General features: G+C 39.6%; 1 protein-coding gene across 1 annotated transcript; it reads right to left on the reverse strand.

Annotated features, from left to right (window-relative positions):
• Nucleotides 1-17089: 17089 nt before the first annotated feature.
• Nucleotides 17090-88526, reverse strand: LOC106542005 (cadherin-6). The gene is made up of 12 exons (XM_087707586.1): nucleotides 88174-88526; nucleotides 50874-51168; nucleotides 47161-47280; nucleotides 44836-45003; nucleotides 42264-42451; nucleotides 37118-37371; nucleotides 30089-30225; nucleotides 27220-27341; nucleotides 24680-24797; nucleotides 23590-23841; nucleotides 18164-19145; nucleotides 17090-17918 (listed from the first exon to the last, which is right to left on the reverse strand). The coding sequence occupies exons 1-11, from the start codon at nucleotides 88399-88401 to the stop codon at nucleotides 18655-18657; spliced, it is 2373 nt and encodes a 790-aa protein (XP_087563712.1). The 5' UTR covers nucleotides 88402-88526; the 3' UTR covers nucleotides 17090-17918; nucleotides 18164-18654.
• Between the last annotated feature and the right edge of the window lie 55653 nt (nucleotides 88527-144179).

The raw sequence follows: 144179 nt of genomic DNA on the forward strand, positions 1-144179 counted from the left end.
ATACTTCATTAACAATGTCCATAAGTTTCCTTTTAAAATTATTCATCTGCTACCAAGTTGCAGTACGTTTAGCTGACATTGTTGGGTCCAAAATGTTGGCATAAGAGGGAGTGGGAGAAGGCAAGCGAAGCTCCAACCAGACGTTTAAAAGAAAGATTTGTCTCTTGGGTCAACCGTCTCCTTTTGCAATTGGTTGTGTATTTTATTTAATGATGCTGACCTTTGGAGTGAATGTTGGCTTCTGATAAAGGCTACAATTGTTGACCTGCTGGGACTTTGCTGCTTGGGAAGTGGGTTTTTTTTTTTTTTACTAGTTCAGATCTATAAAGATAAATCTTTGTTGACCCAATTTCCTTTCATCTCACTTTCCAACCTGTCCTGTGTTTTTTTATTGATAAGGTGGGCTTGAACCAAACCAGCTTTTCAGTATTAGCTTTTTTTTAATATGCCTTATTAAATTTCTACAAAAAAATAAAATATTAAAAAAGGAAAAAGATAGGGACAAAGAAAGAAAGAAAGAAAAAAGCAGGAAATAGAAGAAGGGGAATTTTCAAGTTTCTTCAGTACAGTTCAGGGTGAAATTCAACAGGTTCTGACAGGTTCTGGAGAACTGGTAGAGGAAATGTTGAGTAGTTTAGAGCAGTGTTTCTCAACCTTGACAACTTGAAGTCCACAGGACTTCAAGTTGCCAAGGTTGAGAAACACTGGTTTAGAGAACCGGCAAATACCACCCCTGGCTGGCTCCAGAGTGGGTTGTGAAAGGAGACTTTGCAATATCCTTCCCCCAGGAGCGTGGAGGGAATGTGGATTTTGCAGTATCCTTCCCCTGCCGTGCCCACCAAGCCACGCCCACAGAAGTGGTAGGGGGAAAAAATTGAATTTCACCACTGACGCAGTTATAATGCATTTGATCTAAGATTCAAAGATGCATAATATTTCTAGAATCATAAACATTTCCAATCGTCAAATCCTGAATCCTAAAATCAATGGAGCATTTCTTTTATTAAAGGGAGTCATGGTGAAGAAAAGACTGGGAACCACTGGACTAGGGCTACTACTAGTAGTAGTATTGCTACTACTTTGCTTGATGTCCTTATTGAGGGTATCATAGAATTTCTGGTTATAAAATTGGGGTATTCAAATCACTCAAGTATAAAATTGCTTAATAGCTAAAATCTCTTACAAAATTTTCTACCTCTTAAATCCTATAAGAGATTTCTATAGGCTGATGTTTCGTGCCCCTACATATTGTACTGTATTTCAACCATAGGTATGTAAGTGATGATGCAAATAATTGGTACTTATTTATAGAAGGAGCCGTAGCATCTCTCTTCTGCCACAAGGGCAAAAAACACTGCTTTTAGAGCATTTCTGAAAGTCTGTTCGCTATCACCAATGGCATAGCATTAGGTCCAGCTGGAGTAAACCAGAGGTGGGTTGCTCCTGGTTCGACCTGGATCGGGCAAACCAATAGTAGCGGTGGTGGGAGGCTCTGCCCACCTGCCCCGATACTTCTGCACATGCGCAGAAGCATCCCATGTGCGCATGAGCGTGTCCGAACCGGTAGTTAAAAAAGTTGGCAACCTACCACTGAGTAAACTATCACATTCTCTCGGTAAGCCTAACATTCCATTCTTTCTCATCTTCTGATGCCCCTTACATGAAAAAGAAGTAGAAACAAACAATAATGGCCAGAACACTTGAATTTTATGGAACTGTTTATTCCATAATTCCCATTGACAACTAGCTAATGAGCCTGCATGGTTCTAGTGGTTACTTTTGAATGTTCCAGTATTCTAATTATTCTTCTGTATTTCTCTAACGCTGCATTCTTTTTGTATTTAACCTAGACTTTTCCTTCCCTACTGCCATAGCTTCTTTTTATTTCTTATTCACGAAAAATTCAATTTTGTTAATTAAATTCTTTCTTTCAATGTTCCCTTGAAACGTTTTTTTTTAATCTAATGTTACCTTGAAACATTTTTTGAACTATGATCCCATCCCTCTTGGCTGTTTTCTTTTTCATATTACAAAACTTTTTTTTATATTTTTTTTGGTGCTGTGATACATTATTTCTATCCATGCGTATTATTTTCAGGAACATTCATCCTAGAACTATAATGGACACTTTCTACCATCGTTTTGACACTGCCATAAAGCTATTTCGAGCTAATAGCATTTGTCCTATTCATTCTCATTCGTTTTCCCTATGGCACATAATAGGTATACACAGATAATTTTGAATTCGGTGAGAATAGAGGAGTAGTTTTATTGAATATCGGTGATGAGAAGCAATAAATATGTTGGTTGCTAGGTAGAGATTATTAGATGGACAATAGAAACCGGGAAGAATAAGACTAGATAACAACGCATTGCTAAGAGTTGAATATTTCTTCTTTCTTTAATAGAAAAAGGTAGCATGAGGGAGAGTTCTTATTGTATCTCAGAAGCAGATGCATAACAGTTAAAGGTTTTGGCATTATGTGGCAATTCATTTCACTTCTAAAAGATGAAATGAAAATAGAATAATTTAGAAGGCCATGTATTTAAAAAAACTGCATTAACCATGACATTTGACTGACGCATCAAGATTCCTTGGTAAGGAACCTGCCGACTTCCAGAAGGATTCATGGGTGGGTTCTAAATGCCACCTCCTTGCTATTGTCACTGTATAGCAAAGCTTAACTCTTCATCCTAATCTGCCTCCTTGTCCAACAGGAGATGAGGAGTTAAGAAGGTTCATCCTTTGCAACCTTGCTGTTTCGATTGGAACAAGGCAAGTGAAACAGCAAGCAAGGAAGAACAGAAGTAAGGATTAGATTGCCTGATAAGTATGAGCCTTGGAAGGTGCTTATTAATAAGAGTTGCTAACATTGGCTCGGGGTTGGTTTCTTAAATTGCTTCCCGATGTGCAGCTTCAAAAGCGCAGGTGTCTTGAGAGGAAATGCAATCTGACAAAGCTTCACTAGAAGGGTTCCCCGCAGTCCCTGGAAAGATTTTTAAGAAAGATTATCTTTCTGAATATAAGCCAAACTAGATATTCCTGTGCAAGGGGAACTTTAGCAATCTGGCTCTTGTCCATCCCAGTTTTTTCAGTGAGGACAAAAACATTGTGTCAAATGAAATGGCTCTCTTTAATGCTAAGAATGTCAATCCCTTGTTGACTTGATTGTTTAAAGCTACAAGGTATAAGTGCAAAACATTTGGCTGATCTCCTAGTTGGTGGCAAAGTGTCAACTTTTGCTGCCTTCGAATGGTCTCCGTGTTGTGACGAGGCATAATGATGAATTGGGTAAGGATTATCTGTACTCATTCAGGCCTGGATAGGGGAAGAAGGTGGCATTGGTCATGCTTTCGGATGATCTCTGGTGGGAGCAGGATGGAGATGGCACATTCGTCTTTGCCCTGCTTGGCCATTTAGTGTCTTTCAATATCACTGATCATGGTATCCTTCTATTTTTTTAAGTTTTTATTTTACACACTTAGACACATCAACAAGAACAAACACATGACTTAAGACAACATAGGAACAAGAAGTTCCATCATATATCATACAGCAGTTCCGTATTGGTTTCTTTGCCGTTAGTGTTTTCCCTTTCTATACCTTTCTATCTTACATTCATGGTCTCTTTATTCGTTATCCATTTTTACGTATAATTCTATATTTATTTATAGTTAGCTATTTATAACCAAATATTGTTTATCTATAATGTGCTATATATTCTTACTATCATTTATTCTCTTACAATTCTAGGTAAACATTCACATGGTTATTCTTTTTCTTTGTCAATCTTATACTATTGTTACTCCATTTAAGAGATTATAGAGTACAGTTTGGATTGGATTGTTTACCATCCCAAGCGTCTATTATGGATCATGGTATCCTTCCAGATCAGCTTCAGAGCTTGGGATTGGGCGGAAGAGTGTTGTGCTACTTCTTCTTCCTTTCTCTGAGGCCAGTTCCAGTTGGCATTGATTGGAAGTTGAGAAGGGCCACTCTTGGCCTCTAATATGCAGGATGCCACAGATTTGGCACTTTCTCCATTCCCGTTTAATGTATGTGAAGCTGCATGGGGAGATCATCCATTACCATGAGGTGAGATAGCATCATATGCATTATACTGCATTATACTCTGCTGTCTATCTTTGGCCCTGATAAGTTAAGACTAGTGATGCTTAATGTCCTTTCCCAGTGCCTGGAACTTATAGAGTCTGGATGGAAGACAACAGGCTTCAATCAAACCCCAAAATATTGAATAGCTTTAGGTTTTAGGTCCTTCTGTATTGGAGGATTTACCATCTTGGATTCCTGAAATTGGAAATCTGATGCACATTTTTTAAATACCCAGGCAAAAGAAGAGAGGAAAAAAGTGTATACATTGCATATACTTTCACTGGATTTATTTCATTTGGATTTATTTCATTTATATACTTGACTGTTTATGTTTCAGATATACTCTCCTGAAAACAATAAACTTATTTATTTTTCACCTTCCCCATTCCCATTATGCATGTCAATCTCAGGATATTCCTTGGTTCTCTGAGGACCTCACAGAGATGAAGTGCCAAAAGTAATACTTGGAAAAATAATGGACAGTGATTCTGATTGAGCATATGGGAAAGCTCACTTTAGCTCACATGATGGCAATAATAGTGGCAGAATATTGTTATTTTTCTATTCTAATCATACCTGCTATCCCATTCCATGGTAAAACATTCCTTGCAGGTACGAGTCCTAAAATCTGAATTTTATCAAGTGATTTTATATGTCTCTGAATAGGCAAAATTCTGTTGAGGCTGAAAGGACAGTGTTGTGTGGTTACTTGTATGTACGCAAACTTTACATTTCTGCGGTGAAGAGAGTCTTCGGGACTGGTAGTATGGGCCATTTCTTAATGATATCCATATCACTCCAGTCTGGTGTAAGACCCCCCCTTGGGAGGTGACATGTAGTTCATCCCATGAACTAGTATCAGCGTCATTGAAAGAATGGGTGCTTCCACTTGGCTTGAAGGAAGTGGGGATCATCCACTACTTAAGAGGTTATCATGGATGCAACCGCCCTGGTTATAATTCCCTCCAAACATCTTTTATTCCAAATTCCTCTGACGTTTTAAAGAAGGTCTTTGGTAATATTCTTCTGACTTTTTACCTCGTTCTACTGCTTTTATAATCTAATTTTGACTCAACAATTGCGTTAAAGTCACCCACTATACAAATGTTTTCATATTCTATTTCTGTAATTTTTTTGTGTAGTTGTTCGTAAAACACTTCATGATTGGTATTTGGTTGCATATATTACTCTTCACAATGCTAAGAAAATAGCCTCAGTTGAAGCTGTTGAAGGAAACGAATCACCTGGACCTTTTTCATGTTTTTGTTTGTTTAAAGACAGTGAGTTTTAAATTACATAAGATTTTTTTTCCCAGCTTTTCCTCACCTATTTATTTACCTTCTCTAGAAGTACATCCTTGTTACCTTTTGTTTTTTATTAACTCAGATAATCCCAAACAACAATATGTTATTTTCTATCTTCTTCCTCTCCCTTGTCCTTCCAAGCAGAATCTCCCACTTTTCATTTCAGCACGACAAGTGTATATTGATATATTAGACCAGTGTTTCTCAACCTTGGCGACTTTAAGTCCTGTGGACTTCAACTCCCAGAATCCCCCAGCCAGCAGAGCTGGCTGGGGAATTCTGGGAGTTGAAGTCCATAGGACTTAAAGTCGCTAAGGTTGAGAAACACTGTACTAGACAGTAAGACTGGAGAAATATCAGGAATCCCTGGAGATTATTGCTGAATTAGGGCTGGCAAAGGATTATTGGGAAAGCTGAGGAGTGGATATAAGCAGTGGGTTCTCATGATCAAAAGAGCATGTAACTTGAAGAAGCCTGTAGTGATGTCTACCATGCCTATGTATCATAGGCATAATGCTTCAAAATTGCGGTCTAGCTTTCAAATACTTTCCTTTCCACTATAGGGAAGAGCAAAATAGTTACAAGCACTTTAATGTCCCAGACTGAAAATACACATATCAGTTACAGAGAAATGTGGGGCCTCTGTGCCCTCATAATGCTCCATCTTTTCTGAAATCTCTGCCCTCCTCTGATGAAAAGAACTACTGTATAGATGCTTGAGAGGCATGGATGATTTCTCTCCCCCCTCCTCCTCCCCCTGCTAGTTCTGGTTCTCTCAACTACACGCCAGAATCAGGAATGAATCAGGGTGAATTATGTGGCCAGCAGTTTCCCCATAAACGTAATGAATACCCAGAGATTGCAAAGACATTCCAGCCTGAAAGCTTTCCATCATGCTGGAGGTCCATTTCTCCTCTCCCCAATTGCTACCCTTCGATTTGTATCATTTGCAAAGTCACATTCGAAGCTTTGGCAACAATAAAAGAAAATGATAAACCCATGAAACGACTTCTTTTATAAAAAAAAATAAAAAGTGATGTCTGTGATTGTAAAAGAGTACAGTACTTAGTCATATTGATTTGCTTCTGAGAGTTCTCTGGGCTATATAAATCGCATCAGAAATCTTTAAGATCTAACTCTACAAGGCCACTGTTTTGGTTACTTTTATTCCTGTCTCCCTTTCTCATAAAAAAAAAAGCACAAAGAAGTAGGATTAAGCTGGAATGGTCCTCTTATCAGCTGAAAGTGCGGTTTCGTTTTGTTTTTTTAATATGCAAACTGTTGAAAAATACAGGCAAACAGATATCATTGCACTGGTTTATCTTCATATTGTTATGCACTTGTAATAATACAAAGAGCAATTTAAATTTATTTGAATTAAAATGGGTTACTTGAAGGACTGACTGCCTTTGTCCAACTCTATCTATCTAATTTGGTCCTGAAGACTGGGCATGCTGCAAATCCCATTAGCCAGAGGGTCAGCTAGTGGGAAGCAGAAGACAAAGGAGTCCAGAAGAAGAGAAGAGGGCCTTTTGTGCTGTAGCCCCTGCCTTGACTGTAGGGTACAAGAAGTAGGGGTACGGTCTTCAAAGACTAATCAATGGCCCTATTGATCTTTTGTAAGAGTTCAAAACCTCGACTGTGTACTCAAGCCTGGATCTCCAAATATTTTAAGATCACGGTTTCTTGGCTTTACTGCTAACTGTTTACTTAACTTGACTGCTCTCTCTATATTTATTGTTTTATTGGTTTTAAATGTTTTATTGTTTTAGAACTGTAAACTGCCCAGAGTCATTACGTTGAGACGGATGGCCATAGAGATTAAATAAATAAATATGTATAGTCCGAGGCCAGGCTGGAACATGGAGATAAATCTTCCTGCCCAAGATGCACTAAGTATCTTTTTCAGAAATATGAAACTATTGACATAATATTTACTTTACCAATAGAGACACTGATTCAAGCTTGGTCTGCTCCTCTGTCTGGGTAGCATCGTCATTCTAGACAAAGCCGAGTACTGCACTTTTAAAAAAAAAATAGCTGAAAGATGCACCATTAGAAATATTGCTTGGCCTCTGAGCATTGGAGACATGACACCATTCAGGTGATATTACGGAGGCTGGATTTTTTCTGCACTTACTTTTGTATGTAAGGAATTGAAAGGAACTTTTAAGAAGGAAATGGATAAACCTAACAGAGTATTTGCTTTCTGTTTAAAGTAGAAAATTGCACCAATGATTTTCTATGATTTGCTATATAATTTCAGCAATGCTGTCTTGGAGACGATCTGAGTTAGTAGAGAAGGGTGTATGTTGCCCTATAATCACCCATTTTTTTGTCTATTTGTTTTAAATATATATATACTACTAAAACTGTCCTATCTGTTTGTAAAGTTCCATTGGGTGAAATGGTGCATCATTGGACAACAAATTTTAAATCAATGGAATAATTTCCAAAATTTGGGACCCATAACCCTGTTGTAAATTGAAATTTCTAGAAAATGAGTCCTTCCAGCCTATTCCAAATTAGTTGAGAGAATGGCAGTGGCTATTCAATTAATCTGGAGAACACCAAGGTGTAAGAGTTAAGTAACCTCATTCACATTATATTATTTGACTGTCAAGCTGTTGTGTATTTAGAAACACATAAGCACATGTGGGATTATGTTTCATATTTTAATATTTATGGATCATATTAAATATACGTCATATTTTTCAAGCCATTTTTAAATATTTTTTAAAGGCCAAAGTTACCCAGTGAACTTCTACATCTGAGGATCATTTTGGACATAGAATTTCAGAGCCCTGGTGGTGTCACGTCTGGTTGAGCATCTTAACTAGTACAATCGCACTGGGGGAAGAGAGATTTCAGGACTCCGTTTTGTCTATGAAATTTACTTCTGAAATAAAAGGCCGTTTTTCCAAAAGGAATCTTCTGAGTTATCAAATAGCGATGACCGGAAAGAAAGTCTGTAGAATTGCAAGAGCATTTGTAAGGGTATTTTTGTAATACCCTTTTCAAAGGGTATTCAAAATTGAGGTCTACCTAGTCTTGAAAAAAAGTTGTCATTGTGAATTCCACTACAAACTAAATCCTGCATCCACTGCCGAGGATTTCGTGCACTGTGAAAGTCATGTGGATTTTACTAGCTGAGATACGTCAGCCTTACAGCAAAATATTTCTCTGTGTTAAGTATGTTCCCATCCTGTCTTCTGCCTCCGGTGATTTAAAGCAATTGTATTGGAAGACTAGCCTTTCAATCTTGTCAAACGGTGCCTTCCCCCTCCCCTTAATATATACTCAGGTCCATTCATTTAATTAAAAGAAATCGATATAAAAAGGGGGCATTTTAAGGATTTGAAAACCACTAATCACAGCAAGCACTTTCAAAATTAATGTATCCCAAACATTATACGGTTAAAGTACATACAACATTTGTTGTAAGGCATGAAAATTAAGGTGATGTGTTTGGAGGGAGAGAAAGTTTCTTTTTAGAATAAGTACAATGGAATTGGACCATGAGAGTTGATCATAAGGAAGGCTGAGCACTGAAGAACTGATGCTTTTGAATGGCTGGTGCTGGAGAAGACTCTGGGGAGTTTGTTGGACTGCAAGATCAAATCAGTCAACCTTAAAAAGGAATCAACCCTGACTGTTCTTTGGAAGGACTGATGTCGAAGCCCAAATACTTTAGGCACCTAATGAGAAGAGATGTTGAGCAAGATTGAAGGCAAAAGGGGGAGGCAGAGGATGAGATCATTAGATAGTGATCGACACAATGAACATGAATTCGGGCAAATTCTGGGAGTCAATGGAGGGTGGGGTGGGGTGCTATGGTCCATTGGGTTGTGAAGAGTTGGACATGACTTAGAGACCAAAAACAACAACAACAACAACAATAATAATGAACCATGGAATATAATTTGGGAGTTGTCTTCTGCACCAGTTGTCTGGTCAGAGTGAAAGTAGCAACAACATGGTCGTTTTTAAAATTTTTATTTTATTTAAAATGTCTTTACCTGAATGCCTAATACTATACAGTTTTAATAAACACTAAATTAATAGACTTTAGAAAACTAAAAGCTTATCGAAAGTGTTATCTGGATGTATTTACATAAACAGTGCAGTCTTGTGGAGAAAGGCCAAAACAAGCAAACACATATTTTTGGACGAAACCTGCCATTTTGCAGGCTCCTTGTCTCTCTTCTGGGATTGTACAAGGGTTCAGGTCACATTTGAGTCCCCCACAATTCTCTCCCACCCACCCCCTTCCTCTCTCTGATTACGCACACACACTATGCAGAAAAGAAACCCAGGGAGAGAAAGACGGCATGGATGCACAACATTGTTTAATCGGCAGTATTAGGACATTATTTTTCCCCACCCTTCGCCTATCTTTACCAACTATCACATCTAGAAGACAGGAAAGTAAAACCTTGATTTTACAAACTGGGAGGAAAGAGTGTTGGTAATGCAGGATTTACAATAAAGTAAATGTAACGTTTGTGTGATGTATATACAGTTATGTTCTTTATGTAAAATAAGCACATTCCAGTTTTGTCCATCATATCAAAGCCTGTGCAATGAAGAGGTGTGAAAAAATTGAGGTTTTATTGTGCATCCTTGCACCTGGTGTAAATGGCCCACAATTTCCTTCCTCCTATTCCAAATAAAACTCAAGGCCACTTTTCTGATTTGCTTCCCAAATTCCCAAATTTAGGGCTCACTTCTGGGCTTTTACAGCAGCTGGATATGGAGAAAATGGGAGTTGAAATCCTTCACTGCCATGTGGGTAACTTTCTAAATATCTGCAGCTGAATTGCTGCAAAGTTCAATCGGTTTTAAAAATGGACAGCTTTATCTATCATGTATACAGTGTACCTATTATTAAAAAGCAGGTCAATAGTATATTTCCCTCAAAGTTGCTGGCCCATCGCTCTTCCCCTCCCCAAAGACTCTGCTGAGTTTGTCTGAATGTCAGAGGAACTTCCTTGAATTCAACTTTGCTTGCTTTAAAGGGACTTTCTTATATGCAAGAAATCTTGGATGAGAACTCTAGCTCTGGAAAGTGTTGATGCGTTGAAGATTGTCTCAGCAGTACCTACTTTAAACTGCTAATACAGGAAATGTAAGAAATCAATGGCATAAAAATAACAACTTGCTTCATTCACTTCTAATAATTACGCCAACTATAGCATTTTCTCTTTAGAAAGCCTTTAAGCTGTTAAAGACATCAAATACGGTTTCAGTCAGCACTCCTCAATTCATTTGCACACAAATCTCATAATAGCTACTTGACTATTTCTGTATCATTACTAGCTATAGTACATTGATATGTGGCTGTTCCCTCTTATAAATAAGGACGTTCTGAGATTCTAGCCAGCCCTTCAGTTAGCAAAAGGTGGTAATCAATGTAAAAAAAAAATCAAAATACTTTAACAAACTCTGCTTTTATTCATCTCCCATGGTGATGCAGAACCTCAAAAATATGTTATATAGGATCAGGATTAATGTTTATCCGATTAAATGCAAGACATATAGAAGTTATATTCCTTTTCGAATGTTCCATTGATTTTGGATATATGTGTATTTGCAATCAATAGCCAATGTCTAGTCTCAGATAGGCTAGAAAGACTAGACAAATAGACAAATAGACTCAATTCCTGAGTATGCTGATTTAGAAAAAAGATTCACTGATTGAACATAGTAATAATATATGTCAGGCTCCTAGTCCAAAACCTTTGTCCTATTAAAAATAAGATTTTGCCCAGTTCATTTTGAGTTACACAAGGATGAAGCATAGGTATTAAAAATAGATGATTCTGAAAGTGCTAATGGGACTATAATTCATTTGTTCATAAGTGCTACCAATTCAGATTATGGAATACATTGGCAGATTTGTATGGAATGCCGCTAAAGTCAGAAGATGTTAAAAGGAACAATTGAGCATCAAAGGGCATGCAAAGGATTGTCCTGTTGGTATCTTATTTTAACTCAGAGTTGAATCCTCTTGTATTCAATAGGAATTATGCCAATAGAAGCATTTATAGAATTTCAGCCAGCCTTAATATCGTTATGTTTTCATACTGGATTATCTAGTCACATTTCTATTATTCCAACATCAGATAATACAGTATACTATTTTCCTTTTCTCCTTTTGTTGTTTCATTCTGGCACTCAGAATTCATGGGATTTTGCTTTGAGTTGCATTTTCTGTTGCCTGAGGAGAAAATCTAAAGGTCTTAGTCATATATCAAAAAACTATGAGCCAATGCCCAGACGGGGGCCTATTATTGGAAAAATCCACGCTCGTAAATTGCCCGAATAAGAAACTTCAGGTGATTAATGCATAATGTGTCAGCCTCCAGAAAAGACCACGATTCATTTTTTTATTCAGTTTGGCATCTTAATTTTGATGCCAGTATGTTAAATAGTTTATATAATATTTATGCACAAGCTGTGGGTGGCTTACTGTCATTTTATTGACATGGCGAAACATTTCATCAATAAAATGCAAACTTCTGGCTCAAGTAACTGGTACTTAGTGTCAGTAATTCCGGGAGGTGGCGAAAGAGCCCTCCAGTTAAGCCATCGGATGTCATAGAATTAGTGTCAGTAATCCTAGCTAAATTAACCTGAGCCATCAAAGGAAATTTGCTGTATCAGGAGAAATGTGCAATCATCATCTTCATAGCATACATGCAGCATTCTAAACTGTTTGACGCATTTGACAAAAGAGGGTTTAAGGAACACCCTTTCCCAGGGCCAACATGAGGCATAACAGTGAACATCGTTCTCTATATACCTCTGATTTCAACCAACTTAACACTGCTTTTAGGTGGGATGACAAATGATTAATATCAAGCTTTATGTTGCAGAAGCTGCATATCATACAAAGAACCTTATCAAACACAGGCTGTTATTATCATTATGTCATTATATATTACTATCATTATATTAACCTGATCAAACCCAGCATTTTTGTCACAATTGATCAGCTGCATGCATTTGGCACACAGGTTTGGTGAGCAATTATTCTCCTGAATTGTTACTTTTCAGCAACCAGGATTAAGGCAGGATGCTGTGAGTCAGCAATAGAGAACCTTCGATATTAGTAGGCATTGATAGCCGGTTCTTTGATGAACCTCTTCAGTCTCCTTCGAAAGCTCTCCAATGGTTTCCAACAAATTTCACAATTTAATAAGATGCTATGACATCCATCTCTCTCTTTCTCTGTCATCTATGTTTTGGTCTATTGTTCTGTGTAAAAGAGCAAAGGAGACATGAAGACAACACATGTCATAACATAACAAAGCAAACTCTGTGCCTTATGCCAGTGGTCCCCAAACTTGGCAACTTTAAGACTTGTGGACTTCAACTCCCAGAATTCTCCAGCCAGCAGAGCTCTGCTGGCTGGAGAATTCTGGGAGTTGAAGTCCACAAGTCTTAAAGTTGCCAAGTTTGGGAACCACTGACTTATGCATATAATATTATGCCTTATGCATATAATATTGTATTGCTGGTATGAAAGAGTAGAGCTTTCATTGTGACACTTTTATACGTATTTGACCCTTTTAATGGCATGTGATTAAGAGCAGACAATTAGAGATAGGCTAATGTTCTGCTGCATTTAGTTTCAATGAATTATCTTGAGATTTAACCAGAGGCGAGAGGGAAAAATTCTCCCTACACATTATGTATGCCATGCATTATTTTATATACCCATAACGTTTGTCTTTTTGCCCTTCTCAATTTCAAGCTAAGCAGCTTGAAATTTGTGTAGTCTTTTCTTACAAGGGAGTAACTTCAGCCCCCTCATAATTTCCGTTGCCCTTTTTGTAACTTCTCTAGCTCTGAAATAACCTACTATAAAATGTAGAATTCCTCACATACTCATTTGGTACCTACCTCCTTACTCTGCTGTGACCAGGACTACACTCAATACCCTCACTTGTTCTCCCACAAATTTGTTTAAGAGAATTATTATATTGGTAGTTCTGTGTTCAGTTTTCTTCCTAAGAATACTAAATACAAAATAATTTACCACATTTTTTGCCGCACCTGTGCAGCCATATTTTCATTAAACTGTCTATCTTGACTCTAAGGTGGAGTCATGAATCTTCTTGAAGATTGAGCACATTCATCACCATGAATTATCACCATAAAGTGATTGCTTTAATTATGATTTGTGGCACCAGCTATTGTGGTGTAATTCCCAAATAATCTCAGGTTATAAACCATGGATTATAAACCATGATGCCTAGATTCACTCCTTACACTAAATCAAAATTAAACCACATTTTTGTATTAGCATGCAATGCAGACTCATTTTAGATAAAACTAAATAATATAGCTAAATAACTATGGCTTAGGTTTTTTTTTTTCAAAATGTGTTACATTTAAATTGAATTTCACTCTGCTTGTTCGTTATTGCTCCTTCATTATCAAACTAATCTGACTCAACTCCGAATTTATATCTTTTACTTCAGATCAGTGTACACATACTTAATATAGCAATAGCAATAGCAGTTAGACTTCTATACCGCTTCATAGGGCTTTCAGCCCTCTCTAAGCGGTTTACAGAGTCAGCATATCGCCCCCAACAACAATCCGGGTCCTCATTTCACCCACCTCGGAAGGATGGAAGGCTGAGTCAACCCTGAGCCGGTGAGATTTGAACCGCCGAACTGCAGAACTGCAGTCAGCTGAAGTAGCCTGCAGTGCTGCATTTAACCACTGCGCCACCTGGGCTCCTAATATTAATAATCTAGTTCCACAAAACAAATTAATCTATTTGTAGCATAAAATAAATCATTTGAAAATTACTGACAGGAGACGGTACCTAAAATTCATGCTCTCAGTACCCGAAATTTCACTCTTTTGTTAAAATGTCACTGAAGTTGCTATTTGGTGATTTGCAGCACGGTATTCTGTAGAATTGATCTCCTTAAGTATGTCAAGAGGCGTACAAAACCTGAAACATTTAGCTGATTACTTTGGTATCGTATACCTTTTTTGATTTGATTTTCTTACTTGCATCATAAGATCAGAAACCAATTGGTCTCATTTTGTTCTATTTAAAAAGAAAACAAATGAAAACAGATGACGAATGATTTCATTACCTATAGTGTAAGATAACATCCCTCAACTTAACTCTTCCTTGTAGAGTTGTAACTCTACAACTCTCATCCTGTCTCGGTAAGCATAGTTGATCGGAAGATGATAACAGTAGCATAACCGCAGATCTGGAAGAAATCAGGTTGGGAAATACAATAGGGCATATATATGCCTCAGTCTACTCATCTCTTTGCCAAAACAGACCTAACAGTTTTTTTAAAAAAAAATAGTGAACCATAATGTCCCAAAACAATTTCTACATAGCCACTTTTACCCCCCAATTAATATTTTCCATACTGCCCTATAAATACTGTATCCCCATCGCTATGCCCCTCTGTGTTTACCAGCTGCCCATGTTCCCTGCAGATTACTAATAAGGCAACAGAAGGGTAAGTATGTAACTGCTGTCCCATATCTACTTGTAGTGGTTATCTCTTCCCCCCCCACCCCAGCTTTTTTTGCAACAAGAAGAACAAAAATGCACCCTAGTCACTGTTTAGTATAATGGCCAATTTGCTTCTCAATTCAATGCACTCTCAAGAGGGAAATGGCACAGAACCATACAAACTTAGTTTCTGCAGGAAAGGACAGACTGGAAGATTTGGGAGAAAGCTACCAATTTGGAACCTCTTATCTCAAATTTTATTGTTCTCTGCGGCTTATTCGGAGTCTCGGCAGAGCTGAAAATTATTTCCTCAGCTGTAGAATATTGATTAAGTTGTGAGAATACAGAAAAGGCAGGTACTATGTGATGAGGGTCCCGAAGATGCCAATCTACTTCAAAATGGATCTATTATTATTATTATTATTATTATTATTATTATTATTATTAGTAGTAGTAGTAGTAGTAGTAGTATAGTAGTAGTAGTAGTAGTAGTATAGTAGTAGTAGTAGTAGTAGTAGTAGTAGTAGTAGTAGAAGAAGAAGAAGAAGAAGAAGAAGATGAAGATGAAGATGAAGATGATGATGATGATGATACAGCAGATCTGCTCTGGAAATGCTTACAAATCCTACTTTTTGAGACATATTTTGTATCCAGATCTTTAAGATGTTATTAAAGAAAAGCAAAAATTGCTGGATTGAAAAAAAAAACACCAAATTCAGTAGGTTTTTTAAATACCTTTTTAAAAAATAAAAAAAAACACCCAATAAATTGGTTTCTTAAGTATATACTTATAACTGGGCAGATTTAAATGAGAGATTCTGGCAATTGAATAATGAGCAATTGGGTTAAAACAATGGTTCTGAATCTTTTCTCTACCACGTACATCCTCTAAATGCCTTTTGTGGCCACCAATCATGGCCCTGGACCACCAAGACTCAACTCAAGATTTATATCATTTCTTCAAGCTTTTGCGGATCCCCTGTGATGACATTGCGCCCCCCGCCCAACCGGCTTAACATTTTAATAACAATTAGCTACAATGCAGTACTGTTTGGAAGTCTCTAATGAATCAGTGGGACTCACTTATGAGTAGACCTGCCTAGGATTCCAGCACTGAGTTTTTCTGATAGCAGTTTAATATTTTTTAACACAACATAATAGGTGGATCTGACTTTCTATGTAAACCCTTTGTTTGAGACAACTTTTGAACTTCTGTTAACGGCAATACTGAAAAGCCGTTTTATAACTATAACAGACAAAGGAATTCAGGAATACCTAAATGTAATAGTGTTCATGTGCACATGCGCAAATGCACACACACACCCCTAATAATATAAATATTGTAATAGTAATTACAGAAGAGGAGGTCCTACAATTAAAAAAAAGCTAAATCATTTTCATAAGTTTGGATCTACGATATGCAAAAATCGGGGGGGGGGAGGGGGAATACATTTTTTTTTAAATGCGGCCATTAAATAAATCAGAAAGATGACAAGGAAGTCCTATTATTAGCTCTCTTTTTTTGGTGCTGATTGTGAGGCAGATGAGTGGGTGGAGGAGACATACAAGCCAAGGGAGTTCCAGCTTATCACGTAGCCCAAACCTTTCCCTGCTCATTGCAAAGGAGTTTCAGATCGTTGTGGTAGCACTTCAGCCGGGCTTCGTGTCTTGTTTTCGTTCTGCATTTCATTGCTTTTTTTTTTCTTTTAAATTTTGACCCTTTGGAACATCTGCCCATGTTTCCTGTTTCAGTTCTACACAGAGCCATCTCGGATGCACCTCATGGCCAATGCAAATTCTTGTTAATTGGTGTGGTTGAAACCTTTGCTCAGCAGTGGTTGAGCAGCATGAACTAGTACTCAACTGGATTATTATTGGAAGGTGAGGTTGCATCAAATGCAGCTTCTGGCTGCTTGCTTAGCCAGGCATTCCCTTGGGACTAGTTCCTTATTTCTCCCATGTCTTTTTCTTGCTGCAGAATATAGTACCTACTGTCAGCTTAATCCTAGGCTCTAGTACCAGAGTATTTTGTTAAGAAGCAGGAGGTAGAAATAGCAGCAATCCACCAACTGAGCAAGTGGCGAATGATAAAGAGAACATAACAGCCTTTGTTTTGCCGATATGAGTGGTATTGAGCAATAATTAATATGAATTGAGCTCACAAAATACAGATTAGGAACCCTCTTTATATATTATAGATCGGACTCAGACTTACTCCTGCTGAAAACAGAGTGACAAAAATCAGTGGGAATTAATTTAGATATTTCTAACTTGAAATTCATTGATTTCAATTATTCTACTCTTATTATTATTAAGTTGGTTTACTTGAAATAAATACGTATTTTCAGCAATACTCAGTTTTCTTGATACACGTTGTTACAATCCCTATACATTACCTTATCTAACAGACTACTTTCCAGGAATAGAATATCTCTTAAAGTACATTACTGTAGCCCTCGTACCCAATTGGCTAGGACCACTTACCAGGCACATATATATACACAAACATCTCTCTCCTTTCTTCTAACTTCTGATTGTCCATTATTATTATGTTTTGATAGTTTGAGGAAAGTGACCAATTCAAAATTACCCCTAGCATTCAAAAGACCATTGAATTTCTTTAAAAGTATCTTACAGGTAGTTGTCACTTAATGACGATAAATGGAACCAACAAGCCCATCGTTAAGTGAGGCAGTTGTAAAGCCAATCATCACATTGACCAGGCCAACTTAACATGGCAGTTCCAGCACTTCCAGTTGTGTTGTTAAATGAATCCCGCGTGGTCATTAAGCCAAATGTTACTTTCAATTTACTGTTGCAAGTTGTTTGTGGGGAGCCAGAGTGAAGGTTGAAAATGATGGCCACATGATTATGGGATGCTGCAACAGCTGTAAATGCAATCAAGTGTCCAAATTGCGATCAAGTGATCATGGGGATGCTATGATGGCCCAACTCCAAGGCTTGGACTGGTTGTTAAGTGAGAACAACCTGTAGCTCCCTTGTAGCAATAGCAATAGCAATAGCAATAGCAATAGCAGTAGACTTATATACCGCTTCATAGGCCTTTCAGCCCTCTCTAAGCGGTTTACAGAGAGTCAGCATATTGCCCCCAACAATCTGGGTCCTCATTTTACCCACCTCGGAAGGATGGAAGGCTGAGTCAACCCTGAGCCGGTGAGATTTGAACCGCTGACCTGCTGATCTAGCAGTAGCCTGCAGTGCTGCATTTAACCACTGTGCCACCTTGTAGCTTTTAAGAGACCTACACTCTTTTCCTATAATATATGATAAGCCATACCGTTTCCTTAAAATAGGGTGCTCATTATATAATTTGCATAAAAATGTGTCTTGGGTGAATCATTAAAATATAGGTTATTTGGTGAGCTATAACATTAAGATAATCCCATTTACAAAATTAGCAGAAACATATTAAAACTAGTATTCCATATCTGTTTTGGGAGGGTTTCCCCTCAATCGCTTCGCCGCTTGGCCGTTGAACTGCCTAAATAAAAACGTGATTGGAAAAAATAACAAAGGTTTTTGTGGGGTTTTCTTCCTCTCTCGGAAGCTGAAATTACAGTGGGGATGACATTAGATCCACAAAGACTGCAGTCAAGAAACAATTCAAACCAATAGGTTTAGAGAACCCTTTCCGAGAGCGGTTGATATATAGAAAGAAGTATCGACATCACACATTTCACTGCTGTTTCTTGAAAAAGGAAAAGGCAACATAATTAGGAGTCTTTATCACTGTCTTCGCCACCATACATATCGGCCAACTTCCTAAAACGAGGTCCCCAGTCGCTGAGGTAATCGTAGTCCTGGTCTCCATCCGTGGTCACCGACTCCAAAGAGCTAAGAGAGTCCGCCACTGAGCCACTGCCTTCATATGCATATGTGGCTAGGGAGTCATAAGGGGGTGCAGTTGGATCTGTATCATTCTCCTTTAACCTTTGGCTAATAAAATCTCTGACGTCAGTGTTGTCTCGTACCACTGGAGTCCGGCGTGGCATGAACAGCGTTTCTGGCACAATGTCTCGGCGCAACTTATTGTCCTCTATGGCTTCAGGATTCCGCAGCGTGCCAATATCAAAGGCTTGAGTGTCCTCCTCTCCGCCGCCTTCGTCATTGTAACTGACAATGTTATCTCGGATGTCCTCTTTGGAGATGATCAAAGGCTCTTTCTTCCTTTGCCGTCTCAGTGCGGCAAACAGCACCACGGTAACTGGTAAGAAAAACAAATAAATAAATTGAGCGAAAGTCGGGCTGAGTTGAGAGGGACATTAATTCTCCAGCTAATTAAAACAAAAGCAAGCTACCATGAAATTTGTATTCTTTGGAACTTGTTTTGTTTTCTTTTGCAAAACAGTGCAATCCATAACCTCATCCTCACTTTGGGGCTCATCATTTTAGGGGCTGTGAAGTGCAGGAAAAGGTTCGGTGAAATGCAAATGGGTTCAAGCTAAAACGTAGATGAATTTCAGTTGGTTTTCATGTTGCAACAGTGCAATCCTTTTAAAGTCAGCGAAGTGACTATTTTGAGGAGAGGCAAAAGAACAAGAAAATTCAGTTACATCAAATGTTGATGATGAACTGCTGAAATTATTTCAATTTTGTCCTCAAAGGATTTTTTTTTTAAGTGAGACACTATCAATATTATACAAGGAAAAACTTATAGTAACACTTTAAAAATGTCTTCCTTTAAAATATTTATTGAAGGTGTATTATAATTCTCTGTTTCATCTCTGCTATTTAAAAATAGGCAATTCTGAGTATTTTTCCAGTTGCCTCTGGTGCTATATTTGCTTTTTGACACTTTAAAAAATTTGGGAGCCCAGATTTGGCTCTCAAATGGCCAATTGCCAAAATCCAAGTTTAAAAATTATGAACTACTATTTATAACCGGTGGTTTAAAACAGTAGCCCACAACCCAGAGGTGGTATTCAGCAGGTTCTGACCAGTTCTGGAGAACCAGTAGCAGAAATTTTGAGTGGTTTGGAGAACCAGTAAATACCACCTCTGACTGGTCCCGCCCCCATCTATTCTCTGCCTCCTGAGTCCCAGCTGATTGGAAGGAAATGGGGATTTTGCAGTAACCTTCCACTGCCACGCCCACCAAGCCACAACCACCAAGCCATGGCCACAGAACTGGTAGTAAAAAAATGTGAATCCCATCACTGCCCCAACCTTTTGGGCCCCAGGGATTGGTTCCATAGAAAGAGGTACCAGAGGGAGCATGGTTTCACAAGCTGCCTGCATCCCACAGATGGTTACTCACGTGCTGTGACCCAGTCCATGGACCAGGGGTTAGGAACTCTGGTTTGAAATGTGGACTTACCTCCAACCATTCAGGAATTACAATATTTGGATGTGAGTGCTGGCATAAATAAAGCTTCAAACATACAACCACCAAAGTTCTCAATGATACTCTTAATAAGGTCTTTCCCGCCTTAGATAAAACTTAGGTTCTTTTAGTTTAAAGAATAACTCATCCAAATAATTTAGTTTGGAAGATTCATTAGATAATTCTCACCATACTCCAAATTCATAGATGATTGGCATAAAATTAAAATAGTCACTTAGCTACATTTTCAAGCTGACTGACCCATTCTTTCCCCAACTTAACTAAAATACTCGACTGTGGAAATTTAAAAAATGCTAGTTTTCTTATTGATAGAAATCATTAAATTATCATGTTTTTGCAGTCTTCTTACAAAAATATTCAAGCTGTTAACGGACCTACTCCATGATTTTCAGAAGATCCTCAAGGAAGACAACTTAACTGAGTCTCTTAGCATAGAAATTATAAATGAAGAAAAATAGAGAGTCTTACACAAATGAGACTGTTTATCCATCCAACCTAGAACTGTCTTTTTTGGCTAGCAGAGCTTCTCAGGAATAGTTTTTTCCTCTTAAATGCAGATCACAGGGGCAAATCCTATGGTGCTGAATATACAAATAAGGTATCCCTAAAATAATTGCCACCTAATGAGAAGGAAGGGCTCACTGGAGAAGAGCCTCATGCTGGGAAAGATTGAGGGCAAAAGAAGAAGGGGACGGCAGAGAATGAGGTGGCTGGATGGAGTCACTGAAGCAGTAGGCGTGAGGTTAAATGGACTCCAGAGGATGGTAGAGGACAGGAAGGCCTGGAGGAATGTTGTCCATGGGGTTGCGATGGGTCGGACATGACTTGGCAACCAAGAACAACAAAAATAACTGTTTGAAAATGGGAAGATATGGAAATGATCATGCAAAAGTTGCATAGCCTTAACAACTATCTCTGGAGTTTATCTTGTCCTTTGATCAATACATTTATCTCTGTGCCATATAAATTCTGTCTCAGTCCAAATAGTCATTTGTGCTCTATATCGTCTAATACTTTTACCAAGCAGGGTAAAAATACAGAGCTAATTTGCATTTTTAAATTTATTTTTAGTCTGGTACTCTAATATCACCAGAAATGAGATTTCATTCAAAGAAATAAATATGCAAATTGAATTTGTGCAAATTACTAAGTAATTCAGCTCAAAATATAATTGTGTTCTCAGTGCTCACGCTGTTTTTTTTTTCATTTGAATGTGAACTTGTACAATAGGTCTTCTTAATGGCAAAAAAAAAAAACCCCACGTTAAAAGCAAAGCTGAGATGTTGCTTCTATTCTGGGTCTTCAGCAATTCTTAGCATTAACACTAGGTCTGCTAAGATTGAAACTAAAATATATAACCAAAAGCAAATGAATGATCAAATCGTCTGCTTTGTTGCTCTTAAAGATAGAATGTGTAGTTTAATTATTCTGCTGTTTTTGGTTAACTACCTGGCATTAATATTGTATTGCAGACCAAAGAGAAAGAAAAAAAGGTGATATCAGCTATTAATTGAATTTCACTGCAGGCTATAGGACCGCAATCCCAATAATTTTTATTTTAAATCCCATCCAGAACAGCATAATTTATTGATTCCTAGAGAGTTATAGGGAGAAAATCAAGAAACTGTCAAGGAGACACCCTTTCCCCCAAAACTGACAAGATAAGCTTTTATATCCAAACAGGTAGAAAACCCAACACTCCTTCTCACAAATGAAGTTATCCAGTTGTATAATGAAATGTCTGCAAACAGGCAATTTAGCTCAGAGAGCATCCACAGATCAATCCCCGTGGTGAATTTTTTGAAAGCACTTTAGAATTCCAGTTGATGAACCTTTCCCACCTGCATCTACCAAACATGTCATGACAACATTTTGTTGTTGTTGTTGTATGATTACCTGCTATGACTTTAAGCAGAGGTAAAGAAAGATGAGAAATAGATACAGCAAAAATTATGAGAGTCTAGTTTTCTTGTTATGCTGGTTAGCATTTTGGCCCAGCAATGCCTCTATCAAGCTGGGGAATGATGGGAATAATAATGTCCTGATTGGAAGTAGAAGGATATTTGTGGCAGCTGCATTTAAGGAATTAGTGTGCCCGCAGCTTCTTAGTGGGTGAACTTTAAATTATATGTATTTGAATTGATCTTTGTGAGTTTCTCAATAATTATAACTGCAGAACATGGTTAGGATTAATAATTCTGAACTGTTTATGGAGGGTACATACTTGAGTTTGTTGATTATAAGTATATAAGTATAAGTATAATCTTTATTGTCATTGTACTTATATACAACGAAATTGGTTTTAACCTCACTGGTGCAAAATTATAGCAGAAACGAAAAAAGAAAAAAAAGAAAAAGAAACTAGCGTGTGCATGGAGTGATTGTGGTTGTATTTAAAAGACTCACAGCCCAAGGATAGAAACTATCTTTAAACCTCTTTGTTCGGCTATACTTTGATGTCTTCTGCCTGATGGTAGAAGTGCAAAGAGACACTGACCAGGGTGTGAATCATCTCTGAGTATCCTCCTTACTCTGCTAAAGCAGCGAGATCTGGCGATGTCATCCAGTGGTGTCAGAGGGCAACCAATGGTTTCTTGTGCCAAATTGATCACTTTCTGTAGGGCCTTCTTGTCTACAGCTGTTAAACCAGCATACCATACTGTAACGCAATATGTGAGGACACTTTCTATGGTGGACCGATAGAAAGAGGTCATCGGCCGTTGTTCCACCTGATTTTTTTCGCAGGACTCTAAGGAAATCAAGACTCTGTTGGGCCTTTCCAATCACCAGAGACGTGTTGTTTTTCCAGGTGAGATCTTGACTAATAAGCACTCCCAAGAATTCAAAAGAGGAAACCCTCTCCCCACAGCCCCCCTCGATATACAGTGGGGCAGGCTCCTCTCTGTGCTTCCGGAAATCTAGCACCACCTCCTTTGTCTTACTAGTATTTAGATGTAAGTAAGTTGTAAGGTTAGATAGCAAACCCACTGTAACTAACAAGTTAGCAAAATAAATTTGCGATATTTGATTGAGGTGTAGAAATAGGAAAGGTGGCATGACTATGGAGATACTTGGTGGTTTTCTATTTACCACACTCAATGTATTGGGTATCACCATTGATATAATAATCAGAAATCTGAGAAAGTAAAATGTATCATGGGCTAATTCTGTCTAAAAGTTGACTCTACTAATAATGTTTCATAGTTATATTCGTGTGTAATAGGCTTCATTTGTCCCTTAGCCCAATTTACGTTCTCCATCCTACTCCCCATAGTAGCCCTTGAGTTCATGCAAAGTCCTTTACCTAACAATATGATTATGCAAAGGAGAATTGCGATCAGTGCGCCTGTGCTGAGGCCCGTTGGGTGGATCAATGCTTCGGCATTGCAGGAGAGCATTTTGCCTCTTTGGTCACAGGCACAGACTCGAATTGTCACCGTCTCGGTGCTACTCTGAACTGGATACTCGTTGTCTGAGATAATCACTGGTAGGAGGTACATATTCATTTCATGGCGGTTATATCTCATTTTCTTTGTGTAGATTCCAGCTGTATTATCTGAAAGAAAAAGAGGGGTAAGAAGTGAGTTCTTTCTGAATGTTAAAAGCCAAATAAGAAAGAGAGGCAGACGAAGGAAAGGAGTGGAGGGTAGAAGAGAGAGGAAGAGAAGGAGAGATAGTAGGAGAAGAAGTGTGGAGGAGAGGTAAGGGAAGAAGAAAGAGGTAAGGGAAGGTGGGTGGAAGGGAGAGAAAAAGAAGAAGAGGAGGGAGGAAGAGAAAGAAAGAGTAGGAGAGAAGGTAGGAAGGAGAAGAAAAAGGGTAGGAATAGGTAAGAGGTAAGGGAAAGAAGAAGGGAATGGAGAGGAGGAAGGAAGTAGAGAAGGAAGTGAGGGAGAAAAGAAAAGAAAGAGAAAACAAGGTGGTGTCTTAGCAGGTGCGAAGGATGGTAAACAAAGCATTTTAAACTATACCTTATAACCTTCCAAATGGAATAATAATAATATAAGAATGGCAAAGAAAAATAATAATTATGTGAATGTATATCTATAATCTGTATGTAAGAGAACAAATGACAGTAAAAATATAAAGCATAATATAGGTAAATAATATTTGGTCATAAGTAGCTAAGTTTAAATAAATAAAGAAATGTACATAAAAATGGAAAATGAATAAGGAGATTATGAACGCAAGATGGAAATGTATAGTAGGGAAAACACTAACTGCAAAGAAACCGATTCGGAACTGCTGTATGATATACGATGGAACTTATTGTTCCTATATTGTTTTTAAGTTATGTGTTTGTTTTTGCTGATGTGCTTATGTGTTTAAAATAAAAATTTATTAAAAAAAAGAAAGAGAGACAGTATGCAGCTTTTAAAAAAAATAAAAATAAATACCTTTGTTGTCGTGAAGGGTGAAATTGGAGCTGCTGGCTACTTCTGGGGCCAAAGAGAATGAGAATTTGTGCCCACCAAACGCATCGTCTTTGTCAACTGCACTTAGGGTCTGGATGAGCTAGAAAAGTAATTATTGTTATTTTATTTTTACTTATTGGCACACAGACCAATATTTACACATTCATCAGAAATAATAAATAGGCTGAAAGCAATCAATTAAGAACAACAAACAAGATAACGAACGGTGATTGATAAGGATATTTTTTTCCATTGCATACTAATCTTTCTTCTGAATAGCACATTTTTCCAATGAAAACTGGGAACTTGGGGGAAAGAGGCTTTCATCGTTGCTTTTAGGTTGGTAATATAAGGAGAGAGGGATTTATTAATCCCCCAACATCCTCGCATGTTTTAGGCATCACTGAAGGTCATAGATTAACATATCTGTCTCAGGCAGATGGTTTTGTTACCTACTCTGTCATGCCTCTTTTTCTTCCATTCAATCATGTCTGTTGCTCAGAGGCTGCCTGGACTAGCTCCTTAACTTTCTTAACAAGGCTTTTTTTCAGAAGTGGTTTGCCATTTCCTGCATCCTAGGGCTCAGTGAGAAGGACTGGCCCAAGGGCACCTGGCTGGCTTTGTTCTTAAGGACAGAATAGAATGGTTTCTAGTTTATGTCCTAACCTAGGCTTCTCAAGAACATGAGCAAACTCCTTGTCCTGACAAAAAACCCCTTTTATTAACTTACTGTGAATTCTTCTCATTCACATCCAACAAAGTCTTTCAGGGGAGGATTTATAGTCACAGACCTTATCTGGCTCGGAGAACTGCCGGCTAATATCTTCAAAACTTGGCAAGGAGTCTTGGAGAGTCACAAACTAATTAAGCGAACTAATTGTCTCCTGCAAACTCCACTCCCTTTTCCCTCCTCTTTTATTTCCTCTGGGAGGGGCTATTCATCGTCCACCTGTGGCTTTGATACCTGTTCTTTAGCTGTTCCCTTCATCTGGCAACTCTGCACATGCGCACACTGGGAACAGGCTCCAGCTGTTCCTCTGCCTCCCTGATGTCTGACTTTGAAGGGAGCTGATAACTGGCATACGGCCATGGCCCCCTCTCTGCCTCCGACACAGAGCCCTCGTTAGAGCCTTCCCCAGACTCCAGGACTGTCCCATCTTCCTCCCCAACCTCCTCACTGTTCAAATCTACTTCCAGCTTGGCTGACCGCTGGCACACACAACACTTCATGTCTTGAGCACTATACCAGTCTGGCTCTTGTTACATGTTTATTTCTCTGAAAATATTATGCACACACATGTATATGTGTGCACGCATGCACACAGACACACAAACAAATGCCACATCATGAGTAGGATTGAGGAAAAACAATCCCTCCCCCACTGCAAAATACAAAGACTTGCAGATTTTCCATAAATTGCACACTTATGGGGAGGAAAAAGCCATTGTTATACCAATCACGATTGGAGACCTGGCTGGCAGCAATACCTAAAGGATTCCCTCGATATTTGGAAATATTGATCAGGTCTGAACATCCTTATATTACACACACACACACACACACACACACACACACACACACACAACTCTGCTTAGAATTGTCCACAGGTAGTTCTTGACTTTCAACAGTTCATTGAGTGACTGTTCAAAGTTGCAACAGCAATGAAAAAAAGTGACTTATGACCATTTTTCACACTTACAACTTTTGCAGCATCCCCATAATTACGTGATAAAAATTTCGGATGCTTGGCAATCGGTGTATACTTACGACGGTTGCTATGTCCCAAGGTCATGTGCTCCACCTTTTGTGACCTTCTGACAATCGAAGTCAACGGGGAAGCCAGATTCACTTAACAACCACGTTAATCAACTTGTCAGCTGAAGTGATTCACTTAACAACCGGGGCAAAACTCACTTAACAAATGTCTCACTTAAAACAGAAATTTTGGACTTCAGTGTGGTCATAAGTCAAGGACCACCCGTATATCGTTGGTTAGGACTTGAATTATTATGTTTTTGCTAGTCTCTGTTTATGAACCAAACAGATTACACGTAAAATAATGCTAAATAGTTGTTTGGATTGCTGAATAACCAGAGTTTTTATCTAATGATATTTGTTCTATTAAGGTTGCAGATTCTCTATATCAGTGTTTCTCAACCTTGGCAACTTGAAGATGTCTGGACTTCAACTCCCAGAATTCCCCAGCCAGCATTCGCTGGCTGGGGAATTCTGGGAGTTGAAGTCCAGACATCTTCAAGTTGCCAAGGTTGAGAAACACTGCTCTCTATATACTCACCGTTTATCCAAAGGAAGAGGATTTTCTGTCAAAAGGGAGAGGAGAAGGGGAGAATTGCAGATAGTGAAACGAAGTGCACAAAGAGACATCAAAACCATACAAAATGCCAGTTAGAGTTTGGGCCAAGAACTGATAAGTCGATTTCGTTTACTGACAGCTCCTTGCAACACAAAAGGCACAGAACACCAGATATTTATTTATATGTTCAAAACACAAACTGCTAACCTGCTCAGCTTTTGCATTTTCGCAGACGAAGGTCTCATAAAACATGACAAACTCTGGGGCGTTGTCGTTCACATCCAGGACTTTAATAAATACCGGGACTTGGCTGCTCTCTTTCGGGTTGTCTGTAATAACACAACGGGAAGGGTTTTTTTAAACAGGAGGACAAAGAGGTTTGCTTGTTTGTGACGGTTTTTTTTCTTTCTCTCTTTTCTGCTTTTCACATTCGTGAAGTGAGTTCAAGCAATGAGTGATAACATTCTTTTACTGAGAGTAGCAGAAATACCCAGGAGCGGCAATTTATTGTCTGAGGAATAACAGAAGCAGAATAGAGTAGCAGATGAATGGATAGTGTGTTATTTACTGCACCTAAGTGTGACATGGCATACAATCCTGTCCTTCGGAGAATGAGAGTGGTTAAGGCCTATCTCTCCACCTTCCTGGCATCTGCTCCTTGAGATAGCTGCCTCCTTCTTTATAATAATAGGACTGTTCAAATTCCATCTCATGATTCCCCTTCCCATCTGTGTAATTCTCTGATATAATGTCACCAACGAGATCGCCACAAATCCACAGGATTCCTTTCCACACTATCTTCCCCTCATCTGTATGACTTCCATTGCTACTACTACAAAGGAAAAAAAGGAGGAAGAAAAAATTGCAATGTTAAAGAACAGCCCTTCTTGTAATTCTTAAGATGCTACTATTTGCACCTATGTGGTTGATTAACATAAACGGATAAAGTGGGAAGGTGAGTCAGTGATCCCCAAGGGTTTAAGGAAAGGGGGCAAAGGGGGGAGGATTTACTATTAGAATTTTCATTTTGATCTGAGTAAAATTCAAAGACAAACTTTACCTGCTTTTATGCTTCTTATCTGTGCTAACATAAACAGAGATCTGACCTTCTGTTGCTTGCAACTCTTTTTTCAAAGATGAACTTCAAAGGAAGCATTGATATAATATTCATTTCGTAGTGGCAGGTTAATCGTTTCTCTTCATCCTAGGCAATCCAAAATGCTTTGGTCCACTTTACTATAATGAAATTTTAGCTTTTCATTTCCCTATTTAGCTTTCTTTATTTTTAGTCTAGGCCTTCTAATCTATCTGTATCTCAACAGAAGTCCTGTTTTAAGTTTTCCTAGAAGCCACAGTGCCTGTTAAAGGCAAATTTCCTAACTTTCGCTCCATTTTCTCATTCACCTTAGCAGTAACAATCGCAAAAGCACTTAGACTTATATGCTGCTTCATAGTGCTTTTCAGCCACCTCTAAGCGGTTTACAGAGTCAGCATATTGCCCCCCCCCAACATTTTGGGTCCTCATTTTACCCACCTCAGAAGGATGGAAGGCTGAGTCAACCTTGAACTGGTCAGGTTCGAACTCTTGGCTGCGGGCAGAGTTAGCCTGCAATACGCATTCTAACCACTGTGCCATCATAGCTCTTGCCCCAATTCCGATTTTTAATAGATAAATTTGAATACGATATCCTGGTAATCTACAGACATTTTCTATTGCAATTCCTAGTAATCTCACCTAAAATGTAGAAATACTTATTGCACAGAGCTTAACTATCATAATGGCTTAATTTAAGTACTTTATCATGAAGTGCTCCTCACAGAAAAACACATAGTAAGAACAGGCAGCTGGGAAGGCAAAAGGGATTTTGTGGAAAAAAGGAATATACTGGAATTTACAACTTGCTACCCATATTTATTATTAGAGTGGGTCTTATTACTATTGCTATTCATGATTATTATTATTTGTAAGTGATGAGTAGCTTTTATGTGTAGTTACCTCTAATGGTCATACCTTATCTGAGCTATAAAATCTGGGGGAAGGGCAACGGTAGCAAATCAAGAGATGAAGATTCTCTGTTTACTGTCATCTCATCATCCTTTAGAACAGTGCTTCTCAACCTTGGCAACTTGAAGATGTCCGGACTTCAACTCCCAGAATTCCCCAGCCAGCATTCGCTGGCTGGGGAATTCTGGGAGTTGAAGTCCGGACATCTTCAAGTTGCCAAGGTTGAGAAGCACTGGTGTAGGCTCTCCTGCTTGAGCAGGGGGTTGAACACCTCCAAGGTCCCTTCCAGCTCTATTCTGATTGATTGATTGATTGATTGATTGATTGATTGATTGATTGATCGAATTGCCCTTATCGTATCCTTCCTCCATCACCTTCACTTGAACAAAACTGGACATGGGGCTTACAGGCTTTTCAAAGAAAACAAAACCTGCATTTTGCTTTCACTGCAATCCAATTGCCTTGAGGCTGCCTCTTGAAGCACATCTACTTGAAAGTTAGTCCCATCAATAAAAACTTTTGCATACATGGATTTAAGAGTGATGAGCTGGTTTTTATTTCTCCTAATTAATCCTGATCCTAATTAAATTAGCAGGCTTTCGGCAGAAGTAAGGGGCTTTTAAATTTCATTCTTTCATTTTGGTCAACGCTGTAGGACTGAAATTCCCAGGAATGAAAAACACACAGGATTTTCATTCTCCTCCCTGACATTATATATCTGCATCTTTTTTAATCTATATAACTTCTTTGCAAATCGGCAACTGCTGACGGATAGTCAATAACCAGAAGAATTCTTCTGGCTTGTGATATGAAATGAGGAGGAGCCTCTCCATTTTCTTTCTGTTCAAGCATTCAGTTGCCTCTTCATAAACTATTGCTAAGGGAAAGATGAGAAAAAATAAACGTTTTTAGGTTTATGTCTTTAAATAATGCCAAGTAACCAAAGCATAAAAACCTGACTTTCTTTCAGCCATGCTTGGCTAGAACGCTGCACTTGTTAGAGCAATGGTGTGTGTGTTTGTGTGTGTGTGTGTGTGTGTGTGTGTGTGTGTGTGTTTATACACAACTTACTGATTTCAGCAGCTATTACTGTAATGTTATGCCACAATAACATTTCTCGGTCGAGGGGTTTGGAAGTAAATATCGATCCATTTCCCGAATCGATGTTGAATATTCTGTCCATATCAGTGTGCCGATCCACAGAATATCTACAAGCAGAAAGACAGATAAGAAATGAGCACCATTTCCATTTCATAGTTCTTTCCAATTCCCATTGCTTTCTAAACCTTGGTAGGGAAAAACCAATAAACTTGATCTATTTTTCAGCTTAATCCTGTACCAAAGTCTCATTCTAATTCCTGTTCTGTTTGGCTTTTGGAAAATGTATTGGAACATAACTATTTAGTCTGTTTATACACTATTTTGTCTCTAGTGGTCAATAAGCTAAAAAGTACAGACTTATGTTACTAGAGCTGCATTCAATTGTAATAGACTTTATTTTTAAGCACATACAATTGCAGCTCATGTCACTGAATACAAAGTCATGCTTCCCATACTTATCGCACCATCAAGTATAACACAGAGATCCATAATGTGTTTAGGGCTGAAGCCTATGCGTGACACTACAGCTTCAGAAATGGGGAGGGATCCTTTTTCTAAGAAAATAAATCAATCTATGTTTGCCCGTACATTTATGGTTGGATTGAAATGTAATCTCCCCTCTCAAAAATTAGTTGCCTGACATGTTACCCCACAAAAAGCAGAAATGATGGATAAGCACTAATTCCTGGCTTGTAAAGTATTTTCTCAGCCCCCAAGTCCAAGATAAATTGAAAGGAAAGGTCACGACGTTGTTGCTTTGAAAATTCTCCAATTGATAGGAATTACAAGATCGTACAGTGATTACAAATCTACAGCAATACCAATTACAATAAATTAAAAGTAGCAATCCAACTATTTTGCATTTCATTAGGAAATTAATTGCAGAAGGAGGGTGGGCATAACAGGGGGTGAATCTGTAATACAAATGTGCCAGACTTTGCAGCAATGGGAACACGTGAGGCTGGGTCATGTTTCAGGAGCCCTTATTCCATATGATGTTCCAGAAATTCATAATGATTATGTGGCAGGTGATGGCTATTCAGGAAGGAGTTGCTGGATTGCAGGCACTACAAATTTATAAACTATCATTAAGCTCACTAACACCATTCCTTCCTTCCTTCCTTCCTTCCTTCCTTCCTTCCTTCATTCATTCATTCATTCATTCATTCATTCATTCATTCATTCTGACTTTTAGGCAGCTCGCAATAATCCATAAAGAGGAAAATAAAGTTACCCCTCTCTCCATGAATCAGACCAAAACACTTTCAAAAGCAATACTGCTAAATAGAGCTCATTTTAATAAGAATTTTAAAGTATTTTGGCAATCACAGGAGGCTGGTTCCATTCTTTAAGGGAAACAGTGAAGCTTTCAGAAAGCTTAAAGTGATAAATATCATGAGATGATTATTTTTAAGATCAAGGGAAAGGAGCTTCAAGGCTTATTCATTCATTCATTCATTCATTCATTCATTCATTCATTCATTCATTCATTCATTCATTCATTCATTCATGCTGTGGTGCACTAGCTAGGTCTGAAGGACAGGAATAGCCAATATCATTCTTAACCAACCCTCAAACCCACCATGAGGACTTTTCTCCATCTTGCGCTAGATCAAAAGCAGTACAGGTACTCCTCGACTTACAACAATTCATTCAGTGACCATTCAAAGTTATAACAGCACTGAAAAAATGAGAACCATTTTTCACACTTACAAGCCTTGCCCCATCTCCATGATCACGCGATCAACATTCAGATGCTTGGCAACTAACTCATATTTATGACAGTTGCAGTGTCTCCGGGGTCACATGATCCGCTTTTGCGACCATCTGGCAAGCAAAGTCAAAGGGGAAGCCAGATTCAGTCAACCCTCTTGTTCCTATCTCAACGAGGGCAGCGACTCACTTAACAGCTGTGGCCAAGGAAAGGGGGCAAAACTCACTTAGCAAATATCTCACTTAAGGGCGGACATTTTGGCCTCAATTGTGGTTGTAAGTCGAGGGCTACCTGCATTTTGTGACTGTCAGCGTACGCAGTGCTTGCTCTGCTTCATGTGCCTTCTCAGCTGCAACAGTCTTTCCCCCTGAGGTTCAGAGAGCTTTTACCCTGATAGCTTTTTGGAAGGAAGTCCTAGTTTTTCCCTTGGGTTCTGGGGTTAGGATGGTCATGGAAACCAAGATGCAAATTTTTACAATTTGTTATGGGAGAATTTTGCCTGCAGCCCTGAACTGCGTTGAAGTCTATTGTATTTCTTTCATTTCTCCCCTTTTTTAATATTTTATGCATTGCTAGCTGCTCAGGGTCACTAGATTGATGATGGTGGCTTTATAAAGCGTTCTGCAGCTGAGTCACTACTAGTCCGAACCTCCTTTCACTCAGTTGATCTTATACTATGGCAGCCCTATCAAAGAGCTCTTTCTGTTGTGTTACATTTAACCACTGCGCCACCTCGGCTCTAAGAAAGGTGCGGTCTTATTTTTCTCCTATACTCCCCTTCCTTTTACATTAATGATGATTAAAACAAACCATCACAAGGCACAGAATTTAAAGATTTAGAATTACTATAGAAAAAACCTATATGGGTGGGTTTGAGAAAATATTGATTTTGTGTGTTGTTGTTTTTTTACATTAAGAGATGGAAAAAGAAGAAAAAGCAGATTTTCAATAATTAAATATATATTCCAATCATATTGTAGATCCTGATCTGGTGCAGCGATCCCAAACCTTTTGGGCACCAGGGACTGGTTCCATGGAGAGAGGTTTTCCCATGGACCAGAAAGCTGTGGTTTCATGTGCTGCCTGCATCCTGCAGATGGTTTCCGTCATGTCATGGCCCGGTGCTGGTTCACGGACTGGGGGTTGGGGACCCCTGGTCTAAAGGATACATTTAATCCGCTATCCTGCCACTAATTTCATCCTCTTTGAAGAATCCTAGATCTCTTTTGGCCAAAGACCGCTAATTTGGTTGAGCTGTTGGTGACCGTCACTGAAAAGATCGTAGCCTATTAAGAATTAAGCTGACAATATCAAACTTGCTTGCACATTTTATAAATTGCTATGTGTGTTTGATAGACGGTAGGATTCTATTCCTTTTAAATCCTGGGAAATGGTTAAATTGGAAGAAATAATCTGCAATGGCTCAAAGCTTTGCTGTACTTGCCGTGCGCAGACAAGACAAACGATCGGGGAATGTTGAGGCAGCATCTGGTCAGTAAATTTCAGGAACAGCCATTAATTTATTTGCTGATTATCATCTTCTTATCCTTGTTTCAGTGTTTCAATTACATTTTTTTCCCCACGATGCTGGAGAGACATTTTTGATCACATCTGAAGGGCTGAATTTCACTTGAGCTGGTTCTTATCTTCACATTTTTATTCTGATTGAGATTTCCTTTCAGTCATAGATTCCATTGTAAATGACTATGACATCTCATTCGGAGCAGTGACTAGTTAAATGTTGGCTTTGATTTTGGCCAAAAATATGTGGAGCAACATTTTTTCCTGTATTGAGATTAATTCTCATCCTATTCATTTAAAAAAAAACCCAGTCATGGTGAATGAACTAATAATGAAAGTGACTCTCCGGCTATGGTTCAGAAGTTGTGGCTACTTCTTAAGTATCATTGTCATTGTTTTGGTTCACTTATACTTTATGAAGTAAATGTTCTTAAAATATTTTCTCCCTCCTTTTAAAGTAAGTTTCTTGTCTTAACTGAATCAAGCAGCATCTCAGCTATAGCTAGCAAGCAGGTAAAAAAGTAGACCAAAGTTGAAGCCTGAATCATACCTTCGTTCTATCAATCATTATTGAATTACGTGTATTCAGGAGTGGGCTTCAAAAATTCTAGCAATGGGTTTACTGCCCCATTGCTTGGTGGGCGTGGCCTAGTCGGCCTCCTGCACCATGACAGGGGGGCATTTTTCACCCTCCCCAGGCTCCAAAGGCTTTCCTTGAGCCTCCGGGAGGGTGAAAACTGCTTCCCTGGGCTCTGGAGGTCCTCCGGAGACTGGAAACAGGCCCGAGGTTCTGGAAGTTTCCGGACTTCCAGAACCTCGGGTAAGCCCATTTTCCCCCTCCCTGAGCCTCTGCATGGGCTCTGAACTTGTAAGAGCCGAGGTGGCGCAGTGGTTAAATGCAGCACTGCAAGCTACTTCAGCTGACTGCAGTTCTGCAGTTCGGCTGTTCAAATCTCACCGGCTCAAGGTTGACTCAGCCTTCCATCCTTCCGAGGTGGGTAAAATGAGGACCCAGACTGTGGGGGCGATATGCTGACTGAATCATAGGATCAAGATTCAAATACTTGGCAACTGGTTCATATTCATGGCGGTTGCAGAGCGCTGGGGCGGGGGGGGCAGTCATGTGATCCCCTTTTGTGACTTTCTGACAAGCAGAGTCAATGAGGAAGCCAGACTCACTTCACAACCATGTTATTAATTTAACAGCTGCCACAACTCACTTAACAAACGTGCCAAGAAAAGTCGTAAAGTGGGGCAGAACCAGTATGTCTGTTGCGTATAGTTATATTGGGCAGTTTATCCAAGCTCCGATCGCTGCCTTGTGCCTGCCTTCTATGAGCTCCTTGATAAATGGAGTAAAATATTGTCATTCAGTCTTTTTCTTTCATAGTGATGCTCCTTCAGCCAAAGGACAAGGAGCTCGTTGCAGCTATGGCTGGAAACTGTCATTTCTAATAGTACATCATCCTATTTATGCCTGAAAGAAACATTCAGCAGCCAAGTAGATGGGGGAGATGGCAACTAAAATGCTATTCTATTGACAAACGTACATGTCACTCAAATCTCTTCCTGCCAAAGGCAGGTTTTTACAAATGTGATTCCTTGGAGATCTTCTCTTAATTGCTTTCTTAAATACAACATCCTCGTGTTTAATGCGACTTGCAAGTTGAATAGATTTCTGGGTTGAGAAGATACGTATGTGAGTGGCGGGTTTTTTCCCCCCTTCCTTTTCACCAAGCATTTTCATAATGCCATTATGAAACATTCTTTAATGGGAGATCAAAGGACTTTCAAACTGACAGTGCTCCGTGATTAGGTTTTCTTTTTAAAGCTACAGTTAAGAGGGGGAAAAATTGAGGGTTTTCAACGTAACACCCGGCGCGTCTGAAGGTTTTATTCCTAACTGTCAAAGGAAACTGACAAATAAGTGACAAGTACTACATATAATGGTCTAATTGCGTCCTCCCTCAAGCTGAGAGGAAAAGTTAGAGCTAGCATTTACACTTGAAATAGGGTCTGCGCTGGTGGGTGGGGGGAGATGGGGGTATTGTTAGCACAGAGCAGCCTTTATAGATTGCACAAAAAGGTCCTTTTAGATCACATTTTATCGCAGGCATGCCTCTTGCACGGAAGCATCACCCGTTTCCTTCATCTCTCTTTTAGCATATTTTTTTTCTTTGTTTGTCCCTAACTTTGTTTTATTTTGTCTGAGTCTATTTTTTATAAATATCTCTCCATTTTCATCCTTATCTTTTTAATGACCTTGGTGGCATCTCTTTTTTTCATTTTTTTTAAAAAAAATTCCAATAATGGCCCACAGCCAGGAGTTTCTTTCATTGTGCAATGTCTTCTCTGTGGCTGCCCCGGCCCTTTGGAACGAGCTCCTCGTGGAGATTCGGACCCTCTCCACCCTTCGGGCCTTCTGGACGGCCGTGAAGACCTGGCTGTCCCAGCAAGCCTGGGGTTGAGTCCCCCCCCCTACTTGAATTTGCTGTGTCTGTTGTGCTTTTAAATTGTTCGTATTGTCCGATTGTTTTTGTCTTACTTTTTGTAATTTCCCCTCCCTTGGCTTTTGTTCAGCCATCCTGAGTCCCTTCGGGGAATAGGGCGGCCTACAAATTGAATAAACTCCAACTCCAACTCCAACTCTTAATGTCGTTCACAGAATTTTATTGGGGGAGAAGGAAATCCAAACATCCTATTTCTTCCTGATTTTTCCATGCTTTCCCACCACCCATCATTCCCCTCTCCAGGTTTATTAACAAAAGGATAACGATGCTAACTTTCTTCAACTAGGTAGATCTGATAGTCATTGGGCTACAACTTCCTTCTTTCCCAGGCACCGTGGACAATGTTGTGTGTGTGCTTATTGAGGGGAAACTATACAGGTAGTCCTCAACTTACAACAGTTCATTTGCTAACAGTTCAAAGTTACAACGGCACTGAAAAAAGTGACATGGCCATTTTTCACACTTACAACCGTTGCAGAATCCCCATGATCACGTGGTCAAAATCCAGGCGCTTGGCAACGGTCTCATATTTATGACAGGCGCAGTGTCCCAGGCTCATGTCATCCCCTTTTGCCACCTTCTGACAAGCAAAGCCCATGGGGAAGCCAGATTCACTTAGCAACCGTGTGATTAATTTAACAACTCAAGTGATTCACTTAATAACTGTGCCAAGAAATGTTGTAAAACGGGGCTCAGCAAATGTCTCACTTAGTAAACCAAAATTTGGGGCTCAATTGTGCTCGTAAGTCGAGGACTACCTGTAATTTAACTTCTTGTTTGCTTCCCAAGATGGTAAGCCATGGAAAAGAGGAATGGAAGGAAGGAAGGAAGGAAGGAAGGAAGGAAGGAAGGAAGGAAGGAAGGAAGGAAGGAAGGAAGGAAGGAAGGAAGGAAGGAAAGAAAAAAGGAAGGAAGGGTAGAAGGATGTGGAAGGAAGGAAGAAAAAAAGGAAGGGAGGAAAGAGTGGAAGGAACTTCCACTTTAGAGCACTTTTGCAATACCATAGAGTATTGCAAAACTTACCATAGACTTTAGTGTTTTGTCTCACTTTATAGTCTCACATATATTGAAAGGAGGAGGGGAAACCAGTTCACGTTTTGTATGTCCACTAAGTCATTTTACCGGGGAATCTGTGTAACCTGGCACCTGCTTCTCCTCTCTCCTTACTACAATAAAGTTTTCTCATCGTGTTTATATACCGCTGCCTTCCCAATGGAGCCTTGCCAGTTGGAGACCTCTGGTCTGTATGCTTACTTGATGGGGTTCTTTGCACTGTCAGGATCCCGGGCTGTTACGGCTCCAATGACGGTATTTATCAGGACATCTTCCTTTACTTCTAATATATAAGCTGGTCTGCTGAAGATTGGAGGTTCATCTACGTCCTCAACTTGAATTCTGACAGTAGTAATGTCCTTGAAGGGTCCCAGATAGAGGAATCTGGGATCCACCTGAGGATTGCTGGCTTCCACTTTCAGAGTAAACTGTCTCCGCTTTTCAAAATCCAAAGCCTAAGAAGAGAAATATATATATGTATATATTAAGAGGAATTTTGAGAAAGCATTCAGAAAGACCTGTCAATTAGAGAAACATCGAGTTGCAATGAATGAGGCTGAATAATTTAAACTTAAGCTTTACAGTCCAATTCAGAATGAACATCCCTTGAATACAACGGAAAACATAAATGTTTGTTTTGACTATAGTCAAAGAGGACTTTAATGACCATTCCCTACCAACCATCTCTTTGTCAGTATAAATTGATGGATGTGCAGGCTCAATTTGGAAATAAAGAGATGCCTAAGGCTAATCAGACTTAAATATCTTGCTTTTGTAATCACTAGCAAGCAGTATAAAGGTGTAATTGAACACCTGATGGGCCAAGCTGCCCTGCTGATTATTTCCATTTCTATTCAGTATTTCATGAATTGTGCAAGTATATGCAAACACCTACAGTACATCTGTAATTCCCCACTCTCTGAAAACTCTGATTTAAGATAAAGGTGATCTTCATCTCTGACTTCTCCCACTCTCCATAAGCAAAAATATTTCATTGTTAAAACATCTCCACTTGAAATAGAGAAACTATCCTTGTTGTATTAAGATTTTGAAAGAAAAAAAATGGTCCATTACTCATGACAACTATAATCCTATCCGTGGCAAAGATTTTCAGCATCCAGAATCTGCTGGGATGTGATGCAAAATGGTGAGATATTCAGCTTCTTATCACAAGCACAAACACCATTTGACTTTTAGCAAGGTGTTAATGGCATCAGCTTTGTTTAAGTCAACCGAATACGTTGACACGCTTAATTTACAGTAGGTCAAGAGTGTATGCTGGCAGGAGTTCAAATTCGCACTTTCCCAACTTTTCTGAAAGGAGCATTCCCAAATAGGCTTGAAAAACTCTTATCAGCTTCCTTGCCATAACGGGATATTTCCCTCACAAATGAGAGAAAACACAGCGTTGGTTTGGAATTGCCCTTTCTTTTCCTTAAAAGCCCATGCCCCCAAATAGCACACTCTGCAGTCAAAAGCAATCAAGTGTAATATTCAGTAAATTGGTGCAGCAGAAATGCTATCAGCAAGCAAAATGATCACCATCGTGTGATTGCTTACTAACAAGTGCTGATGGTGAATTAATGTTTCTAGAAGGAGCTGAAGGAATTTGCCTTAATGGCTTTTGCTGTCCACAAGATTATTGTGCATCAGCCTTAATGGCGTCTACTAGGTTTCTGGATGAACCGTATGCTCGGTAGTAGATAGTCGTTATAGGACCATCAGTGAAAAGCACTATTTCGAGTTTTATACTTGAAGTGAAGAGCAATAGCAATAGGAGTAGACTTATATACCGCTTCATAGGGCTTTCAGCCCTCTCTAAGCGGTTTACAGAGAGTCAGCATATTGCCCCCAACAATCTGGGTCCTCATTTTACCCACCTCGGAAGGATGGAAGGCTGAGTCAACCCTGAGCCGGTGAGATTTGAACCGCTGAACTGCTGATCTAGCAGTGGCCTGCAGTGCTGCATTTAACCACTGCGCCACCTTCTAAGGTGAGAGAATCGGAGTAGAAAAACAGGAACCAAGGAGATCAACATGAAAGTCTCAGCAGATTTTGGTAAACCGATGTGCTACAGGCAAATTTTTGTAAACGTCTTTAAAAGTCTTTATGTTTCTCACGAGTGAACTTTATCTGTTCAGTGATACTGATAAAAGAGAATATTTGTGGTTTAGGGTTCAAATGAGGGGTCTGAGCTTGCTTGTTTTCTCGCAGATGTTTCGTTACCCAAACTAGGTAACATCAACAGTGCACTAATCATGTTACCTAATTTTGGTAACGAAACATCTGCGGGAAAACAACCAGCTCAGAGTGTTCTGTGAGTGTAAATAAAGATGGAAAAATTGTTTGAATGAACAAAGTAACAATAGAGCTGCCTCTTCAAGGTCCTACTGCGCCTGGAAGTGGAAATAAGTGTGTGACTCGGTGTAATTAGACAACTACCGCCTGTACATGATAACAAATATATAAAACTCTTATTTTCAGAAAATATTATGTACACCTTATGCAGGGGTGTTATTGAAAAATGTTAGCAACAGGTTCTCTGCCTATTTGCTCGGTGGGCATGGCCATGGGGGCCATGCACCAGGGAGGGGGTCATCTTCACCCTCTCCAGGTTCCGGAGTCTTTTTTTGAGCCTCTGGGAGGCAGACTCTGGAGGCTCTCGAAGGCCAGAAACAGGCCCATTTTCGGACTTCTGATACAATAGCAATAGCAGATAGACTTATATACCGCTTCATAGGGCTTTCCGCCCTCTCTAAGCGGTTTACAGAGTCAGCATATCGCCCCCACAGTCTGGGTCCTCATTTCACCCACCTCAGAGGCAGGACATGGCTTATTATCTATTAACTTTCTTATAACATTGCTTATTTCTGATACAATTTTTATGGCTCAACCCAATCAAAAGACTTTAGACAAGTCACAACAGGGTAAAACATATATAAAAAGCTAAATCAATTAGAATAGACCAGCTTGCCCAGGACAGATGCCAGTAATATTCAATTAGGATTGAAAGCTTGCTGAAATTATAAATATAATGCTAATGTGGTCTTTCTAGTCAACTCTAAGGCCATAATATAATTTTATTCTGTATCATAGTGTACAATGCCAAAGGGCTTGGTGATTGTTCAAAAGGACATAAAAGGTGTAATTAGTTTTAAATGATAATGAAATAAGAACAAGTCACCCATAAAAAATACTTGAGTATTCAGATGCAAATTATGGTTTTGTCATCAAGCCATCTCAAGGTTCTTCCCCCCCCCCCCCCGCCCCTTTGGTGGCATTCTCCTCTTCAGCTTTATAACTGAAGCTTTTAATTTACCTTTGGCGTTCTCATATGGATTTCCAGATTCAGTGTATAACTGGAAGGGATCTAATTAGTTTACAGTGAAAAATTTAAGGTATACCACCCTTATGAGAAATGCCAGTATAAGACTGGAAGCGAATCTATGATCCGTTAAATCATAGAGCCGTGGTGGCGCAGTGGGTAGAGTGCAGTACTGCAGGCCACTTCAGCTGACTGCTAGATCAGCAGTTCAGCGGTTCAAATCTCACCGGCTCAGGGTTGACTCAGCCTTCCATCCTTCCGAGGTGGGTAAAATGAGGACCCGGATTGTTGTTGGGGGCAATATGCTGACTCTGTAAACCGCTTAGAGAGGCCTGAAAGGCCTATGAAGCGGTATATAAAAATCTGCTATTGCTATTATAAAAAAAAAAAAAAAAAAAAAAAAAAAAATGAAATGCTTGAAATGATAGTTCATTTTTCATTTTTTCTACTACTGCTCCTTGTTATATTTATTTATTGCTTTCAGGGTTTAGTTTTTTCCTCTTTTTTTTTAAAATCAGAGTTTGAATCTGGGATATAGGAAAAAAATACTGTATTTCTCTCCTGAGGTTTTGAGTAATTACAGCCTAAAGAAGGTTTTCCTCTCTTTTATGTAGAGATTAATAGAGCTAAATTTACAAAATAGGAGAGCTGCAGCTGGTAAGCCTTGTTCTTCTTTACCCTTAAATAACTTTTAAATTATGGAACAGATAAAGCTCTGCATTTGCACACATCAACTGTTTAAATACAGGAGGGTATTTTATGTTCACTTATTTTTAATGTGCTGCACTCTGAATTGTTAATTGATTGATTCAACAAGATTCTGTTTAATGGATGACTTTATCCTTGTGGAATTAGAACTGTCACCAAAGATCTTTTATATATGAAGGATTTTACCCAGAAGACACATTAAAAATGAGAATATCTTTCTCGATAAGACATACAATCCTTTTACTGCCGTAGTCGCCAAATCCCTTTTATGTTTAATATACTTTGTTTTGCCTCTTTAATTTTATTTGTGTGCAGATTGCAGATGTTTTATCAAGTGTGAATCTTTCCACTTGCACCTATTCCCTGAGTACCTGTTTTTTTTTTCTACAACATTCCCATGAAGTTAGAATATATTGGGGATTGTTTAAACATTACTTTGTATTCAAAACAAATGCAAAATGGCAGAAACAGTGAGAATGAATATAATAACTGAATGTAAACATATTCATTGCATACATCTGAAGTGTGCAATTTTGAAACGACCCATATCCCAACAATCATTCTATCAGGTTTAGCTGAAATTGTTTTGAGAGACCATATGAAGGTATTCAAAACATGCACAAGGACTGCACTATAATATTTAAAGGTTCCCACCGAAATGTACCTTGCCTGAGATCATACAGAGGTGGCAGGCTGAACCAAAGTAGGCCTCAAGCCTGAACCAGACTAGGGTTTCATGATATTAAGCTTCCACTGTTCATATAGAAATTGCAAAGGTTTCCTTTTAGGACATGGTGCGGTTAGACACGGGTTAGAAGCACATGAAATCTGCTGAAGCAAAGTATCTATTTGTAACCTATTTGCTGGCTTGGTTGTAAATCTGTTTAGTATTCGCATTGCTAGTTCCTCAAAATACATGCATGTCTGTCCGTTAGCTGACATATGTATTATGACTTCCTGTAGACATAAAATTGCTGTAACTCAAGGGTAAACTTAAGGGGTGTTTCCAAAACTAACAGATGGCTTTAGCTAAAAGCGATAAACTATCAAAGGAATTTCCTGCTTTCATTCAGAGTTCAGGCCATTGTTCCTGAACCTGCTCAATAAACTTTTTCCTTCTCTGAAGAGCTGGCTTTCGTGTCCTGTTTTTCCTACAACAGTTTTTGGCGACTCATCCGCCGGAACTGTAGGAATCCTATCTGTATTACTTATTTGATTTCTGAATCCAATAGAACTATTGTTTAAGAACATCTTAAAAACGTCATTTTGCATGTCACAAAAAAAATCTGGAATGAAGCATCTTAGTATACCCACCTTTTTTACAATTACAATGCCTTCTTGTGTTTCCTTGTCTGTTGTAACCCCAAACATTTCTGAGCCATCCCCTTCAAGAATGCTATATTCCATCTCAGCATTTGGACCCACATCTGCATCATTAGCCTTTATCCGTCCAATTGGTGAATTAAGGGGTGCAGATTCTCCTATTTTGAATTGATAGGCACCTGAAGGTAGAGATGGAAAATTCCATCAGACACAGTTAACATTATTTCAGCTTAGTTTAGTTTACTTTATTGATTAGCCCTTGGTCCTTATCAAAGTGCAGAGTTCCAGACAGAAATTATTACTAAAACCCAATAAAAGCAATTTAAAATGGAATTGGGTAAAATACAACTTAAAATGAAATTGGAATAAAATACATTAATTTAATATATAAATAAAATATGATAAAATTACATTATTTCAGCATTTTTCAACAATCTCTTTAAATTTTCTTATTATACCCGTTAGCTGTCTGTATACACATCAATAGTTACTACTAAATTGCAGCTTCTTTAAAAATAGGTAAGACTTTCTTCATGCAAATCAGTGTCTAGGTTCATATGACAGGCTTCAAAGAATTAGGTAGGGCTGAGTTTTAATATTTTGTGAGTGTTATATGCCATTAACCCATATAGTTAACTAGACAATATTAGTCTTAACCTCAAATGGCTACAAATTTGTTTGTGGCTAAATAAATCTTCACCATACAAATAACTCACTCTAATTATTTGTCTCTTCGAGGTGGCTCTTTAGACTGTGAAACTATCTATCCTCTACCTATTTAGGGGGTATCAAATCTGGGATCATCCTCATGCAAATCATGTGATCTAAGACAAAAGGGTCTTTCTCCTCACCATTATCTCTCGGCCAAGCAAGCGCCATGATTAGTTATGCAAACCGAAAAGGGCACTATAAATAAAAGTGGCTGAAAAATTCTTTAATTGCAGTAATATGATGCATGAGGATTATCAAACCGGTGACCATGATACACGGTTCTTTACTCTGAGCAATTTAGTGGCGGCTGCAGATTAAAGAGACCGCTCTTGCTTTTGAACCCTGCCACTCGACAGCACTACTTGTGGCAGGGAAATGGTACTACATCTACTAATTTAGCATGGATCAGTGACACAAAGAAGAAACCTGAATCTGGCTCAATTTATTCTTTCAGTCAGAGGAGATTATGGTTTTTTATAGTTAAAGGGAACTATTTTAACTTCATTTATTTTTTAAAAGCTTGCCAGACAGCCAAATATTCAGGAACCTTTAGGTGACCAAACCTTTTAGGATACAGAAGTGTGCGCAATTCAACATGGATGAGTGTATTTATCTATAACTATTATCTTTTCTTTAAAGCCAATTTCATCCTTCCTTCTTAGCACAACATCAGGAGCCATTTTTACTCATAGAAGAAGCTAGAAATATTTACAATATCAAATAAAAACATGCAATACATTTCAGTAATCCAAAACTGATCACCACTGATGTGCTTCACTGCAAATGACCCACAGATACTTTGATGGGGGCTGTTTTGTTATTGTGCCTCTGTATTGTTGTTTTACAGTATCTGCAAAGCTTGGGGCATCATCAGAACATCTCACATTACAAAGAGCTCATGTCAACAGGAATTTCCTGTTCCCCGTACCCACAGGCTGATATTTGCCCTATATTATGAATATTTTTTCAGCAGGGGAAAAAATGAATAAATTCATTTCTCATACGTTTCTCTCCTGAATTTTTTTTCCTTGTAGAAAAAAGAACTTGAGAATGCCCACTTGGGCAGTGGTGCTTTGCAATGCATGGAGAATTCCTTGCCTCTGGAAAGCAAATATGTCAGGCCAAAGGATTCAACCTTTTCCCAAATGGGTAGGTGATCTATTATTGATGGATCTGTATGCGAGTTTCACAGCATTTGGCAAAAATAAGAGCCCAAAAATGCACCTTATGTAGGTGATTTAACTAGTGAAAAGGGGAGACAAAAATAAAAGATGTAGACATGGATTAACAATTGGACTAATTTCCCCTATTATATTTGAATTGGTTCCTGAGTGATTTCTTTTGATCCTTTAAAATGGTACATTGCAACACCAGAATAGCTGCAAAGAAAACTCTTATGAGTAATTGCCAGTAGTTAAGTTGTGAACTAATCTGGGCCCTGAATAACAAGAAAAATAGAAAGTTATCTTTTTAAGAAAACAGAAATAAACTGAAACGTAGAGGAAGAAAGCTTTCCCACAATGCAAAGAGGGAATACAATTCTAACATTAGGGTAGCTAGTTACTTAACATTTTAATGGCATGTTGGCAATTATAAGGTCTAAATTTCCTTTTTAATGAAATATGTGAATTCAAAGAATACATTATGAAATAGAGCTTTGGCTGGTTTTTTTGTGCTTGCCAGAGATCTTTAGCCTAATGTTCACAATAAATTGCAAAAAGGCATTCCTTTCCCCTCAGCTAGGTCCATTGAATTGTCCATGCCTCTACTTGTGCATAAAGTTCCTGCCATTCGATTGCCAAAATCTTCTATGGGTGAAACTAAATAAGGAAAAAAAGTATTTTTCACGTACTCTGGAGGAAGCGGGGTGGATTGTCATTGACATCAGTCAAGGTGATGTTCACCGTGGTGGTTCCTGATAACCCACCCATCTGGCCTCCCATATCCTTGGCTTGGATGACGACTTGGTATTGCTCCCGGTTTTCTCGATCCATGTTCAGCAAAGCTGTTTTGATGATACCTAGGAATGGGGGGGGGGGAAAGATTGTTTAAATATGTTATTCTAAGTCAGGGGTGTCAAACTTGATTTCACACCAGGGTTGCGTTTGACTTCAGGGGCAGGGGAGGCCGTGGCTGGGGTGGGTCTGGTCAGCATGACCATCACTGGTGTCGAGGAGGACCCCTGTGGTGGCCCATGTGCTCTGCCAGCGAAAACACTCGCCAGAGCTCCATTTTCAGCTGCGGTTTTCATTTCCAATGACAATGGAGCTCAGGGCCCCCCGAATCAAGGACCCCGTGGGCCGGATCCAGCCCCTGGGCCTTGAGTTTGACACCCCTGTTCTAAGCAATACTTCAGAAGTCAGAATGCAGAACCTCTAAGATGAGATAAATAGTTAGATAGAGATACAGAGATAGAAAATAAATAGAGGTTAGATAGAGATAGAGATGGCGACAAAGATAATACAATGCCTCTCCTACATACCTCCCAGTATGAGCCAGCTGTGAATTGCTGGAACAACAGCTATGCTTAATCTTATTATGACAGTATCTACTGTGCACCAAATATTTCCGTAAATGATCTCAGTAATTTTTATATTTAATGCTTTGATGCCCCTTCTACTTAATAGAGTAACTCAAATACTTTGAAATGGGAAAAAATACCATATTCTAATATGAATTTTAGCATATCTCTCTCTCTCTCTCTCTCTCCTCTCTCTGTTTCCCTCTTCTCTCCCTCTCTCTCTCCTCTCTCTCTCTCCTCTCTCTGTTTCTCTCTTCTCTCTCTCTGTCTCTCTCTTCTCTCCTTCTCTCTTTCCTCTCTCTCTCTTCCCTTCCCCTCTCTCTCCTCTCTTTCCCCTCTCTTCTCTCCCCCACTCTCTCCTCTTTCTCTCTCCTCTCTCTTTCTCTCCCTCTCTCTCTCCTCTTTCTCTCCTCTCTCTCTCTGTCTTTCTCTCTGTGTGTCTCTCTCCTCTCTCTGTCTCTCTCTCTTCTCTCTCTGTCTCTTTTCTCCCTCTCTCTTTCCTCTCTCTCTCTTCTCTCTCCCCTCTCTCTCCCCCTCTCTCTCCTCTTTCTCTCCTCTCTCTCTCTTCTCTCCCTCTCTCTCTTCTCTCTCTCCTCTCCCTCTCTCCTCCCTCTCTTCTCTCCCTTTCTCTCCTCTCTCCTCTCTCTCTCTCCTCTCTCTCTCCTCTCCCTCTCCCTCCCCCCCTCTCTCTTCTCTCTCTCTTCTCTCCCCCCCTCTCTCTCCCACCCTCTCTCTCATTTCTTCCATATGAGCTAGTGTGCTGCAATATTGATCTAGAACTAGGCAGACCCAGTCAGAAATCCTTGTTAAATGTTGGGAAAGCACTAGGTGACTTTCAACCAGTCATTGTCACAATCAGGCTCACAAGGTTGTGTTAGGAAAAATCGGAGGAGAGAGTGCCACAAAGCCACTTTGAATGCATGATGAAAAGTTGGTCATCAAAGCTGAAGTAGGCTTGCAAACTAAACAGGAGGAGAAGTTTGGTTAAGTCTAGTTCCATTTCCGTGGTGGGTTCCTACCAGTTCGGACCGGTTCTCCCAAATCGATAGCGCTGCCTTCAAACAGAGAGTGAACCGGTTCTCTGTTCCCTTGAGAGTGCCCCCCTCCCCCCGCCCCTGGGTTATAATTACCTTTATTTTAGCTTCTGAAGCCCAGCTAATCCGGGACAGCAGCTTGAATTGCCGCTCTTCAGCTGTTTTCCTTTTTTCCTCAGTATTTTTTGTTCAATTGTGCAGACACGCACAGCGCACGTCTGGCACACACTCACCGAACTGGTAGTAATGCCAGTAGGAACCCACCCCTGTTTCATTTTAAATCTATTAGCAAGATCTTTTTCCTGCCTATAATTCCCTTTCCTTTTCTTTTCCTCCCACATTCGAAGTCAAATGACAGCCTTAATGGAAGCATCTACATACCCAATGTTTGCTAAATGGATTTGCATCCAGGCTAAGTTCTGCTTATTGGGTTAAGATATTCTGATTTTTAAAAAAATGTGTCGTGCTTATATAGACGTATCGCTCTGTTGGAACTCGCAAAGCCTGCATCGAGTCAAAGAGATTTCTTTGAAGACTTTGCCTAATGACACCCTAGCATGACTTAACAAGTCATTTTAAATCACGGAGGTTATCGGAGAAAGACAGATTAAAGTCCTCTGACCTGACTCAGATTCAACAGAGAAATATGGCTGTCCCTGGAGAATGCTGTAGACAACTCGAGCGCTGTTCCCATAGGTGGGGTCATCGGCATCTGTGGCAGTCACTTGCATGACAAATGTACCTGTGGCAATGAAACGCAGAGTTATAAAGCGGTGCATCAAAGGATGCCATTCCAACTGCTGCCAAGAGTTAACGGAATTTGTCTTTGAGAATAGATTTCAGATGCCACAAATTTTTGAAGGCCTGGCCTTGAAGCATTGGCTCGACTAATTTCATGAAAATTAGCTGTAAATATAAGCATGCCCATCCTGCTCTCTGATAGATGGAGTTGTTCCGATGTTTTGCAAATGGCTCAAGGGAATCAAACTGCACACGATGGCATTGGGTCATTGGTTTATCAGTTCATTGACATTTATTTTACAAATAGCAGTTATCAAGCTGAAAAGGAGATTTAACCTGTACGAGGCAAGGGGCTTTCTGTGGTCTTTAATGGAATCCATTCACGCTTGTGCCTGCTATTTGGAATAAAAGGGGAAATCATCATTCTCCCGTTGGAAACAAGGAAAGAAGGGCAGTTCCAACCAGCCACAGGAGGAGAAAGGAGGGAATTTCTGCTTATCATGGTTTCTTTCTCTCGCTCCGTCTCCTCCCCATTTGGCTATTCTTGAGAGATCAAACAATGTAAAGAACAGGCAAGCCAATGTGGATTTATTTTTTCTGATATGAGAAAATTGCTTCTGGGTTAATAGCAAAAAGAGAGTGCACTGAAGAACAAGCCCAGAGAACCATCTCCCAAGTAACTGATAGCATTTTGCCAATCCAAAAAGCAAAACAGAGTCAGAAGATTGGTTGAGGGTCCCCAAGAAAATCCAGATATGTAGGCAAAAATCAAATATCAAAACATCAAATGTCAATGCTAGAAAAGACAGCAAATACTTTTTTGGCGTGACACTAAGAAATCTGCATGGTAGTATCTATATAGATCAGCACAAGCCTGGCTTGATTTGAAAATGATTTTATAAATACTCCAACAATTATTTATTTATATAGTATACATGTGCACATTCTTTCTCAATGCAGCGTCCTGTAGAAGTGGGCACTCTGGATTTCTTCCTCCTGTCTGGGAACCATAAAGTGCATCCTGTGATGGATGCTTAAAAATGAATGAAAAAATGTATTTACTTATTCCATTTATATTCCATTTATATTCCATCTGTCACACTATCCAGAGTGACCCTGGATGGTGTCTTGGAAGCATAACACCTGTCTCCATTTCATTAAAGCAACCTACATTTTTTCAGACACCTTTGTGAGTCTGGAGAAAAAAAAATAATTAATGCAACTTGTATCCAATCCAAACATACTGGATAAACATAAGAATGATAAGGCACACATATTTAAGAGACAAATACTAACGAAATCTGGAGCTTTTCTTTTAGGTATGATGAACAAGTCAATTGAAAAACAATTTGGAGTACTATCCCTTCACATGGTGACGTCTGCATGTTCTTGCCAAGCATTGGAAAGAAAATGCAAGAATGGATTTTGAAATTGACTGAATTACCAGAGATGGAGAAATTAACTGCTTTGATTATATTTGCCATATATATGTAAAAGGGGAGGAGAATTTATTTATTGTTTTTTTTCCTTTCTTTCAGTACCCAGCCAGGGTGGATCCTACATGCTACGTGTTAAGTGTAATTGGCCACTCCCCCACTTTTTTGTACTCTATTTTTGTTGTTGTTGTTATAGTTGTTAGGGTTGAAGGTATGTTTTTGTTTTGCTTCATTTTGTTTGTTTGTTTTACTGTTTTATATATTATTTTCTAAGCTAAAACAATGCAGTTCTTTAAAAAAATACTAATTGGATTTTATATTTATACAAAAGAAATACTGATTGGATAATATTAAGAAGATTAAAGGGAAAGGGACATGGATGGGTACACACACACACACTGTGAAACATCCAGCCCCGCGGAAATTGTGAATGTTGCGGTTTTGTTTTTAAAGTGTTGTCTTTGTCTTCCCCCTTCCCTTGTCTATTGTGAGCCACCCGGAGTCCTTCGGGAGTGGGCGGCATACAAGACAAATAAATACAAATAAATACAAATACACACACACACACACACACACACACACGTGTTTTTAACTGTAGTTTTCTGTACCTTCAAAGCCATTCCTAACCTTTCTTGCTCTGATCTGTCTCGATTTTACCTTCTCATAGCAGCTCTTCCCCAATCCTCCAAATGCGATTGTGAAAGAATCTCTTAAGTCCATCAGCAAATTGATATAGTCAGCAAAACAGAGATTTGATGGAAGGGTGAAAACCAGGACAATGTGATCCAATGTGATCAACTCTATGGACACATCCATGTGCAATGTGGAATTGGTTTGCCCCTGCCTCCTACTGGGTATAGTTTTTAAATTTCCCAGGGTAGCTTACAGGCCTGCAATTTCCTTGTGGTCTTTCATCCAACTATTAAACAAGGTTCATGCCTGATTAGTTTTCTAAGCTCAGTCAAAGTCGGAAAAGTTTTCCCTGTCTGCTGGGCTGATAGAAGATAGATGGATCCTAACGCTGGTGTGTGGGAATGCTACAATAAAGTAGCTGCATAAACTTAGATGACACATGAAAATCAGTTCATGAACTTAATCAGATGCTAATGTGCCTGGCTGAATTCTCTCTAGTTTATAGTTTATCTTCATTCAAGGCAAAAACATTCCAATATATGTGTATACTATGATTGATGCTACTGAATTTTGATTTAAGTGAACATACTGAGAAAACCAAAGGGGAAAAAATAGCATGGATTTGTGAATAATTTTCCAGTTAACAAAAAACAAAACAAGTGTCGTCCCCCCACCCTTACCTACATATACAAAGTTGTGCAAGTCAGTTCTAATTCAAATGGGACCTTCATGTATTGCAATACAATCTTAGTTCCAACTACAAATCTATCAGCAATTACTTAGTAGAAATTACATAGTAACAAATTACTAAGTAATACTAATATCTAGTAATATTTGTAGAAGGGCATATGTGAAAAGAGTTGCTGAACACATGGCAGTAAATACATGTTTATTACAATTTAGCCTAATCTGCAAATTAACTATTAGAGGACCTGGTTTTACAGAATATACTTTCTATCCACCTTTCTCTTATGACGATGTGTTGCTGCATAATCTAATCTTACTAAGCCACCATTTTATCAAATGGATGCTACAACGATACCAGATGCTTATCTCAGTCTACAAATCACTTTTCTCTGTCATCTTTCTTCCAACACAAGTGACTTAATCGAGCCGAGGTGGCGCAGTGGTTAAATGCAGCACTGCAGCCACTTCAGCTGACTGTTAGCTGCAGTTCAGCGGTTCAAATCTCACCGGCTCAAGGTTGTCTCAGCCTTCCATCCTTCCGAGGTGGGTGAAATGAGGACCCGGATTGTTGTTGGGGGCGATATGCTGACTCTGTAAACCGCTTAGAGAGGACTGAAAGCCCTATGAAGTGGTATATAAGTCTAACTGCTATTGCTATTAATGCAGATCCTCTGTCTTTATCTCTCTCTCCACCCCACTCTTACTGTAGAGAAGAAAAACACACAGCTGGACATGCTAAGTTCTCATTGCTTTGATCTTCATAATCCCAACTTTAGAGCTGCCGTTTGACTAGCTAATGAAAACTAATCCCAGCAGGGTTGAGTGATGTGACACCTACCTACATCAGACATTTCTGGAACGCTGGCATTGTAAATGTCCTTTGTAAACAGGGGCTCATTGTCATTGATATCGTGGATCTTAATGATAAACTCTGATTCTGGTTCCACAGGCCGCCCGGTCTTTTTCACGATCGCCTGAGCACGAAGGATGTAAACAGGTTTCTCTTCTCTATCGAGTCTTCTTGTGGCTTGGATATCTCCAGTGTTTTCATTGATGATGAACAGGTCCCCTGCTCCATCTCCAGAAAGGATGTACTTGAGTGAACCATCTCCTTTATCCTGGTCAGAATGAAGCTGTGAGAGAAACAAGAATTTTAAACAAAAGCACATCTGGGAAATTCTTCTGAAGCTTCACCTCTGTCAACCAAGATTTATGGTTAGAGTAAGTCAGGGAGATTATTATATTGTACATCTCACTCCACTCTAGAATATTTCTATAATGAGCTAATTCCAGTCATTCTAATCTTATGAACACAATTATTATTATTATTATTATTATTATTATTCGCAACAACAGAATTGTATCACAGTGGCCAGTTGTTTCGCCGGATTTGGCATTGGTTACTAGTCGGGCCCCACCCAGGGGCCTAGGATGTTGTAACGTATTTTTGTAATATGTGTGCAGATCCAAGCAGTGCGGCTTTTTGCATTTGACTGATGGTGATTTTGTCAATTTTTAATTATATAATAATTATTTAAAAGAAAGTCAAGAACATCTATTAATCGAAGTAAAGAACAAAAATCTACTGAAGGCCCAACAGACGAAACAAGAATACAGAAAAGATGTGATAAAATCAAGAATGGAGAGTTGGCAGAACAAAGCACTGCATGGCCAATTTCTGGAAAAAATAAAAGATAAAGTGGACAGTGAACAAACTTGGTTATGGTTAACAACAGGTACATTAAAGAAAGAAACAGAGTCACTAATCCTGGCTGCGCAAGAACAAGCTATCCGCACAAATGCCATTAAGGCCAAAATCGAAAAATCCTCTGATGATGCCAAATGCAGACTTTGCAAAGAAGCTGATGAAACTGTTGATCACATACTCAGCTGCTGTAAAATAATCGCGCAGACTGATTATAAATTGCGGCACAATTCAGTAGCACAAATGATCCATTGGAATTTGTGCAAAAATTATAATATTAAAACAGCAACAAACTGGTGGGAACATCAGCCTGAAAAAGTCACCGAAAATCAGATGGTCAAGATCTTGTGGGATTTCCGTATACAAACCGACAAAATACTGGCGCATAATACACCAGACATCACACTGGTTGAGAAAAATAAGGTCACAATCATAGACATTGGGAGACCGCCTTCTGCCAATTACCTCCTCTCGACCCATAAGATCCCACAGATTAGGCCTCCTCCGAGTGCCATCTGCCAGCCAGTGCCGGCTGGCAACTACGCGGAGGAGAGCCTTTTCTGTAGCAGCTCCGACCCTCTGGAACGATCTCCCCGTGGAGATTCGTACCCTCACCACCCTTCAGACCTTCCGCACAGCCCTCAAGAGCTGGCTATCCCGCCAGGCCTGGGGGTAAAGACTATAGTTTGCCCCCACCCGAATGTTGAATGAATGTTGTTTGATCTTAACCACATATTGTATTTTTATGTTATTGTATGTCTTCCCCTCCCATAAGTTGTTAGCCGCCCTGAGTCCCCTCAGGGAAAAGGGCGGCCTATAAATAAACGCAACTGAAAAAAAACAAAACCAGGTGATAGCAGGGTCGCCGAGAAAGAACATGAAGGAACATGAAAAAATCGCAAGATACCAGGACTTAAAAATCGAAATTCAACGACTATGGCACAAACCAGCAGTGGTAATTCCAGTGGTAATTGGCACACTGGGTGCTATTCCAAAAGCACTGGAATTACATTTAAAACAGTTAAAAATTGACAAAATCACCATCAGTCAAATGCAAAAAGCCGCACTGCTTGGATCTGCACACATATTATGAAAATACATTATGACCTCTTAGGCCCCTGGGTGGGGCCCGACTAGTAACCAATGCCAAATCCCGCGAAACAACTGGCCGCTGTGATACAATTGTATAATAATAATAATAACTATTTTAAAAAGGAGAGGGATTATTGTAAAACAGTTTAGACACTGTGAAAAGTTTGGATGGTGATAGTGCTTGCTAAAGTTTAATTTTCCTACATAGCAGCCATTCAAATGGGCAACTCTGTACTTGGGATGCCGAGAAACTTAATTTCTTTCAGTATCCAATTACGTGGACCACATAATATGGCTCTTCATTTCATATATAGGCTTGTCAAAGTGCCAATAACATCAATAGGTATAAAAATGATTGTGACTATAATCATATATTTCTGGAGAAAATCAATCTATGCGGTCGCTAAGAGTCGACATCAACTTGATGGCTCATAATCAATCAATCATCAGGATAATATATTCATGAATATAATAATGGCTGGGACCAAAGCAGCCATTAAATAACAATTTGTGTGTGTCGGTACTTTTGAGTCAGTATTGACTCCTGGCAGCTGCCTGGACAGGTTTTTGCAGTTTTCTTGGCGAAATGCAGAAGTATTTTGCTCTGGCCTGTTTTCTAGGGTTGAGAAAGAGACAGGACCTCACCCAAGGTCACCTAACTGGCTAAGTGCCTAAAGTGGGACTAGAATTCATGATGTCCTGATTTCTAGCTTGATGCCATAACCCCAAATTGACTCAAAAAGCAAATTAAACTAGAAATGTGTTTGTTAGGAAAACCCTCTTTCAGAGATGGTATTGACACTGGCATAAAAGTGAAGTTCCCAATTATTGGCATTTTGTTTGGAATTCCAAATTGGGATGGTTTCTTTCCAGTGTAAATACCAATTTCAGATTAGATGTTTTCTTCAGACTTTCTTCATGAAAGAAACATTTCAATTGTCTCTTTTTACTTGCTATAACCCCAATAATTGTTCCCTCCTAAGACGCCACTATATGTATTAGGGGGAAAAAATTCCCTTAAAATCTAGCATGCTAAACATGAAGATATGCTAAATATGCCAATTTATCTCTGATTTTAAATGTGGTGTGCTTACTTCAATGCATTTACTCCTAGAGCAAATACATAATCTTGAATGCTAGTAGTAGACAGATATTTTTAATCATTTTATATATGAATGTAAATAGCCTTATGAAGTAGTTATGCTATAGAGGCAAAAATAAGAATATTATTTCATACCTCATTTAGAGTGGTAACAAGAAATTACAGAAGTTACCTGCTTTTTTTTCTGATGTACAATTTTAAGGATGGCAGATTAAACCAAGAGTTTAGCCCTTGTTTTCTCCTATTTTAGTCTACAAAATGAAAAACTTCTCAAGAAAATAGCAATAAAAATATATTCTACATGTAAGAAGGAAAAGTGAACCCAAGGTGATTATAATAAGACCAAAGTAAATGCCTGAGATACAACACTGATGGGTAGCCATTGATGTTGAAATATGAAACATGGGATTAAAAAAAAAGATGTTTATGCTTAGAACTGATGAACTCCAGGCTGAGTTATGATATAAAATATGGGATATTGGGAGAGGCCATTTTGCAAACTGGTAGCGGCGGATTTGGGAGGCTCCGCCCACCCGCCCCAACGTAATGCGTGAGCAGTGCCTCTACCAGCTCACATTTGCGAACCTATAAGAGCCGAGGTGGCGCAGTGGTTAGGGTGCAGTACTGCAGGCCACTTCAGCTGACTGTTATCTGCAGTTCAGCGGTTCTAATCTCACCGGCTCAAGGTTGACTCAGCCTTCCATCCTTCCGAGGTGGGTGAAATGAGGACCCAGACTGTGGGGGTGATATGCTGACTCTGTAAACCGCTTAGAGAGGGCTGAAAGCCCTATGAAGCGGTATATAAGTCTGCTATTGCTATTGCTATAGGGAAGGTAAGTGAATCCCAGCGCTGAACTGGGAGGCCTCTCTCTGCTGAGGCTAAGAGATGGGACAAACAGTATCTTTTTAGTCAACATAATTATGGAAAATAACAGTAACAATATATTTATCTTTTGCGTCAAATTTGTGCAGTAGGAAATTGCATTTCTTCTGGATAGGCCCTTTTGAGTTACATATATTCAATTTCCAAGTACGGTAGCTTATGCACTGGCATCAGACATTGGGGATAAGGATGGGATTTGCATCATGACATCACTACGCATATGTTGGCATTTTTTGGATGACCGTAGCTTGCTGTGGATGCTGATGTCATAATTATTAAATTACTCTATTTATAGCATTATTGTAATTATGTCCATAATATGGTGTTTTACGTGTAAAAAAATCTGTGGAGTCAATTAAAATCCACGCACCATCCTGATGAATTATGTATTTCCCATTGTGCAGAGCTCATTTGGCAGAGCTGTAAAGCCATCATATTCATTGCAATCTTCCAGAATAATTGTTATACATTTCCTTGCAATTAAAATCTAAAGCACAAAGAGAGATCTTTCACTTGAAGCAAGGAGACAAAGTTAAAATTCTATCCAGCTGTGAAGGAAATCTGCTCATAACAACTTTCTCTGGTTTTTGTAAAATGAAATGGAATATATATGTCACCTTCATGTTCTATAGAAGATAACCCACTTTAGGTATAAGGAATATATGTGATAAAACTAAACTTAAATACGTGGATTAATGTATCCAACATAACTTGTCTTTTCCCACAATCACCATGGGATGCTGCTTTACTTATGTGATGCATTAGCATACTACATGATAGCATTTCTAGAACACACAGACACACACAGACACATGAGTATTGTAAACCAAAATACTCAGCCTTTATTCCAAGATTTCTTGTGGTTTCATGAAATGGCACATCCACTTTTCAAATTAAGCCAATATCAATTAAAAGTCAGTACTGGGTGCTTAAAAAAAATTAAATAAATAAGCATAGTGTGTTTTGGTCATTTAATACTTTTGTAGTGGCAACTTCTTCTAAGGTATTTCTAATTCCCCCCCCCCCCTCGAATGGTATGATTGTTGTGTGCTTTTAAATTGTGTATTGTTTTGTTTGTCTTTTTATCCCTTATCTGTATCCCCTTCCCTGACTTGGATTGTGAGCCGCCCTGAGTCCCCTCCGGGGAAAAGGGCGGCATATAAGTGCAATAAATTCCAATTCCAATTCCAATTCAAGCTTTTATTGTGCAATCACCTTGCTTCATTTATTATTTTTTTTAGAAAGGGAATGTTGGTGTCCAGAATAATTACAGTATCTTCCACTTGTGACCTGCATTTTCCCATGCTTTTTCCATTTTTTCCCCCTAAGTTTAGGAGATTCACTGAAGGAGAAAATAAAATCTCCATATAAAAAACTTTTGACTGGTCATGTTAGGAATGTTTTATTTCAATAACCCATGGAAAAAAGCAACAAGATCTAATGTTGAGATCTCGTGTTGGGCACAGCCAGATGGTCAGGTTAAACTGCTTGGCTCCAGTTCATGAGCATGGAGTATGGAGGTGAATATAGATGAATGCTTAGAATTGGTGGCTTGGCTACCTGTCAAGGTGGCAGGTTGCAGAAATGGAGTCAGCCAGGCTATTTCTGAATCTGGGTCTAGTGTTCTTCTGAAGGAATGCATAAATAACCATGATGATAGGTCATAGACATGGAGGAAAGTCTCAAGGTGAAATGGATTGGGAGGAATTGATAATGCGTGAGCATCATCCTTGGTGAAAAAGGGAAGTGAGCTGTTCAGTGGTGGGTTTCCATTTTTTTAACTACTAGTTTGCTCATGTGTGTATGCTCGTGCGCACATGCAATGTTTCTATGCATGCACAGAAGCTTCTGGGCAGGTGGGCGGAGCCTCCCACCACTGCTGCTACTGGTTTGCCCAATCCAGGCTGAACCAGGAGCAACCCATCTCTGGAGCTGTTGTAAGTGGCTGGATCTGGAAAAATGGACTCCCACCCCTCCCCCACTTAAAGCAATGGCAATAGAAAAAGGTGTGGTTCATGTGAAAAAAAGCAACCAAAACCTATAATGCAATCATTAGTGTCATCTGGCAGAAGCTGGATCTCCAGGTTTAAATTGTTTTTTGATGCAGTACAGGATTACTTTTCTCTGGAGAAAGTCTAAAGCTTGTTAAAAATATCAGCAAAACTGTGCATAAGGGAATGGGCATGAAATTGGACAAGGGCAATGGAACCAGTGGAGGCCAGATGTTCAGTCTTCCTTGCAACACAAACAAAATGATTATGGGGGGCATTGCCCAGTGACTGGAGAAAAAGGGCATGGCCACTAAAGGCTGAAATGACCAATAGGAATGGGCATATCCCAACTCCTGACCCTGTCTACAACCAAATCTTTGATGAAGCATGCCAGATGCTATGTCCATGTTAGTACAGTAACTGTATTGGGGAAAAATAGTAAATGCTCTTGAAACACACGTTTTTAATTTGTCTCAGCTATGAACAGGGGAAGAGATAACATCAATTTAAGGACTGAGGGTCAAAAATAGTTCCTGGGTCATATTCTTGCCATGGTTAAGATTAAATTTCTGTAAGAATAGAATGTGAAATTTCCACTTCTCATATTAATATAATCTGGTATTATTAGCATACTATACAATCAACTGTGCAAAGTTAGATGTGGCATTGCAAACAGGCTACCTCTATCGGCCTATCTATTTCCCTAACCAATCAAATGACTCTCAATGGATTGCATAGAATATAACACAAATTAAAACATCCAGTCTGAATAAAACAGCAAGAGAAGCTATTCAAAAGTCATAAACGCAGGCTACGAAAATTGGTGAAACGAATTTAAAAAATGAGTCATACATAAAAGTAGGAGAGAGTCCTCTGAAGTATTTCACTTTTTAACAATTAAAAAAAAAGCAAGGAGGGGGCTAGCTATATTCTCGTTAAAAAAAGTTTTTAGTTTTTATATAAAACAATCAGTTACAACAATGAGTGAAAACCTACATCGAGACTTTTTATTAACTATAGAACAAAATGAAAAGTAAGCAATATACTTATAACATTGAACAGCTGCATTAACACATCATTAAAAGACTTTGTAAAATGGACACATTTTTCCCTGGCCAAAAATTAGTTTTTTCAAACTCCACTTTGCTAGGGAATGTCGTTGAAAAAGTGCCACTTCTGAGCATTTGAAGGCATAGAATTTTGTAGAAAATGACAAACCATTGTCAAAGTCAGCTCCATACTTTACAGTAATCTAAAAAGGAAGTTGTTAGTTTATGGATTACTATAGATTGTGAAATGGTGAAAGGTGCTATGTTCTACAGATAGAACACCCTTTGGCCACTACATACAAAAATGGACACAGAAGCTGCCCAAACGATAAACTTTAGAGGAAATTTATCATCATTCAGAACAAGCTGGATTACACAAAAATGGAGAGAGAATCCATCCTTCATTAGCACTTCTATCTTCTCTGGAATGAGCTTCAGGATTTTGTTCGGAATCCAGCCCATTACAGGAGCCAAGCACCAGTTGAACAGTTCTGATCTCTCACCTGTATCGTATAACATTGTATTGCTAATCTCTAAATGCGCTCTCTCTCTCTCTCTCTCTCTCTCTCTCTCTCTCTCTCTCTCTCTCTCTTTTTCTCCTCTCTCCTCTCTCCTCTCCCCTCTCTCTGCTTTCTTGCAAGGATTGAACAACATGGGGAGAAAATGAAACCATACAGAATCCCATCATATAAAAATTATAAGAAAAAAATTCTCAAGAACTTTCTTTTGGATATTGGAACAGAAGCATTTCAGAGTTAACTACTCAGGCCCCAGAAGAATGTCACAATATTGAAAACCAGTGAAAGATCCAAAACATTCCACAAGTTGCTCTCCCCGTTTTTCTTTCTTGGCAACTAATTGTTCAATGGGGGACTAGAGAACTTCAGTGCCAAATCCAGGTCTAAAGCCTGATTGAAAAGGCGTGCAAAATCCATTTCATCCAAGAATGTGATCGATCACTTTAATTCATTGTTATAAAGCTATTTCCCCCCACTCGCTTTCTCTTTAAATGTTAGACAAAGTTTCAGAAGGGCGGTGATGAATTATTATTTTCCTACATCCAGATGCTGCTAAAGTTTCATGGCACATGTGTGGCAAATGAACATTGGCATATATTTCCAGCTGTTCGTATATGATTCTCCTTTCCCCTGTATATCTTTCTCCTAAATCAGTGTTTCTCAACCTTGTCAACTTGAAGATGTCTGGACTTCAACTCCCAGAATTCCCCAGCCAGCATTCGCATTCGCTGGCTGGGGAATTCTAGGAGTTGAAGTCCAGGCATCTTCAAGTTGACAAGGTTGAGAAACACTGTCCTAAATTATTCCAAAGAAAAAGATCAGGTTGAAATTTATTAATAGCCCCAGAGACGGTTTTGATTAATTCATTGAAACATTAAGAAGCTCTTACCATTTCATGATCACTGCATTTCCCTTGCCTACTCCAGTCACATACAGGTAGTCCTTGACTTACAACAGTTCATTTAGTGACTGTTCAAAGTTACAACGAAACTGAAAGAAGTGACTTGGGATCATTTTTCAGTCGAAACCTTTGTAGCATAAACATGTGGTCAAAATTCAGATGCTTGGCAACTGGTTTATACTTCTACCCATTGCAATGTCCTGGGATCATGTTATCCCCTTTTGCAGCCTTCTGACAATCAAAGTCAATGGGGAAACCAGATTCACTTAACAGCCAGGATACTAACTTATCAACGGCAGTGATTCACTTAACAACTGTGGCAAGATGGAGCAAAAACCGCTTAACAAAATCTCACTTAACAACAAAAAATTTGGGCTCAATTGTATTACTCACCGTGGCTGGAAAAGTTAAGTTATATGCCAACTCGGAAAGCTATAAATGGGCTCTCCATGAACTAAATTATTCTGTTCACAGGTGATGTTTAAATTGATCTTTTTCTTTCGTTTCCCATGTCTGTTAACTAAATGAGAAAGCTACACTGACTAGAAGAAGCAATTCAGTTCAAGGAGCAGATAAAGATCCAGCTCTATTGGCAGCTATTCCCAAATACAGCGTTGCAATCTATAATCTCTTTGTACCATGTTAGCACTTCGGTGCTGCTAAAATAGAAGAAATGCATTACAAAGAAAAGGCAAAAGAGGAGACAAATTGCAGAGGTATGTTTATATGCCTTTAGGTAAATTTAGAAGTCATTGTCATAATTTAAAGAGAATATTATTAATCTCACTTTAGGAGAAGATGGCTGTTGAATATGTGTTGGGGGAAAGACGCAGGAGCCATGGAATCAGAGAGTAAGATGTTTATTGCGAGATGACAAGCGATTCAAAATGTCCCTGCAACTGTCAGGGTATTTATACTCGAGCCCAAAGTAACTGTCAAATGACCAGCCAATCAGAGAGCTGGTAACAGGGAACATTTGCATATATAACACTCCTTCCCCCCAGTTATTTGCATACTCAACACTCCTCTAACATTTGCATATATAACAATGGCAACCAGTCTACTTGCTCAATGGTGTATGCAATGCTGTCAGCCATAGGCAGATCTGTTGGGGAAACAAACAGCCACTTCATGAACACATGGAAAAACAAAGGAGAACAAACCCACCAGGACAAGATTCAGCATCTGCACTTAAAAGACAAATGCCAATCAATCTTTTGAAGGCAGAAAAGTCCACTTTTTGGACAGAGAAGATTTCTGGTTTGAAAGAGAGGTCGGATCGCCAGCAGTTTGGCAGTTCAAGTCTCACAGGTTCAAGGTTGACTCAGCCTTCCATCCTTCTGAGGTTGGTAAAATGAGGACCTGGATTGTTGGGGGCAATATGTTGACTCTGTAAACTGCTTAGAAAGGGCTGTAAAAGCGTTATGAACTAGTATACAAGTCTAAGTGCTATTGCTATTGTCAAAATCGAACTGCCCTCTTTCAACAGAGCAGGAGGGATGCAACATCATCTATCTCCTGTCTACAACAATGTCCTTTCAGCAGTTCCAAGAAGGCTTTACATCCATTTGCACCACTCGGATGATACCGAAGACAGAGATAAATCCCCAAGTGGCCTCAATGACTTTCTAAAAGAATGCAAATCACCAGCTGTCTACAAAGAGTATAAATCCTTCCATTTCCCACCATCCAGTCAGAGCTGAAGAAGCTTCTTGGACGAGAAGTGAAAGTCTAGTTGAAAAAAAAACACCTTTGGGACATTTAAACAGAGTTTACACTCAAACACAAAACTGAAGCTAAAGTGGCTGGTGAGCATCAAAGGAATCCTAAATCCTGATGAGAGAGAGGATGCAATGGTTTAATTCATTACTGTATTATCTGTAAGAGCTATCAGATGTATTAACAATTGTTACAGATAATATGCCTTAGCATTATCTGTGAATGTGGCTTCTGTAAAAAAAATTGCAAAAACCTCTCTCTCCACCAAAATACTGACTATATTATATTTAAAATCTAGGCACATTTTGTCTTTTTTTCAAACGTAAGTGGGATGGAGAGGGCAAATTTATGCTCATTGATGACTGACGGCTTGAAAATGATAAAACTCAGGAGGTTGCACAGCAGGCAAGCATTTTAGAATTGCCACAAAACCTATATGTGATCTGTCACGGTTTACAGCTTATTTATACTAAGGATGTTTTCTTGTTTCCGTGGTGATCAGATTTATGATTTGCTGGTACCAACAACATGCAGAACAAAGTATTTCAAACCCTGAATAGGAGATGTAGGTGATTTGCTGTCAAGCTAAACTACTGGTTTTTTCACATGGCAGGCGCTGATTTCATTTGCATTGCTACTTCTCCAAAATGCTCATTTTAAGTCTAAGATTTCTGTGGCAGCAAACAGTTTGTTGTGTACAAAGGAAATAGTTCAGCTACGTATATCATATCAAGACTGAACAATATTGGATAAATGAAATTGTCAGCTTACACCTAGTTTTTCTTTCATGTTAAAATATCCTTTTTACTTTAAAAAAATGTTTATTTTTTCCTCTGATAAAACAAAAGACATTAAAGTTCTGTTTTCCTGCTGCTTCTTTTATTAAAACATCTAGACACGCTAATCCCAGGGAGTCGGTAAAAATTGCAAAAATGGTTCCATCAAGATACAGACTGTATTGCATTTAAAAACTAGACAGAGTTCTATTTTTCTTTCGAATGTTAATGGGATGGTGCCAATAGTGACAAAAACAAATAAACAGGAATGATTGATTTGTCTGATAAATTGGCGTAGTTAATTTGATAGTAACTCATTTCAGTTGAGTGTCCACAACTGTTTTGTGTATGTCTAAGTTCTCCTCCGTGGGTTACTCTTTATTATTTCAGCGTAAGATGACTGTTCAGCTTCAGATGATTGTCCCAAACATTTCTTGTCAAATTAGGTTTGGGAAGATCCAACTTTGTACGCAAAGTAAATCCCAAGAATAACATTACTGCAGTTCGAGTTATGTTGTGTGCACTGCATTGCAATAATTTGATTCAGTATGATGTTTTCATCGTTCACAAAGCATTATTAAAACTTTCATCCAATCAATTCATAGCTGGATAATAAGGTGCTGTTACATGCATGATCCTAGTCTTTTTTCAGGAACTTTTCCACTTCAGACTGTGATCCTTTGCCATTCACAGGTAGTTGTGGCGCAGTGGTTAAATGCAGCACTGCAGGCTACTGCTAGATCAGCAGGTCAGCGGTTCAAATCTCACCGGCTCAGGGTTGACTCAGCCTTCCATCCTTCCGAGGTGGGTAAAATGAGGACCCAGATTGTTGGGGGCAATATGCTGACTCTCTGTAAACCGCTTAGAGAGACCTGAAAGGCCTATGAAGCGGTATATAAGTCTACTGCTATTGCTATTGCTATTGGAACATCTGTACTTCCCAAAAATTATTTCAAATGATAATATGTGTGCCTATGCTGGAAAACGTCTCGTCATTTTGTATATATTTCCACCACAACTAAGAAGATTGTGATCATAATAAGCCTGCCAACAATTCTGTGTAGGAAACCCCTTTGCCTCTAAAGATAGCAATAGCAATAGCAGTTAGACTTATATACCGCTTCATAGGGCTTTCGGCCCTCTCTAAGCGGTTTACAGAGTTAGCATATTGCCCCCAACAACAATCCGGGTCCTCATTTTACCCACCTCGGAAGAATGGAAGGCTGAGTCAACCTTGAGCCGGTGAGATTTGAACAGCCGAACTGCAGATAACAGTCAGCTGAAGTAGCCTGCAGTGCTGCATTTAACCACTGCGCCACCTCGGCTCTTAAGATGCAAAACACAGTTGCCAGCAAAACATCGAACAACCTGTTCTTCAAATCATGGTCATTATATCCCAGAGCCCAACATTTCTTGTGAGATACTGTCCACGAAAGGCTACATCAGTATATTAATCTTACAAAACCTTCATGAATTGTTTGCAAGACAGATCAGTCCTTGTAGTAACCTGAAGTAGTGCAGGTTTTTTGATGTTTGATGCTAGCAACCTGAGAAACTTTGCAAACTGCTCACTACTACCATTATCCCTGTGAACTGCCTTGCACTTTACTGTTCTGAGATGCACCTCCTCCAGTACCTGAGCTTTCAGCTATGAATAGCATGACGTCTTTCAACCCCCACTTGATACAAATGCTGTTAACTGTCAGTTTATCACAGCTTCGATAAAACTCCGTAAATTGTGCTTTTTGCAGTTTATTCCAACCATGTCGGGTTTGCTGCATATTTTAGACAGATCTCTCTGAAACTTCTTGGTGTAATGCAAAACCCTCAATCTTTGTGAGAGAAACATGTCAAAAAAATTTTTTTCCATCTGATGTGGATTTTCCAGATCATTTCCCCTGTACAGGTAAATAAGGCAATTTGTGTGATTGGATGTCATTTTGAATTCTAGTCTGCATGTGTGCCTCCCAATGGACAAGTTGTATTCAAGCCATCGATGTAAACATAATCTCTTTGTTCCGGGGAGACTGAAAATTGACAGTTGAGGCTGACGAACAGCCATGAGAGTAAACTCTCTTCTGTACAAGGAGTTAACGTGTCTGACTTCCCAAATCAAACTTCCCTGCCTATTTGTGCTTTCTTCTTGGTATCAGTTATTGAGCCTTATGTAAAATCTATCTAGCCTTCATTCCCATCTTTCATGACATGTGACATTACCACATTGATACCAAGAATCACCCCACACACACACTCAGAAGAATGAGATATTTTGAGGAATATTAAAAAGGCAGGATACCATGTTTTTCCAAAGGGAGAGAGGGAGACAGAAACCAGCCTCAGTCTCCCTGCCCCAAGCAGAAACTGAGGAGGCCAGTTTTTAGAAATGCAGATTTGGTAATGCATTAAGAAAAACTGGCTCAGGCAGGAACTTCAGGTAAGCAAAATAATAAGCAACACAATTAAGCCAAAGGTTGACAAAATTAGCTCAGAGAAACACGTATGATTTGCATTTTCCCTTTTGCCTATAGAGCCAGCCATGAACCCTACATGACCCCATAGGAATCCTGAAGGTATAAAGACCCACCCATTCTAAACTCCATTTTGTCAGCTGCCCCAGAAGCACAAACCCTGGTGGTTCTGTTCACCAGTAAATGCACCTTCTTTCCAATCAGCCTCCAGCCTCCATTTTGTTTCAAGTGTCTTTGGATTGGATCTGAGCCAGATGGATTTTCCTTCCAACATGGCTTTATAAGCCTCCTTCTCTGGTAAATGCAGGTTATATGAATATCGCTGAAGTGGTTGAAATTAGGGAAGATAAAGGTGAATGATATGGAGAGGGAGGAGGCATTTCTGATTCACTGGGTGCGGAGTGGGAAAGGTAGTTTATTAGTCTGTATTGTTTTGCAAAGTAAAATTAATTTAATTAATTTAACTTAATTTATTAGATTTATAGGCCGCCCAATCCCGGAGGACTCTGGGCGGCTTACACAGAACAAGAAAAGAAAAAAAAAAAGATTAAAATTCTCCAACACGCATACGTTCTGATCGGGGCTGGACCCTACATAATAAGGTCAACAGCCCCAGGCCTGCTGGAACAGCCAGGTTTTAACAGCTTTCCTGAAGGCCATGAGGGTGGGTGAGGTCCGGACCTCTGGGGGCAGCTAATTCCACAGGGTCAGAGCGGCCACAGAGAAGGCTCTCCTCCGGGGGCCCGCCAGCTGACACTGTCCGGCTGACGGCGTCCTAAGGAGGCCCACCCTGTGGGATCTTATCGGCCGTTGGGAGGTATGCGGCAGTAGGCGGTCTCGCAAATAGGCTGGTCCTGAGCCATGTAGGGCTTTAAAGGTAATGACCAACACCTTGAATTGCATCCGGAGACCAATTGGCAGCCAGTGCAGCTCCCGGAGGACAGGTGTAATATGGGTGTATCTAGGTACACCCAATATTGCTCGCGCGGCTGAATTCTGGACTAGCTGTAGTCTCCGAACGCTTTTCAGGGGTAGCCCCATGTAGAGCGCATTGCAATAATCCAGCCTTGAGGTGATAAGATCCCATAGAGGTGTAATGGTTGCATATATCAAATGGATTCCACCTTATGACCTGGATTGGTCCATTTTATCTAACAAGTAACTCTCTAAAGACCTGCCACCTGAATAAGTCCATCATCTTGCCAGGGAGGACTAAGAGAAGTACTAGGGATATTATGGGATGGGCTCCTCAACACTGGTCTGTGAACCGGCACCGGTCCGTGGCATGCTAGCAACTGGGCGGCAGAAAGAAGCAAAGCCCCATTTGCAGGTTGCAGGCAGCATGCAAAACCACGCTCTCTCCGGTTCGCGGAGCGAGTCACTGTGCCCAAAGGGTTGGGGTCGCTGCTGTGGGAGTCCCCGGGGGGGAATTACATATTAAGGGGCAAGGTCAGACAAACATTTCAGGATCCCAGATGCTGCACATCAAGCCTGTTTTATCTTTAAAAAGCCAAGTTGTCCGATTTTTAACTTTAAAAAACCATCCAGTGTTCTTAGTCCTTAAGCTGCCCTTGTCATTATCCAACAATATATATCACAGACAGCGATTTTGCTCAATTCTTTTTTTTAAAAATGGTCTAAGATAAATTAAACTCACTATTTGGACAACACTAAGACTTGAATATTTATAGGTCTAATACCAATCAGGAAAGTATATTTTTCTTCAAAGATACATGCAAATTTACACTAAAGAGACTTGACCCTAGTTGAGAAAAGACTTAAATCAATTTCCAACCATTTGAAAGGTATTAACCTTGAGGGACTAAACATGTATAGTTACAAGTTATTGATTCAGAGCATGTGCCAATTGCTCTCTGTCTCTCCTTAACCTTATCTAAATATGCTGCTCCTAGTGTGGAAGATTGCTACCATTGATCTCTTGAACAGAAGGAATCACAGTGGACACAAGAAGCTTGAGCATATGCGACATTGCTTTGCACTGCACTGCAGAAATTCATATCCAATATTTTACACATTGCATAGGGTATTTCTAAATCTGAAAAACAATTGTACTGGGTTTTTTTAAACGGGAATAAACAAAACATAAAGTCATATTCTCAAACACAACTATTTAGCAAAGTTTTAACTTGTATTTTTTTTTAAAAAGAGAGCGAAGAACTGCAGCAATAATTAAAATGCTGCACTCAAAATCTCTGCATTATGTACAATGCAAATACTATGAATATTGGTAACATATTGTTTAGAGCAAGCGTGTATAACCATTTGGCTTGCCTTGGATATACTGAATGGACAGAAATTTGCCATGAACTTCATATAAAATATATAAAGTAGTTAATGTGTGTAAATAACAAATTTCTTTTAATTTTTAATATTTTTATTATGATCTTTGGGGGCTGTATTACTAGCTGTCCAGGGCCCCATGGGATCTGTGGGCCATGGTTTGGACACGCCTAGTTTAGATACTTCCTCTGAATTATAGGACTAGTACCTGAAGTATTAGAACATGGGTTTAGTGCAGAGGTGGTATTCGGCAGATTCTGACCAGTTCTGGAGAACCAATAGCGGAAATTTTGAGTATTTTGGAGAACCGGTAAATACCACCTCTGATTGGCCCGGCCCCATCTATTCTCTGCCTCCTGAGTCCCAGATGATTGGGAGGAAATGGGGATTTTGCAGTAACCTTCCCCTGCCACGCCCACCAAGCCATGCCATGCCCACCAACCACGCCCACAGAACAGGTAGTAAAAAATTTTTGAATCTCATCACTGGTTCAGTGGAGATATTAGATTAGCAGGCCATACTTGCATAATTTACGTGTTATTTAATTTGAGTTTAATTGCAATTATGGAAGCTGGGATTGAGAATAATTTGCATAGTTTAACAGAAGAGCCAAAAGGAATTCTTTATCTTTTTATCTTTTATCCATCTTTTATCAAAAGATTGATAAAAATAGGAGCAGCTCTTGAATCCTTTTATCAATATGGACTAAGCAGCATAGTTATAACCAGAATCTTTTCAGGATGAACCAGGGGGAAGTCATGGAAAATTCATGATGAATCCAGGAAAAATGATCAGTCACACATCAAGGTCAGGACAAAGGACTTAAGTTCTTTGACTAATTAGGGATGACTTAAGCAGCCATCCGAGTCCTGAAAATGTGCAAAAGGATGATTGGAGCGATGCTTAGATTCTCAGGACAGAAGTAAGGGAATGCCTCTCCTTCTTGGGAAAAGTCTAATTCTTAGGACGAACTTTCAGTATTTTGAATTGTACCATTTTGGCTTCAAGGCACCATGAGTTGAAATGCCTGACCGAAGGATGTGAAATGGAAGTTAAAGTCAGCTGATGAGTTATGAATCCAAGAGCTGTGGCTGAAAGTGAGATACAGGTAAACTTTGACTTAAAACAGTTCGCTTAGGGACTGTTCAAAGTTACAATAGCAATAGCAATAGTTAGACTTATATACCGCTTCATAGGGCTTTCAGCCCTCTCTAAGCGGTTTACAGAGTCGGCATATTGTCCCCAACAACAATCCGAGTCCTCATTTTACCCACCTCGGAAGGACGGAAGGCTGAGTCAACCCTGAGCCGGTGAGATTTGAACAGCCGAACTGCTGAACTGCAGTCAGCTGAAGTAGCCTGCAGTGCTGCATTTAACCACTGCGCCACCTCGGGTCTTACAACAGCACTGAAAAAAGTGACATGACTGTTTTCCCCACATACGACCGTTGCACATCCCCATGGTTACACGATCAAAATTCAGACGCTTGGCAACTGGTCATTTTCTGGCTTCCTGACAAACAAAGTCAAGGGGGAAGCCAGATTCATTTAACAACCATATTACTAACTTAACCAATACAATGATTCACTTAACAACTGTGGCAAGAAAAGTCATAAAAATAAAGTAAAACTCACTTTAACAAATGTTTCACTTAGCCGCGTTAAGTGTTGGGCTTAATTGTAGTTATAACTCGAGAACTACCTGTAGATGAGCAAAAGATTCCACTTTGTGAAGCAAGAAGGCTAAAAGAACTCCTTTATGTCTTAAGAATGTTCTGGGCCATTAACCTGTTATTCATATTGATAATTTGATCATTATTTTTTCTTCATTGACTGCTAACTGATTCTGTCTGTCCGTCCATCCATCCGTCCGTCCATCATTATGTCCATCCATCCATCCATCCATCCATCCATCCATCCATCCGTCCGTCCGTCTGTCTGTCTGTCTGTCTGTCTGTCTGTCTGTCATCTATCTTTCTATCTATCTACCTACCTACCTAATCCATCCATGCATCCATCCACCCATCATCTCTTTCTCTGTCTCTGTCTCTCTCTTTCTCTCCCTTATCCATCATCCATCCATCCATCCATCCATCCATCCATCCATCCATCCATCCATCCATCCCTATCTATCTATCTATCTATCTATCTATCTATCTATCTATCTATCATCTATTTATCTACCTACCTACCTACCTACCTACCTACCTTATCCATCCATCCATCCATCCATCCATCCATCCATCCATCCATCCACGCATCATCTCTGTCTCTCTCTGTCTCTGTCTTTCTCTCCCTTATCCATCATCCATCCATTCTATCTATCTATCTATCTATCTATCTATCTATCTATCTATCTATCATCTATCTATCTATCTATTATCTATCTATCTATCTATCTATCTATCTATCTATCTATCTATCTATCATCTATCTATCTATCTATCTATCTATCATCTATCTATCTATCTATCTATCTATCTATCTATCTATCTATCTATCTATCTATCTATCTATCTATCTATCTATCTATGTAATCTTACCTGGTTACATATGGTGATTAACTGAATAAGCCCCTGCAGTTTTCTTGGCAAAATTTCAGAAGTGGTTTTGCCATTGTTCCATTGTGTCCTTTCCAGAGAAAAAGTTACTGGTCCAAGGTCACCCAGCAGGCTTTGTGCCTAAGGTGGGGTTGGAACTTATGATCTCACAGCCTCCCACTTTTTCTCTTGATGTGTTAACTGCTACATCAGAATGGCTCTTCCTTTTTCTTATGTATGCTTATGCCATATTCCTAAAGCATATTTCTTCAAGAGATTAAGCTCCACTGAACTCAACGGGATGATTTCCCTGTTAGTTGTATATCTTAATAATTCCCCTTGTTTTAGGGGAAAAAACCCCATAATTTTGCATACACTTTTTAAAATAACTGATAGGTGTCTATGTAGTGTGAGAAATATAGGTACGTAAATAGGATTATAGATAGAATTAAGATGAATCTCAGAAGCCTAGGTGGATTGGGCTGTGCTGCATTGATTTTTGTGATTGTGATTGGAAAAACAGGGTGTTTCTGAAATGAACTAAGTTCAACTGCAAAAGAGGAAGGCATTTTGCCTGCAAAAAGTAATAGATGTATTTTTTTCCCAGAGAAAAGGAGAGGAGAGGAGAGAAGTAATACCAAAGAATAAAGTCAAATGACTGACTACATCACGGAACGAATACCGGTACATTCGTTTTCATCTGAAGATGCTCACCAGGGATTCTCCCATCACAATGATTGGGAAGGGGAAGATGTTTATGTGTAGCAAAGACTGAAATACTGAATTAAACTGCTCTCTGCTTGTAGCCACTGCATTCCGATAGGAGAAAGTTAACATACACAGGTGTCTGTGGGGAGGCATTTGGTAAAATAGGTATTAAGGTACAAGTTCTGCTCCTTTTGCACCTGGATGGGATGTTGCAAAGCAAATGCAACAGGTTGGCCCTTCCGTTTTGATGCAATTTTTGTCATTTTGGCATCGTACTAGTTAACCATGCTGAAGTTAGCATAGCCAATTTGGTTAAGAAAAATAAACCCTGTGCTGATTATTTCTGAAGATATCCAAGAATATCAACCTTGCCTGATCCCCTTTCATTTCTCATAGATCTAAACATCTGAAATAAAAGTTCACATGATAATGACTTTCCTTTACTTCATAGCCCGAGACTAAGTTAATAAATGGAGAACATGTTCTCTGTATGCCCTTGCTTGACTTCTCATAATATAAATACAGATCCTCGCCACCTGAAGTTCACATACTAATTTTCAAAGCAATGCTTTACCACACAGCTGGAATTTGAAAACATGACATCAACAATAAGAAACAACTCTGGAAATTCTCTGTTTCCCGCAAGAGCAAGTAGGGAGAAAGAAGGTATTTCAGTAAATACACTTCAGTAATCAATAAGGAATATACAAATCTGGAGACAGTATTGAAAAATTCCTCAAGATCTAATTGGGGTAGAGATTTGATATTGGTTAATAAAATTATGTATATTGGAGAATGATCAGAGAGAGGCTTTTCCAATTGTGGGAAGCCCCCCGCCCCAAGAATGAAATATTTTTTGAGGAATATTAAAAAGGCAGGATAGAATATTTCCTCTAAAGGATAAATGGGGGGGAGGGAAACCTTAAGGGAGGCAGAAACCAGTCCCAGTCTCCCTGTCCCAAGCAGAAACTGAGGAGGCTTTTAGAAATGCAGATTTGGCAATCCATTCAGAAAGATTGGCTCAAGCAGAATCTTCAGATAAGCAACACAATAAGCAACACAATTAAGCCAAAGGTTGACAGAATTAGCTCAGACAAACACGTATGATTTGCATTTCCCCTTTTGCCTATAGAGCCAGCCGTGACCCCTACATGACCCCATAGGAATCCAGAAGGTATAAAGACCCACCCACTCCAAACTCCGTTTTGTCAACTGTCCCAGAATCACATGTGGTTTGTGGTTCCGTTCACCAATAAATGGACCTTCTTTCCAATCAGCCTCCAGCCTCCACGTTGTTTCCAGAGTCTTTCTCCCAGCTTGGAACTGAAGCAGATGGATTTTCCTTCCAACGTTTTCTTATGTAATACAAGAACCCCAAACCATTAAATGAAACTGAAATCCATTCCTTAGAGGAGCTTCACTTTTATTCACTCTTAAGATTTTTCGGCTATGGCTGAAAACAGACTGTATGAAAAGATCTTCTGGAATAAAACTAGCAACTCTCTTTGAACTTCTCAGTTAAGTGCTTTACGTAAAGGGGAAACTCTATAAATCCACTATTACCTGTAATTCAGAAAGGAAATAATGTCCCCACTTCTCTTGACTCAATAGCAAAATGTTACCATCCTCTGACTATTCATTTAAAAAATGGCTATCGCACTCCTGCGAACAATGGTAGCTAGAAGAGTGGGGCATTAATAACAAAAGGAAAATACTTTTTTGGTTTATGGCCAATGTAAATTGAGCTAAGTAGAAAATTTTTAAATCTGATGCTCTAAGAGTTATGATAGAGAGACCCGTGCAGGTAAAATACTGTAGAGATAATATTATCCCTGTAGGATAAAGAGTGAATAAAGAAGCAGGAATACTCTTACAGGACAAAAAAAGGGATGCTGCTCTCAATGCGCTGTCTATGGTCCTTACATTTTTCTTAACGCAGATTTCAACTAATGAGGGGGAACATCCTAATCAGAGGTGGTATTCAGCTGGCTATCTCTGGTTCTGGTGAACCGTGGCATGACAAAACCGCGCTCCACTAAAGTGCGCCCGATTAAACCGCGTCGCTGACAGCAGGACGACAACAGCGACCGGGGAAAAAAAGGGTGCTTTAAATAGCGCTTTGAAAGCAAGCCGATTCAAGTTAAGGTAAGGGTTAGGGTTAGGGTTAGGGTTAGGGTTAGGGTTAGGTTTAGGGTTAGGTTTAGGGTTAGGTTAAGGATTAGGTTTAGGGTTAGGTTTAGGATTAGGATTAGGTTTAGGGGGGTTAGGTTTAGGTTTAGGGGTTAATTTTAGCTTTAGCATTTACAGCATGCTTTTTTCGTCGCGCTGTGATGATGTCAGCTACGCGGTTTCGTCGAGCGCGCTTTAGTCGAACGCGGTTTTGTGGTGGAACCCTGGTGAACCAGTAGGGGCTGCTGAGGGAGGCTCTGCCCACCTGCCTGACGTAATGTGAGAACACTGCGCATGCACAGAAAGCGGTACGCATGCGCAGACACGGCATGTGCGAGATAAGCGATCACACATACTCACATTTGCGAACTGGTAGGGAAGATAAGTGAATCCCACTGCTGATCCTAATGTAGAAGATTGGGAGTTAAACCATGTATTAGGTGATTATCATTTTTAAGAGAAATATTTTAAAACCATAGCTTTCCTTTGGAGTCAATGAAGAGGCAGAGTGATGTGGCATATAGTGCTTTTGATGTATATGCCATTTCATTTTTGCCCTGAGAGGCAGTTTGGGTAAGTAATACAGTACTTCATTCTTCTAGTTTGGAATAATTTACCATAACCTCAAAAATAAGTTTGACGGTATGTATGGTAGAGAATGGAATTCTAAGCACAGAAGCTGTTTTTCCCTGCAAATATAATGTGATTTTGAGGGGAGGGGGATTCTACCAGGATCAAAAGTGTGTGTGTGTGTGTGTGTGTGTGTGTGTGTGTGTGTGTGTGTGTGTGTGTGTAAGAATGCATGTTTTACTGTGTACATTGGCTGGAGTTCCTTTATGATTTCTACAGTAATATTGGCCTTCCATTCTGTTTGTACAGGTAGCCCAATCACAATTGAGCCCAAGATTTCTGTTGCTAATTGAAACACTTGTTAAGTGAATATTGTCCCATTTTATGATGTTTCTTGCCACAGTTGTTAAGTGAATCACTGCAGTTGTTAAGTCAGAAACATAGTTGTTAAGTGAATCTGGATTCCCGATTGACTTTGCTTCTCAGAAGGCCACAAAAAAGGGAATGACATGACTCTGGGACACTACAACTGTCACAACGTCATCACATAGAAGTTGTGAATGCTCCAACACTGGAGGTTTTTAAGAAGATGTTGGATAAGCATTAGTCTGAAGTGGTGTCAGGTTTTCTGCCTAAGCAGGGGGTTGGACTAGAAGACCTCCAAGGTGCCTTCCAACTCTGTTATTCTATATTCTATTCTATATTCTATAACTATGAAATCAATTGCCAAGCATCTGAATTTTGGTCATGTAACCATGGGGATGCTGCAATGGTAATCTGCCATAAGTCCCTTTTTTCAGTGCCATTGTAATTTTGAACATTTACGAAATGAACTGTTGTAAATTGAAAACTATCTGTACTCAATATTATGGATGAGATGTTCATAGGCATGTATAAGGCCAATGTTTACGGGAAGAGTGGCATATCAAATTATTAATACAATTATATATTCCTCCATTTTTCACTCTTTATTTTGTTACGCAATGGAAGAATGGATTATTTGTTACCCTTGCTGATTCTTACACATGTTGTATATAGAACAGGTTGGTAGCTTCGTAATCAAGTTATCCATGAAGCTATAAGGACAAGAACTAGGAAACCTGTTTTTGCCATCTTTTCCCAGACTTCTATTTTCCCTATAATGTAAAGACAACTCCCTCCCTGTTAACCATTAAGAGAGAGGTGAAAATAAGGAAGCCGTAACCCTCTTTTGCTAAGCATCTGAATCTTAAGGGCTTTGTATTGTTGAATGGATCAATGATGATTTTTAGTTTTATGAAGATTTCACATATGTATATAAGCTTCCAGATTCTTATGACTGGGCACTATATTTATTTATTTATTTATTTATTTATTTATTTATTTATTTATTTATTTATTTATTTATTTATTTATTTATTTATTTATTTATTTAGTTATTTAGTTATTTAGTTATTTAGTTATTTAGTGTATGGTATCATACGTGGACTAGCAATATATACTAACATTTCAAATAGATTAATAAAATATAAATGTTAAAAAGATCTATGCTCAAATACCATTTTATGCATCTACATATTGATGATATACTTGTAGGACAATTGGTATTTTCACATAATGATACACTTGTAGAATTATATGTATAATGATACCCTTATAGGGTAATACAAATAATGATATACTTGTAGGAAAATTGGCATATTCGTGTAATCTCCATCAGATTATAAACAAGAGCAGACCACCAAGTAGACAGTAAAATGAATGAAACAAAGATTTCACTCTTTTCTTTCTAAGACTTTTGCATAGAACCCATTCACCTTAATTTTTTCAACTCTATGAAAGTTCTTTTCATTAGCTGCCTGTCTTGGAGATTTAAATAGCTAGTTATCAGTTCCAATTTAATGCGTTTTCTTCAGAGAGACTCTGGGGAAGAAAAAGAATCTATTATTTTACTTGCTTAGAAAACAATCATAGTCATGTTGGGTCATGAAGAAAGTATTCAAAATCCATAGCTGAGTGATGTCTTGGTGAAAATCAATGGAAAAGTCACCTCCCCCACAAAAAACATTTTTAAACTCTTAATCGTACATTTAAAACAAATTGCAAGGGGGAAAAAAAGTTGCAAAAGGAGTTTCAGCCACAGGATCAGAACCAAGACTACACGTGGAATATTGCGTATAGTTTTGGTTGCCATGATATTTAAAAGATGTTGAGATTCTAGAAAGAGTTCAGAGAAGAGCAACAGAAATGATGAGGGAACTGGAGGCTAAAACATATGAAGAACAATTGCAGAAATTGGACATGCCTAGTTAAATAAAAAGAAGGACTAGGGGAGACATGATAGCAGTGTTCCAAAATCTCAGGGGTTGCCCCAAAGAAGAGGGAGTCAAACTATTCTCCAAAGCACCTGAGAGCAGAACAAGAAGCAATGGGTGGAAACTAATCAAGGAGAGAAAGAACATAGAACTAAGGAGAAATGTCATGAGTTAGAATAATTAATCAATTGAATGGCTTGCCTCCAAAAGTTGTAATGCTCCAACATTGGAGATTTGAAAGAAATTGGACAACCATTCGTCTGAAATGGTTTAGGATTTCCTGCCTGGGCAGGGGGTTGGACTAGAAGACCTCCAAAGCCCCTTCCAAACTCTGTTATTCTGAATTTTATTCTGTAAGTTCAAATTCATCATGAAGAAGTGTTTACGGAATGAATGCATAATTAGAATTAAGTATCGTCAATATCAGATTACACGTATGAACAGAAGAAAGAAAACGGCCACTCTACTCCACAGTTTTGAAAACCGAAGGGTTGTAAATTCTCAAAAATATCCTTCTATTATATTACTTGGTGACCAATATATGCTGTTGATTTTTCTTTCTGTCAGAAATATTAATTTATTGGCACACCATATTTTATATACTACCAATGTAGGACAAAAAAAACAACCCTTGAGGTTTGGAGAAGGGCCAAGTGAGAGGGAAAAGATTTTCTTAGAAGCGCTACAAAGATCTTGGATATTACATCATAGTCAAGAATATATTTGCTTATACAATGGACTTATGGGTTAGGGTTCTTCCTTCTATGTATTCCAAATCAAATCAGTCCAAATTCGGTAGCAATATGAACTTCCTTGTCCCATTTCTGTCCACTGATGACCACGCAAGTTTTAGCTGGTTCATTTTCAGACTGGATGGGTGAGTATGAAGAAAGGGGTTGCTCTTCTAACTACTTCATCAGCAGGATTACCATATTTTTTGGAGTATAAGATGCACTGGAATATAAGACGCACCAAGATTTTGAAGAGGCAAATTTTTTTAAAAAGGTTTTGCACTCTGCAGACCTCCCAAAAACGGCCTGTTTTTCGTGAAAACGGGCCTGTTTTTTGTCAAAAAAGAGCATGCACAGCCTTTAGGAGGCTTCTTGAGTGCTCCTGGGGTGTGTACAAAAATGAGCACAAAATGACCCATTTTTTTTCGCTCATTTTTGCCCTCCCCAGACCCCGGGAGCACTCTGAAAGCCTCCTAAAGGCTGTCCATGACCATTTTGGTGAAGGGGCGGGGTTTTTTGAGGCCAAAATGCTGTATTCGGTGTATAAAACGCATCCAGATTTTCACCCTCTTTTTTGAGGGGAAAAGGTGTGTCTTATACTCTGAAAAATACAGTATTTATTGATACGAGATTGATTACTTGTATCTAGTGAGAAGTTGGTCACCATAGAACGTTTCCCCTACAGAGAGTGTGCCTAACGCTTTCTACATTACACAAGGTGCCATCGTGAACATCTGAATTCAGGAGGTAAAAGTACATTTTTTTAAAAAAAAAAGGCCACAAATGTTTTACCGGAAGCAAATGAATAAAACATCTCTTTCCTTCAGCAGCAGGTTACAGCTTCTTACTCGATGATGGATGCACTTGAAAGAAAATCTCATCTTTTTCTTATTGACAAAGGTGACCCAGTGGAAGCTGAGCATTCAATGCTGGCCACTCTGTAGACATATACATTAGTCATATGCTGAGAATAAGGGAGGACGGGGAGGGGGGAGGGGGAGGAGGGGGAGGAGGTGTGCTGAGAACAAAGGAGAAGGACGCCAGAGCCCAAGCCCTAAGCATTCCTCTATCACCTTTCGGATCCAAAATGGGAAATTCGGCCTGCTCTGCAGATATGCCTGCACAACAGAGACAGATATGCTGTATTGCTAAGACCACAACAGATAGGAATTATCAGAGGTTTCTATGCAGTGGGAATCTATCTGCCACAGGAAGCTGCAGACTGTTAATTTTTAAAGCGGGTGATGATGCTGTGAAGGATGAAATGGTGAAATTGTGGAGCGAATATTGCATTTTGTTCTAATGCCGCCCCATGAGAAATATCCTCTGCATGATGCTAATTTGATTATTAGAGACAAGGCTTAATGAAGCCTCCTCCCGGATGGCAGGGCAATGAAAAATCAAATAGAGTTCGAATCCTGAACCGATCAGCGCCTGAAGTTCCACGACTCTATCCGTCCTGAGCGTGGGGCTATCTGGAGGAGAGGAAATTAAGCACGTAGCTTAGGCGTTCTCTGAGAAAGTAACGAAAGTTTATTCTCCGCCTGAATTTCATTACATAAGTACAGGGCTGCAGAGGGCCTTTTAAACCAGTGAATCACAATCACCAGGGGTCCCAAAATGTTAGCGTTATTGCCACCATTTGCCCAGTGAGGCTTATGAGACACAAAGAGTGCACGGACTCTGACACGGCACTGTAAACCTTGCAAGCCAAGTTGGCAAAACGTTCGTGCACTTGGGCTCGGAGGACGACTTATAATAATGTGCATTACACAGAGGACGGCAGATGGTTGCAGAGCACACTTTAGAAAGGCCATCCAAAAAGCCCTCTTCGCATCTGCAACAAATGGAGTGGCGCAGAATGTTCCTATCGTATGTGCTTCCCCCCCCCAAAAAAATAGCATATCCTAGTCTCCACCTCTCCTTCCAATAATTATTCTTTGGCTCAATGCATGCTCACTTCTCCTTTTCTTCCTTCATTTTTGCACTTCTAGGGATCTTGAGGTTCCTACAGTCAAAGATGTTCTTCAATGAGCTTGCATTGATGTACATAGGTTTTCTTAGGAGTGTGCATGGTGAGCCAAGGTGGCGCAGTGGTTAAATGCAGCACCGCAGGCTATTTCAGCTGACTGCAGTTCTGCAGTTCGGCTGTTCAAATCTCACCGGCTCAGGGTTGACTCAGCCTTCCATCCTTCCGAGGTGGGTAAAAAGAGGACCCGGATTGTTGTTGGGAGCGATATGCTGACTCTGTAAACCGCTTAGAGAGGGCTGAAAGCCCTATGAAGCGGTATATAAGTCTAACTGCTATTGCTATTGCCTTCTTTCAGGATAAAATCTCCTGTATTGAAATGGGGGTTACAAATTCAAGGCCTGTGCCATGAGGGGAACAGGGCAGGAACAATAAAGGCCTCATGCTTCTCCCTGCTCTTTCCTGACATTGCTGAGATAAATGGAGTTTTGACCACCATGTTTCCTGGGTCACCACCAGTATCTATTTGCTCAGCAACTGGAGCAGCCCAAGCAGGGAAATAAATGTTTTCTGCCTCATCCTCCATTACAGAATAACCGAGTGGGAAGGAGGGACTCTTGCTCGAACAGGAAACCCTCTATACCATTTCAGACAAATAGTTGTTCTGGAGGTTAAACATACTGACTACCTCTGGAGGCAACTTCTGTTCCACTGATTAATTGTTCTAACTTGTCAGGAAATTTCTCCTTAGTTCTAGGTTGCTTCTCTCCGTGATTAGTTTCCACCCATTGCTTCTTCTCCTGCCTTCAGGTGCTTTGGAAAATAGGTTGACCGTATTCAGGTTTTTTTTTTAGGTTACTAAAGGTATCATTCATTGCTGAGAATCTTCTAGAGTATCTTCTACCAGATATTTCTGCCTGTCCAATAAGATCTAGTAGGAAAAGCACCTTTTGAGTACCAGTTTTAACAGATCACCTTTTTCATAAAAGGGGACATATTTTTTTCTCCAGTGGTCTCTCTTCTTTGGTGCTCAACGAAAGACCAAATCAGCACCAACTATGTTGCTATTCAGGAAATTCTCCAGAATGTTTTTGGAAGTTTTATGAGTCTCCTTTCAACAGGAGGCAACTATTGCTGTTAGCATTGTTGGCCTTGGTGTGTCCATGGTTTGTTTTTTCTCCTTTTAATTTTTTCTCTTTTACTTTTGTGTTATTGTGAGCTCTTTGGAGCCTTATTGGAACTGAGCTGCATATAAATTGCACAACTAAATAAGTAAACACAAAGCCAAAGGCAAAATGGTACTGTAGGAAGCAGAGCCAGTAACCAGAGTGTACTCCCTGAGCCCCATCACTATTGTTGACTTGCCCAAGAAAGTAAAAATCTATCTAAATTGCTACAACTCAAGAATTCTAACCTGAAACTCTGGCTGGGAAGTGAGGGATTAGTACATGGCCAGCCATGAGGCAGAGTTAGTCCGACTTTCTATCGTGATGCTGTAGAGAGCTGGAGATCAACTAATAGATTCCTACCTATGTTCCTTTTGTCAATCCCTACTCAATTAAACAAGCACAGAAAAAAAAAGTACACATTTTCTTCTAAGCCCTAGTCTCTAAAATGCCTTCTACGGGTCAGTTTCAGGTGTTCCAAACGATGCTACACATATAGCACGATTAAGCATTCAATTAGATGTTAAAGAAGATACTATTTTATTTCCTAGAGAGGGAGAAAAGAGGGGGGCAATGGTGCCAAGACAAGGTGAATATTAAATATGGGACATCTGGAAGCAGGAGATGGAAATTAATCAACTTAAAACTAAGGACAATTTTCCCGATAGAATAATCAACCAGTGGAACAACTTATAAATGCTTCAACCATGGAAGTTTTTAAGAGATTGGACAACCATTTGTCTGAAAAGGTATACAGTTTTCTGCCTAAGCAGGGTGTTGGACTAGAAGACCTCCAAGGTCCCTTCCAACTCTGTTATTCTGCTAAGTTGTTGAGGAAACATATTGCTGGTGCTTTGCAGCGTTGGTATTCAGCATGTTCTGACCGGTTCCTGAGAACCGGTAGTGGACATTTTGAGTAGTTCGGAGAACTGGTAAATACCACCTCTGACTGGCCCCACCCCATCTATTCTCTGCCTCCCGAATCCTAGGTGATCGGGAGGAAATGGAGATTTTGCAGTAATCTTCACCTGCCACGCCCACCAAGCCACACCCACAGAACCGATAGTAATTTTTTAAAAAAATCCATCACTGGTACTTTGTGTATGCTGTGAAGGATCGAGAGACACCTAGAGGGGCCTTCAAATACCCCTGAGATAAAAATTCATGGTGGTGTAGGACAGTGGTGGGTCTCCATTATTTTTACTACCAGCTCGCTTCTGCAGGCACATGCGCAGTGCTTCTGCGGCCGTCCTACTGCCGCCACCATTGCTGGTTTGCCCGATTGGAGCCTAAGCGAGAGCAACCCACCTCTGGTGTCGGAAATGGCAAAAGCAAAGCTTCCTGAGTGACCAAGGAAGATATTGTGTTCATCAAACAGTGTTCAACTAGAACTGGCTGGTGCATCTGACCAGGTTACATGGAGAGCTCATAAAGGAGACTGGTAGTAGCATTACAACATGATAGGTTAAATGCCCTTCAGCACAGATGTTGAAGAACAGGTGGTGCAGCAGAGGCAAAAGAGCTGGTGGTGATCACTGACCAGGTAATGGTGCTAGCAGTATGTTCAGCAAAGGCCAATCATCCAGCAAAGTGATAGCAACCCATGGATGCTCAACCACAGTGTTTGGAAAGTCCAGGCACTTAGGTGACAGCACCCACTGGTAGGAGGGTAATGATCTTCTGGAGGACCAATCTGCATCCTATAGTTGTTGCCAGGCTTCCACTCTCGGTAGAAGTCAAGTTGTCCCCTTGACTATGTGGTTGTGAGACTAGAAGAATATTTTTGTCAATTTCATTTGTTGGTAAATGCTCCTGGAGACTTCCATCTCTGCTATCTAAAGAATTGGTTTGTAAACCAGAGCAGACTTACGATCAACAGAGACCATTTTGGTGGATGGTGTGAAGAGATGGGTGGCAACCAAGATGGAACAGTTAGAAATGATGACTCTTAGTTTGCCTGGTGCTGATTTTTATCACATGTTGTCCAGGTGAGAGAGGGTGTGAGCTGGTGTGTAATGTAGTGTTTGTATGGATGATGGGGGCAGGAGGCAGTTGTCGGAGCTACTCAGTATTGTAACTACATTGGCAGTGGTGTTCCTCAGACGTATGGTATTATCTACCTTAAATCCACCTTCCCTGAGTGCACCCAGTTAGAGGTCATTTGGGAATTAATGGTTATCATGGAAACCATGGAAACAGAAGAGAGAGCGTGTGGCTGGAGGAAAATGAAAAGTAAACTCAACAAAGAGTGGATGTGATCCTTCATTAAGAGTTAACTTGTAACATAACTATTTTCTGCTCTTACCATAGTTTCAGATAGCCAATTGGTGGACCTGTTCAAGACCACTGGTCCCTTCATTGTAAAGAGGGGCAAAAAGAACATTTAAAAGGCCACTGTGAGGATTATTCAACGCATGCAGTGCCTGATTTTCCTATAGGCTAACTAGGCTTCAGCCTAGGGCCTCAAGATCAAGAGGGGCCTACATTCAAATTGTTAGCAAAATTAAAATTGCACTATTCTAAAAACAGTGAACACTAAAACACTGAACCGAAAATAAGGAGAAATTCTACGCACGTGACTAATAAACAAACATAAAAATGTATTGGTTAAGATCGTTCCAGCGCCGCAGCAGTTGGGGAGCCCGCCCACGTTCCCGGCACCGGTGGTCAGGCGAGAGGCGCGGCCGCTCCCAGTAGCTGCCCCGTTGACGCGGAGGCCCCCAGCGGCCAGGCAGGTGAGGGCGAGGGGGCCGAGCCGGGCAGCTGAGCGCAGCAGGGGAGGCGGCTGGCCTCGCTGCCTTTGCCACAGAGCAGAGCCGCCCTCCGTCGGGAGGCCAGCTATATATATTGATATATATTGATATATATCACAGTAATGATGGAGGTGAAAGGGCCTCATAAGTGGAATAGCCTAGGGCCTCTTTTCATCTAGCGTTCATGCCCTGAACGCATGTCAGATAAAACTGCCTGTATCTGCTGTGAGCTGGGGTCAAGCTTGTAAGATCCTGTGAAGTTGACAAAAGTACAGTCTTGGTTATCTAGGAAGGTTTTGATCTTGTTGATCTTGATGAAATGGACATGGTCCTTCAGGCTGTAAGTGTGATCGTTCGTGTATTATGCCCATGTGCCTGGATGGTCAAGGATTCCTGGAAAACTACATGTTGTTAGAACTGAGCAACGATAAATTTGTCCTTGAGGGGAAAGTGGTCCTGCCAGTTCTTGAAAAGGGAGTGGTGCATCCCCTCCTCAAGAAGCTGTAGCTGTATCCAACGGTACTGGAAAACCTTTTGTCCTATTTCCAACCTTCCCTTTCCTCCAAGCTGATTAAGATACAGCTTCAAAAGGCTGTGGACAAAGCAAATTATTTGAATTTCTTTCAGTTGGGTTTTAAAGACAGCTATAGTACAACATTGATCACACTTGTTGATCTTCAAGGGGACTAGGATGGGCATGGTGCATCCAGCCTTGCTCTCAAAAATCTTCAGTGCCATCAACCGTGGTATTTTGGTGGACCAACGTAAGGATTGGGAGGAGGGGAGCATGGTGTTGCTCCTTCCTCCAGTGCAGAAGGAGGGAGTGGAGGAAGCCTATATCACTCTGTTCTTTATTCAGTATGAACCTTCCATACTTTCAGCTGTATGGCTGGGACAGGCCATTTGTGCATGACGATAGGCAGATTGATTCTGTCATCTATTGGACCTGGGTACTTGAGAGACCGCCTGCTGCCAATTACCTCCTCTAGACCGATTAGATCCCACAGATTAGACCTCCTCCGAATTCCATCCGCCGGCCAGTGTCGACTGGCGACTACTCGGAGGAGAGCCTTCTCTGTGGCTGCTCCGACCTCTGGAACGAACTCCCCGTGGAGATTCGAACCCTCACCACCCTCCAGACCTTCTGCAAAGCCCTTAAAACCTGGCTGTTCCGACAGGCCTGGGGCTAAAGAGCTGTTGCCCCCGTCTCGAATGGTATGACTGTTGTGTGTTTTAAATTATGTATTGTTGCGCGTTGTTTTAATTTTTTTGTCTGTATCCCCCTCCCTTAGTTGATTTGTGAGCCGCCCTGAGTCCCCTTCAGGGGAAAAGGGCGGCATATAAATAAAATAAACATTTCAAACATTTCAAACATTTCATCTGAGAATAAGAAGGTTGCAAGAATGAACCTGTGAGATGCTGGAGGTTGAGCCCAAGGATTTATCTGCTGTTAAGAATGAGAAGTAAGCTTCATGCCAGCTTCATTTCCGCCCCTCTTATTCTTGAGGGACACCCTCTGCTTTCCTTGCACTGATTTGTTCTTGGAGTGTTTTATTAACTTAACACGGATCAATAGTAAATATCATATGGCTTATATCCTTTCCTTCACGACTTCAAAAGAGCTTACCAAGGCTCAAAACGGGAACAAAGAATAAATAGCAGCTAATGTGAATTTGATTTTGTTAAACGTGATTTATTAGAAAATTGAATCTGGCCCTTTTTAGAATCACTGTGTATTATATTTCACACATTTCATCACCTCTGCCAAATGCAAAGTTTCCTGGTACAACATTTTACATTTTTTGTTGTTTTTTTAAAGTTAAAACTTGGAATTCAACCAGCCTTGTCTTTGCTGGCAGGAGGATTCAGAGGAACACTTGACGGAAGAGAATGAGGAGAGATGGTGTAATGAGATGCTTGTTACTGAATGATGGTTGGGTTAATGAACTCTTCTAGGTTGCCTAGAGAGTTCCAAAGAAACAGATCAATATTAAGGAGCTACGCATCTAATTTGAAGAAATGAGGTTTGATCCATTTTTCAACTTCTATTTTTATGCTCCTCTTCTACGTCTGAGGGTCTTTGTTTGGGTTTGTGAATACAAAATCAAATGTTTATCTTCTTTATGAAACCCTTTTCCCTCTCTTCGTATCCACAAACATTGTGGCTGCCTATGATTTCAATGCATTGTTATGGATTGATGGAATGAATTTTTATTCATGTCAGTAACTTGAGGATGGAACAAGGAGATAAATCAAGTGGGTGTATCTACAGGAAAAAGGGCTAGGGAAAAAAAGGTGCACAGAATATAGAAAATAAAAAAAATTAGAATTCTATGAAAAAAGGCTGGCTGTGAATTGGATAGCAGGTGAAGAGATGGGGATTTTCACCTGGGAGAGAGTTAGAAAGGACTAAGATTTAATGAGTGAAAAGAATTTGCGCAGAAATATGTGTCTGCGTGCTAAAGATTCAAGGGAGAAGACTTTTTTCTGTTGTTTTGAATGAGGGGACTTGATAAAGCAGCAGGAAGACACAAGGCTCATTGAATTGAGAAGGAGTCAAGTCAGCACCTCTGTCTTTACACTTATAACTCAAACGTAGCTAGCTTGTATTTCTTTCTTTTGGAAATATTCTTTCAGAACAAAGAGTTGGATTCAAATTGGCTTTCCCAACAGGCACTAAAATCCAGTGGAATTTTCAATTCTGACAGGCTTTCAAAATCCTGTTATCACACCCACCACAGCAAAGTAGCATTCCTGGAATCCTTGCACATCTGTTTCCTGACCTGGTCTACTTTGAAGAGTTATCAGCTGTGACTGGCTGAACCAGTGTGAGACCTCAGCAACAGCGAATTGTAAATTCAGAATTCCAAAGAGTTTGCTAAGCCAGTGTTTCTCAACCTTGGCAACTTGAAGATGTCCGGACTTCAACTCCCAGAATTCCCCAGCCAGCGAATGCTGGCTGGGGAATTCTGGGAGTTGAAGTCCGGACATCTTCAAGTTGCCAAGGTTGAGAATCACTGTGCTAAGCTGATTCACACAAACAGCACCGGCCAGCAGTAGGACACACCCTACCTCCGCTTAATTTCTCTCCATCTTCAAATTCCTGGCAGGTCTTTCTGCCATCAAACATCTACCACCTCCCTCGATCTACAGTTTGTGTTTACATGTGGAAAAGGTTCTCATTTTCTTTTTTCTCTGAATATTTGCCCCTAAATCCCAAGGAAGGTATGCTTGTCTTCCTTCTACTCCTTTAAAGTTTGGAACTTATTCTTTTAAAACACTCTTTAGTTAGAAGATCTCAATTGCATATTAATTCCCACATAACACATCAGTCCAACGGGGACTACCGTTCGTAAGTAATCTCACCGGAGCATTAACTAAAAGATCTTACAAAGGCTGAGAACTGTTTCTAACTTCAAGGAAACTCTTCAGAATACCTCTTAGATTAAAAAGTAGCTGTAAGCATAAACAATATAAGCTCCTTGCACATTTAGCTATCGACTAAACTGCGCACTTGTACAGGGGTGAAATTCTGCAGGTTCTGACAGGTTCTGGAGAACTGGTAGCGGAAATTTTGAGTAGTTCAGGGAACTGGCAAATACAATCTCTGGTTGGCCCCAGAATGGGGTGGGAATGGGGTGGGAAATATTGTAATATCCTTCCCCCAAGAGTGGGAAGGGGATGGGGTTTTGCAGTATCCTTCCTCTGCCATGCCCACCAAGCCACGCCCACAGAACCTGTAGTAAAAAAAATTGAATTTCACCACTGCACTTGTATGGACTTTGCTTTAAATCATGGGACACTTAGATTTAGTCTTCATATTCCTCATATTTCCCATTCATGCCTCATGGCAAGCTGTTCAATTATTAAGCCATGAATTGCTCAGGCACCCAAAAAAGCATGAAAGGCCAACTGTGAAGGCCCGATGGCCATGGCATTAATCCCACTTACATAACTTTCTTTCTGTTTCTAGCTTTACACTTATGTCATTTCCTTTGCTTTGCTTCCAAACTCAGTCTTGGGTTTTATTGTCCATATTTTAATTAACAAGGTTTCCTTGTAATTTTATGAGCATAATTAATAATTAATAATAATTGAATTGCAATCATTTTGGAAACAAAATGATGAAGTGTTTTAAGACCTTTGTTCCAAAGAGACACATTAGACCAGTGTTTCTCAACCTTGGCAACTTGAAGATGTCCGGAATTCAACTCCCAGAATTCCCCAGCCAGCATTCGCATATTGCCCAATCCATTAAAAAAAAATCCTGTACATTTTGGTAAATGAAGCAACGTTTCTCTTGAGGTTCTGTCACAAACCTGCTGAAGCAGCTAGCTCTTATTATATAATGAGCTCTCAAACAAGCAGGAAAATTATGATTTGTCAAATTAACTACTCTCAAATTGGGGAAGCGACATGATATGGGATTTTTTTCCCTTCCCTTCTGTATTTTGCAATATTGCGATGGGAAGCATGATCCCAACAATGCGAAGCTTTCTAACTATGTCTTGGGAAATACTCTGCATTTTGCTTCCAAGGACAGTTTCATTCATTCTACAGGCATACACAAATCCAGAAAACCGTGCTTGAGATCTTTGTTATTGTTCATATAATAAATGAAAAATATGAAGACAAGTGAACACAGTTGTCTTTCCATAGAAACATTTTTGATGAGTCACCATAAAAAACTCCATAAAACCAGTTAACAAGATCAATAATAGTCGGTGTGTATGTTAATTATAAAGGTAAAGGTTCCACTTGCACATACTGAGATGGTGGCTCAGTGGCTAAGCTGCTAAGCTTATCGATCAGAAAGGTCGGCAGTTCAGTGGTTCGAATCCCTAGCGCCGTGTAATGGAGTGAGCTCCCGTTATTTGTCCCAGCTTCTGCCAACCTAGCAGTTCGAAAGCATGTCTGAATGCAAGTAGAAAAATAGGGACCACCTTTGGTGGGAAGGGAACAGCGTTCTGTGCGCCTTCGGCATTTAGTCATGCCGGACACATGACCATGGAGACATCTTCAGACAGCGCTGGCTCTTCGGCTTTGAAATGGAGATGAGTACTACCCCCTAGAGTCAGGAACGACTAGTACATATGTGTGAGGGGAACCTTTGCATTTACCTTTTATGTTAATTATTTCAGAACAAAATAATTCATACAACATATGATCAAAAACAGCCAATACTTCCCACAGGTGGCTTTCTTGGAGTTAATGCATACTTCTATAAAGGGGTCTAGGAACTCACCATGGCCAAGTCATCATGGGACAACTCACCAGGGGATGACAAGAGTTAAACTAATATTGAAGAAATGGTGGAATATAATAATTAAAGAAAGGATGCCAAAGAAAGAACAAAATGGCAAAAATGACATGTGAATGTCAAAAATTAAAATATTTTTAAAAATAGTTTAAATCATTAAATTGAGTTCTCAAATTGTCCTTCAGCGAGTTATCCCACAGCGACTTGTGAGTTGGCCGTGGCAAATCGTCCCATAAAGTACCAGACAGAGAAAGCTGGAGAGATGCCAGTTTCAAACTAAGAAAGTTTGATAAGTTACACCCATAGCCAGCTTTCCTAAGATCCTCAAGATTTCACCGGAAATTGAAAATTTACAAACAGGATTAAAAAAAAAAAACACTTCTGAAATTGAAGTCAAGAAAGTTCAACCAAAAATTAGTGTTACTGGATATGATAATCATATCCCAAAACATATATATATGAATATCATGTATTCTAATATCATGTATCCTCCCCAGTGGCTTTTGTTCATGGCCTTCCCTAGCCATCCACTGAAGTGATATGAAGTCATAGGCGCGTAGAATCAATTGTAATAACCCAAAATGGAAAAAAAAGCAATCATCATCATCACATCATCATAAGGCAAACCATCTCTTTTTGTATTTGCATGCTGGTATTAGATACAAACATGTAAGCCATTTGGTTTGCTTTGTGAGATTTTGATATATATCGTCACTTAACCCCCTTTTCTCTCCTGCAAATGGGGGTGAATGAAATTTGTTATTTTACTTTTCTTTTAGCTCAGTGATATTTGGATGACTCTAGAACAGTGTTTTTCAACCACTGTGCCGCGGCACACTAGTGTGCCGTGACATAGTGTAAGGTGTGCCGTGGGAGAATTACTTTATATATAGTCAATATAGGCACAGAGTTAAATTTTTTTAACATTTTCTAATGGTGGTGTGCCTCGTGATTTTTTTCATGAAAAAAGTGTGCCTTTGCACAAAAAAGGTTGAAAAACACTGCTCTAGAAGATATTGTATACATTAGTAATGGGGGGAAATTAATCTTCAAAAAACCTTTTCCCCAGATTTACAAGCAGCTAATTTAACGATCAATGGTGGCAACCTTACATGTATTTCTAACTCACTTGTATGTCAAAGCAGGAATATTTACATGTATCTTCATGAAGGAAGAGGTTCTACTAAAATACATTTTAATAGGTCCTTAAATAGTATTAAGTCAATATCCCTCTGCTGAAATTAAAAGGGCAAGTTTTAATTTCCTGTGCTGGAACTCAGCAATGTATAATTTCTGAAATGTATTTTTTAACAATCAAATTGCAGATTTTGTTCTAACCATGTATGGTTGTTTATGTAGATATCACTATTTCTTTCATCTTTTTCAGCCCTAACCCCAAAAGACATTGATTGAGGTGGCACAATGCCCCATGCTGCTTTGTTTTAACTGTTAGGAAAGAATTGAAATATCCTACCTTGCCAACGTACTGATAATCAGAACCTGTGTATTCCTCCAGAAGGAAGAACTGATTCCACATCCAGCTTCTTTTGGAACGACTAAGCTCTTTTCTGCTGTTTCTAGATAAATCCAAAACTTTTGGGTTTTCTGGAAAGCCAGTAGTCTTTTTGGATAATGGTATAGAATAACTTTGGTGAAGAGGACCAAACCAAAACAGGAACCAAAAGTAATGGTAAGTTCTCATGATGGCAGTACAGAATGATGCTGAAGTGATGGTTTCTCCCCAACCTGGAACGTAAGCTAGTTCTCTGTGCTGAGGCCAATCACATTCCTTCTTTGTTCCTTAATGTGTTTTCTTCAAGTCTCGGAGGAACTCTGAAAGAGAAAGAAATGAAAACTTATCAAGAGCCCCACTCGAATTGTGTGATTGTTGTGTTTTTCTCTTTTAATATGCTGTATTGTTTATTGTTTGTTGTTTCCCCCTCCCTTTTGAATTGTGAGCCGCCCTGAGTCCCCTTAGGGAAAAGGGCAACATACAAATAAAGGCAAAAGTAAAAAAAAAAAGTAAAAAAAAGTTTAGAGAAGGCTATTTAGCACTCAGTGCAATAGCAGTGATGACAAAGAGGTAGATGCCATGGCTACAAAGAGAATATTATATGGCTCTTAGTTAGGGTCTGGATGGGAGCAAACAAGTTGGCACTCAATCCAGACAAGACCGAGAGGCTTCTGATGTTCCCTCCCAAAGATTGGCCAACTATTCCATCTCTCAGGCTGGGGGGTGAAATTATACGCCCCTCAGAGAGGGTTCGCAATTTGGGAGTCCTCCTGGATCCCCAGCTGACTTTAGAACACCACCTGTCGGCTGTGACCAGGGGGACCTTTGCCCAGGTTCGCCTGGTGCACCAATTGCGACCCTACCTGGATCGGGAGGCCCTTCAGACAGTCACTCACGCCCTTGTGACCTCAAGACTGGATTATTGTAATGCGCTCTACATGGGGCTGCCCTTGAAGAGTGTTCGAAGACTTCAGTTAGTCCAGAATGCAGCCGCGCGAGCGATTGTGGGTGCACCCAGGTACACCCATGTCACACCTATCCTCCGTGAGCTGCACTGGCTACCCATTAGTCTCCGAATCCGCTTCAAGGTGCTGGTCGCTACCTATAAAGCTCTACATGGCATCGGACCTGGGTACCTGAGAGACCGCCTCCTGCCGATTACCTCCCATAGACCAATCAGATCTCACAGGTTAGGTCTCCTCCGGGGGAGAGCCTTCTCTGTTGCAGCTCTGGCCCTCTGGAATGATCTCCCTGTCGAGATCCGGACCCTTACGACCCTCCCGGCTTTCCGCAAAGCCACCAAGTCCTGGCTGCTCCAGCAGGCCGGGGGGCTGTGAAACATCCAGCCCCGCGGAAATTGTGAATGTTGCGGTTTTGTTTTTAAAGTGTTGTCTTTGTCTAGTCTTCCCCCTTCCCTTGTCTATTGTGAGCCGCCCGGAGTCCTTCGGGAGTGGGCGGCATACAAGACAAATAAATACAAATACAAATAGTTGCAGATTGCCATTTACATAAAGTGAATGCAACATCTCTGTTGAGTAGGAGGAATAATTGTGTGATTTATTTTGTTTGCTGTTCTACTTACTTGAAATATATTATTTTTGGCAATTTGATTATGTCTTTTACATGGTTCATGATACCCCTATTTATTTTAACACAAAAAAGTTGGTTTTCAATTGGTGCTAATTGAGAACCATCTGGCATAAGTGAAGACTTCCTCCAGATGTGTAAACCATGCACTGTATCATTTGTACATTTCTTGATTAGCCGTAGATAATGAGGTGGAGCATAGTCTAATCCGTGTTCCCTAGGGAGCTTTCTGCCTGTTTGTATTAATGAATGGTACTGAAAAAAATAATTTAGAACCCTGGGTATTCTGGTGGTTCATTTTTAGTTCCAGTATTTGTCCTGAAGGTTTTTCTTAAAAATATTGATTCATCTCCCCATACTTTTAATGATTGAGCAGTGCATTTCTAGGAAAGGAATTTCTTTTTTTTGTTGGTGTTATATATTTGAAGAATTTCATTTTTCTCATGTCTTGATAAATCATGTTTTGTTTTATCTGTCACATTCAATTCATACCAGCAGAAGCTAATAATAGGACATAGAATGTGAGGATCAAATTATCTCTTATCTTGAAGGACACAGAATAAATGTAGTGTAAAATAAGAGTGTAATAATACTACTTTCATTTGTTACAAATGTTCAGTAACAGGAAGTCTGTAGGAAAAGATCAGGCAGAGTCTGAGAGAGGTGGCGCAGTGGTTAGAGTGCAGTACTGCAGCCACTTCAGCTGACTGCTATCTGCAGTTCGGCGGTTCAAATCTCACCGGCTCAGGGTTGACTCAGCCTTCCATCCTTCCGAGGTGGGTGAAATGAGGACCCAGACTGTGGGGGCGATATGCTGACTCTGTAAACCGCTTAGAGAGGCCTGAAAGGCCTATGAAGCGGTATATAAGTCTACTGCTATTGCTATTGCTATAACTGCTATTGCTACTGCTAGGTGTCATACGTCATGAGTTCCTGAGTGCCCATCTAAGTCCAGCCCAATTGAATGCCTTTTTATTCCCGTTCATTTCCCTTGATTGTTAATAGGTCAGATTTTTGTAGAGAGCTTAAGCTTGCAATAAATCTTTATACTCATTTGAGCTGCTGGAATCTCCTGATTTCTCTAGCGCTTGAGAAAACCCTTCCAATGAATCATATATTTTAGCTTGGCCCTGCCCAGATCCAAAACCATGTCCTACTTCAGTTTCTTTCTCTTCTCTCCACCAGAGGGAATGGTGACCTGCATAAAGTACCTTATAATGCTATAATATTGACACATAGAAAAAAGTAAAAAAAAAGTTATTTAAAAATGCTATTGTACGTTGTACAATATCATGAAAAATTATGCCAAAGAAAAACATGTTGATTCATTTTCTCATCAGTTATAACACTGCCTTTTCCAAAAAGGATAACTTATTTCCAAAAAAAACCCCCAATCTTTAATGTCTGAAATAATATCACTTTTCCATTTCTCAGAAAAATTCTTCTGACAGCCACCCATGCCTCATACAATAATCGTTTCTTCAAAGACAGAGTAAAAAAGTTTTGAGAAATAAGTCAGCATCAGTAACATTTAAGGATTCCGCTGTGAATCCAGTTAAAGAATACTAAAATGCTATTGCAAAAAGATATTAATGGTTCCATTAAACTCACATTTTGTTTTACTTCTCCAACAAAGATAATCTGATGGCTATCCTTTCAAATACATTATTTGGGTAGAAGAATTCTATTTTCTTGCAGCAATAAGTTAGATAGCAAACAGGGAAGCTGTGAAACTGAGACAGAAGGAGATAAATGCTACCTATTTCTCTTCTGCAGCTTTTGAGGTCCATCAGACGGCACAACGGCTGAGGCCTCTGAAAAATTCTGGAAGTTTTATTATCTGAAATTTTAATTTTTATCAGTACAAAATAAAGGACTGGCAATAGTGTTTTCCCCACACTACTAAATTGTTTCTGAGCACTGACTCCATTTCAAATCTCATTTGGATATCAATGGATAAATGTGTCACCGAGAACTGGTTGAAAGCATATTGCTTATGGCTACGGTCCTACTGGAAAAATAATTCACTTTCAAATATAGACGAATGGTTACAGAAAGTTTGATAGATAATGAAGATGAAAGCAAATCTCTTATATTTTAGACATAGGTATGGCTGCACAGGCGTTCTCTGGATTTAAAAAAAATATGCGCAACATAGTATGTGTGCATGTGAAATACACACAACAATAAAACAAATCTTTTGTAGATTTTATTGTAATTTCCTTCATTGCTGTGAGCCACCCTGAGGAGGGTGGCACACAAGTTTGATAAATTAATATTATCTCATATTGTTCTGACTTGAGAGATGAGGATGACTTTAATCCTGTTGGCCTTTCACAAGACCTTGAAGATCTGGGACGTGTTTCCTGGCTGTGGTGACATCTACGTTTATTTTATTTTTTTCTCAGCTGCCATAGATATTTAATTTTATACTGTGTTGTAACTGTTTTTAATTGTTTTGTGATTGTTCACTGCTCAAAGTCACTTGTTAGTCCTTGACTTACAACAGTCCATATTAGTAATTGTTTAAAGTTACAACAGCACTGAGACTCATGACCTTTTTTCACACTTATGATCCTTGCGACATCCCCACGGTCACATGATAAAAATTCAGACTTTTGGCAACTGACTCATATTTATTACAATCGTGTTACTAACTTAACAATGGCAGTTATTCACTTAACAACTGTTATAAGAAGGGCTGTAAAATGGAGCTAAACTCACTTAACAAATGTCTCACTTAGCAACAGAAATTTTGGGCTCAATTATGGTCATAAGTCAAGTTAATATATAAATATATATTAATGGAACAGGAATAAAACTGAGATTAGAAAAACTGCTAATGATCATGTAACTCTGAACCAGGTAATGGAACAATATTCAAAAGAACCTGGTCTTTTTCTTTTCTTTCTTTTCTTTTCTTTTCTTTTCTTTTCTTTTCTTTTCTTTTCTTTTCTTTTCTTTTCCTTTCCTTTCCTTTCCTTTCTTTTCTTTTCTTTCTTTCTTTCTTTCCTTCTTTCTTTCTTGCCTGCGTGTGTGGATTATTTTTCCAAATGTCAAATAAATAAGACCCCAAATTTATCAAATATCCTTTGAACGAGTAACTCACTCTATCCCAGAAAAGTGCTGTTTATCAATCAACTCACAGCAGTCAATGTGCATACATGTGCCTGGGAAAACAAGTAGGCATAATGGCAGTGGAGGAAGGCGGCCCTGATGCCCACAATGCTGCTAACAGCCTTCTGATTTATTCAGCTATTTTCAAAATGAACCTCCACTTTCTTACGAGAGGTTTTTTGTTTTTTTTTGATAGATTCTTTTTCACACTTGTGTGGGAGAGGGATTTAAACCCAGGCAAGGTAACTTCATAGGGCGAAGGGAACTCCTCCTCTCTATTAGGGCAGGCTGGATGGACGCACCTTCCCCACCTGGGGCTGGGAAAGAGGCATCCCACAGGTGAGTTAATTAGGGCAGCCACGGGTTGAACTCCTGCTGGGCGGCCAGAAAACAGCAGGCTTGTCACCCGGCTTGCTCTGAGTAGAGAAGGAAAGTGACTGATGATGAGTTTTGTTTCCGGTCCAGGTTCCTGGATTCTTCTTCCCGGGAATGAAAGTTTCTGTCGGCATGTATGGAGCTGAGCATCCGAAAACCTACTGGTGATTCTGTCATTAGTCCAAGCTGGATGGCATGGGGAGGGGGCAGTGGAGCTCACCCTGTTTGAGGCATCTCCCCCTTTTCTTTTCATTACCCCCCATAGAGGAAACCAGCGGTGAGCCATTATTCTTTCAGTCAAGCTGGGAAGAGCCACGGAAGATGGAGAGGCCGGCCGTTTAAAGAAGCAGCCCTCCAAATGTCAATTGCCAGGGAGCGATGGCTCCTGGGAGAGGACTTTCCTCCACTTCAGATTGGTCGTTTTTCACTGCGTTGATGTGGAGGAAGAGGTTATTAGAGCAGTCCTGGATGAAATATGGCTTCCAAGGAAGATACCACAGCTGTTAAATGTGATGTTTTAATGTCTCCCTGGCTAGAATATGCTACTCCATAGCAGGGAGTTAATCGTAAAAGATCTTACTTAACTTATTTTCGCATGAAATCTTTATCTGACAAAAATCACATATCCGAGCACATCCTCACAAATCAAGATTTACATTAGCACCGCATATTAAATAAAACATGGTGCCTTTTCTCTCCCTTTATTCAGCATCATGTGGCTATATAATTCAGCCCAGGGAAATAATAAAAGGAAATGAATCTGCAATTCTGGGCCATTTGACCAGATTGGATCCCTAGCAAAAGAGAAAACAGAGGAATTTGTATATGCGATGAACAAAATATTCTGCATGGAAAGGGGGGCAAAATGCAATAGGACACCAAAGGTTTGGAGAGTGCCTGGTAGATTCAGCTTGTTCTCATTCCTGCAGAGTGATGTATTTCCAAAATGCCTTTTTTTTTTTTTGAAGAAGCAATTAGTGAAATTAGTTATTGAGGTCTTCCTGGATGTTTGTTCTTTTTCTGTTGTCTGTCAATAATTAATTAAATTTGTACAGCACTACCCAATGATTCTGGGCAGTAAAGTAAAACTGTTTGTACAAATACAATAAAAACACGAATAAAGAATAAAAGATAGCAAAGGTGACAGAAACCAGACTGGAATGGACAAAAGTAACAAGCACCCCCAACCCATAGGGGGCTTCAGTGAACCTCACCAAAGGCTGGGCAAAGAGCCATGGCATTAGGACCCTTCAAAGTACCAGAAGGACAGAGGCCATCCAGATCTCAATGAAGGCAATCTGCACCATGAGTGCTAAGTCCTGTCCTAAGGGCCCACTGTGTTCTAGTGAGACATAACTCATTTGGTAATTTAAATCAATCTATCTGTCTGTCTATCTGTCTGTCTGTCTGTCGATCTATCTATCTATCTATCTATCTATCTATCTATCTATCTATCTATCTATCTATCTATCATCTATCTATCTATCTATCTATCTATCTATCATCTATCTATCTATTTATCTATCTATCTATCTATCTATCTATCTATTATCTATCTATCTATCAATCTATTCTATCTACTCTTATCCTATCTATCTATCTATCTATCTATTATCTATCTATCTATCTATCTATCTATCTATCTATCTATCTATTATCTATCTATCTATCTATCTATCTATCTATCTATCTATCTATATCATCTATCTATCTATCTATCTATCTATCTATCTATTTATCTATCTATCATCTATCTATCTATCTATCTATCTATCTATCTATTATCTATCTATCTATCTATCTATCTATCTATCTATCATCTATCTATCTATCTATCTATCTATCTATCTATCTATCTATCTATCATCTATCTATCTATTTATCTATCTATCTATTTATTTATCTATCTATCTATCATCTATCTATTATCTATCTATCTATCTATCTATCTATCTATCTATCTATTATCTATCTATCTATCTATCTATCTATCTATCTATCTATCTATCTATCTATCTATCTATCTATCTATTTATCATCTATCTATTATCTATCTATCTATCTATCTATCTATCATATATCTATCTATCTATCTATCTATCATCTATCTATCTATCTATTTATCTATCTATCTATTTATTTATCTATCTATCTATCATCTATCTATTATCTATCTATCTATATATCTATCTATCTATCTATCTATTATCTATCTATCTATCTATCTATCTATCTATTTATCATCTATCTATTATCTATCTATCTATCTATCTATCTATCTATCATATATCTATCTATCTATCTATCTATCTATCTATCTATCTATCTATCTATCTATCTATCTGTAATTTCTAAGCTATAGAGTTGTCAATTTGTTCAAATGTATGTATGTATATATGTATCAGTAGTAGGTTGCAGGCGGTACGCCCCAGTATGGACGTACTGGAGTCAGCCCAGAGCACCGGATAGCATTCCGGTGCTCTGGAGGGCCCACTCTCCCACCTGAGTTCCTTACCTGTCTTTTAAGGCTTCCACGCTTCCGTGCATGAACATGGTGTGTACAGCATCTGCGCGACACTCCGGTGAGCAGCTGGAGTGTCGCAGAGGCTTGTGGAAGGCTTGCTGACAGGCAGGATGCATGCGCATGATGCATGAGTGTGCACGCACAACACACTTGTACATGTGGGTAATACCAGGGCCGTTCCAACCATACCAGTTGGAATTAAATCTGGAACCCACCACTGGTATGTATGTATGTATGTATGTATGTATGTATGTATGTATGTATGTATGTATATGCGGTGGCTCAGACAGTTTTTTCCCTCAAACTTAACATCAATTAAACTGATTTCTAAATCTAATATTTATAAATAATTTCTCTCAAAAACCTTTAAATCCAGAGAGCAGAAGAAACCACGTTAATTCTGCCCTTTAGAAAGGTTTTATTTTTATTATTTGCATTCTGGAATTATAGATACTTCTGAAACGTTTCAGTGGAAAGTGACAGCATTCTTTAATGGAATAAAACTGAATAATTGTCTTCATGGATAATATGGTGATATATGATACATCAAAGAAAAAGAAGGGCAAGATACCAAACTTTGTGCAGAATTAGATTAATGAATTTGGGCTCCTACCATCAGTATTATAGAAAGCAACGACAAACATTATGAGCTTCTTAGATACGGCCAAGAATTAAGATAAGTATATGCAAGAAAACGTAACCTAGATACAGTCATTCAGCTCAAAACCTCCTATCTTATTTTTGGGAATTGAAACCTGTCTTTACATCTCTAATGTGCCCATTATACCAATCAACCCAATAATTAACAATATCAGTATTCATTAATTCAGAAGTGCTTACTAAGCTTACTACTTATTTAAGCCCAGCTTTTTACTAAAAATAAAACAGTCTGAAGAACTCGGAAGAGTATTTAGGTAGTATGTGACATTTCAATATTTTAAAAAGGGAGAGTACATTTTTTTCAGATTCCCCATAGTCCATATTAACATATATTCTCACTTTCCTCAAGCAAAAGATAAGACACAGAGGAACAAGTTGGAAAGAAAGAGAGTGTATTGTATAGTACTGTATAGTAAACATATAGGTCTTTAACTGTAAGCTGTAATATATGCTTACCAGTGAGAAGAAATATCAGAACACTTTAACTCTAGCGGAGAGCCTTGTTCCACTTAACCCAGCCTATGGGAAACCATAGCCGGTCACAAGCCCGGATAAATGGGGAGTGTTGGTTCCCGTGGCGACGGAACCGTGAAACAAGCTGAGAACCCAATGGCAGGACAACACACGGATAAACAACTCTGTAATCCATGACGTTCTGCCTTTGGCCTTCACAATGCAACGGTCACTGCCTTGTGGACGTTGACATTTACGAAGATTAAGTCCAAGTAAGTCCTTGTTCCACTTCAGATTCCAAATTAAGTGAGATTATATATACACTTCTATAACCGGATCAACTAAATCCGAAAACCCTCTGAAAACCAAGATAGCAAGTTTACAATAAATGTAATAGGGCATCATAGTCACTGGCTACTGTACCCAAGTACTAATTCAGATCTTGGAGTAATTAAAGAAGTCAGTGATACTTTCTACTTCAGAGCAAACACAATAATCAACTGGACAAGAAGTATTCAAAAGCCCCAGTTAATCTCCCAAGAAGCTTCCATACAGTCTCAGTAGCCCTTTCTCTTGCTAATAGGATTATGCTCAAACCATCATTTGCTTTGATCAAGTTGTACAACTCCACACTCAGGTGTTCAGTAGGATAGATTTATTGTTTCAATCAACAAGAGAAAAGAAACATGCATGTTGAATTTGAGAAAGATAATCAAGTTTTTATCTAACTCTTTGAACTGCCTTTCCTCAGAGGTTTTCTTGGTATCTAAATTTCCTTGCACCTGGTTGCCTTGGTTAAAAATGGGCACAACTGAAAGAAGGACTTCCAGAAAGATTTAAATACCTGTGAAGTTCTTGCTACACAGAGTTAGATTTTTCACAAATTCATGTGTCAGCAGAGATATGCAAACTGGAAATTATCCCCCTAGATGTTTATAATAGTGCTATCTGAGTTTGTGGATTTATTTCACAATTCTAAATCTTTTTTAATTCCTTAGAAGAAAAGTCCTGGTTTCAAATTAATACAGATCAATAAATTACAGTCATCCTGTCTGATTTTTTTAAAAAAATATTTGTGTGTATTTATTTGATGGGGCTCATATTCTACTCCAATTCAAAGAACTTTGAGTGGGGAGGACACTGCAAAGCATTAGGGGCTGAGGATGTGACAGTGGCAGTTTCCACTTGTCTCGGTACCCATCATCAAAAACAAGACCTAACATCTGAACATCTACAGAACTGTGACTTCAATTGCCTGTAGAACAGGAGTGTCGAACCTGTGGGATAGATGAGTCACCCCAGTTTAACAAAGGGGGGGAAGTCATGATACGTCATGTGATGACAATGTGATGCCGCGGGTTTGACACCCCTCCTGTAGAACATTGTGACACTAGCCACCTCATCTCCATTGCTCTGAATTTGTGGGACCAAGATATAGGGAACTCGTTTACTCCCAATTTCAAAAAATACATTTTTACATCAATTTTATTTATTTTTTAAGTTATTTATGTATTTGCTTTAGAAATAAAAATAGCTTAAGTTGAGAGTATGGGTATGTGTGTGTATAAGTGTATATTTGTGTATGCACATGTGTGCACAGATGATTGACGGTTGCTTTCCTGAACAGAAAGTGGAAGGGCACATTATCTGGGGACAATATGTAGACTGCAGTGGTTTATAAGCAGGTATCTCAGTCCAGACACAATTTTCTTAAACTAGCTTAGAGTCAAACTGGCATCAGCATAGGATAGGGGCAATTTAAGGTTGCAATGCAGATATGTCCATAATTTAAATATATAAATGCATAACTACATAATTGTCACATGTACAAATCTTTATTTGTAAGATCTATTTCTTACCTCCCTCCATAGTTTCAAAGTTATTCAATGGGCACAAATGGATATCACAGAGATGCTAAAAAAATAAAGGGGCCGTTGTATGTTGGGGTCAAGCATAAGCAAAACGGAAGGTCAGTCATAAAAGGGAAAAGCCATTCCTGCACATAGACAAACACACTCAGATAGAGAAGGAAGAAATATATATATATATATATATTGCTATCACTATAGCAGTTCCTAATTTGTCCCTGTTCGGTTGCTTCACTCAGCTTGCCAACACTGAATAACGTTTGGGGTGAGTTATTGTGCAGGGCACATGCAATAAATATTGCAGTTGGATTCATTGAATTGCCTGGGAGCACTTAATATAGTTAAAATAGAAAATGAAGAACAGAGCATGAACTGGAAGGATAGAAGCCTGATACAGGGAAAGAATGAACCAGACACCTCCAATTCTGTTTACTTAAATATGAAGATACAGCGCTTTACAGGATAGCTTGAATAATGCTTATGTTCCCATTCCTGGTGATGCATAGCACTGCAGAGCCATTCATAATGAACTTGATTTAAAATAGCAAATAAGCAGCTCCCAGGCAGCTTTCAAATTATGTTTCTTACAAGCATTACCCTGAAAGCTTTTCTTTCATTTTCTGCGTTATAAATTAGATTCCAAACCTCTTTTCTTCGTCATCCTCTTCTCCACGGATCAGCCCTTTCTAAATTATAGCCACAAATACAGAAAAAGCTATTTCCAGAAAGGAAGAAAAAAAAAAAGTACAATTGGAAGTTCAATCATATTGAATATATGGATCAAAAAATAACTTCATTATACACACACACACACACACATTTTCCTATGCCAACGTCAACTTACTAGACCTTATGAGATTGAAATTGCCTGACAAAGAAACTTTGTAAAAGGTATTGGATTATCAAATGGACTATATGCATGTATCACGGGTAGGTTCCAGCAGTCACTACTGCCGGTTTGCTCGTGGGTGGCCACATGCGTGTGCATGCCCATGCATAGTATAATAAAAATTGTTCTGTGCATGCGCAGAAGCAAAAAAACAAGATGGCGGCACCCAGAGAACTAGTTCAGGGGCATGGCAGGCCTGTGTTGCTGCTGGTTCCAACAAATCAGGTCGCCAAACTACTACTACTATTTATCAGCACAAATACAACACAAATGTAACAAAGGCAACAGTAAAAATATTGGGTTTCTGTCTGGATGGTTTCTTGTGATGAGCCGATAGACAGAGAATGGAAGCAGTTAGCTTCCTCCCATATTTGGGCATACCGGGGGTTGTGACACTAAATACATATCTCTATCTCTATCTCTATCTCTATCTCTATCTCTATCTCTATCTCTATCTCTATCTCTATCTCTATCTCTATCTATCTCTCTCTCTCTCTCTCTCTCTCTCTCTCTCTCTCTCTCTCTGTCTATCATCTATCTATCTATCTATCTATCTATCTATCTATCTATCTATCTATCTATCTATCTATCTATCTACCTACCTACCTACCTACCTACCTACCTACCTACCTACCTACCTACCTACCTATCTATCTATCTATCTATCTATCTATCTATCTATCTATCTATTCTGTCTGTGTGTGTCTGTGTGTGTGTGTGTAAACTAGAGCAGGTCACTTCTTGCCTCCAGCATTGGAATTATTTGAGGGGAAGAGTTTAGTTCACATTTTTTATGGTTCAGATGTTTGAGGAAAATAGAAGATTTGGAAGCTTTTTAAAACAAATGTTGAAACAAGGGTGAGCATCTGATGCCCTCTAGAAGTTTTACACTTGAACACCCACCAGTTTCTGGTGGCATGATCTCTGCAAGCAAAGACTGTGGCAGCTAGAAGCAAAATATCTAGAAAGTCCTGGTTTTAAAGATTAATTCTGGCACTTTCTTGTAGGACATAATCCGCTTCTATTTGGGATTTACCATTACTTTTTATTACAGTAAATAAAGCAATTTTCTCTCATTTGAAAACTGAAATATACCTTGATCAAACTTAGATGTCATTGGATCAACATTTTTTCTTTTGTTTTGAATCTAGGTATAAGGGCAGTGGCTCGGTGACTACGATGCTGAGCTTGTTGATCAGAAGGTTGGCAGTTTGGTGGTTCGAATCCCTAGTCTTGCATAATGGAGTAAGCTCCCGTTCCTTGTCCCAGCTTCTGCCAACCTAGCAGTTCGAAAGATGTAAAAATGCAAGTAGAAAAATAGGGAGAACCTTGGTGGGAAGGTAACTGTGTTCCGTGTCCCTTTGGTGTTTAGTCATGCCAGCCACATGACCACAGAGACATCTTCGGACAGCGCTGGCTCTTCGGTTTGAAACAGAGATGAGTACCACCCCCTAGAGTCAGGAACAACTAGCACATATGTGCAAGAGGAACCTTTACCTTTCATAAGGGTAATTAGATCATTTGTTTTTCTGAGAGAACAGTCCAATATTTTTTTTTACCAGATTGTTCTTTTCTTTTCTTTTTTTGCAAATTATTTGTGGGGATCAAAGATTGATTATACTCACATCAAGTTCATAAGGATTCGAAAATTATTTAACAAACAGGATTTAGTGGATGCAGTTGTGTTTGTAAGTGTGATGTTAACCTTCCATTATAATTTCAGTTATCGTGCATTTGTGAAATTATATTTACAGACTAATACTGTTGTCTTCTTTGGTAAATAAATAGGAAAAATGTTACAGAAAGTATTAGACTACATAGGCAACTTATATGAGAATTCTTGAATCAATTTTCCAATTCAAGAATACACTCATCCGTTCCCATGCTCTTGCATCACGTTAAGACTGTCGAATTGTTAACTCAAACTATCTAGAAAGCGCCAGGAGAGTTTCTTTGGATCTTAGACACTTCACATATCCAATAATACTAATGACTGAACAATTGTAAATTCTTAAGAAACGTGTTGGGGGGGGGGACTACACTGCATACCTTAAATCCCTTTTAATTAGGCAGTTACTGCAGAGAAAATAATTGGTTTAGGATTTTCAGACTGTGAGGAAAGGCACTAGCTACAGGTACTCTGTTTATTGTACATGTTAAAATAATTGCTACCTCGTGTTTTTCAGTCTTGCACTAAAATCACTTAAAAATGTTTACTTTATAAAAGATATGAATGTATGGCCAGAACAGAATAGAATAACAGAATTAGAAGGGAACCTGGGGGTTATCTAGTTAACCCCCTGCTCAAGGAGGAGACCCTAAACCATTTCTGACTGATAGCAATCCAGTATCTTCTTGAAAGCTTCCAGTGATGAGGCTCCCACAACTTCTGAAGGCAAACTGTTCCATTGGTTGATTATTCTCACTGTCAGAAAGTTCCTCCTTATTTCTAGGTTGAATCTCTCCTTGATCAGTTTCCATCCATTCTTCCTTGCCTGGCCTTCAGGTGCTTTGGAAAATAGGTTGACCCCCTGTTAATGCAATTTAGGATTGCACTGGCCTTTTTGGCTGCCGATGCACATTGTTGGCTCATATTGAATTGGTTGTTCACTAAGAACCAAGATCCCTCTCACAGTTACTGATATTAAGCCTGGTTTCTCCCAATCTATATGTCTACTTTTGGCTTTTCTTGCCTAAGTGTAGGACTTTACTTTTCTCTACATTGAATTTCATTTTGCTAATTAGGCCCCAGTGTTCAAGTCTGGGGTTGGCTGTTACTACTACCAGGTTACTATCATCTGCAAATTTGATAAGTTCCCCAGGGTCTAAAATTGGGCATGACTCACTTAACAACTGGCTTGCTTAATAATAGAAATTCTATTCCCAACCGTGGTCATAAATCAAAGACTACATGTAGCCTAAACAATACTCCATCTTCCTTTAGGAGGCTAACTATCAACAAGTCTCAGATTCATATAAAGGTAGCAAAGCATTATCTCAAATCTTAACTTTCTGGAATGATCTCCTGTCCTACAGGTCAACGGTTTGCAACCTTTCTGGTTTTGTGGACCGGGAGTGGGAAAGAAGGGATGGTTCTGGGGCAAGGAATGGGCGTGCACACTCATTTGCGTGAGTGGCAGGCACACACATCCGCCACTCGCACAAATGGAACTTTGCATGCAAGTGGGTGCCCTGCTACTCGCACAAGTAGAGCTGTGCACACGAGCTTACTCGCCCATTGCTTGCACAGCCTAGTTCCAAAAGGGCCGTGGGCTGCTACCAGGCTGCAGCCCAGAGGTTGGGGACCCCCTGCTACAGGTATCTCAGGTTCCCTCGCCTGGAAGGACATTAATTTTTATCCCCCCCCCCAATATTTGTGTGCTTGGTTTCCTAGTTGTTAAGCTATTTCTTCTATTGCTTTAATATTTCACCACCATACTTTATGCTGCTTAAACACCTGTGACTTCTAGGAACTGCAGTCTAATTTCTCTGGAAAGGTTATTTTATGTAATTGTTGCAAAAGCAAGATTTGAGAATCTGGGATTTTCTCTCAAGTAAAAAGGCTGAAGCCTCTTACTCCTACTCACCCCTTCTTTAGTTATAGACATCAGTATCAACAAGTTCATTCAAGATGAGAAGATAGAATGTAAAACATCTTATGAAAGCTACAGGGTGGGGGGGGGGGGAATCTACAAAAGGCATTTTTCAAGGTTTGTTTTTTCCCCCAAACGCCTCCGATTCTGCCCTGCAATAACCCCCACACATCCAAAGTTGCTGAACTCATAATCCCCGGTGTGAGCAAGATAATGTGGCCTGAACTCTGGATGAAGCTAAGAGGTTCCTCACACCAAGACAGTAAAGGAGATGCCCATTCGCAATTTAAGTGTGAGCGAAATACAGCAGTGCAAATGGCAAAATATAAGAAGTTATTGCTGGAGTGAATTCTATGCATATGAATCATTTCCTTCGCATGATTCCTAGTCAAATTCAAATATTTCCAAAGCCCCATAAATATGTCATTTGAAGGAACTATTTGAAAATACAGAAAATGAGCCTGGCACTTAGCAATCAGAGAATTCCAATTTATAAATCACATTTTCACTTATTGTGCTGGTAATGACTGTTTTACCACTGCAAAATGCAGCAATCATTCTGGGTACTTGCCAAAAGCCGGACTGGAAGAGAAATACAATTAGGGGTATTTTATTCCTGTTTCGTACAGGATATTGACTTTTAAAATACGCACCCGGCACTTTGATTCTCTTGAGGGCTTGAAACAATGGACCCATTCGCTTGTTCAGGATGGTGTAGACTTTTGATTATTACTGAACTTTCCCCTCTGGTAGTTTAGCACACATTGAAATCCACATTATGTTCTTAAACTCCCCTACAGCATAGTTCTAAGAGCTTTGGCTGTTGTTATTCAGTCACTAATCGTGTCTGATTCTTTGTGATCTCATGGAGCATAGCATGCAGAGGTGGGTTGCTTCCGGTTTGGCCCGGATCGGGCGAACCAGTAGCGGCAGTGGTGGGAGGCTCTGCCCACCCGCCCGGATGCTTCTGCGCATGCGCAGAAGCGTCATGCACAGCTGAGCGAACCGGTAATAAAAAAAATGGAAGCCCACCACTGATAGGATGCCAGGCACCCCTATCCTCTACCATCTCCCAGAGTTGCCCAAATCTATGTTCATTGTGCCAGTGACACTGCCGAACCATTTATCTGCCATTTCCTTCTGCTTTTGCCTTCAGTCTTTCCAGGGGTGGGTTTCTTGCCCCGTTCCAACTGGTTCGGTTAGAACGGGGCCGGCGGCGTCCTCGTGCACGCGCGCAGTGCACGGATGCGTACTAGTGCCTGTGCGATGCTCCAGCTGCTCCTGGAGGATCACGCAGGCACTGTATGCGTTTTGCGCATGTGTGGAAGCGCAGAACTCGTCAAAACCGGGTAAGAAACGCGGGCGGGTGGGTGGATCCTTCGGCGTCCCCGGAAGTTACTTACTTCTGGGTTCGCCGACCAACCGGTTCGCAGAGACCTCCGCGAACCGCCTGAAACCCACCCCTGAGTCTTTCCCAACCTCAGGGCCTTTTCCAGTGAGTCCTCTCTTCTCATTTGAGTTTCAAGGTTCAGAATCTGTCCTTTTGAAGAACAATCAGGATTTTCTTTAGAATTAAAATTATAAGAACTTCAAATCTCACATTTTGTTCAATATTAGACATGGACTTCTTTTTTAACTTCTCTATCAGGCTCTGACCTACGTGTTCTGGGGAGTCTTAAAACTTCCTTGTGTGCTTACTTTGTTTCAGAAATCATCCACAACTAATCAACATTGAAAAGAGTAAAAAAAAAACCTCCATTACTAGAAAACACAATATTATTTCTTCTTTTTCTGTTGCGTGTGTGCGTCAGCTACCTGGAAGCAAGGAAACCTCTCCAATATGTGTGTCCCATGAGTTTATATTAACACATATAAAAATGAAAGGGTCAGTGGATTGCAAATATGCTATTTTGCGCTGGAGAGGCCAAGTAAGTTTGAAAAGATCCCGTTCAGGATGAATGCAAACAATCATGGCTCTAATCATAGCAAGTGCGTGATCGAGTATCCTGCACTTGCTATCTCATAAAGAGTCTTCGGGTTTTCTTTTAACTTCAGCAAGTTGTTCATGAAAGGAAAGTTTTAAAAACCACACTAATTTCTTTGGTATGCCCAAAGAAGCGTTTGAAACCGAGCTTACTTTTTCTCATAGGCAGATTGTTGATATGCCAACGGTCCTGATTACATCTTTCATTTCACTAGTGAACTATCTAAAGAACATTATCATTTTCAAAATTGTACTCCCCACTAGTTATTCTCCCTCCCTCCCTCCCTCCCTCCCTCCCACCTTCAACCATCTTGACTGTTTTGCTCCATTCTTCTATATTAAAATCGTGAAGCTTTCTTAATACCACTTTTTACTAGTCTACCATTTCAGGGGCTTTAGGATTTACTGAATAAGCTAATATTCCCCAGCCATAACTCAAGAGCTACAGTAAGCTCAAAAGATTGAGGCTAATATCCTGCTTAAGAACTTCAAATCCACTTAAATATAGAGATGTTATTATCAAAGGTGTGGAGATTTGTGACTGCAGCTAGCGTGTAATTTGCTAGTTTTGTTTGGCGCGTGGGATGACAATCAGACAGATAACTGACATATGCATCCCACCCACCCCTTTTAGCAGTAGGAAGCATTAAAGTTAGGGATATGGAGGTGGAAGGCCTCAAAGAAGGAGTTATCAACTTATTTGTTGTTCCAAATCTCATCAGGCCTTTATTCATTCTGCTTCTACAATGCTATTGCTGGGAGTTCTTTTCTAAAAATGGCATGTGGCATTTCAAGAGAATATCTCTTTTGTTCAACAGGAAACAGCACGAGTTACAGCCTACTATTTGTAGCCCAGGTAATTTGGAAGGTACTACAAGATATGTGCAAACTATCTTTTATGCCCAGAACTCATGGAGTGAGAGAAATAGGGGGGAAAAAACATGCACTACCCATGTGTCACACACTGGAGCCCTTGATTTCCAGGAGCAAAATATCTATCTATCATCTATCATCTATCATCTATCATCTATCAATCATCTATCATCTATCTATCTATCTATCTATCTATCTATCTATCTATCTATCTATCTATCTATCTATCTATCTATCTATCATCTATCCATCCATCCATCCATCCCTCCAGTCACAAAAGATTGCCTGACCCTGCAATACTGCAATTGTCATAAATATGAATCAGTGCCAAGAGCCAAGGTGGCACAGTGGTTAAATGCAGCACTGCAGGCTACTGCTAGATCAGCAGTTCAGCGGTTCAAATCTCACCGGCTCAGGGTTGACTCAGCCTTCCATCCTTCCGAGGTGGGTAAAATGAGGACCCGGATTGTTGGGGGCAATATGCTGACTCTCTGTAAAACCGCTTAGAGAGGCCTGAAAGCCCTATGAAGCGGTATATAAGTCTACTGCTATAGTGGCCAAGCCTCTGAATTTTAATCACTTGGCCATGGAAAATTCTCACTACCTACCCTACGTGACCTGTGGTGCGATAAGAGTTAAATTTCAAGTTCCACATCTCTCCTTATTACCACAGCCTTGTCAGCCATAATTTCGTATCGTCCCTCCTTCCCTTGAGACCAAAGTTAATCCCTTTTGAACCCTTTCCCCTCCTGCCTGCTCTGGCTCCATTTTTGGGAGGGAGAAGGTTGACAGTGGAATGGAAATGGCAATCCACTCTACCCCTCCAAAGCAAATTGCAATGGACGGCAACTCCTTCTCCCCCCTCCTTAAACTAGCTTTTAAGCCTTTAATTTATAGGATTGATCTTTTGTTTCTTCCACCAAACCTCATTAAAGTATAATGAGAAAATCTTTAGCAGAAAGGTTGGAGCAAATATGCTGCTGCCAGCATATTACTCTCTGCGATTTCTATTCCCCTCCACCCCCTGACACACTTTGGGTGATGGTTGTTTTCTGGCACGGGATTGATTTTATATATGTTTCCAGAGGGTTCGGGTTTTTTTTTTTGGCGATTTCTGTAATTAGATTCAAGCTATATATGCAAATTTCCCAAACCCAACGGCACATGGAATTCAACGCAGGAGCTGCAGCGTGGGGAGAAATACGCCTTGTATCATCGTAAGGTATTCAGTGTTATAGAACTATTTGGTCAGAGGAAAAGTAACCCATCAAGACCTTTTTCGGAAGGATCAGCAGAGAATGATTCTGTTCAGAACTTCTCTATTTCGGACCTCCAGCTACAACCTGTTCTTACTTCACTTTACAAAAGTGGCCGCAATTTCCCCCCACTCAGGAGCCACACTCTATTTATGTGAAGCCCCCATAGGTTCTGTGAGGCTGAGCCTATGGCTCCTGTGCCACAGGGGGTACGCAGAGCCTTCCCTGCGGGCGGGCGAGTCATTGCCCCAGCTCAGCTCCATCAGGCATGCTTGCATGCCTCCCACCAGCTGGCTGCACATGCACTGGGGGGTGGGACCATGTGGGGGTCACACATGCATGCAGGGAGGGTGGAGCACATGCGGGGGGCATGGGGGGGTCGCACGCACATTGCATCATGGGTGTGCGTGTGCATGCTTTTGTCACACGACGGCAAACAGGTTAGCCATCGCTGACCTAGGAGATGTGAGAGTGTCATTCTGTTTGCTGTCTTCTTTGGCCAAGATTGTTAAAGGCAAGATAACTACGTATAGAGGTAATCCTCAACTTACAGCAGTTCATTTAGTGACCGTTGAAAGTAACAACGGCCCTGAGAAAAGTGACTTATGACTGCTTATCACAGTTACGGCCTTTGCCGCATTCCCATGATCGGGTGATCAAAACACAGAGGCTTGGCAACTGGTTCATACTTACGACCGTTGCTGTGTCCCGAGGTTGCGTTATCTCCTTTTGCAACCTTCTAACCAACAAAGTCAATGGAGGAAGCCAGATTCCCTTCACATCCATGTCACTGGCTTCTTAACTGCCCAGATCCATAAAAAGACACAAAATTTAACAGGATCTGAACCAAAGGACAATAACAGACTATTTCAATTACCAGAGTTTAGTGCGCAATTTGTCAATATTGGTTCTTAGTAAACTTAACTTGCCTCCAATTTTGAAAGCCTATCCTGAAAGCTTTAGGTGAATCTTCTAGAAAATGGCATCTCATTTGCTTTCCCAGTTGGCTCTTCCGGTTGTAGCCGTCAGCATTTCAGAAGATGATTCGAAACTGATTACCTATTCTCCCAAATTTCTGCCATTCTTCTAGGTAGAGAGGGCTATGTTTCAAAGCTTAAAATTATCAGTTTATTTTGTTTTAATTCTAAATGTCACTATTATTAATTACTGTAAGCAACTCTTAATATCACAGGGCAGAAAAATTGAGTTAACCCTGCAGAAAAGAGAAAGGATGAAAAGATACTAACCTGTATATCTGCTTTTGCGCCATTAATGCACATATTTCTTATCTCTTAAAAGGAAAAAAAATGTCAAAAAAAATCAAACTAGGTATCCTGGCTTGGTGTGAATGTGCTCACTTACTTTCTTATTATCAGTATGTTACATTTAACCATCTTCTTCTTGCTGCACAAATGTCTGGGACAAAACAGAATGTTTCCCCCAACACTAAAGTATTATTAGACTTAGAGGGTGATGATGCTGGAGGATGGTTGGTAATCTTGGTCAAGGTCAATCTTGGTAAATAAGAAATAGATGAGAATTGACAAGATAATTCTCTTCAGCGCCTATGATTTAAACCTTTGAAGGGATGGAGCTGCCTTCTGCCCTTCCAATATGCATGTGGAAGAGGAGGGCTACATGAGAGATGGAAGGCCTAATGTTTTTATGCTGTGAAATTCAATCTAGATATGATAGATGTCAGCAATAACTTGCTTTGAGCCCTTGGGGCCAAGGCAGGCTATAAATCTAAATAAACACCCGTTGCTTGCTTCATTTTATTGTACCCAAACACAACACAACTGGATAAATCAGACTTTCTGAATGAAAAAGAGGTCACCACTCAACTACGAACCCTACTCAAGTTGTCTGGAGAAAATCCCAAACTAATCTTGGTCACTTCATTTAAAAGGGTCCAAAGTATTTAATTTGTCATTAGGAATTTCATCAGCCGGATACCCTGAAAAGCCATTGTGTCATATAGACAGAGGTTTGATTTGTGATGTAATTTCCTTGGTTACACAAATTGTTTATTTATTTATACCCCACCTTTATTATTTTTATAAATAACTCAAGGCAGTGAACACCCCAACTACATGAGCCTCGGTGGTGCAGTGGTTAGAGTGCTGATTGCCGGCTACCATCGGCTGCCGGATGCCTGCAATTTGGCAGTTCAAATCCCACCAGGGTCAAGGTTGACTCAGCCTTCCATCCTTCCAAGGTGGGTGGAATGAGGACCCAAATTGTTGGGGGCAAGAGGCTGACTCTGTAAATCGCTTAGAGAGGGCCGTAAAGCAGTATATAAGTCTAAGTGCTATTGGTAAGTGCTATCCCTACTTCTCCTTCCTCTTCCTACTTTCTGCAGAACAACAACCCTGTGAGGTTGGGCTGAGAGAGAAAATAGCTGCCACAAAGTCACACAATCAGCTTTCATGCCTAAGGTTGGAGTAGAACTCAGGGTCTTCCATCTTTTAGCCTGAAAACTACTATATCAAGCTGACTGTCAGATGAATAGTTTATCCTCAATATATCATTTCTGCAATCTTTACCACTTCAGCTAAAGGAATGTTGGCACATTTTGAAATGAAGGGAGGAATGTCAAAAGAAACTAAGATTATTATTATTTTTTTTACATTAAGCAAAATGGAGGTTCAGTCTTAGGAAAAACTAGACAACTTTTTTCCCCATATAAGCTAGATTTCCTCATTGACTGGCAACACCTCCCAGCCAACCCTACTTCACTGAGAGGCATGCAAGTTTCCCCCTTATCCTTCTTTCACCAGCTGTTAAAGAGATTTCAAACGTTGGCCTTCTTCCCAAAGCAACCATTGGTTGCTCACTTTGCTGTCAACATATTGGCCACGAGGACCAGAGGGAGTTGGGGAAGAGGGTGGAGACACCCTCTCCCACCTTCCCTGGCACTTTCTGTACTACAACCATGCGTAGTATTCAGCAGAACCAGTAGAGGAAATTTTGAGTACTTCGGAGAATTGGAAAAAACCACCTCTGACTGGTCCTGCCCCCATCCATTCTCTGCCTCCCGAGTCCCAGCTGATCAGGAGGAAATGGGGATTTTGCAGTATCCTTTCCCTGGAGTGGGGAGGAATGGAGATATTACCATATTCTTCACCTGGAGTGGGAAGGGAAGGGAGATTTTACAGTATTCTTCCCCTGCCATGCCCACCAAGGCATGCCACATCCACAGAACCGGTAGTAAAAAAAAACATTGAATCCCACCAACATCTTTCTGGGGATTGAACCATTTGTATACTGTTTCTGCATTCTTATTTTAGCATTAGGTAGGTGATTAAAATTTCCTTCCTTCCTTCCTTCCTTCCTTCCTTCCTTCCTTCCTTCCTTCCTTCCTCCCTCCCTCCCTCCCTCCCTCCCTCCCTCCTCTCTCCCTCCCTCCTTCTTACCTCCCTCAGAAAATCAATTAAACAATAATGTTCATGCAGTCGGTTTGGGGGATGAAATGCATCTCCTGGCTCAATTAATGTGAGCAGTTATTGAACTGTTATCAGTATCTGAACTAATATTTAGTCAGCAAACAGACAAGTTTATCTGAGGTCATATAATCAGCTGCAACGGGGATGCCTAAACTTAAAATAATTAAAACAATAGAGGCAATATGGTATTTTGTAGTCACCAAGAACTTATTAATAGGGGGAATATTTCAAATGGAACAAAATTCCAAAATTAATTAGTATTAAAATTAGGTCTACCCACTGAAAGACAGATGTGCTCGCTGGAAAGTGGTTCTTAAATTATTCGGTTTGCATAAATGACTCTTCCCAGCATGAGTGTAAAATGTTTTGAAATATCTTAGGTCATTTTTATGGTTTAACCAATGTCTTTCATAAGATGTGAGCCAGAAGAAATCCAGCACCGTCCCCCATCCCCCCTTTGCAGGAACAGAAAAGAAATGAAACAATGCTGGGAATTGCGGTTGCCAAGCAAGACTCATCGTAAAACACAGCATAGGAGCAGGGAGTGTGAGACACCAGAAACCAGTGTGTCACTGCTACACTTTTTAGGTGTGCAAGATGAATGCCTGCAGAAACTGCTGGGGTAACAAGTTACATGAGGAAAACAATTGCACTTCATAAAAAAGGAAGGCATTTTTGGAACGGTAAATCACTGTGGCCAAACTAGACTTCCCATATTCCAGACTAAAATATTGTACTATTTGGACATAAACGCAAATCAACAAAGGTCATTATGATCCAAGGACCTCAATTAATTGCATTCTACCAGCGATATAATTCTTACAAGTCTTATTTCCTAAAAGAAGAAACCCTCCATCCTTCGCATCTGTGCAGCAAGGTCAATCCTGAAAGAAAATTAATTCTGTTTATTTAGCCTTTCCGCTCCAAAATAAACAAAAATAGCATAGCTTCTTGCAGGTCAAGAATATACCCATATAACGTGTTTCACATGCCCAGATCCTAGTAATACACAAGCTGAGAAACAGAACCACTCCACGATAAGCCATTCATAAATCAAACCCCTGTGTAGCCAAAAGACAATGGGAAGATCAGACAATGTTTACATTTATCATGGGGCAAAACCAAATTAAATTTGGTTCTGAAAAAGGTGATGGTGACCCCCAGTTTCTTTGAGGTTTTAAGAAGGGATTAGACAGATTCACAGGTGGGCACGATGGTTATAGATGTCTGCAAGTGTGGCTCTCCGTACTAATTGCTGAGATACTACAAGGGGTTATTGCACCCGTTTCTTCCCCAGAGATGTTTGTTGGACACTTTGGAGGAGAGGATGTTTGATCTGCTGCAACCGAGCCCTTTTCATGTTCTTATCAAAGGATTCTGTAGATTATTTATTCAGTAACAAGGTTTCAAAAATAAAAGGTTAGAGTTAAAAGGGCCTGGTTTTCAAGGGAATGTTGAGCCACACATGCCAGCCTTCCAGCTGAGAATAATGTCCCCGCTGTAGGAATGGTTGTTAGGAGATTTGGAAAATCTCAAATGAGAAAGGAAAGCATCTCAAACATGGGGGAAGAAGGGACATCAAAGCCTGCTCAACATGGACCCAACTGTTTGCTACCTCTTCTTTTTTTTTCTCCATAAACAGAAATATAGCAGGAATTTAAGGAGCTTCAAGGGAAACAATTCTTTCCTGTATATCTTGTACCAGTGAGCTGGCATGGTCACACTTCAATTCAGAGGCCACGGAGAAGATGAGTCATATATTCTCTTTCAATTAATTGTATTTCATGTTGTCCCTTAAGTCTTCACCCCACCTTAACATCGTTGTACTTATTGTTATCCTCTGCATTTGATTCAATTAACAGAAGCCGTGGGAGGCAAATGCAATTCGGAATGAACCAGGAAATAAAGAACAATTCCTGACACGGAGAGCTTCTGAATTCTAGAAGCATAACGTCACTCTTGGTTAGACTTTAAAGATACATACAGAGGCAGGCCGAAGGGTTGTCGAGGTTCAAGTGTGCAGAAAGGCAGGATTGGTTTTTCTTCAAGGTCATTGGAAATTTTGCATATTTCAAAAGATTACTAGCCTGTATCAGCATTCCCAGCCCTCTGGAACGATCTGCCCCCTGAAATCCGGACCCTCCCCACTCTCTCGGCCTTCCGGAAGTCTGTTAAGACCTGGCTGTTCCAGCAGGCCTGTGGCTGCTGATCTTGATTGACCTTCAGCCCCACTAAGATCGAGTGCATGTTGTGTCCTTTTTTAATTCGTTCTGCCTTATATTTTAAATTTTTAATATCTTCTCTTTTAAACTGTTTTTATGTAAGCCTCCCGGAGTCCTCCGGGATTGGGCGGCATACAAATCCATTAAAATTGAAATTGAAATTCATTTCATGCTAAAGAGCGATAGGGAAATAAGGAGCTGAATGACTCCATTCCAAACCCATTCTTGAGTTCAATAGTGAGATATAATTAATAATTCAGAAAAGGAGGACTTAAATCCATTGATTCATCATTACATATTTTTATGCTGTGGGACATTGGGTTGAAGGGGTGCGTCAAAACCAGCAAGATGGAAGGCAAGGCTCACCCTTCTACCTGCATCACAGGTATGTTTAAATGTGGCAGGGCTTAAACCGTGATGCTCTGACTGCCATTTCAACATTTTCTTTTACATCATCTCCTCCAGTTCCTATGATTATACTGCCATTCATTAATCAAATCCAATTTTATGGGAGAACAAATCCAGCATCAAAGTAGATCAAAGATCAGTGGAAAGAAAGAGAGACCGGATCAAAAGCTGTGAAAGACAATTGAAACGAAGAATAATTGAAATATAAAAACAGAGGTTGCCTCCTCACCAAGTTTGCTTCTAGGAACTGATAAATCATTCATTTAAAGAGAAAGGCGGCACAAGTGGATTGCGGTTAAGATGGCATAGCATGGATATGATAAGACTCAAGTGATTAGGTAACTGATGAAATTTTCAGAGTTAAACCCTTGCATCCCTTCTTCCAACTGGATTATGATATGAAAACTCCTGACATTACAAAACCCAAAAATCCACCCACAGTGGAGATATGAAAAGGTTTCTATCCAGCTATCACACAGACACAAACGTGTGTGTGTATGTTGATGATGGGGCAAACATCAATCAAGTTATTTGCAATTCAATTTTCTCTGTAATGTGAAGCTTGAGATATATTAAAAATAAGAACTCACAAAGTTTGGAACAAATCTTTATCTTTATCTGTATTCAGCAGCAGTGGGTTCCAGATCCTCTTCCAACTGGTCCGGTTGGAACGGGTCCGGCGTCACCCACATGGACATGCGCGGCGCACAGATGTGTTGTACTTGCCTGCGACGCTTCCGCAAGCCTCGGTGATGCTCCAGCTGCTCAGCAGAGCATTACGCAGGAACCGTATGCGCCATGTGCATGTGCGGAAGCGCCAAAGGCTTTAAAGGACAGGTAAGGAGCTCGGGCAGGTGGGGTGGACCCTCCAGAGCACCGTACTGGAACAGGCTCCAGGACGCCCATACCGAGGTGTACTGCCTGCAACCCACCACTGGTATTCAGTGACATAAACTTTTGGTTTAATGCAAAAGTATAAAATATCTGAAACTGAAAATTCCACTCAGGTCTTCTAGAAACTGAAATACACACACATGCTATTTTATATATGACTTCATATATGTAATCTGAAACAACTTTACTGAGGATGTGACCTCCCACAGTTTGCTGTGATATTGTACCTTCTTCAAGAGTTGGTAGCTAAACCTCTGAAGAACTTCTGCATAATTAAAAAATATATAAAATTTTCCAAAGCTCCCCCAGTATCTTTTATAAACAAACGTAGGGAGGGAGAGATAAGTCTAGAGATTTGGGGATCTCTGTCCAATCTAGATTTTGCTGATATTGTTATAGTTAACTGAATGTTAAGCTTTTCGTACATGCTTCTTAGAATTCAGAATTTCAGATCTCATAACACTCAGAAGTATCATTAGCAAAAGGTCCAAGGGCTACAAATGAAAGCATTCTTCCTCTTTATGTATGGCTTTGTTTAAATAGGTTTTGTGGAACATGCAATAATGACTTGCTAAACAGGTAATATGAAGACACATTTTAGAAATCTATATTCACAAATGAGGTTTACCCGAATTAAAATAAATCTTATTTTGGCTCTGCCTAATGTGAGGTTTTAAAGCCAGATGCTTCTAATGCAATTCTTCACCTTTATTTCATAGAAATCGAACTAAAACATTATGATAGACTTGTTGTCTGTGTGATGTGATTATTCAAGAACATTCCACATTGCCACAATGCTTAACCGATCATATGATCTTCAGTATGACTAGGGTAGCCCATAATAGAATGGTTGAATAAAAAAGCTATTTACAGCAATCATTTTATGCAAAATCAGACCACCTAATTAATACGTCAAAATTAACCATGGTACTCAACTTATCACAATTGGAACCAGAATTTCCACTACTAAGCAAGGAGGTTTTAAACGAGTCACTCCCAATTTTACAACTATTTCTTTTTCACAGTTGAGTGAATCTGATATTAAATGAATCTAGGTTTCCCCATCGACTTTGCATGCCAGAAGCTATCAGGGAAGGTGGCAAATGGTGATCACATGATCTCAGGAGGCTGCAACTATACATGCCAGTTGCCATGCAAATAGCAATAGCAGTTAGACTTATATACCGCTTCATAGGGCTTTCAGCCCTCTCTAAGCGGTTTACAGAGTCAGCATATCGCCCCCAACAACAATCCGGGTCCTCATTTTACCCACCTCGGAAGGATGGAAGGCTGAGTCAACCCTGAGCCAGTGAGATTTGAACAGCCGAACTGCAGAACTGTAGTCAGCTGAAGTGGTCTGCAGTGATGCATTTAACCACTGCGCCCCCCCCCCCGGCTCTTATCAAAATGAATTTTGATCACATGACCATGGAGATCTGTGATGGTCATAAGTGCAAGAATTAGCTGTAAGCCACTGTTTCCCATGCCACTGTTAACTTCAATGGTTGTAAGACTAAATGGTTGTAAGTCAAAGACTGAATATTTTTAACAACCCTATTTGCTCTCTTTTTATATGCAAAATACACCTGCATCACATGCAGATAAAAGTGTAACTCTTGATATGTTTTTAAGAAAAGAAATTCTTGACAACTGATCTACCCACATTAACTATGACTAAAAATTGCCTCTATTAATCTCAAAGCACTGTATATCATGCGCTAATGCCGCTGCAATATTTATTTTCTCAGTTCTGTATTTGATTAATCTATTTTTAAAAGTTACTTAATTGACTAAACTACCTTTAATCTGTTGACAGTTAAGGCATAAATGAGATGCTCCTCAGTGATAAACTGCCACTTCATCATACACATTTATGTACCTGTGCTCTAATCCTCTTCCTCTCTGTGGCTTTGCTTCTTCACAAAGAATTCTGAATTAATGCTTAGAATGCAAGTATGTGGCTGTCATTGGCATATAATAGAATCAAGGCAAATCTGATTGCTTATTTTTTTAAAAAACTGCCAAAAGGGGTAAAGTCTGCATGTAGGGGTAGTTCCTTCAGCTGCCTGCCCCAAAGGAGGGCAAGAAGGACAGAGGTCATGGAAAGAAATGGGAATGTGAGGCTGCCTTGATATGTATTTCCAGCATAAGGACATTTATTTGGGAAAAGCGGTGAAGGAAATCACACGTACTGTAAGAATATGTGCCTTTCCAGGAGAGGCACCCTCTGTTGTGATCCAGTATTTTTGAATGTAGTACAAAGTTGTCTTTGGGAATAAATATTGGCTTGAGCAGAAAAAATGAATTGGGTTGTTGTTGTCATAATTGGGAAGCAGGAATTCATCTGGAGAACAGGAGGAAGGGACTTTAGCATGAAAGTCTTCATAGGAGCTACTGCTGAAAGTTACCATCCATTTCTATTTCTAATTCAACCATTTCTAGTCGAATGAAAAGAAGGGTGAGGGGTAACATGATTGCAGTGTTCCAATATTTAAGGGGCTGCCACGAAGAAGACCTGGTCAATCTTTTCTCCAAAGCGTCTCAAGGTAGAACAAAAAGCAATGGGTGGAAACTAATCAAGGAGTGAGTCAACCTAGAGCTAAGGAGAAATTTCCAGACGTTAAGAACAATTAAACAGTGGAACGACTTGCCTCCAGAAGTTGTGGGTGCACAATTATATTTAAGAAGCGAATTGGATAGTGATTTGTCTGAAATGGTATTGGGTCTCCTGCTTCAGCAGGGTGTTGGACTAGAAGACCTCCACGATCCCTTCCAACTCTGCTACATTAGATGCCCCATGTTTACAAGCTAATAGGAATAGGTAGGGCAGCTTCAGACCCACCTTCATATCTAGTTGATCTCTTAACTTTTCTGGCTAAGAGTTGAAGGCCAACAAATACAGGATGTGTAGGATGGAATAAATACAAGGAAGAAGAAAGTAGTTCAATTGATATGGCACCTGGGAAAAGGATAAAGGAGTAAAAAATGAGTGCAACATATTTGTGCCATTCTGAGGAACTTAGTCGGAGTGCTCTACACTGATCATTAGATTAGAAGATAAAATCTATTGGGATCCCCTTCTCCAAATATCTGACTCTTAGATTTATTGACTAATTAGAAGATTTCAGAAACTTTCTGTTCTGCCACAAGGGCTTCATTGTAATTAATTATCTGACCTTTCAGTGCTGACACCAGAATTTATTTATTTATTTTTACTATGTGGTTATGTATTGATTCATGACTTTATAATATTTATGGTATTTCAACATAATTTAATTTTTGGAATTGACTGATTGGGTTATGTTGGTTGACTATGTGATATATAAATATATACAATTACAAAAGCTAGGAATATTTCAAAGCATTTAAATTCAAAAAGCTACTTAAGTCACAATTCAGCGTCAGATGGCATTAGATTCTTCTTCAGGTACAGAGAGACATTTCAACCCCCTCCCCATTATTTAGTGTAATTTATTCTAAACTGAGAAAGAGTTTGGGCACTTAAAAGCAAGGAAGCTTGCATCCCCACCCTCCCAATGACTACATAAACAGATGGGCAAAGAAAACTTCATTAGTTGCATAACTCACCCAAGATATGACTTAGCTGAAATTGCCTATTTAATTTTTTTACTTAAAAAAAAAAAGAAAACATTTGTAGTTAACAATTTAGAAATACACGCTCCTTTTGCTGAAATACTGTTTTGGTTGTTTAATGATGACAATTTAAGCAGAATAATCACGTTTATTAGTACAGCTTAAAAGCGTCTGGTGTGAATCTCTGGCAACAGCTCTAACGCTAAGAAAGGAAGAAGGGAAGAGAAGAAAAGGACAAAGAGCAGCAAAGGACATTGGCTCCATTACTTCGGTGTCTGGGTTAGGTTGACTGTTAACAGAAAGTCATGGAGAAAATCTACAGGGTCACAAGGAGTTTTCTGTAAAGTGCTCAGACGGTGCAGCTCGTGTGCTGGTTGTTAAACCGGTAGCATCCCACCCCTGAATGTATCCTTTTCTAACTAATTTTTCTTCAGTGGCACAAGGAGGGTGTAGCCACTGTGTATTGTCAGGGACACAGAGGCAAGGGCAGACTGAGAATTCACTGATATTGAGGATTGCCGGCCGAAGAGTAAGGAGCAAGGGAAACTTGAGGGTGACAACACCAACAGGGTGGAAAGGATATTGCAAGGAAAACCAGCTATAAGTTGCCAGGAGGGATGGCATGGGATGTGTTCCAGCACACCCAGAGCCAAGTGATATTGTCTTAATAGCAATGGATTATAATATGGTATATTTTACTTATATGGTACATTTGTACAGATGCAGCACCTGTCAGTATAGAAAGTGATTCTAATAAAGAAGCAACATGGTAAAATTAAGAAAATATCAGCGTTTACTGCATTAAACGTGGATATCGGTTCCCTAACATGGAATTCATTAGAGTTATCGGAGTTGCCCAGCAAAAATCTGAATGATCATCAGATGGCAGCAAAAAACAGATGGCTAAAAGTCTGCCTCTCTGCTACCATCTAGTGGCTGTCTAAATTTTTGAAGCCAACAATTGGAAATGGATCACTCAAACTTGACTAGCCAGCCACCCACCATCTAAGAGCCATGATGGTGCAGTGGTTAGAATGCAACATTGCAGGCTAATTCTGCTGATTGCTGACTGCCAAGGTTGACTCAGCCTTCCGTCCTTCCGAGGTCGGTAAAATAAGGACTCAGATTGTTGGGGTCAATATGCTGACTCTGTAAACCGCTTAGAGAGGGCTGTAAAGCACTGTGAAGCGGTATATAAGTCTAAGTGCTATTGTTATTTTCTTTAGCTACAGTAGCATTTCACCAACCTTGTATTGTCTCCTCTTTAAACTGAAATTAAAATTAAATCCCAAAGTATGGGCTGAATGTGAAAAATCCGAGCTTTGCGGGCAAGGTTGAGTAAATCCTCTGAAGCTTTACATTATTTCTTTAAGTGGTTTCTATTGCCACCAAAAGCAAGCTTCTACGCTGTGTGATTGAAGATGACAGTTGAGACCTATTGGATCTGCAGTGGTTATACTGCTATAGTTTACTATTAGTGTTTGTTACATGCAGACACTTCAATAATAGAGAAGAGAAAAATGTATAGAATAGAATACAATCGATTCACCCGTCAACTATCTTGATGCATTGACATGAAATCAAATGCACAATTCCGTAGGAGAATATGGGCTGTCACAAGATGCTGCATAGATAGGCCTCTGCAATTCACCTTCTCACCTTTTATTTTCTGTTTACCCAGGTATTTTCTGTTCCCTGTACAGATCTGCTGTAAAAAAACCTCTGAAAAAAATACAAGGTGGCATTACTCTCCAAATTTGTCACTCATCCAAATTGCTTTAAATGTGGGGATTGTGATCTGCAGTTGGAGGAAAAGAAATCAGTTGACGCTTCATGAAAAACAATTGACAGAAACAGTCACTCTACTTTTTTAAAAAAAAGAAGCTCTTTGGTTACATCTCCCTTGCAGTTGTCAGGAGCTTTTTCCTTCTGCCACAGGAGAAGCCTTGAGCACCTCAAAGCCTCGTAGTACATATTTCTCTTTCAAAAGGAGACGTGTCAGTTAAATAATTCACTCCATATTCCTCCCTCTTATGAAATAGAAGCCTGAACCTAACAGGGTGGGATAGGCTGACATCTTTTCGCAAAATGTTTTCAAAAATTCTTATTTCTTAAAACTAGTACAGTTCCCTTCCCTTCAAATCAAGTTGGGAATCTCACTTCCCTAACCGATTTGATCTCTACTAGGTTTACACTCAAAGGCAAATGATCTCTTAATTATGTTGCAGAAACAACACTGAGACAGCCAGGACCATCAGGCCTTCCTTGAGATCTATTCAGAACTCACTTTGGCCTCACACTTATGGAAAGTGAAACCAGGAAGACTCAGGTGGTTTTTATCATTTTAAAGAAGTGAGCAAAATGCTACTGATGGATATGGGGGCACTTGGATGGGTATACTTTGAAACGGAAGAGACAAAATCTAAGTTGTCTTTTCAATTGCAGCACCCTACTGTATCTGGTGAATTTAACTGGTGAATTTAAGCCTATTAATGTCCATTAATAAGATAGGCAAAGGTAAAGGTTCCCTTGCACATATGCGCTAGTCTTTCCCAACTCCAGAGGGTGGTGCTCAGCTCCGTTTCAAAGCCGAAGAGCCAGTGCTGTCCAAAGATGTGGTCATATGGTTGGCATGACTAAACACCAAAGGCATGGTGGGAAGATGCTATTATCTTCCCACCAAAGGTGGTTCTTATTTTTCTACTTGCATTTTTACGTGCTTTCGAACAGCTAGGTTGGCAGAAACTGGGATAAGGAATGGGAGCTCACTCCATTACACGGCGCTAGGGATTCAACCCGCTAAACTGTTGACCTTCTGATTAATAAGCTCAGCATCTTAGCCACTGAGCCACCACAGTGGTATTAATAAGGTCCCTATTAATGAGATCTCTATTAATAAGATCCCAATTAATAAAATCCCTATTAATAAGATAGCCAGTTACAAAGAATCAAAAAGAAATCAATGCACTGTTTCAAAAGTGGTTTCTTTGTCTTTAATGATCAACAACTAGAGACAGATTCTCAAGATCTATGGAAATACTCAAAGAACTTTTTCTCTCTCTCTCTCTCTTTCCTTCTCCCCCTTAAAAAATCAATTTGTGAATGGAACAAAGAAAAACTGATCCATCCAATTAAGATAAAGCTTGTATCCTGAGCTTTTAAATTCTGGATTTGAATATATGTTTTGTGATGCTTGTGATGTTGAATTAGAGTTACCAGCTTTTATTCCCCTCTTCCACGTTCCCCCTCCCCCCTTATTGTTAAAAGCTGAAGGGATGACAGGTATGGCTTGTTTCCCACTGAAAATACTTACTGAATTTGGCTGGTGCAAATAACTGAGAATTACTCTTTCTTTCTTTCTTTCTTTCTTTCTTTCTTTCTTTCTTTCTTTCTTTCTTTCTTTCTTTCTTTCTTTCTTTCTTTCTTTCTTTCTTTAGAAACGAGAATGCTTAATACATATGTACAACTTTTTCCATGGGGAAAAAACCTTTTTTAAAATGTGAAATTAGCAAAATTGGCGTATTTATTTTTGTGTCTTAATCATCCTCTGTGTGCAACAGTTTTCTAAACTGATGGATTATCTAGATATAAATTTAGAAGCTATCTCTCTAATAGAAATGCAACGTATCTCATTATGGTTTGTTATGCCCAGATGAAGTTTATTCCTGCTTATGTGTCTGTTGTTGGACACAACAGTTGATGTTAGTTCAGTGTTTCTCAACCTTGGCAACTTGAAGATGTCCGGACTTCAACTCCCAGAATTCCCCAGCCAGCATTCGCTGGCTGGGGAATTCTGGGAGTTGAAGTCCGGACATCTTCAAGTTGTCAAGGTTGAGAAACACTGTGTTAGTTACTTAGTTAGTTGTTAGTGGAAAACTTCAAGAGTTCTTTCTGCCTTAAAAAAAAAAACTTTTAAAAACTGGATTGGACTAGACAACGCTTTAAATATAGGACATCTTCACATAGAGGATTATAGCCTGGCAGCCTTTCAGTGAAAGCTAAAGGATTCTTCTCTAAATTCAGAGCCATCCAAATTTCAGTAATAGATACGATTCACAAATCATATTATGTACAGACATTTCATATCAACTGTCATTACTTCAAAGGCAATGGCTTTTCTGTATAAGCACTTTACACATTCACCTGGGAATTATTATGTGCTAAGAGTGTCAGTGGCAGGTACAATGTCAGACTTAACACTAAGTTCATCCTGCCAACTGGTTATCTTTTGTGTAAAGTAGAGGTGAATATTTCAAAGTAAGCCTACATTAACGGGGTCAGCTCTAGACATTTTCATGCTAAGATGGACAGGACAGCAATCATCCATTTCTAAAGATGGGAACCAACTGGATTAGTTGAATCTTGCTGTTGCATTTTATTTAAATATGGATGAATACCTCGGATCATTTCTTCTGTGATCAAATGCTTCATTTTGGAACATAAGACAGCTGTTGTGTCACGTACCACATGCAGTTCTGTTTTTCAGTGCAATATTAGCAATTGCACTTAATGTACATTATATCTTATATATTAATAAATTATTTGGGCATATTTGGGCATACCAGGGGTTGTGACACTAAATACATACCTATTTCCCTGGCTCAGCTGATAAAGGAGGAGAACCTTGTGGCTTAGTGGTTAACACATCTGCCTAATATGTAATACAGCCCAGGTTCGAATCCCAGTAAGGGTATGGCTAGCTGATGAGAGCTAAATAGCTTGAAATAGATCTATACTAGTCTCCCTTTATTTACAGAGTCAGCGTAATGACCTCAACAATCTGGGTCTTGATCTTAACAACCTCGAATGGATGGAAGGCTGAGTCAACCTTGAGCTGGTCAGGATTGAAGGAACTGAACTCCTGGCAGTACGAGCAGAGTTAGCGTGCAATGTTGCATTCTGACCACTGCAACAACACGCCTCTAATATTCTCCGCAGAAAGGCTTGCAGGATTCAGGAAGGACCGATGGAGTTTGGGCCCTGAAGAGATCTTTTACCTCTCATTGTCATACTCCATGGGGGTCGCGATGGGTCGGACACGTCACAACTATAGCAATACCAATAGCAATAGCAGTTAGACTTATATACCGCTTCATAGGGCTTTCAGCCCTCTCTAAGCGGTTTACAGAGTCAGCATATCGCCCCCACAATCTGGGTCCTCATTTCACCCACCTCGGAAGGATGGAAGGCTGAGTCAACCTTGAGCCGGTGAGATTTGAACCGCTGAACTGCAGATAACAGTCAGCTGAAGTGGCCTGCAGTACTGCACCCTAACCACTGCGCCACCTCGGCTCTCTAACAACAACAAATAATAATACTCCGTATGCCAAGATGTATACCTGTCACGTATATCTGTGCAAAGAAGGTATTACACCAATCTTTTTGGTAAGTAGTAAAATTCTACTCTTTGTTGTTGTTTTTTTTGCTTATTTATGTAATTTGCAACCCATTAAAAGCCAACAAAGCTGTGACAAGAAAGGGATGAAGGGTGAAGCTATTTGTTAGATTGCCATCCTGGTTTACTTGAGGCAGGAGTTTGTTCCGAAAGCTTTAAAGCTGAGCCCTGCTGGGCCTTCTAAACAATGGTGGCTGCAGGTTGACTGGTCCTCTGGAAAGCAGTAATCTCTGAAAGACGTCCACAAGTGGAGCACAGCTCCTGAAGTGCTCCGGGAGATTAAAAACAGTGGGACAAAGAGCAGGGAAGATGCTGGGTCCTTAATGGCAGTGGAAGCAGGCGGTTCCATACAGGGACAAACACAGCTACAGTTCATGAACTTTCCTCCCCCCCCCATCACACTGAAGGATTAAGCAAACGTGAGAGAAAATTGAGCTATTCTCTTCGCAGTTTCTCATTGGTGAAGTTTAAAATACTTCAGGAGAAAGGAAAATAATGTATATGTTTATGCGAAGTTACAATAATGATGGATTTTATCATTATTATTATTAGTTCCAACTGAGGAAAACATGACTGATTGCAGCTAGGGGCAACCTATAAAAAAAAAATACTCAGGTCAATTGGAGCCAGCGAGGCAGAGATGCTGAGGAGGAGAGTTATTCTGCAGCCGCCTGTGTGTGCTCAAGTGTGCATCCGCCTCGTGTTTATTGCTAATTTTCCTTCTTGTTCAAGTCTCGAAAATTTAAAAAAAAGAGAGAGAAGCAAACGAGGAAGGTAGCAATTATACAGCTTTGAAGCAGAATTGTTTTCCTTAAGTACATGATTATATTTTGCCTTTCTAAAAAGTATCCCTGAGCCAGAAAACCCACCAGGTAGCTTTTTTTGAAAACAGTTCTCCGTACTTGTTCTCAGTTGAACTTCATGGCAGGAGACTGTGTTGAATGAAGGACGCCATAACTCCCAGATCACCTAGCTTAGCCTTCCCTGACCAGTCGCTGTTTGAGAAGTGAAAGATTATCACTCCCATAACTCAGGGCTGGCCAGACTTTCAAATCCCATCCGATCTACCTGGCAGGTTCTGTGTGGGAGCTGCTTGCAAGGGAGATGAGTGGCCATAGAAATTGAACAAATAAATATCATATGACATTAGCACATGACAGCCATCTTGGCCCTACCCTACAGATAGCAATAGCAGTTAGACTTATATACCGCTTCATATGGCTTTCAGCCCTCTCTAAGCGGTTTACAGAGTCGGCATATTGCCCCCAACAACAATCCGGGTCCTCATTTTACCCAACTCGGAAGGATGGAAGGCTGAGTCAACCCTGAGCCGGTGAGATTTGAACCGCCGAACTGCAGAACTGCAGTCAGCTGAAGTAGCCTGCAGTGCTGCACTCTAACCACTGCGCCACCTCATCTCAAAGATAGTCTTTGACTTAACAACAGTTCATTTAGAGACCATTCAAAGTTACAGCAGCACTGAAAAAAAGTGATTTATGACTGTTTTTTCACACTTACGACCCTCGCAGGATCCCCAGGGTCATGTGATCAAAATTCAGATGCTTGACCACTGGCTCATACTTATGACAGTCACAGTTCCCAGGGATCCCCTTTTGCGACCGTCTGACCAGCAAGGGGAAGCCCGATTCACTTCATGAGCACGTTACCAACTTAACAACTGCAGTGATTCACTTAGCAACACTGTTATGGAAGGCCATAAATTCGGACTAAACTTAACAAATGCGTCAATGAGCAAGAGAAATTTTGGACTGAATTGTGGTCGTGAGTCGAGGAGTATCTGAACTCTAACTCTGAATTAGGAGGCCGGTCCATCAGGACGAGTTTTATGGATATGGACTAGTAGGCAGTTCTTGACTCTTCTACAGATGCGTTTTGCTTTTCTTCACAAATTGTCTGAAGTTATGACGGAGCAAGGAAGTCCTAACAAGTTCGCTAATAATGATTAAAACAGTCCAGGCAGAGTCGTTCAAAGCAGTGCAACTAACTTTAGGGACCCAGTCATGTAACTGGTGAAATAAGCTTCAGTCTAAGCAGGTAAAAAGAGACACGACCTTGGGCAAATCCAATCAAATATAATAGTGAGTAATAAAATCTACGCACTGCTGGTGAAAGATCAGCACACGGTCCTTGCCTCACACGGTATTCCTGAGAGTGATTTGCCAATAAATGAGAGTAATAGAGGTTGGAGGCACAGAAAGAAATGTTTCAATACTGCCTAGGAAGTCAGGACCCACCACTCTCCTAGGAAAATGAGGTATTTTAGGAAATATTAAAAGGACAGAATATTTCCTCTAAAAGGGAGGCAGAAACTCAGCCCCCCCTCCTGTGTCAATGGGCCATTAAAGCCTGATCCAGTCTATTCTACATAACAAAGATGCACCTCCTTCAGGCAGAGCGCCATAGTAGGAATTGCCCAAAGCCCTTTCATTACATCATCACCCGTCAAGAGTCAACCAAGCTTGGGACTCACAGCAGCCTACAGAGTTGCCACTGCATGGCCCCATGGGAGTCTGACAACCAATCAGAATACAAGCTCAAATTCAAAAGCTCAGAGAGGGTATAAAACTCAGGCACTCTCAGCATCTCTTCCCTTTTTTCCTTCTTGAAGCATGTGTTCCTGTCTACCATTACAATCATCTTTCCAAACAGCCTCCATGTTTCCGGTGCCTTTTCCCCCACTTGGAACTGAATCCAGAAGGATATTCCTTCCAACAATTGTATGAACAAATGGGTGAAAGGGTGTAAGGGGATACCCAGTGATTTCAGGGTGAAAATGAAGAAAGAACAACAACAAAAAAGAATTTGGGTGCAAAGAGATGTCGGTAAAACGAAAAAGGGATGGCAAAAAGGCAACAGAGTAGGAAGATACTTAATACCTGGAGAAAGAGGATGAAAATGTTGTAGGAGGAAAAATAATTAAGGAAAGAACTCAGGGTGGGAAGCGGAAGGTAAAGGATCACAAAGATTTATTGATACAATAATTGTTAAGAGATGTGAAGCTGAAAATGGAGAAGGCACAATAAAAAAAACTAATAGAGAAAAATAATTCCACAAATATTGGTAGAATGACAGATCTTCAGTAAGGACACAAGTGAAAGAGAAACTTAACATGGAATGATTTTTTTGAAAAAAAAACACTGAAAATGGATACCAAAATGCTTTCCTGTGACTAATGTTTAACTGCGGACTTTTCCTGGAGTTAATATAAATGGAAAAATGGTTCCCAAGAAGAATCTGATTGGTACAAGCTTGATTTATCGTCAACACATCTACATCCACACTGGTAAAGCTGCTACTTGTTTCCTGTCACATTCCTGTCACTTTTATTTATTCATTACATCCAAAAACAGAAAGAAAGAGTTTTGCTAATGAACCAAGGGAGAATTGATTTGTATAAAAACATTTTCTTAGGCCATCAAGATGATATTTGGAAATGTGCACAAACGCATCTGTTCCTGAAAGAAGAAAAAGGAAGTCAGAGGAAATGTCCCTGCTTTAATTAATACTATTTATATATATAAAAAAGGCCCAGAAGAAATTCTGCATAGAAGACGCACTTCAGTTTACACTTGAAGAGTATAAGTAAATAACCAAGGACATAATCATTTCCCCCAAACCTTGGACTTACTAGCTATATTTATTGAGGTTTATGTAGCTGGATATCTCTGGAGGGTACTAGTTTACATTACATTTCTGCATCAATTTATTCTGGGGAAAAAAAGTGCAGAAACAGAACAGTTCTCTCACCCTCTGGCTCAAAGAGAGATAGAAGGAGAGAGACTGATTCACCAAGGTGCAAATATTTCAGAGATTACTGTTTCATTTATGAGAATATCACAGAGAAAGAGTTCATATCTGCATTCTCGAAAGAAGCGGGATGCAAAAGCACAACAGTCCCACTCTAGAGAAGATAACAAGAAAGTTTTATCAACTTTGCTAGCCGTATCTCTTAGTAGCCCAAAACTCTGGAGGACTGTCCTCGTATTAGAGCTGCTATAAATCATACGTCTTTTCTCATCTACCTGGAGAGCAACACCTCTGGAATGGAGCTTATCCTTGAGTACACCTACAGTACCCAGACCTGCACCATGAAATATTATTAATGACATTGTGCCAAAAATATCACCCGGACATCTTCAGAGTGACACAGCTTTAGTATTACAAGCAACTGCTTAACAAGCACAAATGATTTCACCTTAGGCTAGTTTATCAGTCTTAACAAATGGGGGATTTAAAGGAGATTTAGGATGAGCTCTTAGACCCTTATACATGCAGAAAATCAGCAAGCCCTGAAAAAGTGCATTTAAATGTATAAAGATACACTTAAATATTATATTTTGGAGGCTACGGGTGCTGTCATTCGGCAGAGTATCATATTTATAGGGTTTTAGAGAGAAAAGCTGGATATTGTAGAATGGGAAAACGCTTTGCATTTGATAATCCCTGCACCATTCTGGTATTTAGACTTCAATAAACTTTATTGCTCTCTAGTTGCAATCTTATATCCATTTAAGAGAAGTGAACTAAAACTATCATGTCTATTCTACAAAAACCCAGGCAATCATTAGGTGGCAGCCCAGACAGACAGAAAATCCTATTTGCTATCATCTGGTAGACAACTGGATTCTAGCAGTCCAGACCTGGTAGCCTTTAAAGAATACTCCATTAATTCCATACAATTTTTTTTTTAAGTAGAAGGATTCAGTTGAAATGGAATAGTGCAGAGAATCCTTATCACCATAAATTGGACTAGTGCTCAAAAATACACTTCAAGGGCAAAGCATTACCTTGATGAAGATGCTTTCTAAGTCAGAGGACTTTTTTGAGAAGTTTATTTATATGAAAAGTTTATTTATATGCCCCCCTTTTCCCTGGGGGGACTCAGGGCGGCTTACAACTTCTTTTTTCTCTTTTAAGGTTGAGATACTCTTGTCCTTATTGGGCTGATAGTAGGTGATAGTAGCACATTATGAAGCAAGGGGTTCTTTGAGAGATTATTGCTTCTAAATCTCCATCATAGCTTTCTATGAGACAATCCAACTTAGAAAACTATACACTGTCTAATGCTCTACAGCAGGAGTGTCAAACTCGACTTCCTTCCTTCCTTCCTTCCTTCCTTTTCTTCTCTTTCCTTCCCTCTTCAGTCTCCTTTCTTCTTCCTTCCCCTCTTTCCTTATTTTTCCTTCCTTGTTCACTTCCCATCTTTTCTTCTTTCTCTTTCCTCTTCCCCTTTCTGCTTTCCTGTTCCTTCTTGCATGCTCAAATGCAAGTTTTGCAAAATCTTCTCCTTTTGTTTTGATAGTCCTCTGCCAGTGACAATTGAGCCCATGGGGCCAGCACACACACACACACACACACCAAACTCCATTTCTGCTGCAGAGTCACTGTGGGCTGGTCCTTTGTTGTTTCTAGGCCAGCCGTGTGGGCCAGATCTCAGCACCCCATGGGCCGGATCCAGTCCCTGGGTCTTGAGTTTGTCACCCCTGCTCTACAGCAAAGAAGTGCGGGGCATGATCCGTTAGACCTACAACACTCACTGACTATAAGGGAAATGAAAACATCCCATAGTTGGAGGTCAAAAAAAAATTAGAAATTATATTTTTAAGATTAATCCAATGGATTCTGTAGCTAAGTACTAAAAGTCTATTTTTCCTAGCCTTAAATCAGATTTTGCCAGTCCAGAAGCCCCCAACTGTGTTTTAACTGCAACTCTTTTTGTTTCCTTTTAGCAACAGAATTGCTGGGGAAGAAATTTGAGAACATTTGTGTTTTTCTTTCAGTACAAAAACATCTACCAAACTGTTGGGCTTTTGAGGGGAGGGAAATTATCCTGCTATCTTTGATGTTTCATTCTTAAAGAAAAACTCGATAGTGATTGCTATGTGAAAGAAAAAGAAATCATTTCAAGATTTATGATGCTTAAAGGTTAAATGTCATTTTTGCATCTGATACCACAGAAGATATTTCTGGTGCATCCCTTGCCCTACTAATTCTGTTATGTGTGGGTGTTTTGTATTTTTTTTATTTTCTGCATTCTCCCTTAAAATATAAAGTCAGTGTCATAACAGGAGATATAGAACAGTAAATCCAAACCAGAACTTCTTTGCTTAACCATAATGCTAACACAGAGATAGCTTCTCACAAGATGCAAATTTAGAAATAGATAAAATTCTAATTGAATTGTAATTGCAATTCTAATTGAAATGTAGGAATGGAAAAGATTTCCAGAAAGTATTTTATTCAAGAGTGATCTTTACTCTGTTGAGTAAAAAATTGCCTACATTTTCTTCTATGTGCCTTTGAATTATTATTTTTTTAATTTCTGGCAATTATATGGACTAAGGAAACCCCGTGGTTTCCTTGGCAAGGCATTAGAAATAGTTTGCCACTGCCTGCTTCCGAGGGCTGACCCAGAATGACCGGCTCAAGGTCATCCATGAGAATCAAATGGGACTAGAATTCATGGTCTCCCACCTTATGGCCTGGTACCTTAACCGCTGCACCAAACTGCCTCTCAAGCTATGTACAAGACTAATGCATTTTCTCACTCCTCCCTCAGTCTTTATTAAAAAACAATTAGTTTTAATCCATCTATTAGAAGATTTCAGTAGAAGTAGAAAACCTTCAAAATTATTTTGCCTGGCTGTTAAATGTGTATTATTTTGCTTCATGCATATTAAACGTGTCTATTCCACATTTTATCAGATTGCAGGGAGCTGTAGAACAGCATAGACGGTATATTACACACATAATAGAGTAGAGTGACAAAATAAGTAAAAAGAGACAAGGTGAGAAAAACTCATTATAGAAGGAATCACCATTTCCAAAAACCTGCTGGGATTATTCTAAACAGAGGGTTAGACAGCGGATGATGGGCAAAGATAAATCCAGCTGCTGCTTTGGTGGGATAGAAGGGAGTAGCTGTTTGGTTAAATGATGGGAAGATGTCATAGCACCTTAGCTTAAGCCAGTGTTTCTCAACCTTGGCGACTTTAAGTCCTGTGGACTTCAACTCCCAGAATCCCCCAGCTGGCTGGGGGATTCTGGGAGTTGAAGTCCACAGGACTTAAAGTCGCCAAGGTTGAGAAACACTGGCTTAAGCAGTGGGGATGAAGGGCTCAGGAAGAGCTGGGAGGTGCAATAAAATGAGAATTTGCAACAGTGAGAAACTTCCCACCCCCAATGCTCTAGAAGAAGTGTTTCCTCTGTATCTAAAGTTGAACTGCAAGTTAATCAGCTGAATTATACAGGTGCTTCCAAACCTGGCAGAACCACAGGAACACAGCTGTATTCTCAATGATAGGGCAGTCCAACTCTTGCCTGGGGAGAATATATTGAGAAGGGCAATAACATCTCCCTTAAGGGGCCAGCCAGATGGGTCGGTAAAGTAATTGGTCTCCGGACTCAATTCAAGGTGTTGGTTATTACCTTTAAAGCCCTACATGGCTTAGGCCCAGTGTACCTTCGAGACCGCCTACTGCCACATACCTCCCAGCGGCCAGTGAGATCCCACAGATTGGGCCTCCTTCAGATGCCGTCAGCCAGACAGTGTCGGCTGGCGGCCCCTCGGAGGAGAGCCTTCTCTGTGGCTGCTCCGACTCTCTGGAACCAGCTCCCCCTGGAAATCCGGACCATACCCACTCGCATGGCCTTCAGGAAAGCTGTAAAAACTTGGCTGTTCCAGCAGGCCTGGGGCTGTTGACCTCACTGTTGAGGTCCAGCCCCGACTAGAATGAATGTATGAGGGTGTTTGCTATTTTTAAACTGTTTTCTTTTATCATTATGTGTTTTTTTTCTTATATTTTTTGTAAGCTGCCCGGAGTCCTTTGAGATTGGGCGGCATATAAATATATTTAATAAATAAATAAATACTGATAGGAAAGGCTATTTTACGGGGAATACGTGGAACATTTCACAAAGCTTTCAGTTTTTAAATATGGTATGGAATATAGCCATGAAAAGATGAGATGGCATGTGTTTTAGACCAGTCATTAATGACAACTAGGACAGATTAAAATAAATTCTTATCTCTATGGACGAAAGAAAACAGAAGGGATTGAATAAAATGAATAATGGTAAGAATAGGATTCTCTCTCCCTCTCTGTACATGCATGTATGTATGTGTGTAAATAATGGGGGTGGGGATTAATTGGGATGCATTCCACCTTGTTCCGTTTATCTATAACCTAAGTGACTGAATAGTTTAGGAAAACTTCATTATTTATGTGGCATGTTTAGATTTAATATAACTTAAAGATCAATAAAGTCCCAGGATATTCTCAATCATCCAGATCATGGTTGTCCCAAAAGTAATGAAGAAGCTTCTTGGATCAGAAGCAAAATGTCTTCAAAGAGAAACCACCTTTGGGTTAAAGATCTATTTTACAGAAATCACCCTTCCACAAAATAACATTAGAAACCTTCCCTTCCGTCAGCAGGAAAGAATCTACCAATTGGCTAAATAATTGGCTTTGAACTCATTTACTCTTTCTGAATTCCAACCATACAGCTGACTGCTGTAGGAGACAAAATGTTGGACCTGATGGTGGGCACTGAACGAATGCAAAAAAAATCTATTCTTACAGGTGGCAAGAATAATTTCCTAATTCTCTTTGACGCCTGCCTTTTTCTCCCCTTTCTCCCACTCTTTTCATCTTAAAAAAATATGGAGGGCATATTTGCATGAGACCACAAATCCATGTGCACGGCACCATGGGATCCATTTTAAGGAAAGTGGTAAAATGAGTCAGTGGGGGCAAGGGGGAAATTAGATTACAGTTCCGCATTTCTTTTGTGTATGAGATTTTTCAGGAAATAAACGTCCATTTTCACTAGACAGAATAAGTATCCACTTGAGGGAGCTCCAAACTTGAATAGCTGTTTTGCATACTTCATATAAACCTCAGAGTTGACAGTGGCAATCTATTTGTTGCCTTTTCAAAACCCAGGAACCACAAAATACACATTCATTTCACATAACAATTTCAGGATGGAAGAAAAAACAAGTGTCAGTCTTCAACCAACAATCTCAGCTGATGGTTATTGGTTTCTTTTTGTTTTAAAAGTGTGACTGGTAATGCAGCTGGAGTATATTTTGTGGCTTCTGACAAAGCGTAAAATAACTTTCACTTAAAAAAAAAAAGAGGCACACACAGACCTTCACACAAGTTAACTAGGACCAGAAAACTGAGTTGAACTGGAATTTTTATCTCTTCCTTTCCTTTCCTGCAGAGAATACCAGCCAATTAACCATTTCAGTTAAAGAATTGCGCATTTCTAGAAATGAATACTGACATGTAATGTCTACTTTTTGACATGAGAAATATTCAGCTTTGGTGGATAAAGTGATAAAGAAACATGACTAACTTTACAAACAGCATATGTTGTCCTAAACGGGAACTACATCTAAATGTCCATTTACTTATAAATTAACTAACGATATAATTATTTGTCAAAGGTGGCTCAAATAAACGTCCCTCATTTTTGTAAAGCTTAAACATTTTTGCGATGTTTAATCTTAATGGTGGATTATATTTGCTTTTTTTAAACATAAGAGTATATTGAGACAGCATTTAAATTAAGCTTTGAGGATGATAGATTGTCATAACAATCAGGTAAATTGAAATTATTATGTTGGCAAATCAGTGTGATTAACATGAGACAAATGAACATATTTGCAAGGCAACAAAATTGCAAAACACAATCTCACCTTTTTTATGAGCCTATTATTTTCTTTGGTAGATTTTGTCTCTTTCTCAAATCCTGATAGACACACATGGTCACAAGTATGGATGGGGGATGTCTACAGATATGAAAGATATACACCAATAACCTTGCTTTTCTGCCCAGGTTTCCTAACTCCTTCTATCACTGTGGGCAACCCTCCTGGTTGTAAATAAACAACAGATTAAGATTAATGTTAATAAGGTTGTGTTGCATACAAATGAAAGCTAAAGACCTGAGTGTTCCATTTTTGTTTCTTTGGCTCATCTCCCATTTTCTTGATGTTGCATTTGGAAGGAGAGAGAATGATTACATGCATTCCAACACTGTTGCATTTAAATTTTCTTTTTTTTTTTAGTTTAAATGAAATTAAAGAAGAATATTTAAATTCACTAAATAGACTTTCAGTGGAAAACTTCAGCATAATCTATTGATTATAGTCTAAAACAGTGGTTCCCAAACTTGGCAACTTTAAGACTTGTGGATTTCAACTCCCAGAATTCTCCAGCCAGCAGAGCTGGCTGGAGAATTCTGGGAGTTGAAGTCCACAAGTCTTAAAGTTGCCAAGTTTGGGAACCACTGGGTTAAAATAAGTGTCAGCTAGTTGAACTGGGCATCTTCTCCCTACAGCCCTACAAAGCTCTTCCCAGTGAAGGTGAAGCAATAGTGAACTAGATGGACCAAGGGCTGCAGATGTTCATGTTATGCTCCTGAAACGCTTTTCTTAACAATAGTCAAAAGTCCACTGTCACATTATCTGAATACATGAAAGGCAGAGTGACACACACACACATGCATAAGTAGCAATAGCATTTAGATTTATATACTGCCCATAATGCTTTACGACACTCCCTGGGCAGTTTACAATGTGGAGCCGTTATATACCGAGCCAATGTGGTGCAGTGGTTAGAGTGCAGTACTGCAGGCTACTTCTGCTGCCTGCCATCTGCCTGCAATTTGGCAGATCAGATCTCACAAGGGTCAAGGTTGACTCAGCCTTCCAAGGTGGGTAAAATGAGGACCCAGATTGTTGGGCTCAATAGGCTGATTCTGTAAACTGCTTAGAGAGGGCTGTGAAGCAGTTTATGAGTCTAAATGCTATTGCTATTTGCATATTGCCTCCAACAATTAGAGTCCTCATTTTACCAACCTCAGAAGGCTGGAGTCAACCTTGGGCACGATCAGGGTCAAACTCCAGGCGGTGGACAGAATTTGCCTGCAATATTGCACTCTGCCAGTAGGGCTCCTTGGTTGAACTACTTGGCCTTGTATTTTTTTTCCTCATGAATGACTGATATTAACAATCTAATCCAGTTAACTGCGAATACATCTTCGTTCATTCTTCCCCGTTCTAAAGTTGCTTTCATAAATCCTTGAACCATTTCTATGCAGTTAGGTTGCCTTCCCCCTCCCCTCTTTTTTAGAAGAGTGCCTTGTAATTAAATGATGGTATTTTTGTAATATAAGCAAATTCTAGTGCATTTGCACAACTCTTCTGAATATTTCAGAAATACTTATTTCAGTATCATGTGTATTTTCAAAGTGAGGTATCCTCCGAAGATTTGTTTCAGGAAACCTGGTTAGAATAACAAGCACTCTGCCTTCTATTCAAACAACTCTCAAGTCAAATGGGAGAAACGGAAAAGAATAGGTAGGATGTCACACCACACACACACACACACACACACACAGTAACCTGATTACAAAGCTCGGCAAGCAAACCCAAGACTTCAGGCCCAAGTGCCCCCCCCCTCTCATGTTGTTGACAGAACTTTTAACAGTTTCTTGGTTTGTTAGAAGACAGGTTTAAATATTTTGCCAGATTTGTTATCTGCCCCAATTATAACAGTCACACTGCTGAATGCCTGTTCCCAGCGTTGTGAAGAAGAGCATGCCAATCCAATCTGTTCCTCCCTTTACTTCTCACTTGTCAGTGTTTCCCTGCTTGTAATTATTTTGGTTCACGGATCCTGTTAGCTTTTCAACGTGGGCTTCCAACTCACCCCCTCCCGTCTCCTCTGATGTTTGTTTAACTTGAAAAACGTTCAGATTAGCATGCAGATGGCTTTTTGATCACAGGGTTTTTTCCCCCCTCCCCTCTCTCTTTCCCCTGCTGAACAGCATATTTTGTTTTCTTTTCATCTCTGGTTTTCTTCCTATTTTGGGTTCAGTGTGTTGCCATTGTATTATAGGCATAAAGACTGTTTGGGCTCATTTCTTTTCCCCTCTCGCTTTCCCAGTACAGAGGAAAACAAACACATGGATGTCAGGAAAGTAAACCTGTGTAAGGCAGGAAAAATAAAACAGTTGTTGGTGGCCCTCAAGGTCAAACAAACAAGGATATCGATAGTCCTCAAGATAATCTCAGTTTGCTTCCTGCTCTTAGAATAAAGCTGTATAAGCCAAGTTACAGTTTTAGGCTTTTTTCGTTTTGCAGTTCAGGTTGGCAGCCCTAATTGATGCTTGTAGGAAATGTTGCCACGTGAAGCAATGGAAGACTCAAAGTTCATATCAAGCCCACCCAAGTGAAAGAAATGGTCTCTTTGAAGAAGGACTTTCTGCTCCCTGAGTCTAACCAGAAAGTTGCCGTTCCATTTCAGGTCACAGAAGTGACGATATGGCTGGAAGAAGCAAACAACTGTGTGGATTAGATCCCACAGAAGCCTGTTTTTTTCAAGGATTGTTTTCTTGAAAATTGTGTCTACACACATACACAGACATCTTGCAAAAATACAGACCACCTGCTCAAAAAATAAAAACTGATTTTACTGTGATCATGAATCTTATACTAATACTGAACTCAGTTATGTTCAGAGTAGGATGGAGGAATTTCCCCCACACGATTTATACAGTGCCATCAAGATCAGTTCCATGATTTTTTAAGGAGAGGTGGATTGTTCAGTTCAGAGTTATGTTAGAAGTGCTGCATCTCTGGTTAATTTTCCCAAGTTACTCAAGCTTTGTTAAAAGTAGCTTATGTTCCTGGGTAGCAGAGAGGAGTGTGCAACTGGGTGGACTAGATGACCTTCCAACACTGATAATCTGATTCTGAATTTATTAATTCATTTTCTCATTTTTTCCGTGTTCATTCCAACCCATTTCCAAACCTGTAGATTTGTACATTATTTGTACATTATTCTGAAATCTTGTATATGTATGAGTCTTCCGAGAGTGGGCGGCATACAAAACTAATAAATAAATAATAATAATATAATAACCTTGTTTGTAGTTCCAAATGTCTTTCTCTGAATATATTCGGAAATAAAATGTGTGAGTGTGTGTGTATGAGAGAGAATAATATTTTTATATATTATATGAGCATTTTTGTGCCTATTAATAGTAGACTTTCTAATTCCAGGGCTGATCTACTGAAGGAATAAAATGATATGTAGTACCAAAGTAAATCTATTATGTAGAAATGTTGCAATAAAATACATACTTCTGTAACTAGTAACAATATCCTACGTAGTATATTGATTCATAACAGAAAATGCTAATCAATGTGACATTTGCAGAACGTTACATTTATTTACATATTTGAATTTATTAACCACCCAAGTCCAATGAATTCTGGGCAAAATGAAGTTTGATCCTCAGAGTATCTTAATTAACCAAAGCTCTTGTCAGCCGATCAAGCTGAATAATTAAGAAGGGCTAATCCGTGAATGTTTATTGAGTTAACTGATCAGTAAATACATTCTCAAAGTGTTTCAAGGCATCGTTAATTAAGTAAACTCTCAGAATTTCTTTGGCTGGGACTTACTCCCTGAGACTCGACTGAATTGATATCAGTCCTTCTGTTACCATCTGTGGTTATCAGGGATGATAATACGATCGCAATCTAAATATATTTTTCCACTTGTATTACTTATTTCCCAACTTTTGAAATATGACTGGACCACATAAGTAATTCCCAGCAAGCATGGCCACAATTTGGGAAATATAGAAATTGAAATAAACAAACAAATAAATATGCTATAAATACAGATATAGTTAGAAATGCAGGCAATGGAATGCTATGGTGCTTGAGTTAGATGTCAATCCTACTATGTTTGTTGATGATTACTATCTGATGTTTTTTTTTGGAGGAATTCAGCTTCAGGATGTGAAGGAATAGTTACAGTCATCATGGATCCCAATCCACATCAATCTCATTCATGGTCAAGTCCTATGGAAAAATTGGGATATAGCTGAGCTAGTAATGAGGAACTTTTAAATTCCAAAAGATTAGTAGCATTAAACTGCCTTAAGCTATTTATGACTGAAAACAGCTTTAATGACATTTGTTCATATATTTCAAACCACAACCTGTCTCCATTTAGAAATAAGTGACAACTACCACAGATAGTGCTGTTACTTAATGCAGTGTTTTTCAACCTTGGCAACTTGAAGATGTCCGGACTTCAACTCCCAGAATTCCCCAGCCAGCGAAAGCTTTCTGGGAGTTGAAGTCCGGACATCTTCAAGTTGCCAAGGTTGAAAAACACTGACTTAATGAACTAGAATTCAAATAAAGGCCTAGAAATAATTAGTTTAAAAAAAACAAAAAACAAAACAAAGGTTTCTAAATGTTTACCTACCGGTATAACATTCTGAACTTATTCTTCTCTTCCCATCTAATACATATTTTTCAGCCGAATTTGCAGAGGACATAAGAAACAAACAAGCAGCGTGTTTACATTTCCTCAGGCAATGTATTTAAGGATAGGGGAACAGGAACAGGAAACCCTTAATCAAAGTCAAATTATTTTTACAAGAAAAGAGCTGGAGATATATTTTCATTCAGTGTTCTTCAGGATAAAAACCTTTTGTTCAAACAGAGTTTATAGGGTAAAAGATAAAGAAGTCCCTGCGGATTTTATTCTGCCAGTCGGTGCTGACTATAGGGGGCAATGCTCATCTCCATTGACCCAGCGGTGTCTGAAGATGCTTCTGCAGTCATGAGGCCAGCATGATAAAAGCCGAGGTGGCGCAGTGGTTAGGGTGCAGTACTGCAGTCCACTTCAGCTGACTGTTATCTGCAGTTCAGCGGTTCAAATCTCACTGGCTCAAGGTTGACTCAGCCTTCCATCCTTCCGAGGTGGGTGAAATGAGGACCCGGATTGTTGTTGGGGGCGACATGCTGACTCTGTAAACCGCTTAGAGAGGGCTGGAAGGCCTAGGAAGCGGTAGATAAGTCTAATTGCTATTGCTATTGCTATGATGTCATGGAACACGACCACTGGAGTGGTACCCATTTATCTACTCGCATTTGCAGGCTTTCGAACTGCTAGGTTGGCAGGAATGTTTATAGAGCTTTACAGAATTCACTGTTAAAATGGGCACTCATGTTCATCAGTAATGTTTAAACTCTCCAGACGTTTGCTACATGAGCAAAATCTATTGCTGTTTTGACATAAAATAACTAAATACCCTTTTTTGAAGCAGTCCAAATATGATTATAAATTCTGCATCTAAGTGAATCTGATCTGATCTCTGAATTCCAATATAATAATTAGATGTACGTATATTCCTTGATTTCTGGTGTATTTTTAATAACACTAAGCCCAGACAATTCTGAAGAAACTGAAATACTCAATGCTCTTTATTTTATTTTTCTTGATTTCTGATTACAGATCAGTTATCGTATAGTTATGATTTCAGATGGACTTTTGCTTTTCTTTCACATCAAAAGAAATGATTACTACCTTAACTGTTAATAATTGGAAAAAAGATATTTGGAAGTGTTGATATTTGATTTTCTGCTGGTGTCATTTAACAATGATTTTTTTTTACTGTGATTCAGAAGATTCGCAGGTTATATTATTTTACATGGTAGACCAACCAGGTTCTGCTAGCTGTAACTTCAGGGTTTTGCATCTGAATGAAAGTTTTTATACAAAAAACTTATGAAAGTTTCTTCCAAAATGGAAATACTGTTTTAAGAGTCAGATGTGCCAGATTTCATATTTAAATAATCAGAGTATCCTGAGGAGCTTGGGAGTGGGAGACATGGTTCTTCAGAAGTTCTTCTCCTTCCTCCAAGACCATTTCAGGTGTTTTTGGGAGTATCAGACTTTGTGGATTGCTGCAGGATTCAATTCTTTCCCTTTACCTATTTAACTCTATCTCAGTGTTTCTCAACCTTGGCAACTTGAAGATGTCTGGACTTCAACTCCCAGAATTCCCCAGCCAGCATTCGCTGGCTGGGGAATTCTGGGAGTTGAAGTCCAGACATCTTCAAGTTGCCAAGGTTGAGAAACACTGCTCTATCTATCTGAACCTGAAGGGCAAGACCATCTGTCCACATGAAATTTAGCCAACGGTTGTACCTCTACCCAAGGCCATTCAACTGATGCTCTGGAGATGCTTTCTTAGTTCTTGGAGTATGGATGGGAAGAACTGGCTTTGGCTCAAGTCTAATAACACTGAAACAGTTGTGAGTTTTATCTCTCCCTCCCCCTAAATTTACTGATGCGCCATTTTGAACTCTATCTTGAGAGACATTTCTTCAGTCACAGTTGGTGTACAATATTTGGCTCTCCTGGACTCACACCTCCTGGTTAAAAAAAACGATGGCAACCATGGCCAGGAGAATCTTTGCAACAATACAACTTGTGTACTAGTTGGGCCTTTTCCAAGAACGGGAGATGCTCTTCATGGTTGCACAATGCACATGCCTAGTCACATCTCAATTGGGCTTTTGCAACTTTTCTGTAAATGGGCCTGGCTTAGAATACCATAAAATTGGCCCAGAATGCAGTTACATGGGCAATAATGGGCATACTACAGAGCCAAGATACTTGCAGACCTATCACTCATTATTTCTGCCCGTCCCACTAAATCTCTCAGTGTAACATTGTCACCTGGTGGGGGATCATGGGCTTGCTTTCTTCATGTGGCATTTGCCTTATAGAAGCTTCTCCCTTGAGGAAGTAATGAAAACCTGGCTTTTGTCCCAGGACGCTAATGAGACCACAATGGTGAGTTTGTTATGTGGATGTGAGTTTCACTGGGGTCTCAAAATACCTTAGTGGTGTTTGATAATTGTGCTGTGTTTTGATTATTGTCCTTTGTCTGGAGTTCATTTTGGTAGATAGGCAACAATATAACATTGTTAAACAAACTTTATGTCTGCTTCTATCTTTCCTTTTGTGTGATTTGTGGTCATCTGTATGTGCTTTTCCAAACTGTTTCAAACTTTTTCATCCTAATAGAAACAAACAGGAATTGTGTTCCTTTGCAGTGGATGGTGTTCCATTCCAAGTTTGAAATCATTTGTTCAAATTTCTATTATTCTTTATAATTAAATTTGTGACACAGAAGAGTCATTCGTTGTACTTTGCATTACACACACACACAAAATTTTTAAAAAGTGATGCATTCCTAACTGTAAAATGTCACATTTAATAATCAGATTTTTTAAAAAAAGAAATAACAGAGATATTAGGTATTGCATTTTATATGTAATTGAAAATTAGGTAACAGCTGAATGTCTATAAGCCACTTTTGATGTAAGAGAATTCTAAAGATAGGGAAAATAATTGCTACAGAATAAGAAATGTATGCAAGATTTCCTGTCTTTTGAAATGTTAAATTTAGTTCCATCTCAAACTTTAGGACTTGAACTCCTCAGACTTCAATATTCTGTGCTCAGAAAATTGGTTAACGTTCCCTGAAATACTAGTGGTTTTTCCTGATACACTTCCCAGATGCGAGGGAAGTTGCCGTCTGCCCTTTGGAGAAGGAGGTGTAGCCAGACAGAAACACTTCCTACCCAGAGGTGGGTTCCGGCAGGCACTCCTGTTGGTTCTTTCATGTGTCTGCTGCTCATGCTTGAGTAGAAGCACAGTGCACGGTGCAATAAAAATTGATCTGTGCATGCGCAGAAACGAAAAACAAGATGGCGTCACCTATGGCGTCGCCCAGAGAACCAGTTCAGGGGCGTGGCAGGCCTGGGTTGCTGCTGGTTCCAGTGACCCAGGTTGCCAATCCACTACTGGTTCGGCCAAACTGGGCCAAACCAGTAGGAACCCATCACTGATCCTACCCCTATTTTCCTAATCATGCATTTATAGATTAATTCACAACTTTACTAGATGGACTCATTCAAACGGGTGTTTCATATGACTGTGATAATTGAGCCATGCCCTGGCATTTTCAAGGATGTGCCAATGTCCAACCAAATCCCACCAAGGCTCTTAACATGCACACACAAACATTAAGACAGAAGGTGTGCAGCTATGTATAGAAGAAAAGAGACGCCATACAGTTGAGGAAGTGGAGGCAATGCCTGGAGATTGACAGCTGTTAGAGGCAGGTCACACTATCTGTCAACTGTCAGGACTGCAAGTTACAGTAAGCAGCCTGTCCTGATGGGAGTCCTGCCTGGAGTTTGGCTCAGGAGCTCATCTGGAGTGCTCAGAAGCAATCTATCTTAAGAGCAGAGCCTGGAGTTTGGCCTGGAGCTCAATAGTAATTAGAAGAACAGCCACACTGAAACAGCAGCTCATCCCAACTAGTGCAGGAACTTTTGGGGAAAGGCAAAGGTTGTGTACGACTTTATAGACTTTGAGACTTTTGCCTCAACTGAATATTAAAAGGATGAGTATAAAAGATTGTGTATCAAAGACATTTGTGCAGCAACAGCAATTTACCAAACCTAGGAGGGTGGAGTTAACCCAGAGTAAAAGACCGTTGTTGGAGAGATTTTATGCAGCAATAAAACAATTTTGTACATTTGGGATCCACTGTGTTACACCCCGTCCTTGGAAACCAAAGAATCCTCACACCAGAGCAAGGGAGAATTGGATCATCTGACAACATTTCCAAACTAGTAGATTGATAATGTGGTGAGGCCACATTTGGAATATTGCATCTCGTTTTGGTAGCCACAATATAAAAAAAGATGTTAAGATTTTACAAAGAGCAACAAAAATGATCAGAGGACTGGATGCTAAAACGTACAAAGAACAGATGCAGAAATTGGTTATGTCTAGTTTAATGAAAAGAAGGACTATGGGCGACATGATAGCAGTCTTCCAGTACTTGAGGGGCTGTCACGGAGAAGAGGGGCTCAACTTATTCTCAACACAACCTAGAATTGAGAAGACATTTCCTGAAAATGAGAACCATCAACTAGTGGAATGGCTTCCCTTCAGAAGTTCTGAGTGCTTCACCATTGAAGGCTTTGAAGAAGAGATTGGACAGTCATTTGTGTGAAATGGTATAAGATCTCCTGCTTGAGGAGAGGTTTGGAGTAGAAGACCTCCAGGTCTCTTCCAATTGGGTTACTCTGTTAAATTTTAATAGCCTTGCAGGCTACTCAAACTTTTTTGTTTTAATTGACAGATAGCATATACACGGTTTGGAGCTGTCCAAGGTACCACTCTATCTGATTTATCCTTAGAGACTTTTTGTTGGGCTCCAAACTCTCCGTTGTGCTTGGAGTCCTCCTTGGATTTGCACCATAACCAGATTTTGTGTATTTCCTGATATCTTGGCAGGCATTGTGTGGCATTTTGTTTTAAAAAAACCCAGCTAATGTAATGCATAGAGTTTTGGCTTTAGAGTTGAAATAGGACTTATAGACACAACTGACATGAATACTACCCTGCAATGTTATTATACTGATGTTCCTCATTGGGGTTTTTTTCTTCCTTTTGCATCTAGTTCCATCAAGCAACAGTCACCAATATTTTAAAAGGAAAGAAAAGAAAATGTTTCTCCTATCATCCCTATAAAAAGTAGATCAAAATTATTCAGAAAACCTGAAGGAGGGGAGACCAAAGCATATTGCAAAAAGACACTTTAGATAAATACAAGGGCAAATAACCCTTGGCATGCATTCTCTCCCCAGCCCCACCCCAAACATCTCAAGCCATTAAATAGAATAAAGTGATCTCAAATAGGTAACGAATATTTGGTAAATATTTTCGGGCAGAATAGATAATAGGTAACACTTTGGGAAGGTGACAACGTTCCATGTGCCTCAGCATATAGTCATGGTGACCACATGACCACGAAGACAGCTTGGGAAAAGATTGGCTCCCTTGGCTAAGACTAGGAGATGACCACTGCCCCCCCTAGTGGTGGACACGACTGGATAGGAGAAATCTTTTTTTATCTTTTTTTATTTGGCATATAAAAAAAAACTTCATATTTTCAGGCTATTAAGCCTGAAATGTTTTCTCATCTTTGGCCCTTTTGCAGCAGGAAATTTGACAAAGAGTTTTAAGAGGCAAAATCAGTTCAGAAGATTTAAAGAGCCCCAATTGTAGCAAGACAATTAATTTAATTTGTTAGGTTATAGGGAGGAGATGGTTTAAGAGATGTTCTTCTAAACAAAAAAGAGATCCAAAAATGGTTCCTTGATCTTGGTATTGAGAACTAAATGTAACCCATGGAATACAAATTACTCACGTCTGCTTTTTTTTATAGGGCTTTTTGTAAGGCTAGAACTTACGTCTGGCTCTGTGGTAGAATAATTTGAGAAAGTCTTTTCAGAATTGCTTCATGCACTTTTGAGTGAATGTTCTTCTCATTTGTAACCCCTTGTCCCCTATTACAACCAAATAATGCAAGGCCGAAATTTGAAACAATTTCAACTTGACATAAATCCAATGGTCTGTATTTTTCTATAACCACTGTAATAATGGTTATTGAATGGCGGGGGTGGGGGGGTCAGTGTTGATGTCCACGTTGGAGCGAAATGCCAACCAAGTGAGATGTTTTTGTTTTTATAGAAGGGAACAAAAATGGCGTGTGTGGGAAAGAGAGAGTTCAGTTGGTATTTGAAAAGAACGAGCTTTCTGAAGAGTTACTATTGAGTATGTATGAGGAAAAATGGCTTTAAAATGATTACTTTAAAAATGCTGCTATAATGTTAACCATATTGGTTATATGATTGTGGTTCCCCCCCCCTCCACCAAACAATAGTCTTCCTCTTTGTGTCCAAGAGGTAGCACTGTGGAGATTACACAAATGGTGCTATAAAGACCTTTTGAGGAAAAAAACACCAAAAAACCAACAGGCCATTAAAAAGTAACAGCCAACAATCTTTATGTAACCTTTTAAACACCAGCTTGCCTCCAAGCTAGATTCCAT

This window comes from Thamnophis sirtalis, unplaced genomic scaffold (genome assembly GCF_051295495.1).
Source record: "Thamnophis sirtalis isolate CommonGarterSnake01/CBP01778 unplaced genomic scaffold, rThaSir2_p1.2 scaffold_2, whole genome shotgun sequence".
Taxonomy (NCBI): Eukaryota; Metazoa; Chordata; class Lepidosauria; order Squamata; family Natricidae; genus Thamnophis; species Thamnophis sirtalis.

Coding starts and splice junctions, on each gene's coding strand:
- LOC106542005 (XM_087707586.1), bottom strand. CDS start 88,401: ATGAGAACTTACCATTACTTTTGGTTCCTGTTTTGGTTTGGTCCTCTT. Junction 30,226..37,117: donor AGTGCAAAGAACCCCATCAA/GTAAGCATACAG, acceptor TTCTGCTTGTAG/ATATTCTGTGGATCGGCACA. Junction 27,342..30,088: donor AGTAATAGCTGCTGAAATCA/GTAAGTTGTGTA, acceptor GTGTTATTACAG/ACAACCCGAAAGAGAGCAGC.